At 39.0% G+C, this 109,284-nt stretch overlaps 5 protein-coding genes across 12 annotated transcripts; 3 read left to right on the forward strand and 2 right to left on the reverse strand.

Annotated features, from left to right (window-relative positions):
* Positions 1–8,466: 8,466 nt before the first annotated feature.
* On the forward strand, positions 8,467–14,356 carry ftr67 (finTRIM family, member 67). Its single transcript, XM_070845792.1, has 7 exons — positions 8,467–9,195; positions 10,001–10,096; positions 10,317–10,550; positions 10,655–10,814; positions 10,905–11,006; positions 12,859–12,957; positions 13,812–14,356. The coding sequence occupies exons 1-7, from the start codon at positions 8,599–8,601 to the stop codon at positions 13,877–13,879; spliced, it is 1,356 nt and encodes a 451-aa protein (XP_070701893.1). The 5' UTR covers positions 8,467–8,598; the 3' UTR covers positions 13,880–14,356.
* A 378-nt stretch (positions 14,357–14,734) lies between these two features.
* LOC139214859 (tripartite motif-containing protein 16-like) lies at positions 14,735–19,196 on the forward strand. The gene is made up of 7 exons (XM_070845790.1): positions 14,735–15,334; positions 16,249–16,335; positions 16,432–16,665; positions 17,440–17,599; positions 17,685–17,735; positions 18,427–18,486; positions 18,560–19,196. The coding sequence occupies exons 1-7, from the start codon at positions 14,747–14,749 to the stop codon at positions 19,084–19,086; spliced, it is 1,707 nt and encodes a 568-aa protein (XP_070701891.1). The 5' UTR covers positions 14,735–14,746; the 3' UTR covers positions 19,087–19,196.
* On the reverse strand, positions 19,171–29,355 carry LOC139214861 (elongation factor 1-delta-like). 8 transcript variants are annotated; one of them, XM_070845793.1, is made up of 10 exons: positions 29,267–29,349; positions 28,783–28,804; positions 26,555–27,112; positions 25,166–25,286; positions 22,818–22,874; positions 21,634–21,715; positions 21,454–21,548; positions 20,935–21,147; positions 20,334–20,528; positions 19,171–19,294 (listed from the first exon to the last, which is right to left on the reverse strand). In XM_070845793.1, exons 3-10 carry the CDS (start codon positions 27,079–27,081, stop codon positions 19,256–19,258), a joined length of 1,329 nt encoding a protein of 442 aa, XP_070701894.1. In that variant the 5' UTR covers positions 27,082–27,112; positions 28,783–28,804; positions 29,267–29,349; the 3' UTR covers positions 19,171–19,255. The 8 variants fall into 8 exon arrangements, with proteins under 8 accessions (XP_070701894.1, XP_070701896.1, XP_070701895.1 ...); XM_070845795.1 differs by lacking the exon at positions 26,555–27,112 and adding an exon at positions 27,849–27,886 and having other exon boundaries at positions 29,267–29,345; XM_070845794.1 differs by lacking the exon at positions 22,818–22,874.
* Positions 29,356–35,537: 6,182 nt separating this feature from the next.
* Positions 35,538–64,471, forward strand: ghrhra (growth hormone releasing hormone receptor a). The gene is made up of 13 exons (XM_070844905.1): positions 35,538–35,624; positions 36,313–36,421; positions 48,386–48,493; positions 50,809–50,909; positions 51,826–51,923; positions 53,444–53,576; positions 55,259–55,412; positions 59,897–59,957; positions 60,134–60,203; positions 60,814–60,908; positions 63,255–63,384; positions 64,024–64,065; positions 64,325–64,471. The coding sequence occupies exons 1-13, from the start codon at positions 35,538–35,540 to the stop codon at positions 64,469–64,471; spliced, it is 1,335 nt and encodes a 444-aa protein (XP_070701006.1).
* Positions 64,472–70,672: 6,201 nt separating this feature from the next.
* LOC139213958 (pituitary adenylate cyclase-activating polypeptide type I receptor-like) lies at positions 70,673–86,933 on the reverse strand. The gene is made up of 14 exons (XM_070844679.1): positions 86,866–86,933; positions 83,406–83,502; positions 80,163–80,273; positions 79,942–80,042; positions 79,762–79,859; positions 79,130–79,262; positions 77,612–77,765; positions 77,008–77,068; positions 76,388–76,457; positions 76,158–76,249; positions 75,020–75,103; positions 72,679–72,808; positions 71,759–71,800; positions 70,673–70,876 (listed from the first exon to the last, which is right to left on the reverse strand). Exons 1-14 carry the CDS (start codon positions 86,905–86,907, stop codon positions 70,673–70,675), a joined length of 1,419 nt encoding a protein of 472 aa, XP_070700780.1. The 5' UTR covers positions 86,908–86,933.
* Between the last annotated feature and the right edge of the window lie 22,351 nt (positions 86,934–109,284).

The raw sequence follows: 109,284 nt of genomic DNA on the forward strand, positions 1-109,284 counted from the left end.
TAAATCTATATCCTTAATGGCATGATGACGTGACCATTAATATAATACAGATTTAAATCTATGCTGTAAAAGAAGCACTGAGGGTGGCCAACCTCCTTAAAAGACCTGGATTAAGATGAAAAAGTAATGATGCAAATATCCTGTGACAACTATGTTATCTGCACACATGAGGTGTAGACAAACTTTCTGCACACATGAAGTGTAGACACAAACTTTCAGACTTTGCTTCATGATTTAAATCTATATCCTTAATGGCATGATGACATGACCATTAATATAATACAGATTTAAATCTATGCTGTAAAAAGAAGCACTGAGGGTGGCCAACCTCCTTAAAAGACCTGGATTAAGATGAAAAAATAATGATGCAAATATCCTGTGACAAGTATGTTATCTGCACACATGAGGTGTAGACAAACTTTCTGCACACATGAAGTGTAGACACAAACTTTCAGGCTTTGCTTCATGATTTAAATCTATATCGTTAATGGCATGATGACATGACCATTAATATAATACAGATTTAAATCTATGCTGTAAAAAGAAGCACTGAGGGTGGCCAACCTCCTTAAAAGACCTGGATTAAGATGAAAAAGTAATGATGCAAATATCCTGTGACAAGTATGTTATCTGCACACATGAGGTATAGACACAAACTTTCAGGCTTTGCTTCATGATTTAAATCTATATCCTTAATGGCATGATGACATGACCATTAATATAATACAGATTTAAATCTATGCTGTAAAAGAAGCACTGAGGGTGGCCAACCTCCTTAAAAGACCTGGATTAAGATGAAAAAATAATGATGCAAATATCCTGTGACAAGTATGTTATCTGCACACATGAAGTGTAGACACAAACTTTCAGGCTTTGCTTCATGATTTAAATCTATATCCTTAATGGCATGATGACATGACCATTAATATAATATAGATTTAAATCTATGCTGTAAAAAGAAGCACTGAGGGTGGCCAACCTCCTTAAAAGACCTGGATTAAGATGAAAAAGTAATGATGCAAATATCTTGTGACAAGTATGTTATCTGCACACATGAGGTGTAGACACAAACTTTCAGGCTTTGCTTCATGATTTAAATCTATATCCTTAATGGCATGATGACATGACCATTAATATAATACAGATTTAAATCTATGCTGTAAAAGAAGCACTGAGGGAGGCCAACCTCCTTAAAAGCCCTGGATTAAGATGAAAAAGTAATGATGCAAATATCCTGTGACAAGTATGTTATCTGCACACATGAAGTGTAGACACAAACTTTCAGGCTTTGCTTCATGATTTAAATCTATATCCTTAATGGCATGATGACATGACCATTAATATAATACAGATTTAAATCTATGCTGTAAAAAGAAGCACTGAGGGTGGCCAACCTCCTTAAAAGACCTGGATTAAGATGAAAAAATAATGATGCAAATATCCTGTGACAAGTATGTTATCTGCACACATGAGGTGTAGACAAACTTTCTGCACACATGAAGTGTAGACACAAACTTTCAGGCTTTGCTTCATGATTTAAATCTATATCCTTAATGGCATGATGACATGACCATTAATATAATACAGATTTAAATCTATGCTGTAAAAAGAAGCACTGAGGGTGGCCAACCTCCTTAAAAGACCTGGATTAAGATGAAAAAATAATGATGCAAATATCCTGTGACAAGTATGTTATCTGCACACATGAGGTGTAGACAAACTTTCTGCACACATGAAGTGTAGACACAAACTTTCAGGCTTTGCTTCATGATTTAAATCTATATCCTTAGTGGCATGATGACGTGACCATTAATATAATACAGATTTAAATCTATGCTGTAAAAGAAGCACTGAGGGTGGAAAAAATAATGATGCAAATATCCTGTGACAAGTATGTTATCTGCACACATGAGGTGTAGACAAACTTTCAGGCTTTGCTTCATGATTTAAATCTATATCCTTAATGGCATGATGACATGACCATTAATATAATACAGATTTAAATCTATGCTGTAAAAAGAAGCACTGAGGGTGGCCAACCTCCTTAAAAGACCTGGATTAAGATGAAAAAGTAATGATGCAAATATCCTGTGACAACTATGTTATCTGCACACATGAGGTGTAGACACAAACTTTCAGGCTTTGCTTCATGATTAAAACCCACCTACATTATGCTTGCTTATTCAGTGATCTCTGTCTTGTCTGGACAAACTGAGAGTCACCAACCTCCTTAAAAGGCCTTTTCTAACATTCTAGAACATGACATCATTGACCACACATCAAAGGAAATGTATGAACATTCTAAAAACATTTTTTTTCAAATTGCATTGTCAGTGCAATTTTAAAAAAAACAAAAAAAAGAAAAGAATTCTGAAAAAATTATGATACAAATATCCTGCAACAACTATGCTATCTCCACACACGAGGTGAAGACACAAACTTGCTGGCTTTGCTTCATGATTAAAACCCTCCTACGTCATGCTTGCTTGCTCAGTGATCTCTTGTCTTGTCTGAACAAACTGAGAGTGACCAACCTCCTTAAAAGACCTGTCTTATACTAGATACTAGTAACTAGTACTACAACATGACATCACTGACCACACATCAAAGGAAATGTATGAACATTCTAAAAACATTTTTTTTTAAAATTGCATTGTCAGTGCAATTTAAAAAAACCCAAAAAGAATAAGAACTATGAAAAAGATTATGATACAAATATCCTGCAACAACTATGCTATCTGCACACATGAAGTGTAGACACAAACTTTCAGGCTTTGCTTCATGATTTAAATCTATATCCTTAATGGCATGATCAGTTGACTATTACAAAAATACAGAATAAAAGCTAAATTATGCTAAAAAAGAAAGTACTATCATGAAAAAGTCATGATGCAAATATCCTGCAATGTTATCTGCACACTAAGCGTAGAGACCAACTTGCAAGTTTTGCTCCATAATTAAAACCAGTTTCCTTAATGAATTGATGAGATGACTATTAGTATAACACAGATTTAAATCTACGTTCTAAAAAAATGCACTGTTTTTGAAAAGAAAAGTCATAATGCAAATATCCAGCAATAAGTATGTCATCTGCACACACGAGGTGAAGACACAAACTTTCTGGCTTTGCTTCATGATTAAAACCCACCTACGTCATGCTTGCTTGCCCAGTGATCTCTTGTCTTGTCTGAACAAACTGAGAGTGACCAACCTCCTTAAAAGACCTGTCTTATACTAGATACTAGTACTACAACATGACATCACTGACCACACATCAAAGGGACATCTATGAACATTCTAAAAACATTTTTTTTTTAATTGCATTGTCAGTGCAATTAAAAAAAAAACAAAAAGAATAAGAATTCTGAAAAAAATTATGATACAAATATCCTGCAACAACTATGTTATCTGCACACATGAGGTGTAGACACAAACTTTCAGGCTTTGCTTCATGATTTAAATCTATATCCTTAATGGCATGATGACATGACCATTAATATAATACAGATTTAAATCTATGCTGTAAAAGAAGCACTGAGGGTGGCCAACCTCCTTAAAAGACCTGGATTAAGATGAAAAAGTAATGATGCAAATATCCTGTGACAAGTATGTTATCTGCACACATGAGGTGTAGACACAAACTGGCAGGCTTTGCTTCATGATTTAAATCTATATCCTTGATGACATGATGACATGATTAGTTGACTATTACAAAAATACAGAATAAAAGCTAAATTATGCTAAAAAAGAAAGTACTATCATGAAAAAGTCATGATGCAAATATCCTGCAATGTTATCTGCACACTAAGCGTAGAGACCAACTTGCAAGTTTTGCTCCATAATTAAAACCAGTTTCCTTAATGAATTGATGAGATGACTATTAGTATAACACAGATTTAAATCTACGTTCTAAAAAAATGCACTGTTTTTGAAAAGAAAAGTCATAATGCAAATATCCAGCAATAAGTATGTCATCTGCACACACGAGGTGAAGACACAAACTTTCTGGCTTTGCTTCATGATTAAAACCCACCTACGTCATGCTTGCTTGCCCAGTGATCTCTTGTCTTGTCTGAACAAACTGAGAGTGACCAACCTCCTTAAAAGACCTGTCTTATACTAGATACTAGTACTACAACATGACATCACTGACCACACATCAAAGGGACATCTATGAACATTCTAAAAACATTTTTTTTAAATTGCATTGTCAGTGCAATTTAAAAAAAAACAAAAAGAATAAGAATTCTGAAAAAAATTATGATACAAATATCCTGCAACAACTATGTTATCTGCACACATGAGGTGTAGACACAAACTTTCAGGCTTTGCTTCATGATTTAAATCTATATCCTTAATGGCATGATGACATGACCATTAATATAATACAGATTTAAATCTATGCTGTAAAAGAAGCACTGAGGGTGGCCAACCTCCTTAAAAGACCTGGATTAAGATGAAAAAGTAATGATGCAAATATCCTGTGACAAGTATGTTATCTGCACACATGAGGTGTAGACACAAACTGGCAGGCTTTGCTTCATGATTTAAATCTATATCCTTGATGACATGATGACATGATTAGTTGACTATTACAAAAATACAGAATAAAAGCTAAATTATGCTAAAAAAGAAAGTACTATCATGAAAAAGTCATGATGCAAATATCCTGCAATGTTATCTGCACACTAAGCGTAGAGACCAACTTGCAAGTTTTGCTCCATAATTAAAACCAGTTTCCTTAATGAATTGATGAGATGACTATTAGTATAACACAGATTTAAATCTACGTTCTAAAAAAATGCACTGTTTTTGAAAAGAAAAGTCATAATGCAAATATCCAGCAATAAGTATGTCATCTGCACACACGAGGTGAAGACACAAACTTTCTGGCTTTGCTTCATGATTAAAACCCTCCTACGTCATGCTTGCTTGCCCAGTGATCTCTTGTCTTGTCTGAACAAACTGAGAGTGACCAACCTCCTTAAAAGACCTGTCTTATACTAGATACTAGTACTACAACATGACATCACTGACCACACATCAAAGGGACATCTATGAACATTCTAAAAACATTTTTTTTAAATTGCATTGTCAGTGCAATTTAAAAAAAAACAAAAAGAATAAGAACTCTGAAAAAAATTATGATACAAATATCCTGCAACAACTATGCTATCTGCACACATGAGTTGTAGACACAAACTTTCAGGCTTTGCTTCATGATTTAAATCTATATCCTTAATGGCATGATGACGTGACCATTAATATATTACAGATTTAAATCTATGCTGTAAAAGAAGCACTGAGGGTGGCCAACCTCCTTAAAAGACCTGGATTAAGATGAAAAAGTAATGATGCAAATATCCTGTGACAACTATGTTATCTGCACACATGAGGTGTAGACACAAACTTTCAGGCTTTGCTTCATGATTTAAATCTATATCCTTAATGGCATGATGACGTGACCATTAATATAATACAGATTTAAATCTACGCTGTAAAAAGAAGCACTGAGGGTGGCCAACCTCCTTAAAAGACCTGGATTAAGATGAAAAAATAATGATGCAAATATCCTGTGACAAGTATGTTATCTGCACACATGAGGTGTAGACACAAACTTTCAGGCTTTGCTTGCCCACCTACATTATGCTTGCTTATTCAGTGATCTCTTGTCTTGTCTGGACAAACTGAGAGTGACCAACCTCCTTAAAAGGACTGTCTAACATTCTAGAACATGACATCACTGACCACACATCAAAGGAAATGTATGAACATTCTAAAAACATTTTTTTTCAAATTGCATTGTCAGTGCAATTTAAAAAAAAACAAAAAAAAAGAAAAGAATTCTGAAAAAATTATGATACAAATATCCTGCAACAACTATGCTATCTGCACACATGAGGTGTATACACAAACTGGCAGGCTTTGCTTCATGATTTAAATCTATATCCTTGATGACATGATCAGTTGACTATTACAAAAATACAGAATAAAAGCTAAATTATGCTAAAAAAGAAAGTACTATCATGAAAAAGTCATGATGCAAATATCCTGCAATGTTATCTGCACACTCTAAGCATAGAGACCAACTTGCAAGTTTTGCTCCATAATTAAAACCAGTTTCCTTAATGAATTGATGAGATGACTATTAGTATAACTCAGATTTAAATCTACGTTCTAAAAAAATGCACTGTTTTTAAAAAGAAAAGTCATAATGCAAATATCCAGCAATAAGTATGTCATCTGCACACACGAGGTGAAGACACAAACTTTCTGGCTTTGCTTCATGATTAAAACCCACCTACGTCATGCTTGCTTGCTCAGTGATCTCTTGTCTTGTCTGAACAAACTGAGAGTGACCAACCTCCTTAAAAGACCTGTCTTATACTAGATACTAGTACTACAACATGACATCACTGACCACACATCAAAGGGACATCTATGAACATCCTAAAAACATTTTTTTTTTAATTGCATTGTCAGTGCAATTTAAAAAAAAACAAAAGAAACCGAATTTGGCAGTTTGTTGAAATGCATGCTCCTTAGCTGTTAATGGTTATCCCCATAGGAAGTTAAGTGCACAAACAGCTGTTACAATCACAAAATTAGGCCACTGTATATGTGTTTTCAACTTATTAACCACGTCATTCATGATTGATCAAAGCTCCCAATCTGTCTGCGAGCTGCATCATGGGTAGGGAAATTAAATCGGTAAATCAATAGGCTACATACACCGTTAATTTCTTCCATGACTGTGAGAAGGATTGAAAATGTGAGTGGGACATTGTTGGAGGAGGTCTGGGGGTCCCCCTCCACAACATTTTGATAAATATTATTTCCTGTATTCTGGTGCCTTCTAATATTGATACTTTTATCTGAAAAGTACATTTTATATTTTCATCCAGAGTAAATGGTTGGCCCCAAATAGTAAAAGTACAGTTGAGAGGACAACTGCAGTAAAAGTGCTCCCATGTGTGGGGAATTTTATTATTACTTCTGATCACTACTTATAAAAGGCCAATTATACAATACTGAGCCTCAAATTTGTACTAACTGCGCTAAATATATATGTAACAGAGTAAGTACTAACAACATCATATATAACCAATTACAGAACACTGGATTTGAATTAACACTTTTAATGTATTGATTAACGTTACCACAAACTATATGACCTTTATTTGAACTAACTAAATGACATGTGAGTGAACTAATAACACTATATAACCAACCATTAGAATCATTTGTGTTGCTAACATTGGAAGCTCAGTTCTTACTGACAATGTATGTACTGTGTTAATCAACAGGGAGAGACTTATTAATGCAATGCACCGCCACAGGGAAGAGCCATACCCCATAGTTGCTAAAGAGGGGAACAAGCACTGGCCCCAGGTTCTGAAGGGCCAGACACATGACGATCAGGTGGGACATTTATGGCAAGAAAGCACAAGCACGCTTACATGCACTACAATACACACCTCATAAACTACCTCTTACACCATATACTGGAAGCTCCAAGGGCAAGGCTAGTGGAAGGCTGTCATTGTAACAGCAGGATGAGATAGCAGGCAGGGGAGGATGCTCTCAGAAAGACTCCATTGTAAGAAGCTCCCACATGATAGGGAAAGGTCACTAGGGAGGATACTTTGTTACAGGTACGGCTGCTGGATGAAGGTCGTGATGCCAAGAGGCTGGGACCAGCCTGTGCACCAACGAAGGGAGGGCCAAGTCTAAACCGCGGTTACTCCCCAACTAGACAACCAATCAAAAATAATTGTATTCTTGCTGGAATGTATATACTGTTACTGCATATGTGTTTCGAGGCTCACTCTTTGACCTGTTGGCTACAGACTAACAGCTTGCTGACTGTGGTTTTCAGAGCTCAGACTGAGTCCTTGGCCAAGATCAATACTTATTCACACAGAAAATAAAACACCTCAAATGAGAGAAGTTGCCTGTCCTTCATCGGAAAAAACGAACACGCTGACACATGCATTCACTTGTGTGTTATGTGCATATGTGCGTTACTGATGCACCAGTCAGGGTTTTTTATTACCTACACCCACCCATTATGAGAGCCAATCTGCACCACCAAACACACAAAAATGAGATGCTTTGATGAACCACCTGAACAATGTTTCCCTAAGTTATTTATCACTTAGACTACTCTGAATGCTGTTTGGTGGAGGCATGTTAGCCAGCCACTCATATGCAGGACGCTGTTAATGGAAGATGGCGTCAGTGTGGATTGGACAGGAGAATCCTAATGCGCTGCTCATGTCTTGCTCACATCTCGCTTCCTGTGTCAAGTGTGATCAGGTTGTTATAGTGAGAGAGAACACTCTGATTGGTGCAGGAAGAAAAACAGAAGTGACAAAAGCAAGCAAATGACGGAGAAATAACTTGCACACCCTGCCTTTAAGTAACATTATTTTGAAAAGTGCTTTTTAAAAATTAAATCCCCTGTGACAGTGTCCGGTGACGTCTCTCCGACCACGCCCCCTCCCTTTCACTTCCTGTAAACAAAGCAGTCGCTGTCTGTCAGTGGGATTCCTGTGATTTCGCTAATTTTCCACACAGTCTTCAGCGTTTTGGACGATGGCTCAAGCCGGAGTGGTCCTGGACAAGGACCAGTTCAACTGCTCCATATGTCTGGACGTGCTGAAGGACCCTGTGACCATCCCGTGCGGACACAGCTACTGCTCGGGCTGCATCCAGAACTACTGGGACCAGGACGACTACTTGGGGGTCTTCGTGTGCCCGCAATGCAGGCAGAACTTCAACCCGAGGCCTCCGCTCGCCAGAAACACCATGCTGGCCGACGTGGTGGAGAAATTCAAAAAGACCGGATTCCAAGAGGCCACGACGCCCTCAAGCCAAAGCTTTGCTGAGGCCGACGACGTGGAGTGCGACGTCTGCACCGGGAGGAAAAACAAAGCTGTGAAATCCTGCCTGGTGTGTCTGGCCTCCTACTGCGACGTCCACGTCCAGCCCCATTACGAATCTGCTGCTTTCAAGAAACACAAGCTGGTGTCGGCCTCCAAAAAGCTCCAGGAGACGATCTGTGGCCGACACGACAAGCTGCTGGAGGTGTACTGCCGCACCGACAACCAGTGCATCTGTTACCTGTGTCTGACGGATGAACACAAGGGCCACGACACGGTGCTGGTGGAGGCAGAAATACAACAGAAGCAGGTAATCGATTCATCTGATTGACTCAAGACAAGGCCTGTGATCAGAGACAGTAACACAGAGGTGGAAGTATCTTTACTCAAGTACTGTACTTAAGTATGAGGTACTTGTGCTTTACTTGAGTACTTTGACGTTAACATTTTTGCTTACCCTACCCCACTACTGTACAGGTACAGGTAAAATGATTAATCGATTAATTGATCAGTCAGACAGAAAATTAATTGGCAACTATTTAGAGTCAATCATGTAAGTGATTTTTCAAGCAAACATTTCATGGTTCCAGCTTTAAGAATGCCACGGTTTGCTGCTTTTCCTGTTAATTGTTTTAATCATCTTAAATTTATTTTTAATAATTTTTGGATTTATACTTTTGGTTGTGCAAAACAACAGGCTTGCATAGTTTTTGTAAAATTTTTATTCAATCCTCTATTTGAATAACAAGTCTCATTCAGATAAAAGTCTGTATTTCAGGAAAAGAACAAGCAATCATTGCAAGTAAGCACAAACACTCTAATGTGGAGAAAAAGTAGTGAAATAGCCAATAGCCAAAAAAATACAAATCAAATACTGCAGTATACATGTTAATCTTCAAGTCCAATATTCAACCTAACTACTGCATTACTTTTTGCACTGCAAAAAAACTCACTCCTTTTTTCAGTTTTCATAAGTAAAATCAAAGGCAGTACACTGCTTTTTGGTCTAGAGGGAAAAATAAACTAGATAGCAGGATAAAGTCTAACACAGTTTGATGTGACCATTAAGGTACTCAGAATCACCATGAAGTAAATCATATGATATTTTTCCTCAGAGGCAGCTTGGTGACATGAAGCAGAGCTCTCAGCACAGGATTCATCAAAGGGAAAAGGAGGCACAGGAGCTGAGACAAGCCATTTTCTCTCTCACTGTGAGTGTCAGCACCCACTTTGGTCTGACCTATAAATGCAGTAGGTCGTTGTCTAAATCCTTAAATATGTCTCCAGCTCCAGATTTCTGCAAACAGTTCATAAGTTGAGATTTTATCAACATTACATTTGCCAGACTGTCGAGGCAGCAGTCGTCTGTGACAGTCACGCTCTCTTTAGAAGACGACGCCTGCTTATGTGTCCCTTCATGTTCCCCTCCAGCGCTCTGCTCGGGCAGCAGCCGAGGAGACCGACGCCGTCTTTAGTGAACTGATTCGGTCGATCGAGCTGAAGCGCTTCGAGGTGAGAGAGCTGATCAAAGCCCAGGAGAAGATGGCCGTCAGTCAGGCTGAACAGCTGCTGGAGAAGATCCAGAAGGAGATTGCTGAGCTGAAGAAGAATGAGGCTGAACTTGATAAACTTTCCCACGCGGACGACCACATCCATTTCCTTCAGGTAATACCGCTCAGATTGATGCCCCACAGGCTGACTTTTTTGTCGTTTTCAGTTTTCCAGGACAGTTGCACACCTCACACTCTCCGTCTCTCTTGGTTTTTCAGAGCTGTCAGACTCTCCATGCTCCACCTGTGCTGTCAGCTTTGCCTTCAGTCACCGCTGACCCCAACCACACCTTCGGCCCGGTGATGATAGCTGTGTCAGATTTTAAGGGACTGGTTCAGGAGGTCTGTCAGGGAGGATTTGTCTGCATCTACGAGAGAGGTAGATACAAAGACTCATGTCAGATTTGTATTTTAATCTGATACCGATACTTGTTTATGTGACCCCCTTTTTTTTTTCTCTCTTTTGCAGTGAGAAATGTAGTTATAGTGGGTCCTTCAAATCCTACTGCACAGCTAGAAACGACACAGGCCCAGGATGGTGAGTCAGCCGTACAGATGGAAGCAACACTAAGTGAGTCTATAAACCTGTTCATGTTCGTCTTAAAAATATGATTTGGGTTGAGTCAATAACAAAACTACAGCTTACGATACTGCTGTTAAGACGACCCAAAACTTGTGGTAGTCAGGGATGCATTTATAAACTTAAATAGCTCAATGTGAACGTAAATGAGTGTTTAATCACATGCAGGACTTTGTAGGGTTCATGTAATCCGACAAAGCTCTTTGCTGTAAGCTCTCACAAAGCTCCTTTTTTTCTCTTTTTGGTGGGAGTTTTTCTTATCTCAATCGAAGGTCTAAGGATAGAGGGTGTCCATACACAGCGGGGGAATTTTATGATTTTGGGTTATACAAATAAAACTGACTTCGCTGTAACTAACCAGTTACAGCCAAGTCAGTTCATTATCGGTTAATATGTTAAAGTATCCTGTAATAGTGAAAAATGTCCATCACAGTTTCTCAGGTAAAACCCAAAGATATTCAGTTAGCAAGAATATATAACAGAAAAAAACACAATAAATCATGATTTCGCAGTTTTGTGACTATGACTGATTGATGAATGACTATAATGATTGGAATTGATTATCAATTGTTTTGCCTAATTGTTACAGCTCTACTTGACAGTAACCAGGAGTGGTGACAAAACAGAATTTTAGTTTATACACATGAAATGTATATATTTATTCATTTTCTAATGTTTATTATTATATCAACAAATGTATATGTAATGTGTCCTTTATTTGTATGGCACGTTTAAAAACAGAGTTTAGAAAGTGCTTTGACAGACAATGCAAAACTGGATACTCAAGGAGCAATAGAACATCAGAGAGCCGCACAGTGAGGCCAAACAAAAGCAAGGATTACACTGAATTTAGAACAAGAAGAAAAAAGAAAAAGACAAAAGCAGGAGAGACGGGGCGGGAGAAGAGATAGAAGACATTGGAGCCTTAAAAAGTGCAAATATAAATACATACAAGTTTGAATAAGAGCAACAATAAGAACAATGGAAAAATAAAATGAAACAAAAAAATAAACGAATAACCCAACATTTATATACATTTATATTCATATCACAAAAGGTAAAGCCTAAATTCATCCATTCAATCATCCCATAGTTGGGCGTTTAAATACACACATCTCAGAGAGAATTCATAGTAAATAGTGCAAGAAAGAACAAAATAAGCAAAATGAAACGTGAGTGAGGAGCTGTTCAAGTGGATCAAGATACAATCTAGATTATCTGAATAATCAATACTTGGACAGGATGTTATATGATCTGCCTTTAGACAAGTTTTTAAAACTTAAAGGAAGCAGTTTGGCAGACACTGTAAAGTTGTGAAAAAGCTTCTAAATATAGAATATTCCTCACATGCACTGACTGTCTGAAGGGGGTTTTCACCAGTTAAGATCCATTTCAAACCTGGATGAGATCATGTTTTATCTTCTTAAATGTATTGCATGCAACTTGAAGCCCAATTCCTGAGATCTCATCTGAGTTATTATCAAAACCAGATTAATAAAACCAAATTTTGTGTATTATTTTTGAAGAAAATCTATTGTAATTAAATCACACATAAGAAAATACGGACAATTTTTTTTATAAATGTTGGTAAATACTTCTAGACTTCATCATCCCTCCTGGTTAACATTGATGTTTTTCATACTTTGATTGTGTTCTATGTGATATGTTTGTTTGTGCGTCCCATCATAACCACATTACTAAGCAGCACAACGTGTGCCAACTGGTTTGTTTATAGCAGAGCTGCTGAATCAGCACAAGTGGAGAGATGACAGTGTAACAGCTGCTGACAGTCTGGACAGCCGAGACTCTGCAGTAACAGCGTCTGTTCTCTGTGTGCTTACAGTGATCCCTCCGTCCGGCCTGGACCAAACTCCTGTGAGCCCTCTCAACCCTTTCCTCACTCCAGGACCTGCTGGGCCCACCTTTACCTTCTCACCATTTGGTAAACGATACCTGCACCAAAAGTGATTTCAGCATTACACAGTGTGCAGACCAAAACAAAAGCAAATCATATCATAAATGTTAGTGGAAATTCCGTATATATATAACATAGTTTCTGCATTTTCTGCAGAAGTATTGAGATCTTTTATTAAAGTAACAAACTATAAAAATACTCCATCATAATTTTATTTCCATAGAAGTAATGGCATTAAAAGTAAAATTACTCATGAGGCCACTGAACAAACTCTAAGTGGTGTTTATCTTACTCAACTGTAATTACTGATGAAGAAAGCAGCATTTTAACCCTTTATTGGGCAAGGGACCATATTTGGTAACTTAAGTGGGAGTTCAAAATGGCTGCCCCTTGCCTCACCATGAGGCAGTAGAACTACGAGATTTCTCCAAGCCAATCAGCAACAATCAGGCTACATGACAGATCAGTAAGAAACCATATATGGTAACTTCATTGACCTTGATTTTCACCATTAAATTGAATTTTTTTTTTTGAAAAACTCACAAAAGTAAAAAAGTTTTGCAATGACCACCAGTAATGGTCTAGGGTTGAAATTTTGAATTTCTAAGTATTTGAATGAGTGCCCTATAAAGGGTTAATGTAATATCTATTCCCCTCTTTCATCCAAGCTAATTTAGTGTTTTTTGTGATTTTATCCACAATAATATAATTACTTAAAGCAAAATGGCAATTTAACACACTGCATCTTACTAGAAAACTGGTTCTGTTTATGATCTGTCATTACCACCAGGTACAGATCACGTCCAGGAACATGTTTTTTATGATTTGTGACCTCGTCCTGAGGGTGCTGAACACTAATAACTCCTCTTCTGTCTTCCCAGGCTCCAGACTCTCCACAGGATCCAGACAGAGGCACCTTCAGCGACGGGCTCACCCCAGGAGGAAATAGACTTGTCGTGGCCACCAAAATCAAACATTTCACTGCACCCACTGTACGCAGGCTGAATGTCGTTATACCTCAGTGCTCTATTCTCACAAATCTGAACTGACACGTATGAATTATACATTTACTAATGTGTCTTATGGCATTCATTTAATTGCTGTATTTGCCAATCAAGTATAATTGCATCTTGTGTTATGGTGCAGGTGGGAAAGAGATGAGAAAAACCACAGAGAATCACAATGCATTTACTTAAAGTTTTAAGCAGCACAAAGCATTGAACTCACCTTATTTCAGTATTTGCAAGGAAACTGCCTTGAAGGTTAGAGAGGTTTTATGGATTTTTTTTTTTTAACAATGTTATGCTTTTATAATTATTTTTCATGTTTTAACCAATTCTACAAAACAGTAATTTTTCTTTGCAGAAACGTGTTATATAGTGATGGTGACATGGTGACATTAAAGCAAAACACACTTGAACAACTAGATTTTTTCACGGGCGGTGTTTGTTTGCATGGGGGCTGGTTTACACTGAATTTTACACTGAACAAATACGGGTAGTAGGTGACGTAGAAGTGGAACAACCGGTTGACTGCACACACAAAAACACTGCAGTGCTTTTGTGTAAAATGTTGCGTGGCGAAAACCATTCACAGTTCAGTGCATCTAACGTGAACTCACCCAGTGTATAACCAGGAGGAGGTGGCTCAATAGAAGGGTCTGTTTGCTCAACTGGGACAGCCTATTTGCTGTTTTTTCTGGCTGTGATTGGCAGGATCAAACTGCAGCAGGTGAAACCAGAGGAGCTGTTATCAACACGCCTCTGAGCCACGCCCATCTTTGTCCCTTCCAGTTTCTGTTCGGAGTGTAAAGGAAATGGCAGCAACAACTATTTCTATTGAGCAAGACCAGTTTTGTTGTTCGGTGTGCCTGGAGGTTTTAAGAGACCCGGTGACGATCCCCTGTGGACACAGCTATTGTCTGGACTGTATTGAAGACTACTGGAACAGGGCCAAGAAGAAAGGCCAGTACAGCTGCCCTCAGTGCAGGCAGGTGTTTAACCCGAGGCCTCTGCTGAGCAGGAACACCGTGCTCGGTGAAGTGGTGGAACAGCTACAACGGTCTGAATTTAAAGCTGCAGCTCAACAACACTTGGCCAAACCTGAGGAAGTTAAATGCAGCGTTTGCACCGGGAGGAAAAGCAAAGCAGTAAAATCCTGCCTTGCGTGCTCAGACTCTTACTGCACGGCTCACCTGAGAGTCCACGAAGAACGCTTTCAGGGGAAGGCCCACAAGTTGATCCCAGCCGCAGACCGGCCGAGAGGGAGGCTCTGCCCGCAGCACAATAAAGTACTGAGGCTGCACTGCCGCACTGACCAGCAGTGTGTCTGCTCCCAGTGTGTTAAAGAGAGACACAAGGGCCACGACACAGTCTCAGTGGTGGATGAGAGAGAGACACAACAGGTGGGTTTGAATGTTTCTTCAGATGCGGAAATTCCTCATTCAAATTTTAGGGAGTTCACATGTTTAAGAGCAGTTTGATTTGCAGTGACTTAAATTAACTGAACTTAAATCACGATCAGTTTGGCTGACATTAGACAAAATATTCTCCAAAACTAATTTAGCTTTGCAGATACGTGTAATAATATACAAATGTAAGTTTTTCCAGTTATGAAGAGACGTGTCCTATGTAGTGATTATTTCTGGTATTGATGTGGGGTCTCTATTTGCACTAATATTGTTAAAGCATGAGGGTATAAAAAAAACCAAAAAAAACCTGACTTGTTTGTGTGTCAATTGTCCATCAAACATCCCACTTAAAACTAACTTAACCTCAGTATCACAGACTAGGTTGTGGAGTTTGAAAGATGTTTGCCTTGCTAGGAAGGGAGGGTTTAATGAATGATGATTTTTAGGGTTGCATTGTGGGAAACTTGGTGTTTTTGGAGCTTGACTGCAGGTTTACCCTAATTGCCTCAATGAGCTGAGAGCTGCAGCTCCAACTGCCGACTGTGTTGATGAGATAAGATATTCCTTTATTAGTCCCACGACAGGGAAATTTTTAAAGATATTCAGGCCAAATTTGTATACGTGGTGTCTAAAAGAAAGAATATGTTTGTTAAAGTTTGGAGTAAAGGCTTCTCTGTTTCAAATATTGAACACAGGGAGTGTAAAATAGGCCTTGCAGCCATGTCTTGTGCTCTGATGTTACCGTGTCAAAGGTTTAGATTGAGAGACCAAAGGCCTTTCAATGCAATGCAATCTTTGGACTGTAAAATCAAATCTCTCCATCCTGTAAGTCAAGCGTGGAAGAAATATTTCCCCGAGCAGCCCGAGGGACTGCACTGTGTGATATTCATTTTTTTGTATTCTCTCAGAAAAAACTCCAGGAAACCTCTTTGAAGTGTTTGCAGAAATTGAAGGAAACGGAGAAGGAACTTAGATATGTTGTCAGATACATCAAGGTGAGCACATTTTCAAAACAGGAGCTTTAAATTTGTTTCCTACACTTACACATGTGGTGTGCATTGACCGAAAAGACGAACCTTTATCCTCCACAGCACTCCACAGAGGCAGCGGTGGAGGAGAGCGAGAGGGTTTTCTCCAAGCTGATCCGCTCCATAGAGAAACAAAGCAGCGAGGTGAAGGAGGTGATCAGAGTCCAGGAGAGAGCAGCTGTTGGTCAGGCCGAGGAGCTGCTGGAGAAGATACAGAGGGAGATGGTGGAGCTCAGGAGGACTGACGCCGAGCTGGAGAAGCTGTCCCACACGGACGACCATGTCCACTTCCTTCAGGTATGGAACAAAAAATAACTAGGCCAGTAAAGTGGGAAAGGCTCGTCCAACCAAGGATGTGTTATCTGGGAAATATTTAAAAAATGAGTTGTGCTTTACAATTATTACAGATTTTATGTTAGAGTAGGTTTAAAAGATAAAAGTAAATATCTTAAATCAAAATTTTCATGCAGCCTTTGCATACATTCGTTATTAGAAAGCTTGTTTCAAGTTGTTTGTCACTGAGATTTTTCTTTTATGTTACTATAACTTCTAAAATATCTTTTTAATCAGTGTTTAAGATTAAATCATTATTACAAAACAGAGTGGTGTCTCGCTTTAAGTCACAAGTATAGACTTATTTTGAAATGATACCTGCATTACACTAAAGTGGCTCCTAACCTAATATTCTGTGAATGTTTCTAATAATAAGTCTTCTTGAAGTACTGTATGAAAGGCTGCCTGATGAGGTACTGATCATATCATATAGACAAGAGTATTACATTGCTATTTTAGCCCAGCTAATTTATATTATTCACCTTTTTTTTTTAAAGCTTATACATTTGCTTGTTTTTAGATGTTTTACATGTGCGAGGAACACTCAGTAAAACTGTTCAAAGATGAAAAATGTTAACATTTAACACAAGTAATGCAATATCTTTTATGCATATTGACTGACCCATTCAAAATGATTTTAAATACAGCGTGAGCTAGAGCCACTGATTTATTGAAGTTGTTGTCTTGGCATTCAAATAACGTCCTCTGATTTGGTTGTGTTGCACCATGTCACTGCAGAAGTGCAAGTCTTTTGATTTCCCGACAAAGACTGCGGAGATGCCCAGCACTGACACACTTCCATATTTGATGTATAAGACCATACGAGGAGCCCTGGCTGATCTCAAAGACGGTCTAGGTGAAACGCTTGAAAGAGAATTCAACAGAATTTCAGATAAAGGTATGCGTCTTCTACAACTGATTACTATAGATTGGTTTGTTTTTAGACTTGACAGCAAATACCCTTGTATTGTCTGCATTTCTAGCAATTTCACTGAAGGAAACCAGCAGTCAAAGTATATCTGAAAAGATTAAAGGTGAGTTCTTTTACTGGTTATATTAACAGTTTACTAAACCCCTGGTTTGGAATATTTGGTTCTGTTTAAAGGGATAATTAGATTTTTTTTTTAGTGGGGTTATGAGGTACTTATCTATAGTGTGGCACCTACAGTAGATTGAATGCACTGCTATGGATGGGTGCAGCATTTTAGTCATCTAGTTTAAGTGTACACTATATTTAGAATATTTTTATTTTCACCACTTTACATTGCAGACAGACAGCCCTTTCCTCAGGGACCTAAAGCAATTCTCTCCTCAAAGCCACCAGACTCAGTAATTTCGCAGTAATTTCACCTCTACTGCTGCTGCCTTAGTCAGTTTGCTTGTGTGACTGTATGACTTTAGTGTTTTAAATGGTTAGTTCAGATCTGAACTACCATGTTAGTTCATTGCTCGAAACAGCGGCAGTGCAGTGAAATCCTGTGTTCTGTGAGGTAAAATTATTTTGGCAACAAAGTCTGGTGGCTTTAAAGTGAGTGGACAGCTTCAGTTCCCTGTTGGAGAGGTCTGAGCTTGGACTCTGTGCTTGTCTGCTTCTCCAAACTGGGGGAAGGCAGATTGCAATCTGTTGTAAGTAATACACCAACTATGAATAAGTACCTCATACAACCTCACTAAAAAGGAGAAAAACACATCCTTTTCACATCTCTCATCCTCTACACCTAACAGCCAAAGACACTGGAATACCATACAACTCAGAACCAAAGACAAGAGCAGATTTCTTACAATGTGAGTAATTTGATAAATCTTACCAACATCAAGCTTTAGTTGGTGTTTGACAGTGTGCATCTCCTGTGCCCAGATTACAGTGATTTAACCCTGGACATGAACACAGCCAACCCTTTTCTGTGCTTCTCTGACGGTCGAAGAGGTGTGACTACGCGCTCAGAGCCACAGCCCTACCCAGACCACCAGTCTCGCTTCACCAGCTGGGCTCAGGTGCTGTGCAGAGCTGGGATGGCCGGGCGCTGCTACTGGGAGGTGGAGTGGGCTGGAAACGGAGGGGTTTCCATCGGTGCCTGCTACAAAAACATGGGCAGGAGTGGAGAAGGGAGTGACTGCAAGCTTGGACACAACTCCAAATCCTGGAGCCTGGACTGCTCGTACTCAGCCTGTTCGTTTCAGCACAATAAGGAGAGTGTGGCCATTGCTGCTCCCTGCTGCGGCAGGGTAGGAGTGTATCTGGACTTCAGGGCTGGGACTTTGTCTTTCTATAACATTTCTGATTCAATGGTTTTACTCCACAAAGTCAAGACTACATTCACACAGCCTTTGTACCCAGGATTTTGGGTAGGGTTGGGTTCTACCTTGAAGCTGTGCGCTCTTTAAATGTAGAGCCGAGAGCATTCAAAGCATGTCAGTCACTTAATATAAGGCTCAATATTTGTGTTTCGTAAAGAACAATGAGACAGGTTTGTGCTCAAAACTTAGCATTTTAATAACCATGCAAGCTTGGAGCAGCAGCAACACTTTGGAGCAGGGAAACAGCTGATGGAGCTTAGATCTTATTGAAGGCAGCAACATCAACGCTCTGGACCTGCAGAGAAAAATGTCAAAATGTACATGTCAGTGTTATTTAGGCATTTATTTGATAAAGCTACAACTTAAAATACAGAATTTAATGTCATACAGACTTGCAAACTATGAAAAATGTTAAGGAATGATTAAAATACATAAATATATAATAAGAAGTTAATTTAAAAAGGAAATGACTTTCTGGCAGAGATTTAGATGAAAAGACTGATACCACTAATATCTATTCTGTTAAGGCTACAGCCAGCAGACTTGGCTTTGTTTAGCACAAACACTAGAAACAGCCAGTCAGCTTGCCAGCACATCTAAAGCTCACAACTAACATGTTACATTGTCTTATGCTTTTCTAAAAGGATTAAACAAATTGTCACTTTAGAGGGTTATGTGCAATTCTCATCCATAAAATAGGCCGACATAACAGAGTCTTTGTGCTAAACTAACTGGCTGCTAGCTGTAGTCTGACATTTGAAGCACAGACAGAGTGGACTTGATCTTATTCAACACCAGAAATGAACAAAAAGTTGAGTTTTTGGGACATGAACCCCTACTTTTCCTGGAAGGGCATTTATGTTCTTTGAGTTATCAAAGTTCTGTTTCACCCAAATCGCAAAAAGCAAGCTTACATCTAATGGTATCAAACAATATCTTTCCCCCCCCCCCCAACTCCGATGGGTTTTTGAGATTGATAATTGAGGGAGGATTACAGAAACTAAAAATTAAAATAATTAAGTTAGGCTTCCAAAATAGGGTCCGTACAAATTTAATTACCAATCTGCTGAATGTATACATACCTTTACAATAACCAGGTTACTACAGTGCAGCTATACGTGTTCTATAATTATGTGTAACCTGATTACTTATGTGTATATAAATGTACTGACTGACACTGATTGAACCTTGAACTGCAACTTCCCAATTCTGTGAGCACCGCAAATTAAATTCCAATTAGCTCAAATAGTACTCTGATGGAGGCAGAAATGTGTACATAGATGTACGTTTCTTTGATTAGGGGGAACAAATTACACCAAGTGATTGTTACTTACGTAATCCTCAAACTTGGTGATCTCCTCCTCCAGGATGTCAGTTCCAACTTTGTCGTCTTCGACCACACAGTTGATCTGCAGCTTCTTGATGCCGTAGCCGACTGGCACCAGTTTGGACGCTCCCCACAGGAGCCCGTCCATCTGCACCGAGCGGACACATTCCTCCAGTTTTGCCATATCAGTCTCATCGTCCCACTAAAGGAAACACAGAGGAAGTGTGACAGACAGGAACATTAACCTGAAGCCATGAAGACACAATTCAACACAGTATCTGCCAGTTTGCAGCAAAATGTCTACATGTGTTTGTAACCAGATATAATGGCAGCATAATTTGTCATTTCCACTAGATGCATGTTTAACTTCCATCATTTTGAGAGAGTATTAAAAAATGCATTGGGTTTCTTATTGGCTGAATGATTTAAACATACTAAATAGCTTAATTAAATACAAATTAATTTAAAGGATGTTGCAGACAAACTTTCTAGAAAGTTTCTGTAAAATAGAGGAAATTACAACAAATTGTAGGTTTCTTATGCAAGACCAAGTGCAACCGTACTAGCATGTTAATGAGTGATGTGACCGCGTTCATGAGGATACATACGGGCTTGACGTCCAACACGATAGATGATTTGGCGATGAGGGCGGGTTTCTTGGCCTTCTTGGCTGCATAGGCATCCAGACGCTCCTGCTTGAGGCGTGCTGCCTCCTCATCATCATCATCACTGCCGAACAAATCCACGTCGTCATCATCGTCATCATCGTCGTCACCACCATTTTCCACCTGTCTGGCCGGAGCAGCATGGACTGGAGCAGCCTGGTCAAAATAATAGAAAAGAACAGGAAAATATCTGTGAGGGGGAGCTGTTTGTTGGAAAATTAACTCCTAAAGTTATCTTTTAAAATTTTCATTTACTTGCTCATTGCAGATATAGATATGTGCAGGGAGAGAAGGGAAGCCAGTGAACTTATGCAAAGCCCTCCCCAATATAAAAACAGTCAAGTATTATCATTAAAACCAGACAAGACAAAGTAAGCAAAAGAACAAAAACAGATTAACGAAACATAAAACAAGAGCAAAGGGAAAAAGTGTTATGAGACAGTGAACATACTGTCTATCTACCTTAGCACATGAGACGGTTGCTGCTGCAGGGGTCTTTTCCAGCACAGCCACTCTGGACTCCAACTTCTGCAGAGCTTCTCTCATGGTCTCCACCACTAACAAGGAAAGTGACAGTCACAAAGTTAAGTATGAATACTGTGCAACAAGAAAAAGCCCAGGAAGACATAAAACAACACACACCTTTGTGCAGAGTCTGGTTCTCCAATTCCAGACTCTTCATGCGTGAAACAAGCTCCTGGTCTCCTCCTGCATGTGACGATGACTGTGGAAAGATAAACATATTTATCAGTGAGTGTCTTGTTGCAGGCATTTCTGGGACCAAATGGTAACAAAGAAAATGCACAATCATCCAAGTTGAGATCCAATCCAAGCCTGGAAGGAAGGGGCAAGCAAAAACCAACAATGATTTGGATACACTTCACACTCGTGCACACACAATGCTCATGTTAAAATTAACTTCTCCCTCTATGCAATCAATAGGATTTAATGTTTATGATGTCAGCATGCAGACACACTGTGCAAGGATTTTATGAAACAAACACACCTGCTTGATGAGAACCTGACCCCCAAATAATATTGATGACAATAGTTCAAAAAACACTTTTGTTTTCTTGCAAAGATAAAATTGATATCTTTATTTGTCTATTAAATACTAGCCAGCAGCCAGTTAGCTTAGCAAAAGGACTGGCAGTGGAGAAAAAGCTAGCCTGGCTCAGTTCATACAGTAACAAAATCCAACTACCGGGAATGTAAGATTAAAGATTTCTAAAATATAACAAAACATGCCATTTTGTTATTTGTTTAGCTGAACTATATTGGACTACGAGATATAACATGTTAATTAGTGAATGCTGGACGTGCTTGTAGATGGATTTCTCCAAAGATATTTTTTGACAGAGCCAGCCTTGCCAGTTCCCGTCATTTCCGGTCTTTGCAATAAGCTATGCTAGGACAAATGAGAATAGTAGCAATCTTCTGATGCAACTCTCTGCAACAATGCAAATAAGTACATTTCCCCAAATGTCACTCTACTCTTGTAAGTTTCATCAATTACTAATTGAAAAAGGTACAGTGAGAAAGATTTTAAGATGGAAGAAGGTGAAGGGAAATATTTGACTTGTGAAAATTTGCATTTCAATAATATTTGAAAAAAAAAAAAAAAAAAAAAAAAAAAAAAGGCTTTACTATGCCCCAAAATGTTACATCATGAATCAATAAGTGGTAGTGTATGATGCCAAATGAATGAAGGGTGGAGGATGGGATGGTGAGGCAGTGGTAGACAGCAGCAGTCACAGCCCGGCTCTCTGTTTCAGGCATGCAGCATTTCCAGGCCTGAGCAGCAAAGCTGGATGAGGAGGACTTACGTTTCTGTGCTGCCGTTTCTGCTGGCGCCCTTTGGCCTGCTGCAGGGCCGTTTTCACCTGCACCCAGTGATGTACAAGGTGAAGGTAAAAGGGGGGGAAACACGAAGACAAAAAGAAAAGTGGTGTTTGTAGGAAGAGTCAGATGCTACACCAGCTACAATATGCACCACTTGTCAGTAATAGGACAGAAACTTGTGTTAATACTGCAAGAGAAATGGGATGAAACATTTTAAAACTATCAACCAAACTAAATCAAATGAAAAGTCACAAGTATTGCCTAAAATGGGAAAAAGCAACCTATCCTGCTGTTCTAAAGAGCCTTTTTAAACAGTTTTACCACTTGTTTGTTGTGGGATGTAAAACACCTCATCTTAAACTTTAGACATCCATAGTAGCTTTTTATGGTTTGAAGTTTTGTCTTACCCTAAAAAAGATAGACTTTACACTTTTTCACGATTTATTCCTCCTGTCCATACTGACTGCAAAGAGATATCTTAAAGCAATTTCAGTGTAGGTAAACAGTGACAAAATCCAATGTTTTTCCCCATGCAAACATGACTTAAAAATTCACTGAAGCCAATATGAGTCAATTTTTGTATGAAACACCATCTTTGTCCTTTCGAACAAAACGGATAGTGGATTTTGACACCAATTACGTTGAAGAAGCGAGCTCTTAGCAGAAAAACAAACGCCTTCAATGTACACAGGAGCATACAAGTATTCTTTTTGGCCAGACTTAAATGTTGGTACTTTGAAAAGAGGTTCACATTTAAGCAGCTACTGATGAGAAAGCAGATTTTACCTTAGAACACATGCAAAAATGATCACATTCATACTGTTAATTTAGTAAATGCCACAGATGTAAAGACAAACACAGCTCACAGATAGACTGCACTGAACATGAAGCAAGCAGAGGTGTAAGGGACAAGCACTTTTTTTGTTTAAAAACATAAAATGAAGCATGTACATAGCACCCTTCCTGTCAAGTGCAGGAAAAAGGTTATCTGGGACTGAAATAGAGCTATGGCCAAAATGTCACCAAGTTAATCATCATCTCATTTAAACAGCAATTCCCCCCTTTTAGGAGTTGGTACACCGAGTATAATCCTGCCACTACAGGAGAAGTGCCTGCGGCTCATTTGTAGAACAGTACTCACTCCGTTTAGGGACTGCTGGATATTCTGTCGGGATTTAGCAATATCCTGCAAGATGGCATTAACTTCTCCCTCCTGCAGGTATATGTGGGTAAAGCAGTGATGAAGCAGGAGCAGTGACAAACACAGAAAGCAGCATGCAACACAGACAAAAGCAGGATGGCTCACACACCCAACATTTATGATGACTGTTATTAAAAAGATGTAAATAACCTAAAAAGAAACGCTGATTCTAAAACCTGTAGGTCCTTGCAAATTAATACATTTAGAAAATGGACAATAAAAAGCTAATAAATGTGAACTACGGGTTTATTTAGTTTTGCAATATGGAGGTCACACACATTTTGGCAGCAGGCATGAGGGTACACAAACCTACGTCAATGACCTGACCTTTAACTCTCGTGGTGCAGCTGTCATTTTCCCCACTTCAGCACATGTTCTAATAAAACGTGAACCATTCTTATCTAAAGGAAATAAAAACCTGACAGTGTGAATTGTGGATTACCCTGAGTAACCAGGACAGTGTTTCCCCTCAACTCTATTGCATTCGGGCAGCAGTAGGAACATCTCAAAAACTCAACACATGAAACCAAAACTCACCCGCTTGAAGTCACAAGGACTTGGAGAGGAAGTGGCTTTTTGTGATTTAAAGACGTGAAAGTGATCATAGTCAAATTTTTCTCCATTGTTTCCCAAACCTGTGTAGAAACTCTCAGGGCCTCTGTCGCCCTGGACCGTGTGAGAAACAGAGACAGCTGCCAAACCACCTGACCCCTCTCACCAGGCCGAGCCATTTCTAAATCGAGTGGCTTAACTCACATGCACACAGCTGCTCTGAGGTGCCGAGGCCTGTGACTGACGATGATGTAACTATTTCTTAATCTAACAGGCCACTGACTGACAGGCCAGCACGAGCAGGTGTCAGACAGGAGATGAAAGAAACTGCAAAAGATGGCAGCAAGAGACAAGTGGAGGACTGGAAATAAAGGTTGTTTAAAAAACAAACAAAATAAAAGTCCTTATTTAATGAAAATCAGGTTAATACACACTAAACAAAGTCCTGACAACAAACCCTGAGCAGCTTTGCTCTTGTGCGTGCGTGCGTGAAAAAACAACAGTAAAGGTTTCAAGAGATACTGAAAATCATATTTTTTTTTAATAAAAAAAATATATACACACGCGCGCCTGTTTTACCTGTTGCTGTGTGGCAGGTCCGTTGACGCCCTCGTAGAAGCATCTCTCCGCATCATCGTAGCGGTGTTTGTCGAACCAGATGTTCTCTGAGGCGAGGCACTCTACTCCACTCATGTTGGTTCTGAGGAGGAATGTCAGAAATTCAGGAAAAGTAAGACAATGTAAAAACATTAAATACAGATTTGTATCCAACTGTTTATTTACTAACTAAAAACCATGACCAGGAGTTTAGTTGCAGCCAGCACGATCAGTGACAGGAAATGAGCGACAGAACATGACTTCATTAGATGCTTGACCGGGACATGGTATATTACAGGTTACATCATGCAGAGCCACAGATGGAGTTGTGGGTGGAAGAGAGAGACAAAAAGCTTAACGCAGACAGTTTTTTACCATATGCACAGTACAAAATAACAGGTATCAGTGTCTGTAAAAGAAAACCATTTAAAAAGTGGGTGAAAAAGACTATTGTATACATGCTCCACCTCCAATTTTGCTGACTGGTTACTGCAGCAGACAGGAATCTACACATTCCTCAGTCAGTGAAACATAGTTGCCTGGTCTGCAAAGTTGGGATTATAGAACAAAAGGTCGGTCACTGCCCGCTAACTACCCCCCTTAGTGACAGCAGAGGTCCACTATGATTATTTAACTCAAACCCAGTTTACTATACATGACAGTACATGAGTGCATGTTGTTGACTAATAATTATGTGACAATGATGAGGCTATGAGCTAAGATCCGTATTGATGAGGGCATGTTGTTTCAGATACCGGTGGGAAAAGTTAAAGGCTTATCAGATACAAAAATATTGCATTTAAAATATTCTTGATTAGGATTACTTTACAGAGTAATCTACCAGGAATGTGCATGTGATAAACTTTCCACCACAGCACCTTACGATGAAGTCGCATTGCACTGCGGTGAAAGTTGCACGATTTTAAAATTTTGCTGAAGCTCTCTGCACCCCAGCTGCATCAATGACTGACCTAACGTGGCACGCAATGTGGCTTATTACACAGAACCATCTGCAAAGTCATCTGTAGAAACTTTAAAGGGGCAGGAAAGTTTAAAAAAAAGATGACTGGATAAACCATCTGTATCATCGTCTAATACAGACTGACTTCAACTAATCAGATCAATGAATCATAACATACAACATAACTTCACCTCACCAGATGGATTTTCTCTCAAGGTTCAGATTGACATAGTTTAACTGAATGGAGCCTACACAAACTATATCAACCGGCAGATCAAAAAATTAGACATAAGTTAGCATAACTGAAAAAGGCAAAACAAAAATGCAGACAGACACCAAAAGTCACCACAGTAGTTAAACCAAAAACACACATCATGTCTCTCCCATTCCCTGTGTGAGAGGTGCCATACTTGTCCCATCTGGGCCTGCTTTCCGTCTCAGAGAGGCCTCTCTTCCTCTGGGTCGGCCCCCTGCTGCCTTTGCCCCCCTGCTCGGTCTCAGAGGAGGTGCGATTGCGGCCTCTACTGTTCTGACGGTGGGGGGTACCAGAGGCCTTCACAGTGGTGATGGGGTGGCCCTGACCCTGCTCTTGACCACGAGTGCGTCTGGACTGGAAACCTCTGGTGTTTGGGCTCCTTGGCGATGATGACAGCAACCCGTTGCCACTAGAGGCAAGCCGGCGTTGGTAGTTACCGAGGATGGGGCTTTGACCATAAGAGCCGCTTGCTTCCATGGAGGTGCTCAAAAACTCCTCTTCAGCTCCAGAGCTCTGGCTCTCTGACTGGGACAAACGTGTGGGCCGCTGCAACCTCCCAAATTGGACTCTCTCTCCGCTAACGATGCCTCTCTCTAGAGTGGGAATATTACCCTGCCTGAAGGCCCCAACTGGTGCAGCATGCAGAGGAGCTCCTCCTTGCTGACGGTTTGGCTGATCCATTTCTCTAATAAAGGGGTTGCTTCTCTACTCACTTGTGTGTCAGGTTTATGAGGAGAGAAAAGCAACAGGTGGAAGCTGAAGCCATTAGTTTACTGAAATTAGCATCAAAAGAGGAACTTTGCTGGTTAGATGCATCAAAGAAAGCTCATTAAACAGCTGATATGTGATGTCAATGCGGTCTTGAGTGAAAAGCGGTAGATTGATCAAAAAGCATAACATTTCCAGAAAATTACATTTTCCTTTACAGGAAGATTTAAGAATGAGTTCAACCTGTATGAGAATATTAGAATCAACCTGAGAATGCAAATGGCCTCATATGTGCATTCCATGAAATAATTCCCCTAAAATTTTAACAGTTCATTGATCAATCTCACACTGGACTTTCAAAAAGCAAAGCCAAAACAAACAATACTGAAAGTGATGTGACCAACACAAATAGCAGGTGAAAATGGACAACATTTAGGTTAGGATGTGTTTGCAGTGTTTCCTCCATATTTATTTTGAATCTGAAAATCAATGCAGTAAAGATATTTTTAAAGTAGTGATTTCATGATTGAGAAGGTTTGTAATTTTAACTTGAAACACACAAAGTGAATTACAGCCAGATAGTAACAGGTGTGGTTCCAAACCAAAACATGGCTGTCCTTTTCATCGCACAGCAGCTGCATCCAATCAACAAGGAATCACTGTGTTAATGTATTAAATATGACAAGATGTTTCTTTTCAAACATCTAAAAACCCAACCTGTGCAACAGCGTTTGGCTCACCTTTGTTTTGGCATGCTGGAGGATAAAGTACACGCTCCCTAAGTAATCACATGAGGTTGAATTATAACAAATCGTAAGTTTCATTCACGACAATCCAAATGTATCCGATAGCAGCACAGCCTTTAAACAAGCAGGCAAACGTTACAACCAAAAGATACAATTTACACTTTCCTATGCATGAAATTAAAAAGCCAACTAAAAATAGATACATAAAAAAATAAAAAAGAACAAAACACACATTTTAGAAAACACACAAGTGATGCACTGCTTTGAACGCAGTTAATGCAGATACGTACTCTCAGATTCCAGTTTATTAGGTACACCTTGCCTATGCAGACTAATACAGTGGCCATGTGATGGCTCTTCAAATGGAACTTTTATAAAGAGGTTCAATTTTGTTTTTGAGGCTGTTATTTATAGCTGCTAATTTGTACGGCTTTAATCTGAGAGGAGTTTTAATATTTTGTCCTCCTATTGGAGCTGAAACAATTTGTTGATTGACAGGGAATTAATTGTTTGGGTTACTTTTCAAGCAACAGCGCCTGACATGCACACACCAACTTCTCTAATTTGAGAATTATAAGTTAAAAAACTTTGGGTTTTGGACTGTTGATTGTACAAAATGAGCTATTTAGACATGTTTGGTTCTGGGAATTACACATTTAAGTAATTTTAAAAGACAAAAAACACAAATTAAGTTATTTGAAGCCCTACTCCCTACAAACTCCAGCCTCCAAGCACCTGTCTGAAACTGTTTCAACAACCTTCATGATTGTGGGATTTACTGCAGGTCTGCTGCATTAGATTGCAGTGGTTTGATTAGATGTACCAAATAAACTGGGTATAAAATACATGCACTTCACCATAAGACAGCAATAAACCAGTGCATGTGTTAGAGCATCAGCTGAAAAGCAGCTTCAACGTCAGCACTCACCTTTTGTAACTGGAATGAGAAGCTAATGCCCAGCAAAGAAATAAAGAGATGATACAAAGATTCTCATAAACTACAAATCTTTACCACAGGACCACAGGACTGTGATTTATTTTAAGTTTGAGGAATGCTGATAACAAACCCAAACATAGTTCTCTTCAGTCAGTTCATTATAATAAATGGGAGACAAAACTAAATGTACATTTTGTCACTTAAACATCACTAAAAGAGGAGGGACAACAGCAGCCACAAATCGGGAGAGTGGCGCAGTTAAATACATGGTAGAGACAGTAGTTATTATGTGTTATATTTGAGCTGTTGCTCATCCGGACACTAGCTAAAGTTAGAGTAGTTTTTTTGACAGCCGCAGCAACTTGTAGTTCCGTTGACCACGTGGCGCTTGAAAACTTTGAACACTTTTTGGGCTTTACATACAGTACACTTCTATGTTATATTGCAAGTTGTAAAAATAACTTTTGGCACTTACTCTTGGCTTTATTCGACGTTTTATAGCTCGGTAGCCGTCCCTTAGCGTGCTGCCTCGTCTGTAATCCGACGGGAGAAGAGGACTCGCCGTTACGGACAGCCTGTATTCTTCAGTGACGGATGGGGGGAGGCGGCGGCTTTATCGATGATTTCTGCGTTTATTTATTGTTCACAAAAGCTATAACAATATACAAACATAGAGAAAAATAATTTACTTTTGATGAATCCTGGAGATGATAAGGTCTCCGTGTTTTAGCTCCTATTTACATCGTACCTTAGGATTGGTATGATCCATTTCGATCAAAGACTCCATTTCCCATGATTCTAGGAGACCGGCAATTAGCGTAGAGCTGTGAGTGGTTACTTTGATGATGTTTTGACAGGCTGTGGGGCCCTGCCTCACACACAACTGAGGATTTATGCCTTTATTTTTAACAATGTCACCATGTTGCTTTTGTAGTTTGTATTTACGGTCTGACAAGCAGACCTCTGTGACTGCTTTTCTAAAAAATAAGAATAAAGAATGAATAAAAAGTTCAAGTTTAATTACATTGTGGTGCCAAGTTATTTTTCATCCCTTGCCCTGCAGAGGGCAGACTAATAGAGCCAATTTGAAGACAGTGAAAATCCTGTGGAAAACTATAAATCAAAAAAAAAAAAGATTCATTTGGTCTTAATGTAGCTTATTTCCATTATGGCTAGTATATTTATTTTAGACTTATTACTATCATTATTACTAGTTGTACTGATAACAGTTAACACTGAATGCAAAATCATTAAATTATCATAAGTCCATTTAATTACATATAAGTCTAAAATTGTCTAAAAGATCAAAATACATAAATTAATAATAATAATAATAATAATAAAACTAAATAATATATCTCCAAATCCATAGATTTTCCACAGTTACAACGGGTATCGGCCACTCTTCTCAGTAATTCTTCTCCCACTATATTGTAAACATTGCAGTTCCACATGAAGTCCATAATCGTGGTTTACATTGGCCACTCTTCTCAGTAATTCTTCTCCCACTATATTGTAAACGTTGCAGTTCCACATGAAGTCCATAATCCTGGTTTACATTGGCCACTCTTCTCAGTAATTCTTCTCCCACTATATTGTAAACATAGCAGTTCCACATGAAGTCCATAATCCTGGTTTACATGAATGTATCAGTCAGAACTGGATCCAAATTAATGGATTAATGTTATTCTTTCATGTATTTCTAACCTCTTGTCCCAGTTGTTTTCAGCTTTATGATGAACAAAAGCATCACTGAACAACCAAAACTTTTGCGAAAAAATTGCAGTCTTTATTATCAGATTTATATGTTCACTGTGAAAACCCCAAAGGAAACATGATAGATGCAGATTTCATGCAGATTAGTAGGATGAGCTCTTGAATCTTTCCCATGACTGACAAGTTACTTCTGACAGCTTCAGAAATCTGACAGAAAGCTGGTCTCAGCCCAGTCTTATCATCTGAAAGTGGAGCAAAGTGAAGCGTCTTATCATGAGATGAAGGTTTGAACCAATGAAGACGTCACAGAATGAGACCAACATCTTATTCACATTCCCCCACCCTGGTTGACCAATAGTTTACAACTTTCATCATGTCTTCAAACAGTTAAAAAGTTAGCTTGACAAATCCTGTTTTTTAAATTTAAAACCAAGGCTTGTGCTTTAGGTAGTGCCAAAATGAAGGCATCAGTACTCAGTAGTTCAGACAGCTCATGATTTATACAGGAAATCTACTTCAGGGCAAAAGGACAAATCTGCATCATTAAAACATGCAAAACATCCTTCATGGACCTTCATGGAGTGTTCAGCAACACTACTTTCACTGATTGGCTTATTCATTCCTCCATCATCAGGCCTTTTCCTGACCTAGTTTCTTATTACTTACAGTGCTTGTGATTGCATGTGTCCTATATCTGATGATACATATGTGTCTGCCAGGGTCTGCTCTGTGGTGTATATTACTTCAGGGGTTTTGATGTCAGCATTGTACTTCAAAATGCTACAGTCCATTGAGTGCAAAACCATTTCACAAACAAAACAGCACATTTATCTGTTACAGTAAAAGGTCTAAAATACTTTGATATAAGTTTCTCTGACTCAACATCAAAGGTGAAAGCTACAAAGCACAAATCACAGTCCAATATGGCTGTACACTTTCTAAAGGGAGAGAAGCCTTCAATTTGTGAAATCTTCAGGCTGTAAAATTAGCATCTGCTCCAGTAACTACAGCTGAGGCACTCAATTTGTGGAGCCATAAAACGCTGAGCGTTGTCAAACCAAATAAAAGTCATATTCAAGTATTGCTAACAGGTATGAACCAGTATTTAAACATCATTTGGCTATGAGAAGTGGCACACAGCAAATTTAGTGGGACATATTCATTTTTTACACAGAGAAGAATCACATTTTACATCCCACTGACAAACTTTTAATGGTCTATTCTCCATAAGATAAGATAAGATAAGATAAACCTTTATTGATCCCCAGAGGAGAAATTGAGTTGTTGCAGCATGTAGACGGAAAAAGACAGTGAAAAACAAATAATTAGAGGAATATAACACCAAAGTATGAATAGAAGTAAAAATAGAAACTATGGCATGGCAAGAGTTGCAGTTGTGTGATTAGCAGCAGCAAGATGAGTATATGCCAACAGCATACACCAGATTAAAATATATAAAGATTAAGTCATACTACTTGATGTTTGAAGAATAGAGTGTAGTAATATATAATGTAATAGAACAGTATAGCACATCAGAATAATATGGTAATGGGTATAGTATACTGTACTAAAGTATAGTATATGCTGATATAGTGTAAAATAATATATAATACATATTATAGTACAAAAGTGTAATATAAAATACAAAATGGCATATACTAAGACTATGGCAAAGTATAATATATAATGAATAATACATATAGTATGAATTATAACAAAATACATAAATCCCTCCAACAGAGAGCCAATGGAGAGGTAGAGTAGGTGTTTTTCTAAAGTTAACCCAGGCACATCCTGGACTGGTCACCAGTCAATCACAGGGCCACACATAGAGACAGGCAACTAGTCAAACTCACACTCACACCTATGGGGCAATTGAGAGTCACCAATTAACCTAACCTGCATGTGTTTGGACTGTGGGAGGAAGCCGGAGTACTCGGAGAAAATCCACACAAGCACGGGGAGAACATGCAAACTCCACACAGAATACAGGAAGCCATACAAGAAATCATAAATGAAAATCAAAGTCACCAAATAGAAACCCGGACTGAACGGCTTTAGATGTTTTACCTCTGCTTCACCTCTGTAAGTAAATAAGTAAACAACAGCATTGTCCAATTTACTGATGTGATGTTACATGAATTCTGGGCATAAAATCTGAAATTTAAGAGGTCTTTTTGGCTGCAATTTCAGGCTCCCAAGCTGTATACAGTTATAAGGACAAACAAATCCCCAAAGAAGTAAATGTGTTCGTTTTGTTCTGTGGCGAAGGAATGAGTAAGTCATTTCTGAAGCAAAAATGGCAGAAATTCAGTAGTTCCAGCTTCTCAAATGTGAATATTTTCTGTTGTCTGTAATGATTCCTCTATGATAGTAAAACTGAATATTTTTGAACTGGTAGTTGAACAAAACAAGACCTTTTATTACTTCTCTATGAGCTCTACATTTACTCACACTCGAAAACATTGATCAATGAATCGATTATGGAAATGAAAACTTCAGTTTTGATATACTTACAGTGCAATCGTGTGTTGTAGATTGCGAAAGGACAAACTTGAATAGGATGTGTTAGCTCTCACTTTTATCAACATCCTTACTGTCCATTGATTGAAACCAGTGATCAAACAGGAAATGCAAAGCTGTGTTTAACTGCAAATAACCAATATGTTTGATAGATAAGTCATTAGCCAACAGCCATCAGTGTTATCACACAAACCTTTAGTTACACCGTGTTTGTTGACGAGCAGAGTGTTATAACCTTTATGGGAAGCCTATGCTTCTAAAACCTGATAACACCTTGTATACCAAGAGGTTTGTTTTTAATTATTTTTGAAGCCGCTGAGACACAGATTAACCCCTGGAGAGTGATAAGCAACAATCGTGGTCTCCTGCTGTCCACGAGAAGCTCTAGACGAACACAGTCGACGTTAAATGTTCCTGTTTATGAACCACTGCGTAGCTCCAGAGGAGTCGCTGAAGGTTGAATCCTGTGTTCTTGTTCTTGGGAACCTATTCTGTAGGGATGAGTTTTGCTTTTTTAGCACTGGCCTGCTCCACATTCACACCTGGAAACTGCCTAATGTGACCCCGTTTGTAAACTAATGACCATAAACCAGCTCCACTGGAGCAACATAGAAACATATTCTCTTTCCAAAGAGACATCAAGGTGTTCCATCTTGATGTACATGTACTTGTGCATCTTTTACGTAGCACTTTGCCATCACAGTGTTCACAGCAGTGCCATGGTCAGATTTTCCTGCTTGGGGGCCCTGGGGACAAAAATGACCCGTCTGAATCCCTTTTAACTACCCATTTCTCCCCTCTTTGTGGACTATTACACAGGCCAAGGTTTGCTGTGTGGTAATTTGATCAAACACAAATTATATCAGGAATATGCTCTATTTGCACGTATCAGCACTTACTGGCAGTCTACAGCGCACGGCCTCAAGATTGAGAAGGAAATTATGAAAGAAAACCCATCATGGAAGTAGAAACCCAGACTTACCAGATTCAGATATTTTACTCCTCTCACCCCTTTGTTGGTCTTTCATTATGTAAAGCAATCACAGACCAGGTGGTAATAAAGCAGGAGCAACCTTACGGATCATATCATGTAAAATTATAATTCATTACATTACTACAAGCTATCAAGACTATCAGTGAAGACTATCAGTGAAATTTGGGATTGGGAGCAATTTCCTTGAAAAGAGTCTTGTTTTACTGTGGAACCACAACTTAAAATGTAAATCTGATGTATCTGAGTAAATCAGAATAATGGACTGGTCTAACTTTTTTTTATGTGTCACATCAAATGAAGCAGCCAATATGAAATTCACTTCGGTAACTCAGATGGTCTTTTGCCCCTCTGCTTTCATTTGCCCTATTGACGCCCTGACAGTCCTCTGTGCAGCCTGTAGGTGACCTCACCTCCATGTTTTTATAGCCTTGTGCAACCAGCTATGCTAGAAAAATACTGTGTGTCAGTCAGTTTGTGGTATTTTGACAAAACATAACTTTGTTAGGAATATGCGGCATGTGAACACAATATAAAATAAAGTATATTTTGACACACAAGGCCACAAAGCAGCAACTCACGGTTATTACTATTATCAATCAATCCTCAGATTACTTTCTCCATTAATTGATCCATAACACTTCAGCAAACAGTGAAACTTCCCATCACAATGACCTACAGCACACATGTGACTTAATGTCTTCTTTTGTGCAGCAGTCCAAAAGCCCAAAATATCAAATTTCTTATAAATGTAAGATCACGGCATGCAGGGGATTCTAACGTTTGAAAAAACATTTTTGCTTGAAAAATAATTTAAATGATTAATACTAAAACCAACTGATAAGCGGTAGAACTGGAGGGCAGTTACCAGCTTTACCTGGTGAGTAATCCAGCCGATTAACAGGCACCACGTAATGCAATGCAAAGCTGCAAGAGATGTGACTGCATGTCACTGCCTGAAGACAATTAAAACACTGCATATGACAAATTTTTCCTTTTTTGCTTATGTTATTTTATATATGTCTGTATGCATATATGTATTTTACTCTTTGTACTATGCTTGGCAGGGTTAACAATTATGTCACTGACATTGGTGCCAATAAAGCTTAGTGAGTTGAATGTTTTTGCAATGTGACATCAGTACTTAAGTGGATGATCCAAGTTCTTTTTCTTCCATCACTATTTGTTTGAAATTAGGCCAATTTGAAATTGGCTCTTTGTTTCATCATCTACACCGCCATCTCTGTGAATGAAGACATTCATTCACCTGACAGACAGACAGAGAGAGAGAGAGAGAGAGAGAGAGAGCGAGCAGATGTGAGACAGCAGCTTCTCACTCCAGCAAGTTTGCAGCTCGCAGGGAGGACGAGGATTCATCTATTTTAGGTTGACAGAGTGCATTTTAATACCGAGGCTGTAAAGAAGTCTGTCTTCATTAGGACGCACAGAGGAGCGGGTAACCTGGATTTGCGCTCACATCGTCGTCCTATGAGGGATATAAAGAAGACATAAGAACATGGGAGTGTTTTGTAAGGGGCTGCCAGGACGACAGAAGAAACTCATATTCCTCATCTTTTATCTTCATCTGTGTTACAGACCTATAGTGAGTGGCATGTTCATGTTTCTTTATCATTTATACAGTTTCACTGCAAACGAGTGGCTCAAAGTGCTGCAGAAGTTCACCCTTTTGCTGCTGCATGTTCAAAAGCCTGGTAATTAGGAAACGATCTACTTAATTATTGCTTAATGACAACCTTTATCGCAGTGTCATTAACATTATTACCCTTTGTCCTTGTTGGGCTTTTTTTTTTTTGGAGCATGTGGCACAGTTGAACAGCAAAGGTCCTCAGTAAGCTGCTGGCACTAATTAGTGGAGGTTCGCGCCCTGCATCCATCACAATCTGTCTGGTCTCAATCAAAGAGTCAATCAGCAGGGAAAACATGGAGAAGAAATGAAAAAATTAAAAAACGGGGTATGATTGGTCCAGATGTTGTTTTACCTGCAAGGATAGAGCGAGAAATGTTTAATGGATCAATAATGTTATTATTTTTTGGGGGGGGGGGCAAACGATCTTAAATTAGCAGGGAAATTAAAATATTACAAAAACTATAGATTAAAGGGGACTTCTTTCGTGGATAATCTACTCGGACGAATGACAAAAAAAGAAGTGATCTATCCAAAGACGCGTCTGTTGAGGATTTGGTTAATAGGCTGTTGAAAGCGAAGAGCATCGGATCGAGGCGCATGTGTCTGCTTTCTTGTAGATAACTAAGTTGTCTCGTATTTTCAGGCAGAGGCAATGCATCCGGACTGCGCCATCATCTCTCAGCACCTGAGGGCTCGGGAGATTTGTAGCCTGACGAGGAGGAGCGAAGTGCAAAACCAGACCGAGCACAGCGGTGGGTTCATGTGTGTGACGATGCTGCTGCTGCTTTGTGTTTTTGGATACAAACACACCTTGGGAGATAAGTGGGAAGCCTTAACGCACGGCCAGAGGTTTTTAATAGACAGGAGGAAGATTTTTGATGAGGAGTGAAACACACACAGGCAGAAATCAAAACATGAAATCCAAAAAGGAAAATGATGCAGGCTAAACTTTCTTGGGTTTTATTTGCCAGTCAGCTATTTCCTTTTGGTCACTGTAATGTTTGTGTCTAAATCGTCTTATAGCTGCTTTGACTGTGAGATGGCCAATGCTGGTTTCCAGCTGTATTTACTGTAATAAAATCTCATCATGACTACTCCACTGTAGCAATGATCAGCATACACATACACATTTAGTATATATAGATAACACATATAGTATAAACACAGTAACTCGTGGCTGTGGGCTGACTCTGTTTGTGAAATAGCATGATTGAAAAGGGAGTGACATACACAGAGACAAGAGATGCACAGAATAAACACAACAGACAGACATGCAGACAAAACAGCTGTATATGATGTATGTGATGATATGATATGACAAGTCAGGGAGCAAAAATAGATTTGACTAAGTGGGGTATGTATGGGCATTGCGTGTGTGTTTGTGTGCAAATATGGACGCATGCATAAGAGGCAGCGATGTGCATCTGTGCAAGGGGATCCTTGAAAGGGTGGCGTGTGAAGCAAGGAGTGCAGCAAGTGTGGTGGAAAAAAAGTCATAGTGATAATTAATGTATGATGTAATAACAATATAATGCTGTAATGATAATAAAGCAATATGCTAATAATACAATAATATTAGCACTATCACCACCGTATCCAATACCACATAATGTAATATAAAATGAACATTGCAATAACTAACATTACATTTATGCAGCAATGAGGAGTGAGGCCACACTGGGGCTCTGGGGAGGTGAGAGTTTGTTCCAAAGAAGAAACAAAAGTGTACCCTGTTAACCTGATGCACCAGATGGTTTGTTACACAGAACCATCTGGGAAATCCTCCATAGAGACTGTTTGTAAAGAGTCAGACATGTTACCTGGCAGGTGATTCGATGAACTATCTGTCTATCACCGTCTAACACAGGCTAACTAGATTTACTGTTTTCTAGGTGACTACGTTTTTCTGCTGACAACTTCCACAGCAGTATTTCCCTACCCCTCCTACATTCCCTAACTTCACATCTTACTTCCTCCTTCCTGCATGTATGTAGACACTGTAACTGAATTGTGGTGTATGTTGCACAGGGCTGTAATCTAAAGCATTACAGATAATTGTGAGCTAAAGCTTGCATCTCATCTCATTTTATGAACCTCTGAAGACCCTCATGACTGCCAGAGCACTCACACAAGACAGTAAGACTTAATATATGCCGCACCAGAAGAACCCTCACATGATTTGAGGTCAAAAAGCATTCAAAGCCACTTAAATTAGTTTTTTTATTGAAGGTTACATTTATCCAAGAATTTACCTTTAATCTAGATTTTAGTCGTACAATCTGTCTTTATCTTCATTGTACCTGAATTCCTTTTACAAGATGACAACTACAGTCTGAAATCCCTAAATATTCACTTAAATATCAAATATATAAATGTCAAAAGAAGCAGCAAATCGGTACAGCTTGGCAGCTGTGAATTTCTTGTGTGGGACCAACAAAGGTTCTTATCCTATTTTGAAAGCACTGAGGATGCAGAGAATGACTGAGGTGCTGATGTGTGTGGACACTGTTATTTCACCATGTTAATGATCATCATACTGATTTGACTACCTGCACTGACACCTGTTCCTCCACCTGGTGAGGTTTTAGCTTGTCCTTTCAATCTGATGCATTGACTCCATTAGACACTAATGACCCTGGCAGGGTCATTAGAGGGCCACACTGCGTGTTTCTATAAAGGATTACGTCACTGAAGCCAATCTCTTCTTCACTTCATCAGAAACTGCCCCAGAACAACAACACTATGGCAACTCCCCTCTGCGAGAGTGATGAACTTTAACATTTCCAGACTAATCTGATCCTAATTACCCCTGATGACTCTGAATGCGAACGCTTTGGTGCAAAATTGTCATCCACTGCTCATTACGCAGATAAATGTCTGCTGATGAGCTTCCGAGTCAAAGTAGGTGCGTTTGTGCGTCCATCAGTGTGATGCCAACCGTGCAGGTGACATGTAATCATGCAGAGTTGGAGAGTCATGCAGAGTTGAAAACCTTTGTGAAGGAGTAGCAGTCAGCACTGAGTGAGTCCTGGTAGTAATGGGTGAAAGTAGACGCCATATACTGTGGTGAAATGTGTTGCCCGTGGCAAAAAGATCAGCTACCGTCCTCCTCACTGATGCATTTTGTTTCATTTCGGGTTGCATCTAATGATTATTCTCCATTATGAATTAAGCTGTCGATTATTGTTTTGATTAATTGTTTATTATATGACATGTTGATAAAAACAGTCACTGCTTGAGAGCCCAAGACATCTTCATACAGCTAGTATTGTCTGACCAACAATCTAAAACCCAAAGATATTCAGTTTATAATGGTATTTATGTAGAGAAAAGCAGAAAACCTTCACCTTTAAGAGCCTGGAACAGCAGATATTTTTCATTTTTAGCCAAGCTAACAATGTGGCTTTGCAGATGAAAATATTGATTTGGCCGTGTTCAACTACACTGTAGTGGATTATTATCATTTATTAATTGAATATATGCCACTTATAAGACTAAATGATTTATGAAATGTTGTAATTTAAATCACAAAGGTTTTAATGAAATTTACATGGCTAAACACAAGCTATATGTGTCACTACTCCAGGATGACTTGTTAATAATAGTGCTCGAAAGGCCTTTCTATCCAAGATAGAATGATCTTATCTTTATGCACTAATCACTTGTATTTTTTGATATAGAAAAACTTGAAGCTGTTTAAAACTGGTCACTTTAGCCAAAAAACAATTACAGTTTGTTATATTTTAAAAATCACAAGTTCAAAATCCATTAAAAGACTAAATCCCACTGGGAAGAGAACTGTATGCATGCTGAGAAGACCCTATCTAATTCCTCCCTCAGAGGCACTTTGCAGCACTCATTTGGTGTCCAAAGTAATTTGACACATCATTGTTAATCGTAAATGAGGTGACATTCAAGTGGCTAAATGTACAGCCTCCTCTAGAGCAGTCTGTTCAAGGCCTAAGATTAGGCATTAGTCATCATCTTCTTGCCATGACTGCTAATTGTGAACAGTCAGACAAACTATGGAATATAATATTATGGTTTTGCTCACAAGCAAGTTCCCCAGTGATTAAGCCCAAAAGCAAAGATGTCAGTCTCAGTATAAGTTTCCATAAATCAGGGTTTTAGCTGCAATCATTGTGGCTTTTGTTACACAGATGAATGAGGACAAGCATTTCTTTTACCATAAATTGTATAATTGTGCCTCTTTCTCTTTGGCGCCTCTTTTCTCAGGCTAAAAATGAAATCTTTTCATAATCAGCACATCACAGATGTCACATCACTCTCAGTGTCTGCACGACTCAAATGCAGAAATCTGAATTTAAACATCTTGGAGTGGGGACTCCCTTATGGGAATATTATTCCACTTCCACAATTTTTATTTGAACTTGAAAGGAATTTAATCTATAAAAGTAATCCAACAAACAGCATGAAGTAAACAACCTAGATACAAACTTTGGTTAAGATACAGTGCAAAATGACCTGACCTGTACGTAAGGATTGCTTACTTTCTCACATCCGCTCAGCTGGGTTGTTGTAGACTGAAGTCAGTTTCTGAACTGGTGCCTTAACATAATGATGTTTAGCAAGTTACCATGTTCACCATCTTACTTCACCGCGGTAAGATGCTAAAATTTGCTAAATAGCATTAATCACAAAGTATAGCAAAGACTACAGGAATGCTATTAGTTTTGCAGTTATTTAGTTATAAACCAGAGTAAAAAGCTACAATTTTGACTTGATGATATTAAAGTTTATCATCCTGAGGGGAAAAAGAATATGTGCAGCAAATTTCATGGCAATCAATCCAGTAGCTACAGGTACAGATACACTTGGACTGGACTGAGTGACTGACCACAACATTGCTAAAATGATTTGTCAATCAATCAATCAAAGTTTATTTATATAGTCATCATTGCCACCTGCATCTTCTTCATATCTGCCAGAGCAGATGCTGAATCTACCTTTAAATTCTGAGTAAACCATCCAAATTTAACCAGCTTTGTCCTTGTAAAATTAAGGGCAATACACCAAGACAGTGCCCTTCAAAACACCCACATCTATTGTTTTCTATGAGCCCACATACTGTCAACATGTCGAGATATGACAAAGTCCTAATTCCTATTGTCAGTGCGTAAGAGCTCTCCAGAAAAGCAGAAATTTTTATCACATATGCTTCACAGATTTGCCTGCTGGCCACTGTGTTTTCATTACTTTATTATACGGGCATTCATTTATGGCAGATAATCCAAGATTATGTAACAGTGCTGGTGTGTTTGTCCCACTTTCTCGAACACCTTAATGTCAGACCTTTTAGATGAAGCTCCAACTTTCTAACTTATAACGAATTCATCTGCTGCCTTGTTGCCGTGTACTCCAACATTAGCTAAATCTAACCCTACAACCTGCCAGATACATTTTATAAAGCAGCACTGAAAGTTCAGTAATTAAATCAGCCCCCCCTGCCCTTTAATGCCTGTAATTGTGCAGCTGGGTCTATACAAATAACTCAGCTGTTTGGATTTGTTTGTTCCACCCACCAAAGTGCCCATCCATGTGCCACCATCTCTGCCATGAAAACTGAAATACTATTTGGAAGCTGTTTCCTCCCTTGGTTAGATGCCTCTGTTTTTCCTCTCTGTTTGGATGAAACTCATCTGTGTAAACCTGAAGATGATCCTCCCACATACTATACACTTAAGATGTTTTCCTCCTCACCAAATCTAAAATTTAGAGCCCAACAATGCCCAACTCTGGCATTAACCACAGTGAAAACTGAGAGAAGAATCTCTTAATCCCCAATACCAATTACCTCAACACAGCTATATATCCTCTGTTTAAAGAAAATGTACCTCTACCAAAGCTAAACCCCTACAGTTAACTGTAAGCTTGTAACCACATCTGTTATTTTCAAGCCTGCACTTCACTGCCAAATTCAATCTTCTTATCCACAATGGATTTCCTCCCCTTACAACAAGTTGGACTTGACAAGGGGGCGGTTTGAAAGGCATTGTTTGTTGGGTGTGATTAATTGTGGCTTAATGTGAATGGAAGCCCACAACAGAGAAGAAATCTTCTTTATATCTTGGGGGCTTAGTCCGGAAATAACAACAAGTACGGTATGTATTTTCAAGTTAGCCCTCTAAAGATGATGGAAATCAACCTTTTTCACTGCGGACAGTTTGCTTTTTATAGCAGGAAAAATACAGGTGTAATTATATTTCATTGTCCATTGATAAGGCGGTCAGCATTGTCCAGGAATTGATAGACCTTCACACAATGTAGTCATGATTTGTGTAATTAAATACAACTATGCTTTTCTCACAATAACAGCTTGAAAACCCAGATGAACTTAAAAACAGCAATGGATTAATTTTCATTCACCAAAATGTATGCAGTGTAATAAACAAAATATACATAATCCGTCTCAGGGCTGAGATGACTGACTGAGACGTTATAGTCCTGTCAGGACTATGACAAACTGAACTAAAATGATTATTAACAATATGATTGTTGACACATTGATGAATATAATGTAGACAGGACAGATGATGCAAACAAAGGACAGGGTGTAGCAGTCTATGCTGAAGAAATATTGAACTGCCCCTGTGTTGAATCGAAGAATAAATAGAAGTGATTTGATTCATCTATAATTGAGTTACTTCTTCCCAGTGGTACTGATCGCACAGTAGTACGATGCTCTTGCCCAGAATGCTCTCAGGTCTTTTACATAAGTTATCAAAGAAGGAGCATGTTTTATTGGGAGATTTAAATTGAGACTGGTTCTGGTCCTCAAACTCACTTAAGGACATCTGGGATGCTCTATATCTGTCACAATTAATTAACTTTCCAACTTGGTTAAACTAAAAAACCTGGATAAATCTCCACTACTTCATTCTTACAAATCCCCCATGTAAATACTCTGCAGTTGAAATATTCAGTAATGCATTTGTAGAGAAATTATTAACAGTTTAATGAACAAGTTTTTTCTGCAGGATATGTATAATAGTGACTTGGTCCTTGTTTGCTGACTTGGTGTGCAACTATTTCAAAACAATTTTCTTGGCACTGATTAATAGGCATGCACCTCTGAGAGTAATTGATCAAGACAACCCATGGTTTAATGAAGATATCTCATTCTCTACCAGAAAAAGAGATACAACATGGATATTTGGACATGGATATTTGAGGGAAGTTATATGAGGTATTGTCCACTGTGTCCTCTGTGAACACTGTGTGTGTTTGTAATGAGCAAGAGAGTGAGCAGCAGAAAGAAATGGTGGATGCGAGCAGAGCAGATGTGCAGTTTGTCAGTGAACAAAGGCTACAGCTTTTCAAGACCAAAGTAATACTTGTGTCTTGTTGCAACCAACATTACTTGTTCCATCTCACCAAGCTAAACAACTATGTAACTGTTTTATTTATAATTGAAATATGCTTAAAAACAAATTTAGAGACACTACAGGCAAAAACATAGTTTTTTTCATGCTAGTGGAAAGAAAATTTCCAATATACACATTTATCTACTCTACTCTGTCGACACTAGATCATCAGAGAAAACCTTCCTCATGGTCCCAATCATTCGAACAGAGCTTGGTAAATCAGCCTTTTCCGTCCATGCTCCACAACCTTGGAACCTGCAAGACATATCCACTTGGAAATCTTTACTCATTTATTTTGTTATTATTAATTCAGTTTTTGCACAACAATGCCATTGTTTTTAACAAGCTTTTGATGCCTGTGTGTTTTGTGTTTGTTTGTTTTTGTTTTGGTATGTTTTCTTGTGGTATCATTCATTGTTGTTTTGACATTTAGATTATTATTATTTTTCTGCTACCATCTTGACAAGGACTCCCTGGCAGATGAGATATTGTATCTCAATGGGACCTTTCTGGTTAAATAAAGGATACAAAAAAATGTATGAAAAAAAAAACATGACTAAATGTATTCTGTAAAAAATGTCTGTTAGGGTACAAGACTTCCAGAAGCCCAGATTTGTCTTTACTAAAATGTCTTTTGTGGCCCCCAAATATACATCTGTAAATACTTAATGATTTAATTTCACGCCGCTCTGGCTCCACTAGACAAATAATTTGTTTTCTTGGAAGCATCTGTGTTGTTTTCTAAGACTGGAGGAAGCAGGAACACAATTTGTCAAGTTTTCTTGTGCAGACTGAAGCCAAATTGTTCTCCCCTGGAGTCAGCTGGTGATAGCATGTGTAAGTGATGAGCACTGTAGGGGTAATCAAGCCAAAACCCAGAATTTAAATGAGGGATGGGCCCAAAAAGAACAGTAAATTAGTGATACTGCCACTAACAATAATAGCATACTTAACAAATTACAGTGGAGTTTGTACTGTATGCAGATGCTCAGTTATAAAAACTACTGTATGAAACTCATAGCAGCTCATAAGCTGTGTAGTTACACACATTTGATTAATGGGTAATACTGAGCATTTTAACATATCAGTGGAGTTTGTACCACATACACTGAAAGATATACAGATATACAATTAATGTTTATCTGACTGCTTTTAAAACTTACTAAAGTTAACTCGAAGAGCATATAAGATAAGAAAAAAATGCAACATCTACAGTACAAAGAATCACATTTGAAATTTAAGTTGGGTTGATAGCATTAAACCAAGAAGGATATGCATACCAGGAGTCTTTTTCTCAAAAACAATATACATTCTAGTGAAAAAAAAACTGCAGAAAATTATTCAATTATAATATATATATGTTGTGTACAAGTTTAAAACTGAAGTTAGATGAGGAAAATGAAAGAAAAAGTATGCAAATAAATGTGCTGCAGCAGCAATCACACTAACAAATAGGCTACAAAAAAAGAATAAATAATGAATCATCTCGATAAAGCAGTGTATAGTAAAATATGAGGCACTGGTGGGTTTGGTGCTTGAATCACCTGCAGCGTAAAAGCCCCACAATTCATAGCACAGCCCCAAGACACCAAGTCATTGCTCATTGAACAAACACTCAGTGAGATGACAGACGACCTGAATATGCATTTCAGCACAATCCCTCAGCGCCCTCAGATCCTCAGCTTCAGGAATATCAGTCTGAGCCAGTCTGACAGCAACAGGAGACGCTGACGTGAATCATCCAACTCACAGGTCCTCCATGAATAATTGCAAACTGCTGCCCCGCTATCGTTTCCCAGGGTTACGTTGAAGGTGATATCATTTTCGTCAGACCACCTGACTGGATGCAAGTGGTTGGTTTTGTGAGATAGGGAAACGCGGGAGAAAGAGTGGATAATTGATTGGATACACTGGCTTTGTACAAATTAAACATGGCACAGAGAGAAAATGGATATTTCAGCCAGACAGATTGCAGCCTGTAAGTCACTGCTCTATCTCAGATTAATGTCAGCAGCCGCAGTGCATGGCTCAAATTACCTGAAGTGCACGTCACGCACTTTTTATTATGATCTGTTTGAATTTTAATTAGTTTTGAAGAACAGGTAATTAAAGAACATGCCAAATGTGAAATTGCATACATTATTGTTGAGTTAATAGATACTTTCAAAGCCCTATAAACCAAATTGCTTTCTTATAGTAACCTCTTCTTAATGTTTAGTGATGCTAATAGTGTAGCTCAATGGTTGGTTCACCACTGAAATATTTCAACAACTATGAGATAACAAGAAACTTTGTACACACATACATGATCCCCTGAGGTTGAATCTGCCACCAACGTTGGTTGTCTGACGTTTTCTCTAGCACTACCAGGACATCAAAGTTTTCAACTGTCCATTACAATTTCTCGTAGATTATCAAAATGAGATGGATTAACACAAAATTTTCTACAGAAATTCATGATTCCCTGAGGATGAATCCCAATAACTTTGGTGATTTTCTGGGTTTTCATCTAGCTCCATCATCAAGTCAACATTTAAATTTGTCCAATACTTAGTGGTTGAGATAACACCTACACAAAGTTTTGATTTCTACTTTTATCCATATGACCTCACAGATGCCTCACAGATGCCACACTCTGAGAAAGAAACTGTTGAATGTATGGATGAATAAACCCAATGAAGTAAACAACAGCCTCAGAACAAAATATGGTTCACCGGCATCCTGCAGAGAAAAGAGTAAGAACCCTGCGTTTATGCTTTAGTCAGAAATCACTCCTGGCTCTATGAAACATTTTCAATTTCCTCGAAAACTTACAATGCCTGAGGAGTTTAAACTTTTTCAGAGGTTTCCTGCTGAAAATGTATTTGACATTTATTTTGGTCTCACTCCAGCCAGCCTTGGGGATAAATGAAAAAAAACTCAGTATATCGTCTTTTTTTAAAGTTCATCACCACTGTTGACATTTAACTGCTGTGGGTGGAGATAGCTGCAGATATCTACAGCACAACAAACTACCCTTTTTATAATGATTAATACGCATCAGAGTGGAGCTGCTCCGTCCATTTATTTGTTCACTCCTGTCAAACCTGTCACCTTCCATCCTGAGACCATGTCCCCACTGATATGTGCATTAATCTGTTACACACCGGTAAGTAATCCCAGGTTTATCTAGAATCTGGAAAATGTAGGAGAGTAGATGGAAAAATCTGGTGTGTGTGACATTGTGCAAGAGCTTTTACTGCAATCCATTAACAGAAAAAAGACGAGGCAAGTCCGGCTCTGCTGAACTGTGGATAAGACCTGTCAGATAGTTTTTAACCACCAATATAGATTTATTCTGTGAGGATTAACAGAAATATCCTGCTTGGTTACATAGGAGGAAGTATGTGACTAATCAAGTAATCAGGTCACCTGTACGTACTGTAGTTTCTGCAGTTGATTTGAATGAATTGAAGATGAGGTGTAATCTTTCAAGCCGCTTTCTCAATAAATGGAAGAATGTGATGCTGTGAGAAACTCAGCATTCTTTTGCAGGGCCTTTTGATATTCATAGAGCATGTCATAACTTGAACTGATGGAAAATTTGTACTGAATCTTTTTTTCAGCGATGTTTGGATACATTTACACACACACTGATGTTTCTATACTGCCAGAAAAGCAATCGTCTGTTCCTCATTACAAGCAAAAAATATTGTTTTGATCATCCAGTGGTTGCCAAAGAAAGTCAGATCAATAAGCCAATAAGCAAATAATGTTAATTATTGATAATAATAATTCATATAATGTTGTAACGTTGCCCCTCCACTGAGTGGCTGCTATGAACAGACAGAGCTGCTGAGAGCAAAACACATAGATATCTTGATGATGAAAAGGTCATCAGAATACCAATAACAATTCTCTGTAGACAATGAAATGTGGCGATGATAAAACATCCTGACACATGTGTACGCAGCTCGGGGAAGTGACATTACCCCAAACACAGCCCAAAGGCTTATACATTTCTGGGCATACTTCGTCTGCCTGATCAAAATCATGAGGACTTCAGAGGATATTTGGTACAGAAGGTTGTCTCGGCTGTGATATGATTCTCAGCACCACATCATAACAGGCACAAATATCAAGATATTCAAATGACTGTTTGATCTGTTTAGTCCTAATGCATCTTTGAAATGTAGAAGCTTACGAACCATCATACACATGTAGCTGTTTGTCTTATGGATGTCTGATTGTTTCAATAAATATTAATTGACATATACAGTATATGTGAAATGTTCATGATGCATAAATGTCCCACAAGATGTATAGTGGATGATTTTTTTTACTTGAAAGCTCTCTTGCAGATTAAGTTGAACAAAATGACACTTAAACTTGCCGTAACCCACATTTTTTATGTTTACATTGAGTAAAAAAGCTTTTAGTGCAAACCCACTGAGAATTAATGCTGCAGGTTTTAGCAGCATTTAATTTATCATTGTGGTTCTCTGGCTGGCTCATTAACTGCATGGTTTATTCTTACCATTCTCGTCAACCGGTCATAGAAAATGATAAGCGTCACCTTTCAGCAAACAAGGTCAAAGAGACAAAGTAAACAAGCGTGTGATGTTTTTCTCAGGAGTTGATGAGGAGAGACCTTAAAGGCAAATGAATATCAGACTTAATTAGTTAAGTAGCTAGAAACATGTTTTTATAGCATGTTTACCAGCGTTAAATTGACACCAGTGATTTCAGGGGGATCTTTGAGTTTGTCGCTACAGAATGCCATCTAGTGGTCAAAAACCACTCACTGTAGCTTTAAGAGGATGCTTATAAAGTACATCGTGGCTACAGGTAGATTGAAAGATGTGAGTAGTCAGGGTTCCATCCAAAATTTCCATCCAAATGTAACACAAAATGTACAGAAAATCTTGGTGGGCTTATGAAGGTAAACAAGTGGCCCTAATTTTCCAGTCCAGTGCCAATAAAGCACTGCAGAAGAAGAAATTACTGAATTAAAACATCAAAGATGGAAAACCATGAGGAGAACATGGTGGAAATTTGTCAGCTAAATTCATTTCATGCATAAATTTGAGGGATCACTATCTCCTCATCAGTCCACACAGATCTCATGTTTCTGTCTCCTCAGTCGAGGCATCAGTGATGTTTACATCACATGCTTCATGTATGTCAAGATTTATTCGCTTTACGTTGCACTTTGTTGCATCGTCTTTTTTAAATCAATACTTTCCACAGCAGCAAGTGTAAAAGTGTAAAAACTTTTTTTTTTTTTTATTTCCGGCATTTCCACTCAGACTTATTGACTGATCCTGCTCCTCCCTCTGTCTGTGTTTGTAGGATGTAAAACAGAGTGGGACGAGATCGGATGTTGGCTGAGAGCTGAAGTTGGGCAGGTGGTCAACGTATCCTGCTCTGAAGTCTTCCTGCATTTCTCCAGCAATCAAGGTTGGTTTCCATGTCAACCCCAATCTCACCAAACACAGAAAAGAGCGCCTCAATTCCAGTCATCTAATCAGCAGAATAGTTTGAACTCTGAAGGTACTGTAGGACTCCCATAGTCTGCTGGTGCACTGTCCCTCCACTACTACATATATTTATCTTTACTGTATAATCTGCAGGCCGATGAAAGAGCACTGTATGAATTATTCATGTAGTTTGTTGGCAAGAATGTATGTTTTCTCTGGGAGATTTCTGGCAAAAGAAATTACGTGAAATGTTGTGTGTTTACATGTCACAGTCTGTCACACCGTGGGACTGACGTAGGATTTGAATATCCAGAAACATCAAGTGAAACATTCTGAAATTATAATGAAATAGTTTTGAGTAAAAGTGCGATGTTAAGAGGTTTAATATTTTATATCCTCTTTGAAATGGGTATTTTTGGTGCTTTATTCATATATTTTGATGATTATTCACTCTTAATAATGTAGTGGATAAATTACGAAGTGTTATGTAATAAGTCACAAGTAATCAATTATTTATGATTTGCCTCTATAAATTAGTGTTTATAGGACACTAGTATAAAATGCGGGGAACCTTTGTCTTTCAGTCTAAAGGCACACAAACTCTTCTTACTTTGATGTCTCGACAGATCATTATGATCACATTGTTAGGGGAGGAAGGTCATGATCATCAAGAAATATGTTCTTCCCGCTTTACCTTGATGGAAATCATGGTGCATTATAATCTGAATTGCAGATTACTCAAACAGACCACAGTCTCTGCACTCAGCAGTGTAGTTGGCAGCATCCGTTCTTGTTTGCTCAGCCTAATGCCATGCATTTCTGTGTTTCTTTATTCAGACAGTCCAGCTAATGCTGGCATGCATTACCCGCAGAATACACATCTGTATGTACAGTCCCACAAACACAGAAGTGCAGGCAGCGATCTGGCTGACAACCTTTTCCTGGAACCTGCTGTTTCCAAATGGATGTTAACTAGGACTAAATGTCAATAGATTTGAACAAAGACATGAAAGCATTAAACACTTCTCTGACTGAAAGAACTAATGGAGTGAAATGATCCAATAAAGAAAATGTCATTGAAGGGGTTCAGATGTGGTACACATATTCAAGTACACAGGAATGACAACTTTGCAATATGTGGTTTAGAATATGAGAATTTGAGTAAAATTGAAATATGAAAATAAGCAATGACAATTGTAGCCAGTGGTGTCAGCACACAAGCATGAAAACACATGTAAATAGACAGATGCACCTGCATTCAAAGTATTGTTTTTTTTGTGTCAGGCGTACAAAAAAGAAAACTTCACAACAATCACTGTTATGCCGAAAGTAGGCCAGTTTGAAGCAGTAAAATTAGCTTTCTTTGTTTATAAGATGATGTTTCACAGTGACTTTGTACTGTGCCAGTGGCTACAGGATTCTAGCATATATTGGTTTACAGCTATAATTGATTGTTAATTCAAACTATCACAGGATTTTAATGTACTACACAAATGAACCTGAATAAATGTAATTGGTAATTGGTCCATATAAGATTGTGTGCCTATATAGCAAGCATACACAACAATGATAAAACTTTTGTTTAAATTAAAGGTTAACCATTTCTTTTGTACGGCACAGAACAATCCACTGCGCGCTATCTGCCCAGCACCAAACTGACTGTTGACCACAGTGATGCATTTAGAAGCTAAAGGACCAGATATCTCCCGCAGGACTCGGTAGAGACCAAAAACAGAGCTAAAAAAAGAGTGAATAACTCCAGGTTAATGATATGTTGCTCCATAACTGCTGGATATGTAAGTACGCAGGCGTTTGCTAACAAGTACACCATATCAACTTAAATTGAGATGATACGTCAGTGTTTACAAGTCTCCCCCAAGTTGGCCAAAAAACAACAACAAACAGTTACTGCAGGTTTCATTCTGGACCTGTTCATCCTGAAGACGATTCAAGAAGATTCCTGGATTCATGCTTCGATGTATCAGAACAGAAACATGAAAAGTAGTGACTATATAACTCAGTCAGGAATATCATGCCACATGAGGGCAGCTAAGGAAACTTTTCAGGAAATGAGGAACTCACTTGTGCAATTGCATTAAATAAACTCTGCACAGTGCAGTTACTTTAAACTAAATATTTCAAGAGGGTCAAATTTAGACAAAATGAAGCCACAGAGAAGGTTAAGAGGAAAGTGAAGAAAGACAAAATGGTTGAAAATAGATTGTATGATGTTTTGTGAATATGGTGGAATGACTTGAAACCAGTTTGAATCTTTGCTGTCTGCCCCCACTTCAGGGTTTGTTTACAGGAACTGTACTGTCGATGGCTGGTCAGAAATGTATCCACCCTATGAGGAGGCCTGTAATTTCAATGATGACAGCGAGCCTGAATCTGAGGTATACAGATATGTTATTGTATTCATGCCAGTCAGTTAAGCATATTCGTATTGTTTCTGCTTCCTCTCCACTCTTCCTCCCCCGCTGTTTCCTTTTCAGTTCAGATCTATTTGTTGGTTTAGTGCAGTAGGCGTCACTATGGGCCTCACTCGCAGAACACAGTCAATAGGAAAACCACTTTTACCACATCACATCACAAAGACTTAAATCCATGGATGACAAATAAAAATTGTCAGTTCATTTTTATTGAAGTTTTCCACCTTTTTTAGTCTGACCATCAGCAATCTGCCTACCAAAGACCCTCCATCTAATTTCAGACTTTGTTGGATTAGAAATGTAGACATAGACATGTTAACTGGCATGACACTTTAGCTGAACCAATGTTGCTACACGAGGGAGCAGTGTTGCAGTATGGAAAAAAATGTAGTAGAAACCCAAATATGCATGAAAAGGTTGCATGTTTACAGTGCAGTGGTGCTCCAGAGGGCGGCCAAAACTGGCCACACCGTTCAGACCATAATGAGTTTAAGTAGGTGTAGTATGCATATTGGCTGCATCTCATATCTGCATCATCATGTAATAACTGGTTGCCATGTGAGCTGCAAATTAAAGTGTGGTGAGCCCCATGAGGCATACGTTTATTCCAAGAATTAATGCAAACAATCTAGGTGAGGAAACAGTCTAACATTAGTTTGATACAATACTGTAGGACAAATTAGAAATGTATTGATTTTTTTCAGTATAACTATATTCAACTGAACTTCATCAGTTTTATTTTACTGAGCATGATAGCAAAAGCACACCTGTAGTTTGCAGTTAGATTCACAGTTTCATGTATGACATTTCACCCCAATCACACATTTGATAACATCACAATTTACTCACACTCTTCTCAACTCTCTGTTTCTCTCACCAGACGAGTTACCTCTCTACGTTCAGACAGGTTTACACTGTAGGCTATGCCACCTCGCTCATCTCCCTCATTACAGCCATAGTGGTGTTTACAGCCTTCAGGTAAGACTGGGATAGCACACACTGTCCTAGATACTCACACAAACAGAGGGCAATAAAAGGGACAATGACAAGGATGCTCACTCACCTAACATTTATGGGGCTTAACTGGAGTGTTTAAAATGTTGGTGAGCAAGATTTAAAAAGCTTTTTTAGTGTCAGGTATAAATCTGTAACATTTTGACTGTCAAATAAATACAGGCCCAGTAAAGCCTTTATTATATAGAGGCTCAGTAATCAACATACAAATTTAAATTCATGCAGTTGTTTGTCTGGTTGTGTTATGAAATACTGATTTACATATGAGGTATATGTAACTTGTTCATCAGGCATGAATGTCAAAAAGCTGCATGTAAACCAGCATAAACCAAAATATTTGCCATCAACTGATAATTGCGTATTTGTAAGCTTTTAGCAGCTTACTGATTTTTGTGGTTTTCCTACCCACTTAAGCCCATTAACATTGAGTCACTCTCATAAACTTATAAGATGAAACCAGATGCAGTGATTTTCAGCAAAGGAGCTCAGGAAAGATGACTGTAGACTATCTGCTTGGCAATAAATGTCAGAGTGACAAAGTAAACAAGTGAGTGGTGAATTAAATCAAGTACAACAAGACGAAGCCAGAATTAGGTAGAGATGAAAGCAGACCTAAAAGGTGACCTATAAGACTAAAACTAACTAATAAACTACAGTACACTTTGTTAATGTACATGTTGGGCTGTATTTTCATACATCTTGAAATTGCTTCTATTGATTAATGATATAATAACTGAAGTAACTGCTGGGATCTTGAAACATAATTTATTGTAAAAGGCAGGGTAACAAGCATAAGCAGTCAGTCAGCCCAACAGGTTATAAAAAAAACCCCTAATTTTAGTAAAATATTTTGGAAATTACAACCCAAAATGCCTGTATTAATCATCCATCCCAGTTTACAGCTCAACCTCCAGGTTCAACTGGTTGATTGTTAGCTTACTAGCTTATTAGCTTCGGGTTTATCTCCACAAAAGTGGTAGCTTATACGGCAAAACTGACCTTTTTGCAATCTGTATGATTGTCTGCCTGCTCGTGTTTGTTTTCCCATTGGACCCGTTTTTATGACAACGTAAGTTGTAATAAAGTGTCTACACGAGCATCCCATATCCCTCATGGGTTGCTCATGTTTACTTACGTACCAATGGGTGCCCTTAAAATGGAGAAAACAAGATGGCCTCTACGTGCCTTTAAATTGTTAAAAAGGTGTAGTGTAGTCGTATAATAAAACAGTTTTTGGGCGCTGGTGACTTTTTATTTGTTCCCAAAAATTGTTGAAGAACAGTGAAGGATGCTTATTTACATAATATTTTCTAAAAGGGAAGCTACTTTCTAGCTTGGAGGTGATGTCACATAATTTATTGTAATGCAGCTTTAAGAGGCTGATTATAAAGATTAGTATATAGTATGTATATAAGAGTACTATACAGTATATGTGTATATGTGTTTTTATTCTCCTCTCTGTCTGTTTTTTTTGCTTCTATCAGAAAGTTCCGCTGCACTAGAAACTACATCCACATTAACCTGTTCTCCTCCTTCGTCCTGAGAGCCAGTGCCGTTTTCATTAAAGACACTGTGCTGTTTGCTGATGAGAACGTGGACCACTGCTCTGTGTCCACGGTTAGTTCGCTACAATTAGCTAATAATGTTTCTGTCATGAAGCAGATTCCCAGGTCGGCTGTTTGAGAGCCTTAACAATGGAAAGATTCCCCACTTTCACTACTTTTTCCTCACCCCACATGGCAAACTGACTCCTCAACTCTTTGACAAGATTGATGGATTATTTTTCCTTTCAACATAATTGAAACACATAAAAAACAGCAGGTATTTTGCTTTTTTTTTATGTTGTGGATCAAGTGTTGAAATAATAAAGCTGCACCCATCTGTGCACCACTTTTTTATGTTTGTTCTAAATCTCAAATCACTGTAGACTCTTTTTGCAATTTGCATTTATATCATTATTGCTTACCACACTACCACAGTCCTCCCTAATCAAACCAAGCCCCCAGGAAGTACACCAGGCTTTGAAGCCAATTTCACATAGTGGCCAAACAGTGAAATTGCAGCAGTGTTGTCTGTCACATGATGCTATTGGGCCCAAAAAGACTAATTTCCATAGATTTACATTGTGAAAAAGATATCTGTAAATCAGTGGATACATTTTTAAGCATCACAACCCTCACAAAATGACTTGTCTCACCATCACACTTTGATCTATTATATTATCCAAATATTTGGAATTTATAATTTAAACAGATTATTTAAACACATTATTTCACAATGTGGTGATAATTGCTTTTTGTGTGAACCAAAGAAAAACATTTTATGATATACGCAACCAATAATCAACCAAGTGGTCCCAGAAGCATGTATCTTCAACTGTGCTTTCTTTTAGGAGTTTTCTTACAGTGGATTGCTCAAGGACCTTTTATTACAAAATGACATTTTCGGAACAATGCATGTAAAATAATGGCCTGAACTTTGAAGGCTAAATAAGTTGACTTATGGGAATGTGATCAACAAAGATGACCAAACCTCTCTGAAAGGATGAGAGATCCTGATGGAAACAGTGAATCAAAACAGGAACAATTCGACCTGAGTGACAAATTTATGGATTTCTTTTTTTTTTTGAGTTCTTGTACCGAACAATTTCGACTTGTTGCAAAACATTTAGGCTTTTGTGACAATGGAAAAAGATTTATTTCAGGAAATTGCTTTAGGAGTTGCAAGCCTGTCAAAAACGTATTTCTTTTGCAGACAAAGCAATAACACTTTTTGAAATCCCTCCCCACAGCCTCTCCAAACATAAACTACAATCACTTTTTTAAACTTTTCATATGTTCACTGTTGTGGAAGCGTATCCATACACCCATAAAGAAGTGTGAAGACAAAGAACATATCACTGCTTTGCACTGAAAACCACAAATGCCCAACTTTGGTTCTTTTGGTAATTTGAATATTGAAATTAAACTTTCCTTTATGGCTTAAGAACGGCCTCCTACATCTCAAGCTAAACAAACTTTTTAAAGACAAATACCTGAAAAATACATGATCCCAAATGTTTTTTCTTAGTTAAGACACAATTTTCACAAAAAAATAGTTACCAGTTGACAAATCTGAGGATAATGCCAAAATAAATAAATCTACATGAAAAATGTACAACGGTGTACAACTACAGTGAAATAATAATTTACTTTTACACTGCTAACAGCTGCACTGCTGCTACCAAAACTATGTGTTAGTTCAATGTTAAATAACACATGTCCAATAATAGTAACTTTGCCTTGTTGTGTCCTGTCTAGACAGCGTGCAAGTCAGCCGTGGCTTTCTTCCAGTTCAGCATCCTGGCCAATTACTTCTGGTTGCTCGTGGAGGGCATGTATCTGCAGACCCTGCTGGCCCTGACCTTTGTCTCTCAGAGGAAATATTTCTGGTGGTACATCCTGATTGGCTGGGGTGAGTAGGGTTGACCAAAGAGGTCGTCAGAGGATAGCAAGCCTATGGCAGACTAACAGTTATGGCTGGGTGCTTGGCAGGATATATACATATTCACAACACACCAAAAGTCACTGGTGCCATACTGTTTAAAGTGTGGAAGTTGCCTGTCAAGTAAAAAATGTGACATTTATGATCAGCTGTCTATGTAATGAAGTATATACTGATGATATGCAGACAAGATCGTAGAACATCGGAGTTTAGTTAAAAACAGGAGATATCAAATATCCAGAAGCAAGATAAATTTCTTACATTCAATGGGGGAGTTTTATTTGTTGTCCAATAAGCTTGAGGGATGCAGAAAGCGAAACATTAACTTTCTTAAGGTGTGTTCAAACATAGTGCTCAGCTCAGCCTCTGACTGAACTCAAACTGACCAGCAACTCTGGTTCTTTAGGTAATTTCCCTCCTATATGCAAGTTAAAACATTTTTGTCTTGTGCAGATGTCCCTTTGTATCAATTTGCATCACAAAAAATACATTTTTCCCCTGACTTTGCATGCAAAGTTGCTTTTAAAGTTTGCTTTGCATTCTCTGATCTGAACACACAGTTAGGAAATGGAAAAAGACTTTCTGGGTCTACAACCTCAGAAGCTTTCATCCGAGTAGAATAAATGAATATTTTAGCATTAGAGAGGGTTTTTATAGTTGTTTTTATAGTTATGAAACAACCGGTGTTTTACGGCAACAAAGGGAGGACTCACATGCAGACAAATACAAACCAAAAGTAGTTTAAATGGAGAGCATTCAGATAGGATAATGGAAATTTACTGAAAGCAATGATCAGGAAGAGGCTAATAGATTGGCAACAGGACAGCAGTCTGAACAAACAAATCCAGGAAGGGTATAACAGGTGAGCAGGAGCAGAAGCAACAAAAAAAGCAGATCAGGCACAGGGTTGGTTTCAGATAGCTGGAAAGACAGACAGAGTGAGTGGAAATTGACCAATATATACTGCAAGACTTATGAGAGAGAGTAGAAACTGACTGGGACAGGTCAGATAGTCTGAGGGCATCTAGTGGAAAGGCAGAGAATGGCAAGAATGGGGGCTGGGGACAGGGAAATGTGTCTGGACTGCGATATTTGATAAAATAGCTTTTACCCTGCATTAGCACTTTTAAACATTTACACCAAGTAAATTCTTCTCTCAACTTTGTGATTGTCACTGTGAGATGATTTCCACACTTACTTATGAAGCGGATCAGCTAAACCTATTCTTCCAGAGGTTTAGTTCACAGCCAGCAGCTGTCTGCTCCACCACAGACAACATCACACCAACCCCCAACTTCCAAACACCCCAACTGCTTTCACCCTTCCTCCCTCAACCCGCCCCAGTGAGCTCTTTGAACTCTGAGCCCCCTCCTGTGAATTGCGCCCTCCCCTGCGTAACGGTAACAACCAGCCAGGTTATGAGACAGCTGGATAGACTCCACCCAGGCAAGGCTCCAGGTCCCGACGGTATCAGCCTAAGGGTCCTGAAGACATGTGACATGTTGAAGACACCAGCTGTCCTCGATTCTGCAACACCTTTTAAACATGAGCCTGAACCAGCAGAGAATACCGGTGCTGTGGAAGATGCCCTGCCTAGTTCCTGTACCAAAGAATACGAACCCCTCTGACCTCAAGGACTATCGACCGGTTGCTCTTAAATCACATGTGATGAAGGTGCTGGAGAGGCTGGTCTTATCGCATCTCAGACCGCAGGGGAAGTCATCTCTGGACCCTCTACCATTTGCTTACCAGCCACACCAGGGGGTGGACGATGCAATCAACTACCTGCTGCAGTGCGCTCACTCACATCTGGAGGAGATTGGCTGCACTGTGAGAATCACCTTCTTTGATTTCTCCAGTGCATTCAACTCCATCCAGCCACAGCTACTGGAGGAGAAGCTGCAGAAGATGGATGTGGACTCATCCATCACCTCCAGGATTACTCACTACCTGACAGATAGACCACAGTTTACAGACTGGGTAGTCTGGGTAGTCTTAAGTCTGGAGTGCTTTCTCCTTTCCTTTTCACCTTGTACACATCTGACTTTCAGCACAACTCAAGGTCATGCCATCTGCAGAGGTTTTCTGATGACTCTGCAGTGGTGGGATGTATAACGTGTCGGGCAGGAGGAGGAGGAGGAGTACAGAGAACTAGTGCGCAACTTTGTGGAGTGGACAGGAAGAAATCACTGGCTTCTGAATGTGACCAAGACAAGGACAGGGGAGCAGCATTGGAGCCGGAGATGTAAACAGACTCAACAAAGTGATACAGAAGGCGTCATTGGCTGCAAACTGGACTTTACTGAGGTAGCTGAGAGGACTCTGAACAAGCTGTTAACCATCATCTATCTCTATCTATTAATGATTAGAAAGGATGTCAGACACACTGACCAGGGACACTGACATTTTAATTTTCATTTTTTATTTTGTATTTCTAAAATCATTCAGTGCAGCATTAGAAATGCAAGTGGTTATTAAGCTTCTTTTTGAGACCCCCTCAAACTCAAAATTTTGTACTTATGAGGAGCTCAGGTCTCTTGTGGGGAGCTACTGATTTTTTTTTTCAATCTTAGAGACAGAGTGATAATGTAAGGCTTTGCCTACCTCTTGTTGTTACACAATGTATTGCATTTGGGTTGGAAATATCTATTTCCAGACAGTAATTCAGTCCCAAAAAACCTGGCAGCATTTTATTTACAGAGTAGCAGTGCCTGAGCAGTGATTGTAGCGGCACTTGCTCTCGTTTCCCCAGCTTTCCCTTTGTTTTCTCCTGTATCTTACGCGTCCCTGAGCTCTCTACGGATGTTTTGAGTGTTTTCCCTTCGTGTTATCCGGTGTTGTACAGTCATTCCATTGTTTCCCCATTCCCATCTCATTGTCACTGTTTCCTGTTGTTTCTTATGCTGCTGTATATGTTCATGTTTAAGCCTGTACTCTCTAAGGAAGCACAGCATTTGTCTGTATCATTTCAGTCCTGTTACCACAGTATCACAGTCACAGTATAACAAGCAACTGCAGGCTGAGAAGACACCTTCCAGTTCTGTTTAATGCAGCAGTGAAGGTGAGAACAAGCAGCGTACATGGTATGATAACTGGGATGATAGTGTGGAAAGAAAAGCTGAATTTTTGAGTGAGAGGCTCGAGATCCTCAAATTTAAAGCCAACAGAACTGACAATTGGCAAAACGAAACTTTTAGAGGTCATGCTGTGCTTTATATACTCGTGTCTGCTTATTGTAGGAGTCAATAAGGCCTTGTAAAGCTTGGCCATTGCTGAGACAAGGACATAAGGAGATAAATGGAACTTATGGCAGGATGTAATGAAGTGTGGCAATTGTGTGTCCATTTGAGCAGATCCTTGGGGGTACAAGCACTGGCTGTATTAGTTGGCATCTGTGTCATTAAGGAATAGCTGGTTCCTCAGCCTTCAGGCAGAAACAATCATTCAAGTTTGGAGGTTAAAAGCAGTTTCTAGAGCAGTTATTTGACAAACACGGGGGGACAATGTGGCAAGCAGCGTGGTTCTGGGGAGGCAGAGTCACATGGTTGTTACCATACTTTGGCAACTACTGAACAGATTGCAATGACATTTTGAACAGAAAACCATGATCAGGATGAAGCTAAAGTCTCTAGCCTTTGATTCCAAGGTTCATACACTAGATCCCAACTTTTCAAGACATAAATACATTTATTTATGCAACCGTACAAGAAATCCAGGGTGTATGGTTGTGTGTGTGTGAGAGAGAGTGTGTCTGTGTGTGTGTGTGTGGTTGTGTGGTGCCTACTCAGTGTCCTGAATGGATTTAATGTGTTTTATCAGCTTCTTTCTGGTTTTTACTATATGTGCTTTCTCTTCTGTCTCATGCTTTTATCCTGTGTCTGTTTCTTCTTCTGGCATGGAAATGCAAGTAGGAGATGGATATGTTTGACGCACGAGAGTGTTCTCTGTTAGCACTACATTAGATATCATGGGCACTCTAGATAGGTTTAGCCCTGAGCTAGTTTTTTTGGCAGGAGCTGCGGAGTTTGTCCCGAACCAGCGGCATGGAAAGACTGGAAAGGACAGGCCAATCTCTAACTCTCTTTTTGTTTCTGCTCCTATCTACTGCACCTATCTACTGTCCGTCCTAGGAGGGGGGTTCCCTCTTCCATTGCTCCTTCTGAGATTACTTCTGAACATTCTGAATTTACCCTTTTTTTCCCTGTTAAAAGGTGTTTTTTTTTTTTTGGGAGGGGGGGTCCCTGATCTGAACCGAGGACTCTAGGCTCCATAAATAAAATCTGACTTAACTTGACATGAGTATGACAAGAGTAAACACAATGTTTTATATGCCTAACAACATTTCCATAAAAAATGCAGTGAATGTCTTAGTTGGGGCTCGAGTGTCATTTTGATAAATTTTACTAGACAGTAACACAACACATAAATTATTAATTTCTGCTCTTACGTTGCAGGGCTCCCGTCAACAGTTCTTATACTGTGGGTGTTGACCAGATTCTTCTATGATGACAAAGGGTACGATACATTACATGATATGTAAGAAAGCAGCTTATTTTTCACTGCTATGATAAAATTGTACCACTGCATGCTAAACAATAGCAGTTACTCAGTAATTCTTCCTGTGTTTGTACTTTGATTTGAGTGTAACACATTTTTATACTGACTTGAATTCCGTCTGGCTTCATTTGCAGTTGCTGGGACGACACAGAAAAAGAGGGTATTTGGTGGATTATTAAAGGACCAATAACTGCCTCACTTCTGGTGAGTGGAGATCAGTAAAATGGTTTGCTAAGCCCCATCTCCATTAGTTACTATAGCTACTTCTGTTAAACTTAAAAATTTTTCAATTTACGATTAGAGCGGTTGATTTGTTAGCAAAGTTCATGGTAATTTTTGAAAAAAAGGGGTCCTTCATTTCACCTGATAATTGCTGATAGAGCTCATTGGCAGTGATATCCTAGCTAATTAAGCTAACTTTACCCCATTACGCTGATTTTTTAATGTTTCTGGCTGACTTGTTTTAAAACAAGAACCTTAAATTAACACTTATTTGACAGCTACATACTAAAAGATTGAGGCTAAATCTGCATATCCCAGGCAAAAAGTCAGCATCCTCACCTGTTTATGATCTAGCTAGTCTTAGTATGTTAAGTGTGATTAAAGTTGTTTTTCCTTGTTTTCACCCTAACCCTGTTTGGATGCTTAGCTTATATATTGCTAATATTCATAAATATGGTATTAAAGTTTGCTAGAGTGGGATTGTATTGGGTTTCAATAGATTTTTGCATTAATGTATTTTTGTATGTATTTTTTCACAACATGTTTTTCTCTTTTGGGTAATTGTGCATACGTGTGTATGCATCTCTACCAGGTCAACATAGTCATCTTTGTCAATGTGATCCGGATTCTGGTCCAAAAGCTTAAATCTTCAGCCATGGCCGGAAACAATGACACTGGACATTTTATGTGAGTCACAATGAGTTCCTACAGAGACACTTACATCGAGGAATTTACCTTCTAAGTAGATAAATTGTATATATAAAAAAATGTTAACATCTGAGCAGCAAAAAGCATATATATGATTATACAAATGTTATGTCACAGTCAACAATACCGAAGCTTAAAAAGTGGAAAGTTAACAATAGTTTGGGGCAACGGAGGGAGCTGCAGAAGCAAATAGTGTTGGTAAGACTGTCAGCAGACTAACTCTTGTCAGACTTGTAAAGGCTGCCTTGTACAGGTGGTAATGAGATTGGATGTTACTTCCCAGCATGTAGCCAAACACCTGAGGAATGGGCCAGATTGTTAGCTCAAGTTCAAGTTTATTTTCTTATACAGAAAAGCAAGCACTTTGGTTTTGTGCCAAAGTGCTTCACAAAGACAGGCAGTTTAAAAGTTTAGAATAGAAACAAGTTTGAATGCAATTTAAAGCCAAGGAATGGGACAAAAATTAGTTAAAAACAATTCAAACTCAGAGAAAAAAATCAGTCTGAAGGCGCAACTCAAAGGCATCACATACTCAGCTTGTTCAATGGCTTCTGGCATGCTATTCCACATTCAATGAGCATCTATTAAAAAGGCTCCCCGGCCTTTTTCTTCCACAAACGGGGCAAAACCATCATGCTATGGTGTGTGGATCTGAGGGGTCAAATGGTGCTGTAATGGTGAGAAGTTCTGAGATATATGTAGGGCCAAGACCATGGAGACATCTGTTAATTAGCAGTCAGCAGCAGAATTGGTTGTAAAAGTGTAGCCTGACAAATACTTGCTTAGAGGACATGTTATGACACTAATCCAAGATACTAAAGATGGTAAACACTAACACTAAAGAACATCTGAGAATTATTTTTATGGCCAGTCAACTTTGATCCAATGCAAGTATTCAATTTCGTGTCAACCTTTCAGTCATTAAAGCCGCCATCATCAGGGCAAATTACTTTTGCTTGCAGGAGAGGTGTGCTGAGGCTCCTTTTCTCTAATAATGTGTTTAGAGACAAGTGGCTATGAAGCAGTTGTTCAGAATAGATGTAAAACTGCTGAAAGACACATTAATATGTCAGAAATGGACGTCAGTTTCTTTGAAGTTTCTACAATGATGAGTGAAAGAAGAGTGAATTGATGAAATGCATTGATAAAATGCTGAACTCATCCTCACAGTTCAAGATAAACTGCTGCATCTGTGAATGTACTCTGGGAGCCCAAGAATCCTGCTTTATAGGGATGAATCCCTCCTTCCATTTGACATTTGGTCGGTGCAGATTTCAGCTCATCTGAATTCATTTAGAAAGAGAGCAGCATATAAAAATAGCATCAGATACCAGAAATAGATGTCTCTTCCGTCACTGCGACAGGATTGTTCCTTTAGGTCAATGAATATTTCATGTTTTTTTAAAAGCTTGATATCTGTCGTACAAAAACCAATCTGATTCAGACAGATCTGTGACGTTAGCACAAAGGCACTAATCACAGGTGTGACAAAAAAAACAAAAACAAACACAATCCTATTAGAGGAGATATTGTCTTATCATTTTCTTATCTTCATTTAGAAGCCAAGGCAGCGATGTTATTTCTGATTAGAGTGATTATTTTGGTCATTTAGAATATTGACTAAAACTATATTGTCATATATTACAAAGTGTTATAGTTTGACTGCAGAGAAGCTTTGAATCTGATATAATCATCACAGAAGAAGACATCTCTGCTGGGATTAGATTAACTGCTGTTTGATGATCTTTGACTGATTATATTTTGATGGCCCAGATAGTTTACTATCTCACATCAAAGAAAAAACATGAGAAAAAGAAGATTAATAGAACAAGATATGATTTGCAGACAGTTGGTGCAATAATGTAGTGTCACCACAATCAAATAACAAGATATACAGAATATTTAAACAGTGCTGGTCTGAAGTGAACTAAACTTTTGAGCACAATGAATCAGGGTTTTGTAGTTTGACATTTTAATTCTATTCCACTGACTGGTCTGATGACGGTGTTGTTTAAAAGGTCAGTTTGTTTAATTAGGATTTGATATCCGCCCCATTCAGTCTACCTGTGATTAAACTTGGTGGGATAATGCATTTTGCTGTTGTATTGTGGCATTTAAAACTAAAACACTGATTAGGCTGACGCTGATATAGTTGAATGTTTAAAACTTTTAAAGGCCACTATTACGACATGATTTTTGCTGCTGAGATAACTCACAACTTGGTTTCAAGTTTACAGATTAGTCCCATGTTGTGGGTTTACATTACCTACATTGATGTCTGGTCTTTCTTCTTTCTTTCGTTCCTCTGTTATGTGATTCCATCAGGAGGCTGGCTAAATCCACCCTGTTCCTCATCCCCCTGTTTGGGATGCACTACACAGTATTTGCCTTCTTGCCAGAGAACACTGGAGTGGCGGCCAGACTCTACATTGAGCTTGGGCTGGGATCCTTTCAGGTATTTAACAGTAAAGAGGGAGCAGAGCAAAACATCCAGACTTGAAACTGTAATAGGACAGATCAGTCGCTTACAGTTGGATGCTCAGCAGACATTTTGATTTGTCATTGTACGAAAAACACAGGTGTTACTAATAAAATTAACAGAAAGTGTCCCAGTGAGCCAGCGCGCACAAATTGAAGCAGCTAAATGGAACTCAGCCATCATTTTATCATTTACACCTGTGCTTTTCCTGCTGTGACATTTCAAAATGTCTTTTTCACGAAAAAAAAAAAAAAAAAAAGCCTATTGGAATTCTTTGGGAGCATTTTTGTTACTTTATTAAAGATTTGACAGAGAAATGACAGGGAATGAATAGGTGATGAGTGATGGAGAATGACCAAACCACCGATGTTGCGGTTCACAGCCTCCTGCTTAAACCTAAATCTACCTTGAGACAACTGCTTAGGGTGGAAATATTTATGTATTTATGATTTTATGACTCAAAGGAAAGGTTATATGTTGGTCACTGCATATTGACAAAAAGGTCCTAATGAATGTGAATTTACACTTTTATTTTAAGGTTGCTGCGCCTACAGTTGGCAGTTCTTGCAAATGAGTTTGAGGAGTGTTTTTTTCACCATGTCTCTTGTGTTGCAGGGTTTTGTGGTGGCGCTGCTTTACTGTTTCATGAATGGAGAGGTAGGCAAATGGAGGTGATGGTTTCGCAATACAAAAGTCCTAGAAACATTTATCCTAGACGGACAGTTAATCCTCAGTGGAGGGAGTCAAACACAAGCTATAACATCTGTACCTTTCTAGAAGTTTCACAGCATGTGCCTCAGTGTATTTTCTGATTCTGCCACTGGAAATGTCTGAAATCTACACATAATGGCTTTAACAAACCAAGAAGACTAATTCTGCCTCCAGCACAGCTCACACACGTCTGCTTTGTGTGCAGGTCCAAACAGAGCTACGGAGATGGCTGTGGAAGTGTCACAATCAAAATCATCTCACTCCAGCGAAGCGAAGTATCACTCAGATCACAATTCGGGCCCACGGGGGGCTCAGGCGGCCTCCTTCTAGTGGTAACGTCTCTGCAGTATGACCATCCATGAGACAAAAGCTGCCATGAGAGCTCAAGCAAAATGTAAGCTCAACCTGCTGATGTTCAACAATCCCTCTATTGTAATGAGAACTGGTGAGTGATGTTGCATCAGGATGCATTTTATCAGGCTCAGCTCCAGTTACGACCATGACAGAAAACATTAATCACAACCACAAGATACTGAACAAGGAACACAGGTGTTTAATTGGTAGGGATGTCATGGTGACACTGGAAAGGTGGGGCCACAGGAGAGACAGAGCTGGCCCTGAGCTTGTACAAGAATGATTTCACTTAGTTGTGTTTGGCTGCATGAGTACAAAAATGAGCAAATGTTGGTGGGTTTATATAGAGACAGCTTTGGAAACAATGGGTGTTTGAACTTGTCTAAATTATGTGAAACAAGGTTGACTTGTCTAATTGTTTTGTGCTGCACTGAACAGAAGCAGCTACACTATTTTGGTGCAGGCTGAAAATATGTGCAGGAATGATCTGGGACCTCATTTCTCAATGATCCTCAAATGTTTTTAGAGTTATACTTGAACTTAGTCTTAAGATGATTTCCTACAGTGTACTTTTGACGTTTGATTCATAGAAGACATTGAGCATTAAAAAACCTTGCTCATGCAGATTCTAAGAAGCCCATTTGCTACTTATGCACTTGTGAGCTATAAATCTCTAGTCTCAAACTTAACATTGACGGCACCTGCCTTACATTTAGCGATTTCCTGTCATAAATACTAGCACAGATGACGGTTTAATCAGGAATAGCCATGCACCAAAAGAGAAAAGTAAAAGTCTTTTGGAAGACAAGATCATGATATTGGAGATTGAAGTTAGCAACATGTATTATTCAGTAGACTAAATATCATGACATGTCTAGACTTTGTTCAGAGATAAGATCATTTTCATGTCAAAGTAGGGTTTTATGAATAACTACTTACTACTTAAGATCAAAAAGTCTGTTTTATAAAGGAGGCACTTGGACTGAATGTGCTAATGGATTTTTGTGCAGCAATTCACTTGCTGATAGACAGACATTTTTAATCATGAAGATCCAGAGGTACCTGAATGAATGTATTTAATGTTGTGTGTTTGCTCGCGTGTGTGTGTGTGTGAATTTGCCATATATTGGTACGCTATGTCATAAAAGACTTATTTTTAGGAGGTGTTTGCATTTATGAGCCATCTTTGAAACACAGTATTTGTGAATATTTATAAGCTTGTTTTCATTTTTCTTTATTCTGTTGCCAGATGTGGTAATCCTAATTCTTTGGCACATTCGTTGCACTGCAGGAGACACCAAATTGGTACAAAACATTATGCCAAGCATTTATATGTGGTATAATGGCATCAAAATGGTACAGTATAACTAGACAAAGCATTTCAAGTAACGCAGTGACAGTGTCTTAAGATACACAATGTATTTATATCCAGTGTTAAGGTTCACAATCATCCATATGTGAGTTACGCGTCTATTTTATTTTTATACATCATAAATAATGCACTGGTCTGTACCATTAAACACTTTGGCTGTCATTGTCAGGACACATTATAATTTTATGTTGCACTTTATTCATTTTTTTTAATTTTACATTGAATATACTGTATTTCCATTGTTGCTTCCAGATCTACTGAGGGTTGGCCTTCTTAGTAAAAAATGAAATGTGTGGTTTGATAAGTACTGCTCTGTTTTTTGTGTATTTTTTAAAAAAAAACTTTAGTATACTAATTACTAATGAATTTCATCAACATATTATAAACTTTTTTTTAACTCATTTGAGTGCATCAAATTGGGCTGTCGTAAGCTTCATTATTTTACTACAAGATTATTTCCTTTTATGGCAAAAAGCAGTGGCTATAAAAAGTATAAATCTACTGACAAATCTGCACACTGTCCATTTTAATTTACTTTAATTCAAACAATACAACAATTTACCACAGATAGATTTATTTTGCAGTCAAATTTACACAACCTGGGACATAAATTATAGACACCAAAATGCAATTTACACATAACACATAGTCACAGGTAGAACATAATATGGATGAGGGTTTATAGATCTATTAAGAATATTCTTTTGACATTTAAGTTACTGTGAATGCGTGTCATTAGATAGACGTGTAGAGAATACACTCCTTCCATCTTTCAGACACTCAACCACCCACCCACCCGCTCACTCGCTCGCACGCACACTCACACACACACACACACACACACACACACACACACACACAGACTGAAAACAGTTACATAAACATACAAAAACACGGTCACAAACATCACAGGTCTTTGTCAAGAGGTCCACCTGTGTGCCAAAAATATACATATACAGTGTACTGTATATAATCAGGTAAAGACATCATTTGTACACCATGGCAAATTGATAGCAGGCAACATTTAAGAGCAGCTGAGCAACATTGGTACATTCAAAAATTCATTGGCAATCAATAAAACTCACACACATACACTCAACACTTGATAAAACTGGCCCAACACGCATAACCACCAAAGAGGCATCTAAACACAGAGATATGGCACACTGAGAATACTTACATTTAAAGGAATAGAGAACATTTTGGGAAATACACAAAATATTTGCTCTGTTAGAGTTAGATGAAAAGATTGATACCATAAATACTACAATGGGAGAAACAGCTAGTTAGTTCACATAAGTTAGCTTATTTGTTAGAGTTATACAACTGTCTCCACCAGATAGGGAGAAACAGCTAGCTGGTTGATATTAGCGAAAAGCTCACTAATCATATCTGGTTTGTTGACTGTATTTTGTATAAAAACGACATGGTGCGGTTTTCTAGGGAATTTAAGTGAGAGTCAGAGCTGTTTCCTCGGCTAGCTGTTTCCCCTTGCTTCCACTCTATATGCTAAGCTAAACTAAGCTAAGTTAACCAGCTGCTGGTTGTAGTTTCATATTTAGCATACAGGCATGAAAGTGTTCAATCCTCTCAACTAATTCTCACCAAGAAAGTGAATAAATATATTTCCCAAAATGTCAGACTATTGCTTTAAGAAAACATTTCAAGGGCTTTTCTTTGACACATATATAAAGATTACTGTGTTACCGTAATGCTAAGCTAACTGTAAGAAGTGGTGTTTGTGTGAGGAGCTATGGTTGGCTTTAGCCAAAATGAAGCTGATTTTGTTACAGCACTGAAAAAAAACCCCAATTTACCAAATGTCCTGTTCACAGTTTGTTTTAAAATGAGCGGGAAGGAAATTTGATAATTGAGAGGGGGCACTGTAACAAAATCGCCATCTTCTATCTGTTCCAGTGTTGCACACCAGGCCTCATTTCAGAAAATCTAATTTGTAGGCTTGTTTGCTGGTTTATGTAAAGAAAGATCACAAAAACTAAATGTGCACAACATTAAGCTTGTGGTATATAAGTGCCTCAATGCCCCACCCTACCCCTGTTTCATCCAAAATCCAAAGTACAACTCTCACAAAGCAAAACCAACACCAGTCAAACTTCCCAGTCTCTATTTAACAATCAAACTAAAATTCCAACACTTGGCTGCCACCGTGTGGTAGACAAATATACAGCACAGACATGGTCAAGTAAGGAGTTTTCTACTCTTCTTTTCACAGACAGTAACAGCTTTGAGACATGGTCGTTTCCATCTGAGCTGATTCAGACTCAGAGTGACGGCTGGTGATAGAACACGTAAGCAGCAGCAGAGTGGTTTTTTATCACACCCTCGTACACACTTTGTGTTTTATCTGTCGCAGTTGTTCCACCTTCTAAAACCTTCCTAATTAAAAAATAACTTTTTTTTGGCTCCAGTTTTGTTGAAAGTATCTTCTCAGTGACACACCGTTTTGTCCAAAAACAACCGAGCAGATGCATTAGAGCAATGCCTCTCCTCAGCAATTTCCTTTGAGGGTTTTTTAAGCCAGAAATGAGACACTGTGCCACACATTAACCACTGTCACTAGTTATGGCACTACATTTATGGCACTTTGACCAAAAAAGTCAACATCAGTCAATGTACTGAAATGATACATCAGGCATACAACTAAATTACACATAGGAAAGCATGTATACTGTACAATGAGTAATTTCACATGGCACTGGTTAATGGAAAATAAATATACATCCTTATCTGTTCAACACCATACATTCTTTTAATCCACTAATGACAGTACAAAAAATAAATATCTTGAATAAATATTGTGGAAAAATCCTCTGGACACATCATTTCACATTTCACATCTTATTCATGATTTCTCCACCTGGACAGTTATTGTTTGTTAGCTTGTTTGTGCACAAACAAAAAGACAGAAAGAGAAGATGGGCAAAACTCTGCGATTGTCAAGAGCTAAAGCATTTTGGATCGACTGTCACAACATTGACTGTATTATTTCTGTTTTTAACACGGCTATTTTGAATAGATGATAGTTGCAAGAGGCCAAATAAAAAAGCAATTATGTAGAGCTATCAAGTCTTGTCCAACTCAGGTTGATCAAAAAGTAAAAAACACAACAGGACTCTCATCACATTATGTATAAGTTAATAGAAAGAGAAAAAGAATAATTTTACCAACAAATGCGCAAAATATTGCCCTTTTTCATGGAAAACACACGATGAAGAAAATCAGAACTTTGCAAAGTGATCCACAGTAAAACGCACCACTGTATGTTCTTTGCAGGAAATGACTGTTTTTGTACTGTAAATTAAAGTGATAGCTATTTGTGACTGACTAGGCACTTTGGAATATGAAAGTAGGAGGTGATTAATTCAAAAACTGTAAATGCAGAGCGACTTAACATGGCATGACAGGTTGAGATCAAGACAAATATTCATGTTGTCTTGATGTGCATGCCTACAATAAAATGCTGTACATGTAAACTCATGGCACTATGAGCTTTGGATAAAGGTATCCATGAAATGGCACATGGTACTGTTTTTGTTCACAGTCTGTGTGAGGGAAAACTAGCGTGAGGAAACTACTGTAGCACAACTAAAAGCTTTTTTAAAATAAAATTATTGTATTCTCTCATGTTCTGTGATATCCTCTAAGGCAGTGGTTCCCAACCTTTTTTTGTCATGTGACTCTTTAAAACAATACCAAGTAAAAAGCAAAGCACTATTGTACCTTCTCAGATGGTTTAATACCTTCAGAAGCCTAAAGATGTGAAACTACGTAGTATTTTCCAAGAAAAGCTAAAATAAAGTTTTGAAAATAAATAGAATTTAGCAGAGAAATGTTTTTCATTCCTAACTTGTTGTATCTGACATTTTATCACCCCTTAGATTCATCCTGCCACCTTCAGGTTGGGAACCATCGCCCTACAGTTCATTTTGGCACTATGTTCTTCTAAATATGTATCTGTGTTTTTCATTTAGTACAAACAAATCGTTCAGAATATAGTGGGCAGGATCTTCTGGGTCCTCAGGATATGTGATGAAGTCTACAGATTTGGGCTCCAGTTCCTTTTGTTTGAAAAGGTCATTACAATACTGCATTATGCAAAAGAAAGAAATTCTGATCTAGACACCAAAAGTTACTATTTACAAAGTCCATGAGTTGTATTTTTTTCACTATATCTTTTGACATACTCTGTACTTACGGCTGATTGTAGAAAAATGTTCAAAATTAAGATGAAACATTTAAACAAGCAGCATTTGTACAAGCAAGGCGAACGTTTGGTTGTTATTTAACTTTGGACTGTTATGAGATCAGATCCAGTCAGGCAACCTGTTTGGCACTTTGAAGCACATTTACTTTACATACCAACAGCCAAAATATGACCCCTACATTTCATGGTTTTTTTTTACAACTTGTACTTTTTGGCACTAACTCTTACATTTATATCATTCGTATATAAAACAATAATAGGGGCTAAATGTAACACAAAAACATTGTTAGAAAGGGGATTTCTATTATCGCCCTAATGTTTTGATCGATGGAGTTGAATTTTAGTTGTTTATAAAAATATTAAGTGCATCATTAATCATAAAAGATCCAAATCCACTAAGCCAACTGAGATAAACAAATCCAATTACATTCTAAATATGACAGCCAGGTGTGCACCTTTAAATGCTGTCAGAAATATCTAATTTTGTAAAGGCCAAACTACAAAATATAAGAAGTGTGAGGGGCCACTTTGGTCTGTTCTGGTTGGTCTGGATGTACATTAGAGAGGCGGCACCTTGAAGTTGACTCCTGCGAATCAGATGCTCAGGTGGGGAGGCTGATGTTGGCGCTCTCCGCCAGCGGGCTGGACATGCGTATCTGGGAGCTGCTCTTGCTGAGGATCGACAGCTGAGTCCCGCCGTTCACTCCACTGCTGGCCAACGAAGGGTGCCTTTGCTGCTTCAGGTCCACAGCAAAGTACCGGTTCACCGTCCAGCTGCGCCATTTCCTCTTGATCTCCGACTGCACCTTCAGGGAGAAACTTCACAAGGTCATTTTTAATGTACTTTAAGCTGTACCAGCTCCATGAAAAGGTACAGTGCACTTAAGTTGTGTGGGTAACGATCTTAGACATTAAATGTTTATCAATGTCTCTGTCAACAGTTCTTCACATTCCTGTGAAGCTTTCATAACTGGTGTAAGAGCAGTGAATGACTGACAACATGATTAATAAAGCTGTAAAATAAGTCTTTGTATTTTACATTAGACATCAGAAGTTAATTTTGACAGCATTATTGAAACGCAGACCTATACTGTACGTTTTCAAAATGTAGTGCTTTTTTATTTCTTCTAATTCATTTGAGAACAAATGTCTTTTTGAGTGATTGTGAAAGGCAACAACTAGTCGCAAGTTGTGACTAAAAGCACAGAAAGAAATCTAATAAGTGGGCCTTGAGTTTTGTCACCTAACTATTTCTGAAGTCAAGAATGAATCCTGAAGCTCATCATGTCCTAATGAACATGAACAACATCGATATAAACATGCCATAATAATGTGTTTATTTTTCAATTATATACAATTAAATGTGACTATGGCTATGTTCTAACATGTTATAAATCATTCATTTACACCATTTACTTTTTTATATATATTTTCATATACTTTTTTATAGGAAAAGTCAAAAACGTTGACAAATACACAAGTAAACACTTATTAATATGTGTGATAAATATGTTATGGGGTGGTAAAATGTAAAAGTGTTCCTGTACCATGTTGGGTAATAATCAATACACATATTCAGAGATGTCTATTTCTATAAATAAACATTTTTGATAACAATACGTGCCAGAAAAATGTTGATGAAAATATCTGAAAGTGAAACTGTTTTGTGAACAGGGACAGAAGCTTACCTCGCCATTGAGGAAACAATAGAGGACGGCTACAACAAAGCCCTGAGGAGGAGAATAGAAACAACAAATAAGAGAAGAACAGCTTCAAATGGAAGTGTGCTTTTTGTATTTAAATATAACTGCATCCTTATCAGCAAAGGCTCAGACTGTGGCCATGGACAGGACAAAGGAAAGCTGCAAATCCTCATTTGAGAAGCTGAAAACAACAAGTTTAGCATTTTTTCCTCTACAAATGACTCGGATTAATTAAATCAATGGAAAGGGTGAACTGGAAATAAAATGGAATCAATGTGTGACACCTTTACTGGCAGGAGAAAGTCACTTTGTGAATGAATTGGTCACCCATGGCTTCACATTAAGCTTAAGTTTGCTAACATACCTGTCAGTAAAACCACAAAAAAGAAGATGATTAATGTGTCTGAAAGCTCAATTTAAACTACTGCAATGTACCACTCACACAAAACTATTGAGGGCCTACTATAGGGAATACTACATTTTGACACAGCATATGTATTTGTCTACTAGATAAATTACTGTGTTTTGCTTCCTGTGCACAGAGGTTGATCTTTACTCTATATACTTTTTCTTCCTGGCAAATTGACAGCTATTCTATACTTTTGTGAATCCAATTTCCTTGTTCCTACACTAATACTTATTTTTACTGTAGCTTTGTTTTAACTCCTGTTTTTGATATTGCACTGTCCTCTGATTTGTAGTCACTATCACTTCACACTTCCATTAAAAACCTATCTGTGTGTTTAGCTTGCAAGACTAGGTTTGAATATCAGTAGCACTCTCCTCAAGAGTCTCTTTGAATCTTGTACACTCAGATGATTTATTATGCCATTATCCTCTCTCATTCATCGTCTGCTATTTCTCTTTAATTGAAACCGGACGTTTGAGGAGCTGTAAGAGTGTACCTGGAAGGATCCCAGCCCCAGTTCAAAGACCAGTCTCTCCCTCTTGCTGACGTCCTCAGGTGAGAAGGCGAACACGGTGTAGTGAATACCGAACAGGGGGATGAGCAGGAGAGTGGAGCGCGCCAGACGCCTACACACGGACACACAATGACACACCCACACGCAGTTGAATAAAAGTGACGTGTAAGTCCATCACAAATCATCACAATGCTTCACTGGTGCTGGTCAGCTGGATGTGATGCAAGAACAGAGCAATTGATGCAATACTATGGCACATTTTCTGACTACTGTTGTAAAGTGGACACAGGTTTCAATTTTTATTCAAGCCGCAATTTAAGAAATTTATTTCTCCTGATTTCTGAGTTCAATCAAGGCATCAATGTTGTTTAAAATGCAGGCCAAGTCACACTTCTATGATTATTACTTCTATGAGTCCTCACATTTGAGGCTGGAGATATTCTTCTAATACTAATCCCTTAAAAATACCAAAATCAACATTTAATTGATTCTACAAGTACTTCCCGCTGAGCCAAATTCTGATGTATTTAATTCTTCTGCGTTTTAAATCTCCATTGTTGTCGAAAAAACTTTTAAAAACACAAATAAACCACATTGTTGCACTCAATGACTTGTTCTTTCAGTATGATGAACCGGGGCACCTGTACTCACTAGAGCATCATTAATCCGCAGGTGAAAATAGTTCCCAACAAATGACCATTTACCCTTGTTTGAGCAATGTTTATTAAAAACAACAGTGCCCAACTTTTTAAGGAGATTACCTAGTGGTTTTTAGAAATAAAACTATGCATTTATCACCCATCTTTAAAGATTTACATCTTTCTCACAATTGGTTTTGGTCAAGACAAACATTAGCCTTATCCTTATCCTTTGAGAGTGTGGTCAGATTTAGTGTGATAATCAATTTTTAGATGAAAATTATCACAAGATTGCCATTAAGACAAGAGACACATAAATGCTGACATGTGTAATCCATTCCTGTAGTTACACACCTTTAGATTTCTGTATCTGTTTATCTCTGCAGCATGTTATCATGCAGCAAAACATGGTGTCTGTCATACACATAGGAATGGAAATACACAAAAACACATGACAAATGACATCCTAAAATAATGGACAACACAGTGCAGTCCAGTCGCAGGGGTCCTTAAGGAGCAGAACAGAACCATTACAGTGTGGACTCTTTCACTGGGACATGTTAGAAAATGAACAAGACTTAGTGTGGTCAAGAAGCACTGTAAAAACAAAAGAACATCTCAATCCAAAAACCTACAGATTTTTTACTTTATTTTCAAGCAGTTTAACTAAATTCTGCACGTGTGTGTATGTGTGCTCTTGTATCTTGTGTATCTTTGTGATGACTGGTTTGAGTTTTAGTGAGGACAACTTTGCCGTCCTCACTTTGGGCTGGACCTTCAAAAGGCTGTTTGAGGATTCAGTAGATATTTGGTCTGGTCCAAATCAGTTAATGAGTTTGTTAACTTGGAGCATTCCCCCCTTGGTTGAGTTTCTTACTATCACTACAAACCACATGAGAATGTTCTGCTTGTTGGTCAGATATGTCTGAGGCTGGAGTAAGAAGGTTAACACAGGATGAATGTCCTGTGGTCTGGACAAGTGTGTATGACTGTGAGTGAGACATTGGTATGCACGTTAAAATGGATAATTCGTTGGCTGGCTGCTATCACTAGAATAATTTAGCCCCCTTTGCTACATCCCAAAATGCAAAGCGCACCTGGCTACTGGAGCCATTTAGCTCAAACATGCGGAGAACACCTGGTAGTTTAGTTAGATCAAAGTTGGATCGCATTCCACCACAAACTAATTGCTTCAGTAAGTGTTTAGGACTGGACTGAGACCACCTCCTCTCAAGGGTCGTGGCGCGGTTGGTTTAATAGGCACTCAAGTGTGATTACTGTGTTCACACCTGGCCAAAACGAATTGCACCAAGGGGGAAAATAAAAAAAACCCTTAAAGTTCAGGTGAGGTTCAGATTTAGGTTCAGATTTAGATTTAGGGTTTTAGAGTGGAGGTTTAGGCATGTTGCTGGGATGTTCCGGTTAGGGGTTAAAGGATGCATTAGGTCAGTGTGGGTCCTCACAAGTATGAAAGTATAAACATGTGTGTGTGTGTGAATGTGTGTGTGAGAGAGAGTATGTAGTATGATTTGGGATTGAAAAAAACTTTAAGAACCCCTGGTGTAAAACACACACATACACACACATAAGACACAGAAGTCAACACAAAACAAACACACACAAACACATGTCGGCGGAAACACGCACACACACACACACACACACACACACACACACACACTTACAGTGTGATGGTGGATAACTCTGACATCCTGCACGAATGCTGAACAGCCTGTGTGGGCTCACTGAAGCATTTCTGAGCACAGCTGCTACACGACACAAAGACAACACAACAATACAACAAAGACAATGTCTTTAGGGACACAGTCTCACACATTCACACAAACGCACACACATCTTTACACTTGGTCATGCACGCACAGGTCTAAGCAACAGATGAGAATGACATTGTCTGCAGGGCCTCATAAGACGCCATCCTGTGGGAACAGAACAGGAGTGATGTCTGGCTACAGTACAACTCCATAATGAGGCTCAAGCTTCCTGCCAACAGGTACTACGGATAAATATATATTCTGAGATGTGTTTAGGAGGACACCTCAGAGGTTTAATGATAAAAAATTTAAAATAAGACTGTCATGGCTACAATATAATACACTCATAAATGCATGACTGCTGAATAAGAAATGCTCTTCTGTTCTAAGAGTTCCATAGTATATTTAAAGGGACAATGCCTACTGATCCACAGAAAAATCTGGAGGTAATATTTGCCAGAGTTAGCCAAGGTTCTCATCCTGTGTCCAGGGTGTCATGTAGTATCTTATAGTAGGAAAAATCTGGTGTTAGTCTATTGGTGTTAGTCTATATTTTTGTTATTGTCAATAAATCCCATGAAAACACCAAACCCAACAAAGTGCTAGTCCTCTGAATTTCCTAAAACAGCAGGGCACAGTAGTTTTAGCATGCTACTCAAACAGGAGGAAATTGCACATTTTTTGAGGACTATTTTCAGATGCGGATTGATACACATTTGGTGCTGCAGTGAACATTTACAGCAGCAGAATGTGGGCTTGACTCACAATTATTCTCTGTCTTTATCACATGAATAAGTTACATGGGGTTTTGGCTACATAGACAATAGTAGTGGGATCAGTTCATTTTGGTTTGGATTCTCATAAGATTTGTTGACAGTAAGAAATATGTAGAATATTGTCAACCTTATTATTTAAGCAAAAGTGAATCACATTTCTTCAGGCTGCATTGTTGTTTATGTGCAATATCATGTTTAAAATAATTTTTTGCATGCACAGAATTTTCAGGTTTTCTGCATGTATAACATAAGTGAAATTTCCGACTGTAACTTACAGGTAAATGCTTGATTCGTTCCCTCCGATATCAGGAGACTGCAGCTTCTGGACCAGGATGATGATTATTCCAATGAAGAGGACAAAATTGATCTGAAGACAAGAAAACACAAATAACATAGATCTGGAGGTGTTGTCATAAATTACATTCCAGTCAGTTCAGCACTGACTGAGCATGTGGAAAAAATAAACACACAAGACAAACTGAATGAATAATTTAGCATCTCATACCATAATAGAAGCCACAACTGGTCCTTTGATCACCCACCAGAGGGCAGTGTTCTCATTTGTGTCCCAGCATCTGGAGGAGAAGGAGGAGGAGAATGGTGCATTTCAATTATCACTCGACTAGCTCTCCTTCACTTCGCTAAACAAAAGTGAACAAAAAATGATGACTGATGAAAACAATGACAAAAAGATTATTTAAACAAGGTTCAATAGTCTTGCTTACACTCATATATTGCATCATGAATTTTGGAGGAGATAATGAACGCTAAAGATGGAAACAAAGATAGGGAAATCCACAAACAGCTACTGGCACCCTGTAAAGGGCTTAGTTTGCATGATAAAGCAATGTTTTTTTTAGCTTAATGATTCCACGTGATCAGTTTTTCAGAATTTAATTTGATGTATTAAAACACTGCCAGTAGAAATAAAATTATCAGTGGTGTCTGAAAGAACCAGGGTTATTATTACTAAATCTTGAACTTGAAGATGAAGAGGAGCTATATTTGCTTCTGCTTCTTTACTCTGATACAGAATGATCTCATGCATTCGAGAACAGTGGACGCGCATTTCTTCCTTTTCTAAATCTAAATTGAAAGTTTAACTTAAGTAAATAAGAGTTATACCCAGTGTCATGAAAGTGGAGCCTCAGAACCGCCCAGACAGTGACGCAAATGGTGGGAGTTCCTGTAAATAACAGTGATCATCAATGCAGTGGTGAAAAATGTAGTAAAATTTTCATGATGATACTCTGTCATAGAATCACAGTACTTCTCATTAGTCCAGTCACACTTTTGGAAATGCTAACTAACTACTAATTATGGTATTAAAAAACATTTATCGACAAGTTTGGCTCAAATCTCAAAGGTTTTGGCAAATGAAGAAATACAAAAACTGATCTCTGTTCTCCTAAACATCAAAAAATGAAGAATAAATATCTAACTTATTCAAAAAAGATGCAAATGAATTGACTTTTGAAAGCTGAAGTTGTGGGATAAATGGTTCAATTTACAGTGTGAATGAAGTTGCAATTTCCCACCTTTAATTAGAATCACACCTCCTGTCTTTTACTGTCTTGTGTGTCTTTTTCACTGTTATGTTATGTAGTTATTTCATATATGTCCTTTCTTACCTATATGATACAGACCTGAACAAAACCAATGTCCTTTATGGACAATAAAGAACATCTAACCTAATCAAAACAATAATCGCTGAGGAATGGACGCTCACCCCATCCTACGATGGTGTACCAGTAGAAGTAACGCCTCTCAGGAAAGAAAGTCTCCACCAGCAGAGTGAAGAGATACAGACCTTCAATAAAGAGCCAGAAATAGTTGGACATGACACAGTAATGGAAGAAAACCATCACTGCTTTACACGCCACCTGCATGGGGAAACATGGGAGGAGGTGCATTAGTATGGCGAAGGCAGCAGAAAAACAAATTTTATCTGTGATGCCACGTGTATTGCTGATGTTGGACAATTCCTTCAAGGTGTTTGAGGAAGTGTCAATTCTAACTCAATATCACAGTACCTAAAAAATAGGCCATTTGTTAGACCTTTAAAATCAATATGTTCTTGACTTGTAGGTGGTTGTTTAATCGCCTTGTTTAAAGCACCTTGTTGCTGCTTCAAAAAGCAAAATCCATGTTTGATGATCAGCCTTTCTTTTAAAAGCTTGACACAATAAATGTCACGGTGACAAACGTCCTCATTCTTGTAAATCTGAGGTTTAACAGAGATTGCTGCAACCGCGGTGACAGGGCTGCAGGATGTCACACTACAATCACCCTAAAAATTAAGAATTTTGCAACAGTGCAGACTAAACATTTTTTTCACAGATGGCAGAAGAGACCCACTTACTCGTCAGGCGGACTGTAATCTAATGACATCATGTTAATTAAAGAGTTCATATTCTGAGTGGGGTCAACCAATTACAGCACTGATCTGATTCCCGGTACCATGATGCCATGATGGTGACCTGTGATCGCCATAGCAACAACGATAAAACAGCGGGTCTGACAAAAAGGGCAAAGTACCCATTGATATGTTAATGAAAGTCTAGTAGAAGATTTCCACTGGCCTTGCTGAAGCCATTAGCGTACCTAATTAGGTTTATTTATCATGCCTGCTTAACAAGAGTGAGCAATGTGTTGTTACCAGACAAAGGCTAAGAGCTTGTTCTGCATTTGTAATCAGGCAGTATTAGTCATTTATAGCGTGTTTGCTTTTTGTAAAATTTGCATATGGTTGAAGCTTCTTCAAAGGTGCATATCAAACAGGAAAGACTGGAGACGTGTTTCAAGCCCTCCGTCTATGAACTTCTCTTTATATCTCAAACAGAACAGACCTGATCATATTTAACATGCACAATTTAATTTCTAAAATGAGTGGCTGCACTTCCATGAAATCCTTTAATAAAGTTGTCTGGAAGCGATTAACCAATAGTCTTAAAAACATTTTGTTACTGCGTGTACAAACCTGCCAGTGATTATTTTGGCCAAGTAATCATTTAGAATAATAACGGCCTCATTTTGCAATTATCTGTTTCAAATTTAAATTAATGAAACAATTAGCCTTGTGAATTGAAAATGACCCATTCTTTTTTTCCCATTAATTAATAGTCAAACAAGCAGTCATAGTTGTTTTCTTTTCCTGTTGATTAAAACCGTATAAGGATGTCACTGATATCAGCCACAGATAACGTGTGTGTATGTGTGTGTGTATTAAGCACTTGTGGTCACTGACTGTGTGTGTGAAGCAGTGGTCGCTGTCCTCCTGAGCATACAGAACGCCGTCCTTGATGAAGACTGAGATGGCTCTCAGGATGAAAGACACAAACAGGTTCATGTGAATGAAGTTTCTGGTGCAGTGGAGCTTCCTGGAAAGAGAAAATATGTCACATCTTATCTGCTTTTCACTTAATTTCAAGTTAATTAATACAGCTGGATGTATTTAACCTTGTATCCATGGCTGTTTTTGCTTGATTTTCACTCCCATTATTCACAGGCTTCCAAATAAGTTAGGCTATTCAGAAATGCTATATTGGCTATATGGCTATAGCCCTTTATTCAGCATTCATAAGCAGAACTTACACATTTAGCTGGTTTATAACACACTACGATGTAGTTGTGAGGACATTCGTGAGTATTTATTAATGTACAATGTCTGTCAACTGTTATAATCTCTCTTAGGATTCTTTATAATATCAAAACAGTTTTTTACTACATTGTCGTTCATTATCAGTTTATATACCAGCCACACCTTATGGATGTCCACATGAGGAGTTACAGTTGTTAACGGAGAAACGCAGTTAATCCTTAACATTGAGAAACATATTTCGAGAAACCTGTCTTTGGAGGCCACATTGTGACACTCACCTGAATCTGCAGAGAATGACCATGGCTGTAGTCAGAGACACCAGGGATGTGCTGTAGCCAACCGTGTACAGGGCCTTGACTGAGGCGTAGTACATGTCCTAATGTTGGAGACAGAGGGTTAGTCACGCCCGTCTGCGTCTGTGATCAATGTGAATTTAGATGAGGTAAAAGAGGTCGTACAGGTTTAGTGGTGTTATCATAGAAGAAGCAGACGTCCACATAATGAGGGAAAGGCTCAGACCAGCCTTCCTCGGTACAGTTACGACCGACCTTCCCCATCTCTGAAAGTAAAAAATATGTCTGCACTGAATTGGGCTGAACTGAAGTGGCTGAAATTAATTTTGAGTATGAATGAGATCAGATCAGATCAGATGAGGAGCTAATCTCATCCTTCTTCTCACCATCCTCAGGGCCCATGAAGTCATGGAAGAGCTCTGGACAGTTGACCATCACAACTTCACCAACGCTGGCCGCCTGCCAGCAGGTCAGGTTATCCCACATCCACGGACACACTGAGGAGGACGGGAAAACACAAACACAATGAGGTCAAAGCTCCTATCAGCAAAATGGCACTGACACTAACTGAATTGAATTGAACTGAATTAAATTCAGATTAGGGTAACTGAATTGGAGGTAACAGAGTTTAATTGCCTAGGATATCTAACATTTTCATCACACCCACGTGGACAGACCTATACATAGACAGCTAACATGGAGGCAGCTTTCAAATTCTATCACTCTATCTCTGTCAGAGATTTTAACACTTTATTTTAGTCCATCTGTCTTAATACTTGACAATCACATGACAAAAAGTGTATTTTCTACTTGATTGATTCTTTTTTCTTAACAACTTAAACCTGCAATAGCTGCTTTTTTTGGCTACTTTAGAAAGAAGCTGTGAACACAAGAACTAAATCTTATTTAACCCACCTCCAGCTACCTTTTTTGCTTTGTTTTGATCTCCTTCATCTGCCTCAGTCATCATCTGACTCATGCTCACTATAAATCTCGCATTCTGTATTTTCAGTGGTGCTCTCACAGCTTTGATTTTTCCGACACTCTTTCTTCCTGCTTCCATGCCATTTATCACCAGCACCTCCCCATCCCTCCCTCTCTTCTTTCTCCATCTCTCTAGGTTTACCATGTTGTTTATGCTCTGGTGGCTTTATAGTGCTGCAGAGGCAGGTACATGTCTGACTGCGTGTGTGTTTACTCGCATGTATTTTGGTTTTGCCTTTGAGTGTGGATGCATCTGTGTGTGCACCCGGACATGTATGTGTGTGTGAGTGTATGTGTATGTGTGTGTGTGTTTGCAGACCTTTCTCCATTGTGCTTGGCTCTCTAATCTGTTTTGGTTCTGTCTGGTGAGCCGGACACGAAGCCAATTACCTTTTAAAGGGCAAATCGGAGCCAAATGAGCCGCACTGAGCTGCAGAGGTAACCGGCTTAATAAAGCACTCTGTCTGCATCACTGGCTATCTCACACAAAATCCCACAGTATACTGAATCCTCACTGGGCTGCAAAGACACAACAAAGCATCCACACACATAGTGGACATGCATAGTAGAGACACACAATCACAGACATTCATTTTTTCTCATTAAAGCTGATCTTATCGTACGTCTGAATGAGAGATTTCTTTTTTGTGTTTGAGTCATAGGGTGCAACTGTAGCAGAATACTGATCAGAGCTATTTTCTCCTCTATAAACAAGTGCCAAAAGAGCACTCATTCATCATTTTTTATTAATTTTTAAACACTGGTCTTAAAAGGAAAAACATGTCATGAAGCTTGTGGAAAGATCTGCTTCGTGATGTGACTCACTGCTTTGGTTGAGAATCTTACAAATGGTTAAAAAAAAGCAAACCAAACTGCAAAATATAAGTAGGGCTGCGACTATTTATTACTCTCTGTGCTGATTAATTGATTATTAATAAATCGTCATAAAATATTTGAAAAAGGGCCATCACGACCTCCTAAAGGTGATATAAAATGTCTTGTTCATTCTGACCAACAGCCAAAAAACAAAGTTATTTATTACACACTGATATAAAACAGGGAAGAGCAGCACTTTCTCACATTGGAGGAGCTGGAGCCAGAGAATTTTTATGTTTTTGCTTGAAAAATTACTTACAATTAAATGGTTATGATTAAAATAGCTGTAGATTATCTTATCTGTAATTGGTCTTTTCTAAAATGTAAACAGGGTAAGAGTCTGCTCTGTAGTGTGACAATCATGTTTAGGTGTCAAAAAAATGCAAACACAAATTTGGATAAAATCCATTCCCATTTACTTTAGAGAAACTGTTGACTGGTGCAGGTCATTTTCTATCAAGTTTACACCAGCTAAATTCAGCGGATTGTGGATTACAGCACCAGACAGCAAATCATTCTGTCGCAATTTCATACGGCCGACTGACTAATGTGAGGCCAGAGTACCTCAATTAAAATTATAACAACAAATAAACCATGCTTTTAGAAATTAAAGTAAAGCCATCTGACCAGGCTCCAACAGACCACCACCTGTCTCTTTTTTGTTTTAGTTAGTTATTGTTTCCCTGTTCTGATTTTTCTTTTTTCCTTTTTTCCCCTATTTTATCAAGCCCCAAGTCAGATTTCTGCAGACCCAGCGTTTTTATTTCCTCACCAACGGTTTGCTGTCAGCAGAAACACAGAATGGTTCCTTTTAAAGGGACAAGAAGGAAACAAGGATCATCTAAGGGTATGAAATAGCAACAGAAAACCTCATTTTAACTCTAAATGCAATTCTGAGCTGAAAACAAATTCTACCTGTGCTCTGACCTTCCTCAGAGCATGAGACGTTGTTTAAAAATACTTGAAAAAATATTTAAAAATGCAAAAGAACTTGGATAAAATTAACAAAAAGAGCACATGTAATTTGTCGTGTAGCACACAGGAAGACAGCAGGCCCGACCTTTGAGATACACAGATGAAAAACGAGCTTAAGTTACTGCTCTTCTCCTCATTAAATTTGTTATCTCACGCTCTAAATCTTTTATGTTTCAAGGAGCGAGCGGCTGTCAACACAGCCATGAGTCACAATGCAGTCTGGGAGATGCAGTCTGTTGGGCAACTTCCGAGCAGTGGGAGGCCTGCAGCAGTTGCTAATGAAAACCACAGTCCATAGCCAAGAAAATAATTGCTTCCAGGAATCACAAACCAAGCTTCCTGTGTTTTTTGGAAAAAAGGACATGTGGGGAAAATGCGAAAGCAGCTCAGCGTGACATTACAGGCAGACATTTGGTTTGTGGACTGTATATATCACCGGATGGGTGCCTGTGCTGTACAGCGAGCAGCCTTTCGTGGGTGATTTGTATTACGAACATGACAGGAGACTGCAGTCATCTCTCATCCTTACATGTTCCTCTGTGACCTCTACAAAACAGACGGGATAGGCAGAAATTGCCAGATCTGTGAGTATAAAATTTTGATTTTATTTGTTCCCGAAAAAGTCATTCAGGAGATGCATGACTTTCATCAGCAGTTCTGCATTTTCTGAGCAACCCAAGATGTAAACAAGTTAGTCACAGCAGAGGTATGAAAAACCGTGGCCAAATTATGCACACAGACGGATGCAGGAGCACACACATGCATACCCACATGGCCGACACACCCTCCCTTACCTAATTCAAGGTCATTGCTGGGGTTGTGCTGCATGATCCTCTCCATGCATTTCTCATGTTCACGCTTGATGATACAGTGCTCAGACTCTGAGACCACCTGGAGAAAATAAACAAAAACACACAAGGTGTCACACTAAATACTATAATGACATGCATTAAAGGCCCAGAAAAGCTTTTTTCCCCCCCAGGGATACAACATAAGCACAGTAATATCTCCTAATGTTAAAATGATGCCAGCTAAGTGACATTAAATGATTCTGCATTTGTGTTTGTGCTCTTCTAACTCATTTGAAGTAGGCAGAGCTTTTGCTGGAAAATGCTGAAGTCAGGTACAGTACTTACAAGGACCAATCAGAACTTAGCAAATCAAAAATCAGAACTCTTTAGTCAACAAGGAGACACCACTGTCAATCAAATGTGACCACACACACAAACACAGTGCTTTTAGTGAAGCAGACTAGATGGGTTTGAGTGTGACATTTACCAATTTAAGTAAGAACACACAAATTATATAGAGATTTTGATTTGAGAGGGGTTTTAAAGCTACACTACTCAAAGTTTTTTATCAATGGATAAAATGACAATAAAATGTGAAAGGCTCACTCATAGTGACAAACCCACAGAGAACTATCATGGGCCAAAGGCGTGTGTTTTGTCATTATGTTTGCCAAACCTTATTTTTTTAAGAAACCTTTTCATTCTACCTTTTTTATTCTCCGCCTCCTGATTCCACAAGGCAGTAGCTGAGGCACTTGTAAGTGCAGGCTCTAAAAAATGTGGTTCTCCCAAATATAATCCCTGAGTAATCTTAGCCAATCCCTCTTAAATCTGTATCCCACCTCTATATTCTGCTTCTCTTAGAAATACATCAAAATATGACGAAAAAAACGACACAGTGAAGTAACTACAGTGTTGTCTGGTTCCAAGGTGCAGTGCAGGGAAGCTATTTTCCCAAAGGAAGTGGAGTATTACTGTACTATTACTGTATGTCTGTCAACTTCTCGATAACTCTCCCTCTTGCTCTCTTCAGACTGATCTCTGTCCCAGCCCTCTGAGCCATGGCTGACTCATCACTCTGTCTCTCTGCCCCCCCCCGATATGAATTCACTTCAGGTCTCGCTGCGCTGATAAGATTGGGCATCAACTGACTGTGAAGATGTCCTAGTATTCACTTTCTTTCTTTATCATGCTGCACGTGGGCAGACTTTTAAAACACTGCATGAATTATGTAAAGCATCATTACAGTTATCTAGTTTTCTGTGTGATTCCATTTCCAGACAAGATTTGCCAATACAATACTGGACAGACAGTATCTGCCTCACCAAAACAAAACAAAGTAGACATTAAAGGACTCACTTTTTAATATCGTCAGTAGTGTTTGACAGTATTTAATCAAACTGACACTGGCATTATTTGAAAGAAAGTACTCTTTGTACCCATGACAAGTATCCATGTTGCTAAGCAGCAGGTAACCAGTTAGAAGCCAATACATATTGTAGGCAAGGCTTTCCAGAAATGAGAAATAATTGGATGCAGATGACTAATATCTGTTCGGCACGAGTGCAAGCAGCCTCGTATCATAACAGAATTATATGTGTTGGCCATTAATTTATTTATATACAATCCTGGATAGCAGGTCATGTATGTAATTGAGTGGGGGTTTTATTTTATTAAGATTATGATTGGTGTGATATTTTTCTGTGACATGCTTCCACGATTTCAAAATTAGTTACAACGATGTGGAGATTTTCCACAAGATATTCTGAGAATCTACTTACATTCAATGAGGACTGAAGGATTGGCTGTTAAATTCAATATATCACTTGGCTCTCTGATTCTTTTGGTTATGTTCCAGCCACAGCACAGTCTTTACTAGACATTTCTTTAAGTCGTTGAATAGTTTGAGAAAAATGCTTGGATATGTTGCCAAGAGAGGCGATGATGAGAATATCAACATGGATGGAGGTTACCTTAGGTTAGTTTAAGACTCAAAACAGGCAGAAACACATTTTCTTGTTTTTAGAGAGAACCAGATGTGATGTTTCATCCTCTTTTCAGTCTGAGCTAATCTAACCATCTCCTGGCTGTGGCTTTATATTCAACAGACAAATAGAGACAGACAGATCAATCCTCTAATCTGACTCTCCACCTGAAAGCATATAGTATAAGCTTAATTCCCAAAAGTTGAACTATAAGTTTTACTTATGCAATCTTTAGTTTGAAATTAGCTTGTAGAAAGTAAGAAATACAGAGGGATTTTATACACAAACTTAGTAATGGGTTTACCAATCCAGGCCAACTGAGGACTGCTGAGGGTTTAAAAAGCTCTAACCTAAAACAGGCATCATGACAACATGGCACAGGACAGAGGACAGATTAATGAAAGTGTGCTTATTATCCTCCTTTTCCAACCTCTCCTCTCCTCTCCTCTCCTCTCCTCTCCTCTCCTCTCCTCCCCTCTTGGACAGATGTCTGTCCAGATACGCCATCCATTTTGAAGCCGCAGAACCACATTTCCCTCCCCAAGGCTATTTCCGCGATCCAGATAACTCAGTAGCTCCCACAGCAGCGTGCAGCACAGATAATAAAACTCCAATTTGACGTTGCAGACCACTGGCCGACCATACAGACCCATTTGACACACAATAAGTACATCACAACAGGCGTAGTCGCCACATCATCTGCTGAAGGTCAGCTCAGGACTGTGCAAAGATGTCAGCTGGAGGAACACTTCACACATGTCAGGGGGCCGTTGTTAGCTTAAAGGTTAGAAAAGATGTTTTTGACTGCAAGGTTGCATTGAGATTACATCTTAATCTCCCTAGTAACCATCATCAAACTGCTGCTATTACTATTTTCACTGGGAGTTTTAGAGGGACAAAGACATCATCATCAAAATCAAAGGTAAAGGATGATATCCAGGACGTAAGAGTCACATAATGTTACATTTATTTTCACATACATTTCTATATCTGTATAGTTTCACCAAGGAAACTGCTGCTGTGCCGCATCAGTGTGCTGAATATAATTCCTCCCACATATCTTGCACAACTCTTCCATTCTGCTTTTTATTTCAATGAGACCGCTAATAAAAGTGAGTCACAGCAGATGGATGGGCAGCTCTCTGGTCAGCCGGGCCATCTGTTATTGTTCTAACAGGCCGCCAGTCACCTTAACACAGAGCTGATCCAGGACCTGTAACGTATGCCGATGTGCTGATGTGGCATATGGCGATCTCCACACTTCCAGCGCCTGTCACAAACACACCCGCAGGAGTGTATGCATGGAAATATACCAAATCTGAAGCTGAGAAAGAGAGGGCATGAGGATGCAGACATGTGAACCCACTCACTCCCTTATATACGGATACTCATTCCAGTATGCTCCTGAACACCCACACACACACACACACACCTAGTCATGTGTACAGGACGTACATTCATGTACACAAACTACTCACCAAGGGCAGCAGAAAGATTGCAGTCAGCAGGTAGCCTCGCATTGTCTCCTGTGAAGCACTTGTATCTGAAAGACTGCACGATGTGTGTGTATGTGTTGGTGCGTGTGTTCACAGGGACACGCTGAAATTGCTCTCCTCAGTGCGACCACACTTCAACATCAAGGGGTCTGAAATACAACATACAGAGGAAAAAGCTCCGTAAGAGAACAAACAACAGTGTAACACGAGAGTGTCATCACATTGTTAAGCTGCTGCACCAGTTAGAGTCATAGTAAAAAGAATCAATGTGCAGACATATGTTGTCGTAATATAAAATTCTATTATGATGTCTCTGTTTTTGAGAAGCTACACTGTTGCCCATAAAGTTGGAATAAAATGTTTTTTACCGCTTCTCATGAAATGATTGTGACAATGTGATTCATTCTTGATAAATAAAGTGTATATCTTCTCAACTTTATTGATCAAACTCTTCCAAACATATCACAGTGAAACTTAAACCACAATTAACCTTTGCAAACTGTGTATTCAGGCTTTTACAAAATTGGGGGTATTGAACAATTATTCCAACTTTATGGGCAACAGTGTAGTTGCAAAGTGAGGGGAGCCGCTGGTTCGGGAAGTGTCTTTTCACCATTTTTTATGACTATTTCAGATTTTTCTCTAACCAATATTCTCAGTGTTGTTCAACATTGAAACATGGAGCTCTTGTGAGTGCTATGAGAAGAAGCCAATCAGAGACACAAATCAGATTGGTTGTGTCCAGCGAAATGCACCTTGGGAGTTGTAACTTTATGCTAGAGCTCTGTATTTAGCCATGCTTTTATCTTCAACTTTTCCTCAAAGAAACAGATGTTTTATGACACAGTTGTTAATCTTTGATGCTGACCATTCAATTAGGAGAGTTTAAAGCCATTTACAATCTGTAAAAGCCTAACATTGTCGAATGAGACCAGCTCCTCTGACTTCACAACGCTATAGCTCTCACTCGGAACAAGACATTTTGTCAACTTATTAACTTGTAATTGTACATTTTGTCATGGTAAACATTTGAAATAGTGTTACTGATTTTTAAGTATCAAACTCACTTGGTAGTGGTAATGTAGAAAACACAGAAGAGTGCTGCGACACTGAAACAACTAAATACTTCAATATAACTAGTAGCTAATTTGGGTAAATATTATTCAAAAGCTGAGATGTAAAATCTTCTCAGAATAGCAGTGAAATCCTACCTGAGGCACTAATTCATAGAGAGGATTCATATTGTATTTCTTTTATATTTTGTCTAAGTCCCTTTTAATGTCTTACATACAGCACTTGTTCTTACTTGCTGAACTTCCCATGATTTACAGTATATGTGTACATGACAAGGAATAGAATATATATGTGAATTTATTAAGGCAAACTGGCTGGTTTTAGGCATCATTGATGACCATTTCTCAAAAATACACCTCAGTCAACTGATTAGTCAACTGACAGAAAGCTAAACAACTATTTTGACACTTGAATAAAAGAATAAATGTATTTACAAACCATTTGCTTCTTTTCACTGTCATATGGCAGTATGATGATTATCTTTAGGTTTGGGGGAGTTTGGGACAAAATGAGGAATTTGATGACAATACTGTTTTGGATTGTTGGATTGTGATGAGCATTTTTCACTATTTTCTGACATTTTATAGCGCAAACAATCAAATTATCAATCAAGAGAATAATCAGAACATTAAATTATAAATATAATTGTTATTTACAGTCGTACACAGATATTTGACTGTGTTGTCTTCAATTAAAACTGGATTTCTATAAAAGAACTGATACGGTATGTCGTAACAAAATTATACCAATAATACCATGCACATAAACAAACACATACATCATCAGTAGATGTATCTTGTCCCAACAGAATCTTACACTCATAAAACCTCTGTGTTCACATCGCAGAAGCAACGTTTGTTTTTCACTGAAGTTATATATGAAGTCTGTCAAAACTCAATTCTAAATTAAAGCAGAAGCTTGAAGCAAACGATTTATTTAGGACAAGTTGTTTATCAAAGGTAAGACATTTTTAAAAATCAAATCAGTTTTCTTTAAGACAATGAAATTCATCTGCCTCAGGTCAGACTTTTAAAACACCTCCCCCCCAAACTCCCCTCCCTTCATGTCTTACTCATCCACAGCTTCCTGAAAACACAGTGATTCACTGCAAACACAAAGCACACTGGCCAGCACCAGCAGAGAAACACACAACACACAACACACACACACACACTTCTTCTCTAAGCTAATTCATGCACACACAGACGAATTCCGTGTCCCTTCCCTCTAGTACCGAATCCAATTACCTCTAAAGCATCTCTCGGATGCTTTATCAAGTAATAGGACAGACCGTGCTCAGAGGAAAAGCCACAGGGATATAGATGAGGGATAACGTGTCAAACAGGGCTGAAACCAAACTGTGGGGATGAATGTTTAACTGCAAAAACACACAGTAAGACAGACGGAACAAGAGAGGGAGAAACACAACGACATCTTGGCAGACGTGGTGTCAACTAGCTCTGTTTCTCTCCATCTATTTAACCCAAAATGTTTCAGCAGCCATGTTGCTGGAGGCTCTGACTGAAGTTAAAAAAACAGCGCTTGGCATTTAGAACAAATTCATATGTCTTTGTCACTGAGGAAGCAACAGAAGGGCTAAACGTCAAACTATCCCGAGGGCAAGAAAGCCAGAGTCTTTGCTTTGCTCACTTAGAAATCTGTGAAGCTTTATATTGATGGGATTTTAGGGGAAGAAAATCATATGGTGGTCAGTCCAGTACCTATGAAGTGGAGGCACCAAATGTGTGGCCTTACAGAAAGCATCTAAGACACATCACAGAACAGTTTTTGCCAGGATTTGCCACTGAAGTGATCCAAAAACTGGCAAGGAACATCCTAAACACAATAACTCCAGATCATAGGAGGACTGGAAACCACATCCACTAAAATCAGCACAAGGATCACAATGTTTTCAACGAACCACACGACTGTATGTGTGTGTGCGTGTGTGTGTCTCCAGATGCAGATACAAAGCCTCCTTAATGATTTATCTCTATCGTAAAAGCAGATTTTAAAGATCTTTCTCAACATATCAGCTTACTCCTCATGGGTAGTGAATGCCATATGAACATGATGGTGCATCAATAATTAATTTTCAGTGTGTAGAAACACACCAGCAAGACAAGGGAACGTTCTTACCTAAGCCAAACGCAAGTCTGTTAATGCCTGTAAAAAAAAAGAAAAAGAAAAAGAAAAAAAGGATGGTATGTCTGACAGTGTGCAGCCATTCAGAACCATTAGTTCTTGGCAGCTTTGTTAATATATCCAGCAAATGTTCCTGTGTCATACAGGTGATATGAGCCACAGTACAGGACAGACAGTTTATCTCCACTGATAAAGAGTATTTCATTATTAATTAATTAAATTGCAGCTTGTAAAACGCTGTGTCGGCGTAGGAGAAAAGCACTAAGCTGTTTTAATTATAATCAATCAGATATTTTCATTGGTGATGCAGAATCAATGAGCTAATTCAGCCCAGCCTGTCTCCCCTTTTATTCCCCCGCATTCGTGAACGTTCAATTCATCAATGCATGTGGGTGACCTTCGCTTTGCACATGGAAAACATCAGCAAGAAAAGCGTCTACCCACAGATTATGTGCAGAACACTGGGGATTCATTCCCAGGTTTGCTCTCATTGGAGGGGGAAATGTGTGTTTTCTTGAACATACAGCCAGAGTTTAGTGGAAGCTCTGTTAATTGATCATCCGCAGCGAAAAACCAGAGACGTGAGTCAAAGCGCGCAGCACACGGCGTGGAAAACAAGTCAAAGGAACTTACCGATGCGTAATTTTCAGAGGCGCAAATATCTACACATGAAGCACATGAAGCCATCGGTATTCATGGATCCCCGCCGTGTTTGGCTCCGAATCGCTCCGGAGAATAGCTCGTTTTTACTCCTAAAAGGTTTATCAGCTCGTCCTGACAACGACAGGTGCCGATGCTGCTGTTTGTTGCTGCTGCAGGACGCACTCACCGCGTCGGCTGCTGCTGCTGCGGCACCACGACGACGAGAATGAGGAGGAGGAGGAGGAGGAGGAGGAAGAAGAGGAGGAAGAGGAGGTGGTTGTCAGTTCCTTCGGGATTCGCAGCTCGTCAGACACAGAGGCAACAAAGTGAGACAAACAGTTTAGTCTACAGATGCAGCTGGAGGAACAGAGAGATTTTTTTTTTTTTTTTCAGCACTGGGATGTTGAGGTGGAAGGAATGATCAGTTTGCATGTCTTCGCGTCGCACGCGTGGGACTTTGTTCCAGGAAAGAAACTATTCATAAAACTCTCTGACATTTGCGCCTGCGCCTCTCAGACGCCCCTGAAGACACAAGGTCCGGTTCCCCGCTGGGTGCAATTTGTGAGGCACTGAGATGGCCTCATGATGTGTGTGACTCACGTCTAGTCGAAAGTTTAACATCTGAGTTCCCGCATGTGCTCCACAGAAATAAAAAAAAAATGCTGTTTAGTCAAGCTGTACTGTGACATTTTGGTCCAAGATACAGCTCCAGGCCCGTGGAGGTGCTTTATGAGGCCTGTGTGGCCGCTGGCAAATCCTGTTTACTTTCAGCACCACGAACAGCGACCAAATAATCGCCTCAGGGCATCAATGGGCTGAAAGCAGAGCCCCAACTAAAGACCATCTCAACGTTAAACTAACTTGTCCGTCTGAATACTAAGAGCTGCTTTAATTGAATCTCAACAGGAGTGTTGTGATCCAGGCGGAGAGGTGGATTAATGAACAGATATGTGTTGTCCCAGGATCAGGATCTCTGTATGAAGGACTCTCAACATTTCTTGTTGGACAGTCGGTGAAATGCCAACAAAGAGATGCAAAACACCAAAAAATAGATGCAAAACAACATCCCAGTCACACAAAACAACAAAAAAGAGGCAAACTACAAAAAGTTGTTTAGTTTGCATTAATTTGGTACACTGAATAAACAATATAACAACTGATAATGTGAAGCTTATTATTGCCAAGAACTTGGACTTTGACTGTAGTCATTTTACAAATGTGCACGGATCTGGACCCCCATTCTGGATCCGGGCTGGACAATTTCCAGTGGCAGCTATATGCATGCTGGTGTTTTGAGTGCAGGGTTGATTGATTACCTAGCTTGGGTCTTTTGACGGGTTGGCCATAAATCAATGAGGCATAAAACATATTAAACCCAGACATGATTCTCTGATATTCTCAGAGCACAGAAAAGAAAACATGAAAGGCCACAATAACTGGTGTGAGGACACCAGCCCTATCAAAATGTATTAAATGTTGAAAAAAAACAAATGCACGAAAACAGCTGATTGGATAAAGGGCAGTGACGCATGTTTCCGGCCGTTCCCGGAACATTTTAATACAGTTAGTGGACCTGCCTCAAGGACATCCATGGAAATAGTCCCATTGACAGAAATTCAAAAATTCTCTGCTATTGCAGTCAGCAATCTGGAGGCTAGTTTTGAAGCACAATAGCAGGTAAGACAATTATTCGAGTCTTGTTTCCATGGAAAACACTCAGCTGCATCCTCCAGTGGCTTAAAGTGTTTTGGCTTTCCAATTTTCTATGAACTTTAGACGAGGCAGAGAGTGAAAAACATATCTTATACTGCTGATTATTACAACTGTGTGTGAGCAGAATAGTAAGCGACAAAGAGAGAAAACTCTTTGAGTTACCTTGTTTCTGGATTTGGATGTTTTCTGAAATATCTCTACAGACAGTGTGTTCATTGTGGTCCTAACATAAAATAATCGATTTAGGGTTTCAGGCACTTACCCAAGGACACGGCGACATTGATGGTGAGTACCATAATTGAAATGTCTGTCAGTGTCAAAGGTCAAACCAGAAACCTTCTGGCTGTTAAATGGCCTCTCCACCCTGAGAAAAGGACTAATATGTGTTTCGCTACAACCAAATACCACAGCTGGTTATTTCACATATTCAAATGGAAACCTTAAACTGAGCTGGTATATGGTAATGGGTAGAGGAAGGATGTTTGAAATGAAGGGGTTTTTTTGTATTGTATGTGGACAAATTGAATGGACATGGACATGTTTTTCGCATGACTCACACTGTAACCTTGGCAGTAACAATGTTACCAAGGCGAAGATCACAGAGATGAGCCTTTAATTTAGGTTCAGCCACAGTTTTTTTTACCAAAAGTTTGGTGAAACACATTTTCAAAAAAGTTTCAACTACAACCTTACTACATTTGTCTAAATTCATGTGGCCTGAACATCAAATAAATATAGTGTGAAATGTCAAAATAAGCCAAAAACCATGCTGATGTTCTTTTGATTTGGTCGCTTTTAGATTTTAAACTCAAGTCAAATCAAAAAATCAAGTTGCTGCAATTAGATCTGTCAAATTCAGACCAGAATTCAAGTCAAAAAATCAAAACTTGAACATGCCAACAAGGATAAGCAGTTGGGTTGAAATTGATCTGACTAATCAGGTTACGTTCTGTCAATCCAAGAAATAGATGTTCAGATGAAAAAGTTTTTGCAATTGTACAGCGTGAAATTAAAATCTCATGAATTCATACAGATGTTCACAGTTTAGGCTCTTACAACATTCAAGTAACTTTTTTGCCCCCATAATTAAAATTTCAGTTATAATTTTGTGTGAAAAGGTCCACAATACAATACAATAATGAGTGAACAATAATAAAAACCTGCATGTACTTGACCCTCTATAGTTGCCTGTTGTTCCCCTGACCTGTCAGCTCCCAGTGAGAAATGATGTGAGTCACTACTATTAAACTGTACTCAGATAGAAGCATTGACCCTCTTTTTATGGTCTGCACAGCTACAAATAGATTTCACAGGGATCTGACGACAAGCGCACAAACAGATGAGTGAGCTTGTTTCTTCAGTTGCTTTATTGATATAACACAGTCTCTTGAAGGTGCGTATGCTCCATTGCACCGCCACTCAATGAGGCTCTCCACAGGACACATCTCCCTCTCTCTGTCTGTCTCTCCGCTGCCATCACGCACCAATCAAACCATTGAATTGCCATGGTGACTCATGGTCTTTGACTGAATGTGGGAGGGAGGCATCAAGTGGTTGAGTGCTAAAACCCACCTTCCAGCCTCATCTTAAAGTGGACGCTGTGGGGAACCAGGCAAGACCTCATCCTAACCCCCCATTCCCTCTCCATTTTCCTCCCATGTATCTGCCCCCCACCGAGAGTCTCACCTGTAGGGGATTAATCAATCAGCTAAGCATGTTAGCGAAGGCAGAGAAGGCTGAGGGAGGACTGTCAGTAAAAAAAAAAAAAAAAAAAAGCAAGATTTAAAAGTAAAAAGACAAAATCAGCTCTTCTGTTACTCCAGATAAAATAAATCAGGTTGAACTTTCTGTCAGGCTGAGTAAAGTTGAGCTAACCCTGTGTTTTACAAGAAAGGAAATGCACACAACAACTGAACCTTTGGTGACCGACGCTGAAAGCAGCCTCCAAAAGGCAAATTTGCAGGTGACCTTTACGTTAAAATCTGCTTGTTTGGAAATCTCTATCCTTTTTGTTCAAGAGCACTCTGAGCACACAGACTTTTACTGAGTGCATCGTGCCACTATTTTTTCTGGAGTTTTGTGACTGAACTAGTGGATATCTTCTCACACTAGTCCTCACATTGATTACAAGTAATTTTCCTAACACTTATCACTTGGATGCATGCTGACATAGGTTCATCTGTCCATGAAGTTTGATCAAGTTTACGCTCACTGCCTTCAGTAAGCTGTTTTAGAAGACATTCTGTAATTATTAGAAAAGGTGTTTTAAACAGGATAGGACCTATTAGAATAGGTGTTTAAGGTCCTGTGTGTAGCATTTTAACATCATTACCACCACTGATTTTGCTAAATGACCATAATTACCATAAACAAAGATCACCGCCAAGACGATTGGCAGCTTCAACTGGTCTTTCCACAACATTTTGTGTGCTACCGGGTTAACACATCACAGTAAGACTGCTGGATTGCTTTATGGCACAAAACATGAGGGAGGAGGGCTGCTGATCTTCCGGCACAGAAGGAGCTAATGTTTTCTCACTGCGGCAGATGGCGAGATGAGCAAAAGGCTGATGGAAGATTCTCAGTTCTCAGTTATGAGCTGTCGCCTTCTTCCTTGCTCTTAAAAACAAATGCATGTGGACAAATGCCAGTGAGTTGGAGGCAGGATCGAACACAGCATGGTTTGGTGGGAAATGTGTACTTGATTTTATGAGGAATGAGCACTGACCAACTAAATACCATTACAAAGTGAGATAGGTCCCATTTTTTCTTCCTTTTACAGTAAAAGAGTACAATACATTTCTTATTCTTACAAATATGCAGGTGCTTGGTCTTGGCAGCCAGATTATTCCTCCTCAACTGCAAACGTTAAAGTTATTAGCAGTAATTTGTGAATGAAATGTTGAGGTAAATAACACATATAGACTTTCATGATCTGAAAGGTCTTTTTTGCTGAAGCTGTCAGTGCTAGTGTGACAGTATAGGGCCTGGACCTCCATTTTGTTACCGACAAGTCTGTTCAAAAGCTGACTGACTTTAATGTGTGGCTGGCAGTGTGGATTGACTTCTCAGAGCATGCTGATATAATTGCAGGTTGTCAGAGAAAGAGAAAAGCAGCTCGGCAAAATGTTCTGTAATGGATGACACATGTCGTCACGAGGCCCTTTCACTAGTGTGGGAGAGAAGAATGACAAATCACGCATCAGAAGTCTCAGTAGGGGACATTTTACTGCGTATGAGTGTGAGAGCGTGTTTGTGTGTGTGTGTTTGAGTGCATGCCTCAGCTGTGTTTATTGTTAGTTACTATGCTCAGGCATTTCCTCTGTTACCAACCTAAGCTACAGTGCTACATAAAGACAAACTGAGAGGAACTTATGTTAGTTATAATGTGTGTTCCTACAATACAAAGACAAATAATAACTTCCTGTAAATCAGCAAATGTTCACTGACTATTTCATTTGTTTCCACCAAAATAGGCAATCTTACAATATCCACGTGTAGTGACTACAGCATCATTCAACTTTTCTTTGGTTATATTTAGGCACAAGACTTAGGTTAAGGTTAGGGAAAGCTCACAGTCTGTGCTTCTGTTAAGATAAATTTAAGTTTTTCATTCATTCAAAGAAACGTTATCTCTAAAACAACAATCCATGCTTACCACAATGCAATCATCAAAACAATTAAGTTATATACAAATGTGATTTCTTAGAGGTGGGTTGCACCAAGTTTCCAGAATCAAATATTTCGCAAAGACACAATTTCTGGTGTGACCAGACTTTTACAATGCACTTGCTGTTAGGTTCCATAAATGAAATTCAGAACCACTGGTTGTTGCACTGCAGCACCAGCAACTCAGACATAATCAAATGTGCACAAGACAAACAGCTAATGAGATTATTTCGTTGGTTGGAATATTGACTTTTACAATTGTAATCCCACCTCCAAAGCCAGCGGAAATTCAACAGTGAGTTTGTTTTCTGACCAGGACACCATCACACTGTGTCTTTACATAGCACCAGCATTTGTAATTGGAAAGCAGTTGCATAACATGATTGTTTGCCACTATGTTGTTGTTCTGAATCTTGTATATAGAATCTGAATCTGAAAACTGATTTTGAGAGCAAAAGTTGTCGTGTTTGGGCTGTTCAGGCACATGAAACAGTATCAGTCCCTTACATGCATCTGTAACTTTGATTTTGGAAACACTCATTGGCTTTTGAGTTTCACCACATTAATCTCTGGTAGAAAAGATTAGTTTTTAGGTTCTTTACTACTGAATGCAAACTTGATTGTGTCTTTTTTGTCTTGATTGTGTTTTCTCAAGCTGATAAAAAACATGGATCTGTGGCTTGTACAAGCTAAAATACATAAACTACAACATGAGGGACCAATTGGCAAATGGCTCTGCTTCTCAACTCTGTAATTGTAAACATTATGTGGACCATCAAGGAAATGGTTTGTGGTCAATTGTGTCTCTGATATCTCATGAAATACTGATATGGGAACACTCACACACAAGTTCAACAAATAAAACATATATTTCTTTCATATCACTATTTTGTTTGCTGTGATTTATGTGCATGTTTTAGGTTGAAAACGCAGCAATGATTTGAGCGTGCTAAAGAGAGATAGAACAATAAATCCCATGCTAGCAAGCAGAAAGAGATAAATTGATCACAGGACATTGCTATAGAAATAGCTGTAACTGTAACACAGAGGATCAGAACAATACTCAGCAGACACGAACACTGGAAATAAAACTAAATTGCTCTAATTTTACATTCAGCAAGGCTCTGTTTATTCTAAAACAGTGTGACAGTGATGTTTTTGTTTTCACCACAATGACTTTCATTTCTTAGTCATTACCTTGCTAATGATGGCAGGCAACAGCAGTACAAACTCTTCAAAATTGTCATTTCACAGGTTGTACCTATACTTAATGGTTTGTCTGGAGCATTGTTTATCTGCTGCACACATTAAACTTGAGAGAAAAACAATTACTGGTAATTCCCACCCCCAGTCGGTGAATAATCATGCTAAATGCACCTGTATCTTTTTGGGTTCTTTTCTTTTTCGCTACAACTGGTCATTCTGGTCATTTACTCACAACATCCACAGACTTCAGTCAAACTGGTCTATGTATGAGCAAAGATGTGCCACGATTACTATGCAGTTGCTCAGTTGATTAATGGTTGCCATGTGCGACGTAGTAATCACTGTCATTCTGCTTTAGACAACTAATTATAAGGCGAGTGGAAGCCAGCTGCATGACCTCCAGGCTTTGTTAGAGCAGCTGGAGCTTTCAATACGCTACAATGACCATTTGGCCTGTTGTGATGACTGAGATCTCATGAATCCCCTGAGGCTACATTACAGAATTATTACTCAGTGCTTCTTGTTGGCGATCCCTGAATATCAATTTTGGAAATGAAAATGTATTCTAGGGAAACTTTGGCCATATTTGTCCGTTTTCATAAATGCACTGCTCAGTCTTCATCTACAATTGTCTAGTGATGCTAATGGCGTGGCTCAGTCCACCTCCTTGATTCAGACTGAAATATGTGCTATTGGACGGATTACCATGGATTGTTTTGGTGCCCAGACCATGAATCCTAATTTAACTGCTGTGAAATTTGTACTAATAATCGTTTTACCCTCAGGGTGAATTGTAACAGCTTTGCAGATCCCTTCACTTTTTATCTAGTGACAAAACTATTCGCATTCCCATCAGCTTCGGCTGTACTTTGTGTTTGATGCTAATTAGTGAATGTTCGCATGTCAACACACTGATGGTTAATGTGGCAAATGGTATCTGCGAAACATCAGTATGCTGATGCGTTAGCATCTAGCTCAAAGTTCTGCTGCGCCTCGGTAAAGAGTCTTCAGGCGTGCTAACCCACAGAGCAGCTAGCATGGCTGAAGACTCTTGATCTTGCGTGAATGTGAGTTCTTTTATGTTAACCCTCCCTTAGCGATGAGGAGGAGGACTAGCTATTATTCATTAGAGTCTTTTGAGTCTTTACATGGTTTAATAACTGTTCAGCTCCCTCTTCTTGTATGCGGACCAACTAATCATGAATTCATTCATTCATCGTCTGAGCACTTGTCTCTTGTGTCTCATATTTCCTTCCAGTAATCCTTGGTGATTTTAACATTTATGTCTATTGATTTTGTCATCATTATATTTATCAATTTATAGACCTCATGGAAGACTTAAAACACGAGGCACTTAATCAAAGGGATCACAAATTCCAATGGTCATACCTGAGACTTTTTTGTCGGTTTGTTTTTAGAGAGTATTTATTTCGCATTTCCTGCTTTAGACACTGACAGTAGAGATAGGAGACAGGATAGAGCGAAGGGAGATGACATGGAGCAAAGGGCTGCTGTAGTAAGAAGTCAGGCAGAAGTAAACCTGTTGGACACATTTGTTTCTGACTATAAGGCTGGTGGTTCAAGGCTGTGTTATCTACTGCTAATCGCTGGCATTGCGCTGCTTTCTGATCTGGCCACTTAACTCCTGCAAGTGAATTTTGTGATGCATTCTCCACCACCAACACTATTAAAGTCTCAAAGAAATTCTTTTAACACATTCTGTGTATCCATCCTTGACCATTTTAAATCAGCGTGCAAAAATCACAAGACCTACCCACTGGTAAATTATCAAACGTGAAGTTGAACGCTATTGGGAGGCAAAAGAGTGAAATTTCCTTTGACGTCTTTGGAGAGTCTTATGGTTAAATACTAGGAAGCAGTAAAACATTAAAGATGAGCCAGTTTTGCCTAAAGCAAAGCAGATGTTGGTTTTCTGGGTGTATCATGCCAGGGGCATCTTTGGAAATTGAGAAAGAAAGGTATTGAGAGAAAGGTTGGATATAGAGTGGTGCTGCTAAAAGGCACAGCATTATTGAATGTTATTACTGCATTTGCTCAGTAACCATAATTATGCTGGGTGCTGGGTAGGAATGTGGAGGGATTGCTTGTTTGGTCTATTTAAGGCAAACATTGCTGGTTACTTAGTCTGTGACAAAATGAGGCTCTCTTTGTGCCACCTTACCAGTTTGCAGAACAGTGCTGGCTTCTCTTAAAGCACGTTCAGCATGCAGACACTGATACAGCCATCTGTAGTGCATGTCTGTGTGTATTTTAATTTTGTGTAGGAAGGACAAAATGCTACCAAATACACTGGCAGAAAATATAAATGAATGATTGTTTTTTTGTTTTATCTGCAAAATTCTGTGGCTGCTGCATCACTTACTAGGATGCACTTCACAAAGAATGGTCACACTATGGTAACAAAAGGATTAGGGTTAGTGCAAACTGAGTTTTTAGATGAAACCCAATTCTAATTCATATGCAATTCAAATTCAATAATAAAAGCATAACAAAATATACAATATGTATTTTTAAATAGCACACCTTCTGTCAGTCATACAGTCTGGATGTGACTCCCACTGCATCAGTAATATCAAGGTACAAAAAATGTCCCTGTTGTCATGGAGACCAAAGGAGTCTGAAGTGCTTTACTTACACAGCATTAGTTGGTTATGTGCAGAATTTCGCTGTCAGTCTTTTCCTTTTAGATCTGATGGGAAACTGCATAAATGCTCTGAAGCACAAGCAGAATTCAAAGCTGAGTTTTGTCTTGCTTTGACACTTCCACCAACCGGAGGACATTAAGTTCTAGGAGGAGCAAATTCATTCCAACACACTGGGAACTGTAACCGAGACATTTCACCCCCTTCAAGAACAGAAATAAAAAGGAGCACAATGTTCACAAACATGACAAATACTAAATAATAATAAATCTAATATAGTTTATATTCTAGTTCTTTTTCACTGACCTGTTGGCTGGGAGTTTTCAGAGGTAGAGTAGAGGTCATGCCAGAGGATTCTGTATATGAAAAGATCAAAGGACTATTGAGGTGCAAGTACAAATTAGTGTGTGGTTGCCCAGAATCTCACAGCCTCTTACTGCAAGTTTGTTTTCTGTGTACTGAGGTCAAGTGAGCTGCCCTCCAGACTGTGGCAAGAAAAATTAATAAGTAAATAAATGAGCAGATGATATATCACTTTAGTGGTGTTTCACTGCAATTATAGGTATTCAGAGATCTCCCATAATCCCATTGCAACCAATGGAAAGCTGATTTACTTCACATTAAAGCCGAGTATAGAGTTAATAAGTGATGATGTCCCTAAATAGTGCGCTCAGTGAAATCAGAAAATGGCCTGACCTCTAAGCAACTTTTTTGACTCTCTTATATTACCTAAACTTGATGACATTGCCAGGAGAGACCTAGACTCCGAGATGAGATAAAGTCTGCCATAAAATCATTTCCATCAGGCAAAGCGGCCGGGCCCGATGGCCTCGGCAGTGAATTTTACAAACTATTTTGCGACACTCTTGCCCCATTTCTCCTCAGGATGATGACTAGCTCTAAGAACAACAGTGCCCTGCCGAAAACGTTATACGAAGCCAACATATCACTGATTTTAAAGAAGGGGAGAGACCAGATGGACCCAGCTAGCTACAGGCCGATTGCGCTCCAAAATTTTGATAATTACCAAATTGCTGGCTAATCGGCTAAACAGACATTTGACATCTATCATTCACCCCAATCAAACAGGGTTCATTCCAGGTAGGTTCTCCTTTTCCAATGTAAGACTCCTTCTAAATGCTATCTATGCTGACCATAGCAATACCAGTGGGGCAGCTATTCTATCTTTGGACGCGCAAAAGGCCTTCGATCAGGTTGAATGGCCCTACATGTTCGAGTCACTACGTAGGTTCGGATTTGGCAACTCATTCATATTTTGGGTAAAACTTATATATGCGAGCCCAGTGTGCTCTATTCTAACAAATGGCGACAAATCAGCTCCATTCCCCCTTCTCCGCTCCGTCCAGCAAGGCTGCCCCCTCTCACCGGCCCTCTTTGCAATCGCGCTCGAGCCTCTCGCTCACAGCATAAAAAATCACCCAAACATTGTCGGCTTAAAGGTAGGCGGGGTGGAAACCCTTATTAGCTTGTATGCAGATGATGTCATACTATACTTGCAAAACTCTGAGGAATCAGTTCCCTACCTCCTGGACACAATTACCCTTTTTAGCAGACTGTCGGGTTACACTATAAACTGGACAAAAAGTGAATTCATGCCTCTTTCCAATGACTACACGCAAGGCTTTCTAAAAAGTACCCCATTCAAAATAGTTAAGGATCATCTCTGTTACCTCGGCCTGACCATACCCAAAAACCCTAAATCTATTTTTAAACTGAATTTTGGGGAATTTATGTCAAATTTAAAACAGTGCATGGAGAAATGGAAAACCTTACTGCTGTCTATGATTGGCCGTGTAAACTCAATCAAGATGGTCACCCTCCCTAGATTCCTCTACCTCTGTCAAAATCTTCCCGTCTTTCTTACATCGGCATTCTTTAAGGAATTGGACTCAGCAATTTTATCTTATATTTGGAATTATAAAAATCATAGAATTTCTAAAATTCACCTATGCAAGCCCAAGTCAGAGGGAGGACTGGGTCTGCCATCATTCAGGCACTATTATTGGGCTGCCAATGCCAGGGTCCTGATGTTTTGGCGGCAGGGCTCACCGGGGAACCTAGCCCCTGAGGTCCCCTTGTGGTTGCGCATGGAGTGTGGCTCAGTAACCAACTCTTCTCTACCGGCCCTGCTGTTTACCAAACTGGACAACACCAAGATCCTAAAAAGCCTAAGTTTTACCTTAAGAAACTCTGTCAAAGTGTTGAATCAAATACGTAGGGTCCTACACTTGCCCGAGACCTCTGCAGAAACACCAATCTGTTTCAATCACTCCTTCTTGCCACCGTGGTCAGACAAGAGTTTTCATTCCTGGAGGGAGAGGTGCCTAACCTCTATTGGAGATTTGTACATTAAGGGGAAGTTTGCTCCGTTTAACTTACTGAGAGAAAAAATTGAGCTACCACACTCACATCTCTTTCGCTACTTACAAATTAGGCATTACACTCAAACCAGAACTAATAAGCTTGACACTAATCTGGGACAGCACATCTTCTATGAAACCCAGAGGAGCCCCCCTCACTCCAGGCATCTCATCTCCAAGTTTGTACGCCTGTTTGACTGTGCTACTGTTGCCTCTTCTGCGGGGATTAAGGAGGCCTGGGAGAGGGAACTGGGTGTGAACTCAATAGACGATGTATGGGGCAGAAGCCTGTCTGCAATCAAGACCTGCTCGGTCAACAGCAGACACCAGCTGATTCAATTCAAGGTTGTGCACCGTCTCCACTACTCAAAACAAAGACTGCACAAGATCTACCCCTCTGTTTCAGCAACATGCGACAGGTGCCGGGCACCAGAGTGTACTCTGTCTCATGCTTTTTGGCATTGTTCTTCGCTGTCTGGGTTCTGGTCCAAAATATTCGACTGGTATTCCAAGGTTTACAAACAGTTCCTCCCTTTGGACCCTATACTCGCCATTTTCGGCTGCTCTCAACTCACTCAGAGACTCCCCACTACGACGCAGCAGTCACTGTTGCTCAGCATGACAGTGGCCAAAAGACTCATCCTTAAGGAATGGAAGTCACCCTCTCCCCCTTCCTTTCAGAGGTGGATGACAGACATGATCCATGTTCTACAAATGGAAAAACTCAGATTCATACGGACCAACAGAGTGCAAAAATACTCTGACATCTGGGACCCATTCCTCACGCACCTTGGCGAGAGCAAAAGCTAAGGGGCTGAGCTAGTTGACCCCTTATCCCTGCGTTCATCGCACACTCACACACATCTCAGCAGCACCATGATGTAGCACTGGCAATGTATGTATATTTATTTATTATTTTTCTCATTTAATTAGATTTACGTCCTTAGGGTTTGTTTTTTTTTTTCCTTTCTTGTATGTCTGTCTTCGTCTGTGCAGAGCCTGTTCACTTTGTTCTTCTCTGTTTTGTTCAAAAATGAAAAAATTGAAAATAAAATATTGAAAAAAAAAAAAAGAAAATGGCCTGACTTAAGAAGAGTTCTTGCTCAAATGCTTCTGCTTTACATTGAGTCAGTCCTGCTAAAACTGCTAATAAGCAGGAGGTTTTTGTCAACTTTGCCCACCCTGAGAAGCCTAAAAGCTTATTTACTTGTGTCTATTCCCACACCATTGTCTTAAAAGGGTATTAAAAGTTTTTACTTCCATAAATTTGGGAGTCTAAAGAGACAGATTTTGGAGAAAAGCACAGATCTGACAAAATGTTATGTGCAACAATGTCAGTTAAACTGATTTTACGCATGAAAATCAGTAATAACTGAATCTGGCTCCCCCAGTGGATTTACACACTGATAATGCAAGATGAAGATGATGAAGCAGATATTGATCTTGTTAGTATTACCAATCATACCTCAGAGGGGTGTTCTACAAAGCAGGCTCGACATAGCCAGGCTTTCTTTGACAAATCCTAAATCCCCTATCAGACATAAAGTGTATCACGATGGTGGTTATTAACTTTCTTTGTTAACCCAGGCTTTCTGCTTCAGGCTCTGTGTGTATTTACACAGAAGGGGGAGTTTGACACGACATTTGACTGTTCTTCTGCTCTAAATGGAGCGATCGAATGCTGCTTACCTCAGTCAAGAGGAACAGTTCGTTATATTGGAGACCTATGAAGAACATTAAAACTGTTGTTGCAAATAAGACAAGAAAAGAACGTTGGCAGAATAAATTGTGTGATAAAGTTTTTTATCACTCTCACTTTCAGTGCCTCCTGCTTATTTCTAATGTGGTAGCTGCACATTGTAGGCCTATTACACTTTCAACTTGATGCAGAAGATTTAAACATAATACAACATAATCAAGAAGTGCATTGACTCTGGCCTTAAAATGGTGAATTCCCTACTAAAGAAACAAAACAGTAAAAGACGTAGGCTGACTATGTGATAGTTTTACTGATAAAAAAGACTAAACATAGCTTGATCATTAGTGCCCTAGAAGTGATGCCTGCCTATACTCTCGCTCTGGAGGAGCTCACTGGACTTATTAAAACCACAGATGATTTATTAGCTGTGTGTAGCTCTCGCAGGACGTTATTAAATCGCCATCACAGAAACTCGCGTGAAGCAGAATGGATCAGGACATTAGTCAAGTCGTTGTCAGTAGTGCATGCCGCTGTCGGAGTAAGAAGATGTGCCAAATCAACTCTGACTGACAAAAACAATAACACGCAGATAGTGGAAGTCCGAGGAGAATTCTGACTGAAATGATCGGCCAATTGCAGGATTTATACCCACAGTCTATAGTTCAACATACCTTGCTGACCCATTAACCTTGCCTCGTGGTACACCACTGAGATTGGCTGAGATCTGTTTGTCACTCACCAGCATGCACACCAGGCATTCATGCACATACACTTAAACATGCCCACGAAATCTGTCTGCATCTATTTATTTGCATGACAGCAAATAAATAGATGCACACATAGCTAAGTATTGACTGAATTATTTACATTTCTCTGTACATGCTATTGGAAATATCTGTCATTTAAAAAAAAAACAACATAATTTCATATATTGATGTATGTGAAAGGTTCTAAGGTCTACACATTTGATATTAGTCTAAACATTTGATATTAGACACTATTACGCATGCCAAGATCTTTACTTCAAGAGAAGTATCACAAGAGTCAACAGACAATGAGACAACACACATGAGAAGTTGCATCCTACACACACACACACACACACACACACACACACACACACACACACAGATGTTGTGTTTGGATTACTGAAGAAAAGACATGCCGTGCAACTCGAAAGCTTAGTGATGCGAACAAGCATGAAATGCTGGCAGCCTGCGACAGGCGCTGAGTCTAGTGAGTTGAGACAGAGCAGAGAACAAGTCAGTCAGTCAGTCAGTCAGAAGGGGTCTGGCTCATACACCACGTAATTTTATGTATGAAGAATGCAAAGTGTAAAGTTCAAGCAAGTGCTGACTATGTGAGAGATCAACAATTTTAAGATTTTTTTTTCTTGAAGAATACGGACATAAAGTGCTGTTGTTAGTTGTGTATTTTGTTTACTTCAGCACTGAAGTACAAGCACTGAACAGTATATATGAGAAATGTTCATATTTCTATTTGGCACACAGGTGTTGTGTGAGAATAGAATGATGCCGTCAAATGGAGTTGCATTTACAGTGTTCACGATAAGAGTCCATATGAACGTCACCCTCTATTGTGTAGAGATGTCAGTGTTTAATCAGGCAACTCAAGTAAAAACACCTGTGTGGCTCAGTCCCATTACATTTCCCGTCCAAAAAAGGATAGTGTGTGTTGTAGTGTGTGATGAATAACACATTCCCAAACACAGTGCAGCAGTGTGTCTGTTGGCCAAGCAGGAAGTACAGTATTTGCCCGTCGTTTGGGCTTCAATAAATGTGAATCGAGATGTAGCATAAATGTAAAAAGACCTTCACACCAGATTCGTTTGATATTTGCACGTTTATAAACTGTTTCTCCTGAGTAGAATATAGTTTTATTTTGAATGAAATTGTACCTTTAATATCTCTCATGAGATTTTTTACGACAATAGGATGGAGGTAGTTTGAGGATATAGACAGAGAAGAGCCAGAGCTGCCTTAACCTGAGCAGATGGTGCTGAACTCCCAAGTCACCTCAGGTCAACGTGGGTTAGTCTCTGTTCAGACTCTCCCTTTGCAGAGAGATTTCTTTAAAGAGACACTTATCATGTAAGATGTGTCAGTGTGTCATCTGTTGATGCTTGAATCCAAAACTGACTGAGCCAATTCTGACCAGTATTATGATAAAAGCAAATACAAAATGGCTACTGTTTATGCTTTGAGCTAAAATGTTCACTTCCCACATTCCAGTGCAATGACCTTCTGCACACACTGTTTAATTTCATGCCAGCTTTGATAATAGTCTTTTTCTAATTTTATTTTTATGTATTGTTTAGCCAGGAAGGTCATATTCAGGTATAGGATCTCTTCAAGGCAGTTGTGGTCAACACAGCAGCATAAGCAGTTTCACATACAGTACAGACAGGCAAACAGACTGAAAGAGCACTTCAGAGTTTATATGGACATACCAGTAATTAACCCAAATGTAAACCATCTGCATATCCCTGAGAGAGGATCACACTCAAGGGTACTATAGTCTCATGGCGTGCGTTGACTACAAAGATTAACAACATTAGACAAGCAAAGAAGAACCGCACAGGCAGAAATTTTACCTTCAACAATTAAAACCCACAAACTCTTGAATCTCGACATTGTCCAAGTGAAATCAGGAATACATGTTTCTCAAATTTAACACACTGCACACAAACTAAAAAAGGCATTTGTACCTGCACACCTCACTTTGTCAAACTACTTCACCATTTATCTTTTGTTCCTAATCTTTGCATTCGTCTCAATTGTCATTCAGTCTGCACTGTACGTGTGAAGAGACACTTATTTAGCCAACGCTATATATTAGAGCCGACTTTGGGTTACATCTTGAGGCGCCTGCCGATTAAATCAGCGACTGTGCTTCCACCTGTAAATGCATATTTCAGCAGCTCCTGGGGTACCATCGCTGTCTTGTTACTCTTACATTTACACACAGTTACATTTGTGTAGACATTTACGATCAGAGAATGTCCTTCACTTCACTGACATGTAGCACATTAACGATGCAGCGAGTCTGCCACCATCACTTCTACAGAATTGTGTGTGAGTATCTAAATGTGTAAACGGTACTGTTGTTTCTGTGTGTTCAATCTGATCAGAGATGTGTGTGAAGTGTGTGCACACACACCCCCCCACACACACACACTTCATTAATTCTTAAACTTGGGTGCACTGAACCCATGCTGTGCTCACACTGTGATGCTTCTATTTCAGTAATAGACACAGTTGAGTCTCAAAAATAGGTCACGATATTTCGTTGTAGCAAGTTTAACAAATTGCTTATGGTGGTAACTGATGAAATGAATATACAAAAACAATCGTATTTCCTATTTCATGACATCATTCGTCTTTTCTTGCTTATTTTTCATAAATATTTGTTCTTGAGTAAAATAAAAAAGAAATAGAGAGAAGGTCTCTCGTACGTGTTCTGCTTTTAAAAGAGAACCGAAGGTTTTGTACTTTGTGTCCAACAAAGTTATTTCTACATATTAACAAATTTCCGTTGACATGACTGGAAGAAAATGAAACCATAAAGGAAATATACAAATATATGCTCAAAATACCTCTTACTAAAAACATGAACCCATGGGAACCAGCTACACATCATATGTAACTTCCTCTGTTATTTCACACAAGGACAAACATCAAATGGGTTTTCCCCGTTGCTGTTCTGTTACTTATCAGTGTAAATATTTAGTGTTTTGGCCTGATCTGTAGAAAAGGTGCCAATATTTAGGAGTCAACACTGTGAATGTGGGCTTTGCGCTGCACTACAGCTTTTCCATGGGTGTGTACCACTACAGAAAAGTGATGAGGACTTGTTAAATGAATGCTGGCACTGCTGTTAATGTCAATGTTATGGATAGATTTTACAGAGAGATCAACACAGCAGTGCCCGTGTTGAATCTTTGAATTTGAAATAACAGAGACATTACAGCAAGCTTAATCATTTAAAGAGGTTGTAAAAACGATTCAAACTTTGACACTAATTTTCTACACAACTCCACACAAGTCCCCTGTGAATTGAGGAAATTGACAGACATCTACAATTAGATTGTCGTACCAAATCCAAATTCTAGATGAAAAATGAACACAAAACACCATCACCTCTTTTAACGTTTCCACTGATGTCACTGAATGATGCCACACTTTGCTGTAAATTACTTCAGCTCATACTCAGGCATAGTAATAACTGCAGTAGGTCTGTGATGAAAGTCAAAATCAATGGCTATGCTGCACAATGTGGCAATCACAGCACATGTACATTCCAACCACAGTCATTCAATCATAACTCCTTATCATCAGATTGCTATGGCAGCTGAGAGCTCTAACTGTGTGTGAGTGTGTGTGTGTGCGTGTGCGTGTGCGTCTGTGTGAACTTTTGCAAGACAGAAAAAGGCCAGAAATATCTGAGGTGACTGGCCTTCATCATTTCAGTGACACAGAGAACCTGAAGAAACTTGGAAAACTGTCAGATTGTCACAGGTTGGCTGTGAAGTTCAGGGAAGGAACACCGAATGCAGAGATGATTGGAACGAAAGGAAGGAGAAGAGGAGAGACACATTCAAAGTCAGTGAGGCAAAAGCAGATGGACAAATGGACAGAGATGCAGGATGAGTGACTGGAGAAAGTAAAAAAAAAATGTGGACATCATGTTCTCAGTCCACTACAGGGGGGCTTTTTTTCAGCCCAGGACATCACTTGTGTTGTATAGCAAAGAAAGTTTTAACTATGATTGTATGAAAAAAGAAATCAAATAGGAGTTTCTCATAAATGCTAAATGGCACTGAATTAGTCATAAGACTCTACACCGAAACAGCCCTAGTTAGAGTCACTAATGACCTTCTTATGGCAGCAGACGATGGCTCCCCATCACTTCTCATCCTCCTCGACCTTACCACTGCATTTGATAGGGTTGATCATAACATCCTCTTACACCGCCTACAGCACACCATTGGAATCTCTGACTCTGCCCTAAACTGGTTTCGGTCATACGTCACAGGAAGAGAAGAATATGTTGCTCTGGGAGATGCTAAATCCCAGATACACCCTGTCACCTGTGGAGTTCCTCAAGGATCAGTCCTCGGCCCTATCCTCTTCACCATCTACATGCTCCCCCTCGGCCACGTCATCAGCAAGCACGGCATATCATTTCA

This window comes from Pempheris klunzingeri, chromosome 15, assembly GCF_042242105.1.
Source record: "Pempheris klunzingeri isolate RE-2024b chromosome 15, fPemKlu1.hap1, whole genome shotgun sequence".
Lineage (NCBI taxonomy): Eukaryota > Metazoa > Chordata > Actinopteri > Acropomatiformes > Pempheridae > Pempheris > Pempheris klunzingeri.

Excerpts from the sequence above, each read along its gene's own strand:
- ftr67 (XM_070845792.1), top strand. The coding sequence starts at position 8,599 with ATGGCTCAAGCCGGAGTGGTCCTGGACAAGGACCAGTTCAACTGCTCC. Across the intron at positions 9,196-10,000 it reads CAGAAATACAACAGAAGCAG|AGGCAGCTTGGTGACATGAA; the intron begins GTAATCGATTCA and ends ATTTTTCCTCAG. Across the intron at positions 11,007-12,858 it reads ACAGATGGAAGCAACACTAA|TGATCCCTCCGTCCGGCCTG; the intron begins GTGAGTCTATAA and ends GTGTGCTTACAG.
- LOC139214859 (XM_070845790.1), top strand. The coding sequence starts at position 14,747 with ATGGCAGCAACAACTATTTCTATTGAGCAAGACCAGTTTTGTTGTTCG. Across the intron at positions 17,600-17,684 it reads CAACAGAATTTCAGATAAAG|CAATTTCACTGAAGGAAACC; the intron begins GTATGCGTCTTC and ends CTGCATTTCTAG. Across the intron at positions 17,736-18,426 it reads TATATCTGAAAAGATTAAAG|CCAAAGACACTGGAATACCA; the intron begins GTGAGTTCTTTT and ends TACACCTAACAG.
- LOC139214861 (XM_070845793.1), bottom strand. The coding sequence starts at position 27,081 with ATGGATCAGCCAAACCGTCAGCAAGGAGGAGCTCCTCTGCATGCTGCA. Across the intron at positions 25,287-26,554 it reads AGCAGGCCCAGATGGGACAA|AACCAACATGAGTGGAGTAG; the intron begins GTATGGCACCTC and ends ATTCCTCCTCAG. Across the intron at positions 21,148-21,453 it reads CAACCGTCTCATGTGCTAAG|GCTGCTCCAGTCCATGCTGC; the intron begins GTAGATAGACAG and ends TATTTTGACCAG.
- ghrhra (XM_070844905.1), top strand. The coding sequence starts at position 35,538 with ATGGGAGTGTTTTGTAAGGGGCTGCCAGGACGACAGAAGAAACTCATA. Across the intron at positions 35,625-36,312 it reads ATCTGTGTTACAGACCTATA|GCAGAGGCAATGCATCCGGA; the intron begins GTGAGTGGCATG and ends TCGTATTTTCAG. Across the intron at positions 50,910-51,825 it reads ACAGCGAGCCTGAATCTGAG|ACGAGTTACCTCTCTACGTT; the intron begins GTATACAGATAT and ends TTCTCTCACCAG.
- LOC139213958 (XM_070844679.1), bottom strand. The coding sequence starts at position 86,907 with ATGCGAGGCTACCTGCTGACTGCAATCTTTCTGCTGCCCTTG. Across the intron at positions 83,503-86,865 it reads CAATCTTTCTGCTGCCCTTG|GTGGTCTCAGAGTCTGAGCA; the intron begins GTGAGTAGTTTG and ends TATTTTCTCCAG. Across the intron at positions 75,104-76,157 it reads AACGAATCAAGCATTTACCT|CAGCTGTGCTCAGAAATGCT; the intron begins GTAAGTTACAGT and ends TGTGTCGTGTAG.